Source organism: Carex rostrata, chromosome 17 (assembly GCF_964058835.1).
Source record: "Carex rostrata chromosome 17, lpCarRost1.2, whole genome shotgun sequence".
Classification (NCBI taxonomy): domain Eukaryota; kingdom Viridiplantae; phylum Streptophyta; class Magnoliopsida; order Poales; family Cyperaceae; genus Carex; species Carex rostrata.
In genome coordinates this window covers 5,135,773-5,266,174 of record NC_135934.1, presented here as the reverse complement: position 1 = coordinate 5,266,174, position 130,402 = coordinate 5,135,773, and the positions used below count along the sequence as shown (strand labels likewise).

The 130,402-nt window shown below is 33.9% G+C and overlaps 11 protein-coding genes, 1 non-coding gene and 1 pseudogene across 22 annotated transcripts; 7 read left to right on the top strand and 6 right to left on the bottom strand.

Moving 5' to 3' along the window:
* Positions 1-6,828: 6,828 nt before the first annotated feature.
* LOC144568709 (GATA transcription factor 1-like) lies at positions 6,829-8,572 on the top strand. The gene is made up of 2 exons (XM_078319078.1): positions 6,829-7,080; positions 8,200-8,572. The coding sequence occupies exons 1-2, from the start codon at positions 6,829-6,831 to the stop codon at positions 8,497-8,499; spliced, it is 552 nt and encodes a 183-aa protein (XP_078175204.1). The 3' UTR covers positions 8,500-8,572.
* A 7,102-nt stretch (positions 8,573-15,674) lies between these two features.
* Positions 15,675-48,406, bottom strand: LOC144568374 (midasin-like protein). 2 transcript variants are annotated; one of them, XM_078318705.1, is made up of 76 exons: positions 47,846-48,406; positions 47,463-47,547; positions 47,073-47,344; positions 46,590-46,793; positions 46,355-46,497; positions 46,135-46,244; positions 45,930-46,049; positions 45,778-45,844; positions 45,126-45,245; positions 44,958-45,042; positions 44,692-44,788; positions 44,471-44,599; positions 44,199-44,255; positions 43,949-44,125; positions 43,737-43,862; positions 40,757-42,466; positions 40,297-40,364; positions 39,883-40,078; positions 39,544-39,648; positions 39,153-39,458; positions 38,183-38,376; positions 37,751-37,805; positions 37,239-37,389; positions 36,631-36,704; positions 36,387-36,525; positions 36,060-36,158; positions 35,881-35,981; positions 35,526-35,615; positions 35,373-35,438; positions 35,121-35,285; positions 34,727-34,934; positions 33,721-34,610; positions 31,500-33,077; positions 30,611-30,797; positions 30,465-30,530; positions 30,095-30,177; positions 29,764-30,018; positions 29,065-29,200; positions 28,838-28,923; positions 28,681-28,745; positions 28,436-28,577; positions 28,242-28,331; positions 27,994-28,117; positions 27,640-27,794; positions 27,439-27,552; positions 27,207-27,362; positions 26,931-27,110; positions 26,425-26,595; positions 26,222-26,311; positions 25,888-26,124; positions 25,677-25,799; positions 25,405-25,486; positions 25,196-25,317; positions 24,953-25,117; positions 24,794-24,869; positions 24,578-24,690; positions 24,432-24,490; positions 24,167-24,280; positions 23,832-23,900; positions 23,594-23,750; positions 23,344-23,498; positions 23,179-23,261; positions 22,908-23,089; positions 22,518-22,766; positions 22,254-22,433; positions 22,011-22,169; positions 21,709-21,927; positions 20,924-21,187; positions 20,681-20,824; positions 20,404-20,607; positions 19,910-20,312; positions 18,080-19,374; positions 17,513-17,794; positions 16,733-17,011; positions 16,066-16,191; positions 15,675-15,977 (listed from the first exon to the last, which is right to left on the bottom strand). In XM_078318705.1, the coding sequence occupies exons 1-76, from the start codon at positions 48,265-48,267 to the stop codon at positions 15,942-15,944; spliced, it is 16,086 nt and encodes a 5,361-aa protein (XP_078174831.1). In that variant the 5' UTR covers positions 48,268-48,406; the 3' UTR covers positions 15,675-15,941. The 2 variants fall into 2 exon arrangements, with proteins under 2 accessions (XP_078174831.1, XP_078174832.1); XM_078318706.1 differs by having other exon boundaries at positions 18,080-19,366; positions 19,905-20,312; positions 47,846-48,405.
* A 4,782-nt stretch (positions 48,407-53,188) lies between these two features.
* Positions 53,189-53,304, top strand: LOC144569013 (U5 spliceosomal RNA). The gene has a single exon (XR_013515925.1). It is a non-coding gene; the product is annotated as a U5 spliceosomal RNA (small nuclear RNA).
* Positions 53,305-61,179: 7,875 nt separating this feature from the next.
* On the top strand, positions 61,180-64,275 carry LOC144568376 (large ribosomal subunit protein eL20z-like). Its single transcript, XM_078318709.1, has 4 exons — positions 61,180-61,534; positions 62,594-62,672; positions 63,292-63,406; positions 64,006-64,275. The coding sequence occupies exons 1-4, from the start codon at positions 61,327-61,329 to the stop codon at positions 64,063-64,065; spliced, it is 462 nt and encodes a 153-aa protein (XP_078174835.1). The 5' UTR covers positions 61,180-61,326; the 3' UTR covers positions 64,066-64,275.
* A 5,135-nt stretch (positions 64,276-69,410) lies between these two features.
* Positions 69,411-73,532, top strand: LOC144568377 (large ribosomal subunit protein eL20z-like). The gene is made up of 4 exons (XM_078318710.1): positions 69,411-69,677; positions 70,930-70,993; positions 72,881-72,992; positions 73,386-73,532. Exons 1-4 carry the CDS (start codon positions 69,509-69,511, stop codon positions 73,443-73,445), a joined length of 405 nt encoding a protein of 134 aa, XP_078174836.1. The 5' UTR covers positions 69,411-69,508; the 3' UTR covers positions 73,446-73,532.
* A 2,181-nt stretch (positions 73,533-75,713) lies between these two features.
* Positions 75,714-77,576, bottom strand: LOC144568379 (uncharacterized). 2 transcript variants are annotated; one of them, XM_078318711.1, is made up of 4 exons: positions 77,364-77,576; positions 77,003-77,197; positions 76,547-76,619; positions 75,714-76,050 (listed from the first exon to the last, which is right to left on the bottom strand). In XM_078318711.1, the coding sequence occupies exons 2-4, from the start codon at positions 77,085-77,087 to the stop codon at positions 75,984-75,986; spliced, it is 225 nt and encodes a 74-aa protein (XP_078174837.1). In that variant the 5' UTR covers positions 77,088-77,197; positions 77,364-77,576; the 3' UTR covers positions 75,714-75,983. The 2 variants fall into 2 exon arrangements, with proteins under 2 accessions (XP_078174837.1, XP_078174838.1); XM_078318712.1 differs by having other exon boundaries at positions 77,003-77,279; positions 77,364-77,563.
* Positions 77,577-79,851: 2,275 nt separating this feature from the next.
* On the top strand, positions 79,852-83,920 carry LOC144568375 (D-amino-acid transaminase, chloroplastic-like). Of its 2 annotated transcripts, none has more exons than XM_078318707.1 (6): positions 79,852-79,992; positions 80,530-80,588; positions 80,727-80,902; positions 81,149-81,312; positions 82,601-83,110; positions 83,594-83,920. In XM_078318707.1, exons 1-6 carry the CDS (start codon positions 79,914-79,916, stop codon positions 83,683-83,685), a joined length of 1,080 nt encoding a protein of 359 aa, XP_078174833.1. In that variant the 5' UTR covers positions 79,852-79,913; the 3' UTR covers positions 83,686-83,920. The 2 variants fall into 2 exon arrangements, with proteins under 2 accessions (XP_078174833.1, XP_078174834.1); XM_078318708.1 differs by lacking the exon at positions 79,852-79,992 and adding an exon at positions 80,269-80,432.
* Positions 83,921-91,778: 7,858 nt separating this feature from the next.
* Positions 91,779-96,199, top strand: LOC144568291 (C2 domain-containing protein At1g53590-like). The gene is made up of 12 exons (XM_078318589.1): positions 91,779-92,104; positions 92,469-92,543; positions 92,663-92,803; positions 92,976-93,071; positions 93,229-93,360; positions 93,442-93,594; positions 93,739-93,780; positions 94,169-94,223; positions 94,331-94,423; positions 94,643-94,826; positions 94,915-95,041; positions 95,428-96,199. Exons 1-12 carry the CDS (start codon positions 91,979-91,981, stop codon positions 96,040-96,042), a joined length of 1,839 nt encoding a protein of 612 aa, XP_078174715.1. The 5' UTR covers positions 91,779-91,978; the 3' UTR covers positions 96,043-96,199.
* A 6,953-nt stretch (positions 96,200-103,152) lies between these two features.
* Positions 103,153-105,772, top strand: LOC144568417 (D-Tyr-tRNA(Tyr) deacylase family protein). Of its 7 annotated transcripts, none has more exons than XR_013515656.1 (10): positions 103,153-103,309; positions 103,388-103,479; positions 103,780-103,846; positions 103,923-103,953; positions 104,032-104,172; positions 104,260-104,285; positions 104,371-104,444; positions 104,736-104,909; positions 104,988-105,058; positions 105,203-105,468. XR_013515656.1 is itself a non-coding variant. In XM_078318766.1 (10 exons), the coding sequence occupies exons 1-9, from the start codon at positions 103,157-103,159 to the stop codon at positions 105,008-105,010; spliced, it is 762 nt and encodes a 253-aa protein (XP_078174892.1). In that variant the 5' UTR covers positions 103,153-103,156; the 3' UTR covers positions 105,011-105,058; positions 105,655-105,772. The 7 variants fall into 7 exon arrangements, 5 of the variants coding, with proteins under 5 accessions (XP_078174892.1, XP_078174893.1, XP_078174891.1 ...); XR_013515655.1 differs by having other exon boundaries at positions 104,667-104,909; XM_078318766.1 differs by lacking the exon at positions 105,203-105,468 and adding an exon at positions 105,655-105,772 and having other exon boundaries at positions 104,755-104,909.
* Positions 105,284-106,540, bottom strand: LOC144568418 (LOB domain-containing protein 2-like). Its single transcript, XM_078318770.1, has one exon. The coding sequence runs from the start codon at positions 106,101-106,103 to the stop codon at positions 105,636-105,638; it is 468 nt and encodes a 155-aa protein (XP_078174896.1). The 5' UTR covers positions 106,104-106,540; the 3' UTR covers positions 105,284-105,635.
* Positions 106,541-109,640: 3,100 nt separating this feature from the next.
* Positions 109,641-112,351, bottom strand: LOC144568609 (zinc finger protein MAGPIE-like). Its single transcript, XM_078318983.1, has 3 exons — positions 112,079-112,351; positions 111,561-111,957; positions 109,641-110,755 (listed from the first exon to the last, which is right to left on the bottom strand). Exons 1-3 carry the CDS (start codon positions 112,194-112,196, stop codon positions 109,918-109,920), a joined length of 1,353 nt encoding a protein of 450 aa, XP_078175109.1. The 5' UTR covers positions 112,197-112,351; the 3' UTR covers positions 109,641-109,917.
* Positions 112,352-124,180: 11,829 nt separating this feature from the next.
* Positions 124,181-125,222, bottom strand: LOC144568373 (fasciclin-like arabinogalactan protein 9 pseudogene; annotated as a pseudogene). Its single transcript, XR_013515652.1, has one exon. The product of XR_013515652.1 is annotated as a fasciclin-like arabinogalactan protein 9 pseudogene (transcript).
* Positions 125,223-128,296: 3,074 nt separating this feature from the next.
* LOC144568590 (uncharacterized) lies at positions 128,297-129,673 on the bottom strand. Its single transcript, XM_078318962.1, has 2 exons — positions 129,080-129,673; positions 128,297-128,880 (listed from the first exon to the last, which is right to left on the bottom strand). Exons 1-2 carry the CDS (start codon positions 129,548-129,550, stop codon positions 128,461-128,463), a joined length of 891 nt encoding a protein of 296 aa, XP_078175088.1. The 5' UTR covers positions 129,551-129,673; the 3' UTR covers positions 128,297-128,460.
* Positions 129,674-130,402: the final 729 nt, after the last annotated feature.

The following is a 130,402-nucleotide window of genomic DNA, read 5'->3' as shown; positions in this document are numbered from 1 at the left end:
ATCATTTTCTAACAAAGAGATTACATTTTACATTTTTAAGTAATTTGTTTTCTTATAGAGGGTTGGGTTGGGAGCTTGAGGAAAAAAATACAAAAAAGAACATATTAGGGGTGCTTGGATAAATAACTTATATGCATTGCTGGAATCGATTGGAACTTGAAAGGGCTATTTTGAATAGTGAAAGACTTAACACTTATGTTATGTAGTTTTTCAACTATTTCAAATTAAAAGTTTTGTTACTAATTATCTTTTGCATTTTATTTTGAAACAAGAAAACTTTTGCACTTTTCTCTGTCAATTTTTCTATTTATAGAAACTATTACTTTGGACCTTTTCTTAAATATTTTTGCAATTTTGCTCAGAAAAAGAAAAGAAAATTACACTGCTGAAAAAGCCTAGTTAAACTGAAAGTCGAATGCTAACTAGTTTATTATAAAAATAGACATCGCTAGACAAATCATTTACTTTGATAATTTTGATGATTTTCTTTAAAAAAATGTTTCAAATTAAAAACCAACATTATGAGCTTGATCTACATGATATGCATATAATTTCTAAAAATTAATAAAACTTGAAGTATATATTTCATTTTATAACATTAAATCAATTGACTTGAAATTTTATTTGTTCTAAATTAACAGTGATATATGCATCACTGAGATATACTCAAATTGTAATAAATTTGATTGTTAGCTATCTATTTAATCGATAATATTTCTATAAATTTAAATTTTCAACTATTTTAATTGATTTGAAAAGTTATTATAAAAATGGTTAAGATAATCACTATCATGTCATACCTCCTCTTAAAATTAAGGGCATCATCAGGCACTGGTTTAATTTAATTCTAATTGAGTTAAAAAGTTATTTTTCATTAAGGAATGCAATCCGGTTAACAAACAAGCTAAAAAAAATATATTACAAATACTTTGAAATCAGGTACACTTTCAAACAGATTCCTAGGTTTTTGAGTAAATTAAATTTGTACGTTTGTGAGAAATTAGGTTTCTAGGTTTGTAGATTGGTACGCTTTCAAGCAGATTTGTAAGTTTTGTGAGAAAATTAGATTTGTAGGTTTCTCAGAAATTGGATTTCTTTGGGAGAAAATTGGCTCGTCGTATTGTGAAGTGTTATCAGGTTGAGAAAGTCAATGTTGCTACTGGTAAAAATAGTGAACATACGACATTGTTGGCTTGTCGTATTGTGAAGTGTTGTCAGTGCGCAATGCGCACTATGTTGTCGGGTTGAGAAAGTCAGTGCACACTATGTTGCAAAATAATATATTTTTTTAGTGAATATACGACGAGCCAAAATTAGATTACTGGTAAAACAATGTTAGTGCGACAGTGCGCACTATGTTGCTACTGGTAAACTATTGAGAAAGTCATGATCAATATCTTTTTTATTTTCTAAATATAAAATTAATAAAAATTTCCATTGAATAATGTTGGTACAGTGTGTGTACTTCTTTAATTAATTAATATTCTTCTATTTGTGTATTAAATTTATTTTAAAAAGATAGAATTAATAGTCTTCACATGTGATGGGTAAGATAGTCTTTTACTTCTTTCTTTAATATTATAATAGATATTTCTAATCGAGTGAGTCTATGGTATTATGCATAGCACAAATGGGTTCATAATACGAATTAATATATTTGTTTTGAAAATTTTAACGATTGATCTGAACCATTCAATATGAATATATACTTGCAGACTAAATTTTATATTTTTTAGAATTTTTTTACTATTTGATAGATAGAAAATCACTTAAAAAATAGTGATTTTCTACTAATTTTAAAAAATAGTAAAAAAAATCTAATGAATATAAAATTTAGTCTGCAAATACATATTCATATATAAATCATGTTGATTGGTTCGAATTGACTATTAAGATTTTTAAAACAAAAATATTGATCCGTAGTACGGATCCATCCGTGCTATACATAGTACCATAGACTCACTCTTTGTAATCCTCCATACTTGCCGAACGTTAGTTTCTTTGTAATGCTTAAATTATTAAGCGTCAATCTCTTAATCCACCATGCCAAACACCACAAAAAGATTTCTAACACTCATGCGGTAACTTTTTCTCTCTCCTGCGGCCTTCCTCGAGCAATTCGCCCCCGCCTCCTCTTCTTCGGCTTCTCCTCTCCGTCTCTTTGATTTTGTTGCCTTAGCGTTCCAACAATGGCAAAGAGGATCTTCTCTCCTCGCAAAAATGGCCTTTGTTCGTACGGACGATTTTCTGAAGCTTTCCTCTCCTCTTCCATATGCCACGACGCTGGCTGTACTATTATCTGATTTTTCTCCCTCTGTGTTGCTCTGCCAATCTGAGTTTAGGTATTTTGTTTCTTGTTGTTTCTCTTAACACACCTATTTGTATTTCTCTCTGTTTCTCTTTCTCGGTTAACTACTTTTCTCACCCAATTTAGGGTTTGGCTAAATTGGAGCTTTAAGCAACTTGGGATTTGATTTATGTAGAGTGGGAAAAATAGCACAGCAAATTAAATCGGCTCTGTTACGGAACAGTACGGTCATGACACGGCACGTGTGTCGATTACGTGTTGTGACTCGCGTGTCCCTTGCCGTGACTATATTTTGAAAACTTGACACGTCACAGCACGATATGCGAAATATCTAGTCATAGCACAGTACAGCACGTAGTCACGCGAGTCATGTGTAATTAGAAGCATTAGATCATGATAAATGATGAATATTAAATAAATTAACATAAAATTATGATCAAATGGTCAAGTGAGTCACGTTTGATCACTGCATATTTAAACATGACGTGACTCACGTAGCGTGTTTATTCGTGTGTAGTGACTATCCCTTAACATTTTGGTCACGGCACGACATGTGAAAAATTATTTCCGTACTGCGTCAATTAATTGATTACCGAGAATACGTTTCATGTATATGGAAAGATAAAATTAGCACACTGTATTAAGTGTTTAAAATTTTAAATATAGGAACCATCTAGCTTATCAGAAATAATGCAAATAAAAATCGTTGCACAACTTGATATATAGTATATACAATACATGAATAAATTAAAGTAAACAATATTAATTAGGCAATTGATGCCCGCAAACAAATGCCTAAACAATGTCAACACTTTAGGTTGGCAAATGTTACAATATTATATATTCTGCAAATGAATACTTTGCCATTGCTGGTGTGCATTTTTATATATGTTACTAATTGAAAAAGTACACCGGATGTATTGGGGTTTATAAGAATTTTGCAAAACTATATTTAATTGGAACTTCATCCACAAAAAAATAACTTGCGATATATTTTCTTAAATTGACGGCACTAACCAAAACTTTCCACTGCTGTTCAAAACATTTCGTGTTGTTAATTCTTTTTTTTTGAAAACCGGATAGTAGCTATCATGTGTTCGTGTTGTTAATTCATATGTAAAAGTAGAGTAGAACTAGGGTGGTCTTAAGTTCACCTAGTCCCTTGGTGAGTTCAAATTCAAAATCCGTTAAATCGATTTCAAATAACTAATTCAAACTATTAAAACTCACCTACTTTACGAGTGATGCGTTTACATGTAAAAAAATTTAATTTTGAAATTAATTTTGCATATAGTTAAATGGTCAAAAAAATATTTAAAAAGTGAATGCATTAAAATTAATTTATTAACATTTTAATTTTGACCGCTTGACTTTATACTAAATTAATTTGAATGTTTAAAATTCAGACACCATCACTCCTAAACAATATTTAAGCGTAAACTCCCGACACATTAACATCGATTTAAAAAAAATCATCTCAGTTTTCGATAATATCTCTCAAATTAAAACATACAAAACCATGCGACAAAATTTAATAAAACATTTTCAAAGTTTTAACGGCAAAAAAAAAGGGAAAAAAAAAACACAGACCCGATCCATTAGCATCACTATCTGATTCAGTTTACGATCACTGGACACTTTCGACATAGAAGCAGAATCAGCCAGAGAAAGGAATCTTTTCAAGCACTTGATCCATATACCATCTGGTGCACCATCCAGGCTCTTGTGGGTCCCGTTCAGCCAACCAGCGCCCCAATTACGAACAATTCTGTAACCATACGCACTACACCGGATCCATCCAGGAAACGCCTCGTGCAGGAGATACCGTGCGGTCCCCTCCCCCGCCGTCTATACATGGCACGTGTCATGTGTATTTTGCTCGAAAGCGACAATCTTCTGCTTGTCATAATCTTCTCCGTTACTACGTAAAAAAAGGAAAGAAAACGCCTCCAAATATACACATTTCCAAGGTTCAAAACGTCTCCAGTACAATTACACTGGAGATTATCAAAATTTAATCCGATGCGCGCCTGTTATAAGAAATTAGTGGATCAACACAATATACACTACCCTGTTTTCTTTACGCCTAGTTGAGCTCGCCAACTCACCGAAGAAAGCAAATTCGGATCTTTAACGGGATTTGGATCGGAATTGATTTGAAAGCTGAGACGCTCTTTATGAAGATTCGGAATCCGTTTTCATCGAATCGCAGCCACGTGTTTCCCAAAATGATCAAACTCCAATAACAGAAGTTGCAGTGCCGTACTTGTCCCTGTCGGCTTTATCAACATTGTAAATTTTAAGAAATGCTTCTAATTCGAATCCATAGATGATGTTTCTAATTCCCAATAAAAATCTATACTTCAGTTAAGTTTTATATTTTACATCTAAACTGCCTTACGTACATTTATATTCATCTTATTTTATTATCATCTTTTTATTTATTATGATGACACAGTTCATATTTCTCCTTATTTAAGAGATAATATAGTTTGTTATATTTATAAAAAAAAAAAAATCGACCGATCAATATTTGTTCGTAAAATCTTTTGAGTTCTAAAAATATTTATTTATATCAAAATTTTAATTTGCTCTGAAATTATTATGAATACAAGCATTCTAACTTTAAATATTGACAACATATTTTTATATTTAAATTTTAACCAACTGTTGGTTCTTGTTTACGAATAATTTGTAAAGAGTGCATGACTAATTTGAACTTAAAAAACTTATTGGTGCGTAACAGAAGCAGAGCCATACTTTCAAATTATGAGAGTCAAAAATATATAAAAATCAATTATATAAACTTTTTATACAAAAAACGGGAATCAATTTTACAATACTATGACATTTTACTCTAAACTATATAGAATATTATATCTAAATACAAAAGAAGAAATTAAAAAAAAAATGGCGCAAAGCCTACAAACAGTTTCTTCAAGAAAAAAAGTGAAAGCACCATATAAATAAACTCAATCGTCTCAAAAAAATATAAATAAACTCAAGTGCATATGCAAAACTTAGGGAAATTTTGAACTGAATTTATTTTAATTTAAGATTTATTGTTTGTAGTTATACTTTGAAATGACGGGTTATCATGAGAATGTAAATAATATATACAAACTGGGCCCCCTTATACAACTAATTAATTAAAATAATATATTTATTTCAGACGATCCTTAAGTTGTGCTTAAAATTATGATACTACGAAATAGCATGGAAAAATGATCAATTACGACTCCTAGCTATGATCATATTTTCAAAATAAAACAAAAGCAATCAACTTAATTACAACTCTTTCTTAGACACATCGTAACAATATTTTTTTTTTGTTAATTACTATTTCAAAATTCAAGTTAGAAAAATACTTATATATGTTATCTAACATCACATGAGATAAATTTGTTTTATTTTTTATTGTGATGTACAATAAGCTCAACTCATAATAATAATAACAATAACTAGTGGTATAGTTTACGGGATAATATAAGTAGTAGAAGTGTAATTTTGGAGGTTAGATAATTGAATAGCAAAGTTATACTATTATTAATAAAATTGTAAAAATATTTTGAGTAATAAATAAGGTATAGTATTAGAAGTATCACTCTATATACTTATCAAAAATAAAATCGAGTGTACTAAACAACTAATTTTATTACTAATGAAAATTTATTAATATTTTCCTTGTTTTTTCAAGTCATCCGCCCTCTAAACATTCCCACTACATGTGGCCAACTTTTTTAAAAATAAAAGAAATGAACGGTTAAATGTGCATGCTACAACATCGGATATATTACACATTATTTATTAGTCCAGTGGATATTTTAATAGCGGTTCAGACAATGTTTTCGATATTCAGACACTGTTAACAGTTGTTTTCGATAATTATCTCTTAAAACATAAAAACCAAGCTGCAAAATTGAATAAAACATTTTCAAAATTTTAACGGCACAAAAAAAAGCAGGAAAAAAAATAGAGACCCGAATACCCGATCCATTAACATCACTATCTGATTCAGTTTACGCTCACTGGACACTTCCGACATAGAAGCAGAATCAGCCAGAGAAAGGAATCTTTTCAAGCACTTGATCCATATACCATATGGTGCACCATCCAGGCTCTTGTGGGTCCCGTTCAGCCAACCAGTTACCAGCGCCCCAATTACGAACAATTCTGTAACCATACGCACTACACCGGATCCATCCAGGAAACGCCTCGTGCAGGAGATACCGTGCGGTCCCCTCCCCCGCCGTCTATACATGGCTCGAAAGCGACAATCTTCAGCTTACCGTAATCTTCTCCATTACTACGTAAAAACAGAAAAAAAAACGCATCCAAATACACACATTTGCAAGTTTAAAACCGTCTCCAGTACAAAAACACTGGAGATTATCAAAATATAATTCGATGCGTGCCTGACTGCCTGTTATAAGAAATTAGTGGATCAACACTAGTTACACTACTCTGTTTTCTTTATACCTCTGTTTTCAAATTTCAAAGCAAAACCTCCTCCTTGATCAATGGCTCCTACAACCAATTTCGCCATTGCTCATGAATACGCGAAGATAAGAAGTCCTCGTCGGATCACATCCAACGGCTGGGGTCGCTCCGAGATTCTGTTGAAGAAGACAGAGGATGAATCCAACGATGAGAGAGATGAGGTAGAATTATTGATGAAGAAATCGAGCACTGGGATGCAACGTCCAGGGGTTTGTGCTAATTGCCGCACTTCTAAGACTCCTCTCTGGCGCTCGGGACCCAGTGGACCAAAGGTTTATCCTATTCACTTATCCATTTTCTGTTTTATCCTCTGTTTTTACTCGAATTTTGTTTTCTCTGGAAAATTTTCACTGATTGCGTTAGATTAATTGTAGATTGAATTTTGATTGCTCTTCTTCTTTTATTACAAGTTTCAAAGGCTTGAATAGATTTATAAGATAACATTTTACATCCTGGTTGAGAGATTCAAAATCAGATCATATAGACCTGAAATTTATTATGAAATACTTTTAAATAAAATATTATTAAATATTTCATAATTTTGTATGATTAAATTTTTTCCTGTTGATGTATTAAGTTCTTCCATCTCTGTATGGAGTATATTTACCTTTTAACCGAAATTAGAAATTTTCCATTTTCGAAATGCCTTTTTTAGTATAGAAGTCTGCTTTACAATGGATTCTGTTTTATCAATGATATGCTCGATCGTCACTTGTTAAATTTAAATGTTAATTGCTGTTTGGTGATGGATTCAATTTGTTTAATAAAATGCTTTGTAGTACAAGCTTGTGAGATTTAAGCAAGAATTTGATCCATTTCCTCACTATAATTGAATTTCAGCCATCTCTCTAACCAGATCGATTCATAAATTGAATAATAAAATAGAAAAAAACAACAAATAATGAAGAAAATATCCTATTTAAGTATTGCACACTACTGTTTAATTAGCACATCACCTTTTAGCGATAATCTGATCCATTTTCGCACTATATTCGAATTTCAAATTTTCAGTTATCACTTTTTGATTGCTCTTTTTTTTTTTTTTGCTTATTAGAAGTTTCAAAGGCTTCAATAGAAATTTATCGTTTGTTTTACTTCAAAAGGTTTGATTTATAAAATAACATTTTTCTCCTGTTTAAGAGTTTCAAAATCAGATCATATATAGACCTGACAAAAGCTTATTTTAACACAGCAGTTTCCCCTTCATGCAGCCCACGAACCTTGTACATGCTTTGCTGATTTTATAGTCTTTGCACTGCATGATGCTTAAACAGCTCTGTTAAAATCTTTTACAAATGCGAAAAAGTTGTCATAGTTTTAAAAGTAAAAAAAATGTAGTGTTGCTTTTGATATTATATTTAATCCTTTCGTTTGCCGTTGTATTTTTACAGTCACTGTGTAATGCATGCGGGATTAGATTCAGAAAAAGACAACTGGAAGTAGATGCGGGTAAGAATCCTCTCCCGTTCTTCACTCTGACTGGAGAGGAAGCCTCATCCGAGTCATCTTCAACTAATGTCCTCACACTAGAAGAGATGAAGGAGTTGCAAAAGGCAAAGCAACGGAGGATTTTGAGATTCATCGCCAAACGTCGGGTCCAGGAGATGCGTAGGAGGTTACTGGAGAGGTCCAATCGGGACATGATGCACGCAGCGCAGTTGCTCGTGTCTCTATCAAAGAATGCCGCATAGCGCGTTCGTTATGCGAACAAATATTGTCATTTTCTAACCATATGGTTTTACGTTTCTTTCTATTTTGTTGTTTTCTGACAATGGGATTACAATTTACACTTTTATGTAATTTGCTTTCTTATAGAGGGTTGGGTTGAGAAACTTAGGGGTGGTAATACAAAAAGGAACATGTTAGGGGTGGTTTTGGTGAATAATTTTAATTATACGCATAGCTGGAAATTAGAATGGTGAAAGACTTGGCACTTATGTTTTGTAGTTTTTCAGCTATTTCATATTAAAAGTTTTGTTACTAATTATCTTTTGCATTTTATTTTGAAACAAGTAAAGCTTTTGCACTTTCTTCTATCAATTTTTTTTATTTATAGAAACGATTACTTTAAACTTTTTCTTAAAAATATTTACAATTGTGCTCAGGAAAAATACAATGCTCAAGAGGCCCAATCTAGCAACTGGAAGTCGAGTGCTAATTAATTTATATATTAAATTTGCCCCGAAATTTTTATTAATAGGAAATATATTAAATAAATATCGAGATTAGAGAACGCTTTTGCGTTTTATCGAAATATAGGGAAACCGTTATGGTTTATTACGGCCTCTGGCCGTTATGGCCTATCACGGTCAGCATTAACACTTAATTAATCATTACCCATTCTAACTGAACCACGCAAGAAAAAAACCATGGCCGTTACTATCTATCACGGCCAGAGGCAGAAAGAAAGAAAAAAAAAAGGCTGGCTGTGATAACCCATCACGGCCATAGGTTAAACAATTTTTTTTTTTTTCGGACCTGGCCGTTACTGTTCATCACGGACAGGGATTTTTTTTTTTTTCTCTGGCCGTTCTAATCTATCACGGACAGGGTTTTTTTTTTTCCGTTTTTTTATGGTTCAATTAGAATGGTTAAGCTTGTTAATTAGGTGCTAACTCTGGCCGTGATAAGCCATAACGGCCAGAGGTATATCTGAATAAAACGCAAAAGCGTTCTCTAATCTCGATATTTATTTAATATATTTCCTATTAATAAAAATTTCGGTAAATTTGCCTCGCTAGACAAATCATTTACTTTGAGAATTCTGATGTCTTTCTTTAAAAAAAATGTTTCATATTACAAATCAAACATTATGAGCTTGATAAAATTTGAAGTATATATTTCACAAGATAATATTAAATCAATTGGCTTGAAATTTTAATTGTTCTAAATTAACCGTGATTTATGCATCATTAAAATATACTCAAATTGTAATAAATTCCATTGTTAGCAATCTATTTCATCGATAATATTTCTATAAATTTAGTTTTCAATTTTCATCTATTTTAATTGATTTGAAAAGTTATTATAAAAAATGTTAAGATAATCACTATCATGTGATACCTCCTCTTCAAATTAAGGTCATCGTCAGGCATTGGTTTAATTTAATTATAATTGAGTTAAAAGTTATTTTTCATTAAGGCATGCAATCCGGTTAACAAACAAGCTAAAAGTAATATTACAAATACTTTGAAATCAAGCTAATGCAATTTATAATTGAGTTGAAAAGTTATCAGTCGTTCGAAATCCTAATCAAAGTCCCTAGATTGCGCTATCTCTGTGTTCTCTCCTGTAACGGGTGACTATCAAATGATAATAAATTGTTCAAATACATGACACACACATGCATACATGAAAATGATCATGGGAGATCCTGAATTGCTTACCCCAATGTGCAGGTGACGCGTGGAAGGAACGCTTGCAGAATTTTTTTTTGCTGAATAGCTCTGGACGAATTATTTAATTAAATCTGTGACTGTGTGCTTGCTTTACAATTTATTTAATTATCTTTTTTTTAAATGACAATTTATTTAATTATCAAAACGCAGTTTCAACGATAGTTAATCATATAAATTTTTTTGTTGCCAATAGAGATCATTTTACACTATCTATAATATTTTATTATAAATTAATATAGAAAATAAACTACAAATTACAAATTTTGAAAAAAAAAATAAAGATTGATTGACCTCCATTTTTAAAATGTGTCTCCGCCACTGAATATAGAAGTGTTCATTGGATCTAATTTATTTGATTTACAATCGAATGTAAAAAGGTTGGATTAAATGATTCGGTTTTTCAATTTGAAATAGATCAATTCGGTTGAATTTTGAATCAATTTCATTTTTTATATTTGATTCGAATTAAACCGAAAAAAGTGGGCCTTTTCATTTCCTTTCAAAGTATAATGTTTTATTAAATATATTGACAATATTTTTTTTTTACTTGATTGAAAATGTTTTATTAAAGTTGTCAAGTTAAGCCGCTCTCAATCTCATCCCTTTTAACGTATTTTTTTCTTCTTTCAATTTGTTTTCTCACATTATCTGTGACATATTAACATTTTTTTTTCCTTTGACTATATCTTAGAGTGAGATAAATAGAGAGATAAAAGGATAATTCTTATCCTGTGTGAAACCGATGATAAAAGTTATTCCCTTATCTCATCACTTTATCTCCTAATCAAACAAAACATTTAAAAAAAGAAAAGAAAAAAGAGATATGAGAGAGCAGTTTAAAATTTGTATTGGCTTAGTGAATTCTTTTTTATGGTTGTTAAAATTGTCAAACTAATTAATTATTTTTAAATCCCCACTCTTTCAAGTAAGCCTTTAAAATACGTGTACAAAGTTATAGATAAATTACAGCTGCTCATGACCTCACAGTAGGACTGCAAGAAAAAATAAAATTAATCACTAATTTTACGTACCAGACTGCTAAATTGTCCAAAAGAAAATTTATTTTATGACAAATAAACAATTTAGTAATTGAACTTATATCTATGTTGCATGGATACAGGTACGGGTATCGTATCGGATACGATACGGATACGGTGATACGGTAATTTTAAAAAATTTAGGATACAATATGTCTATTATATATATTATTTTTTATTATTTTACTTATAATATTTGAATTAATCATAACTTAAACTAAATTTGTACAAAAAAAAACCAAAAGGTTTAACCCAAGTATACATTAAATACAATAATTACTAACATGTAACACAAATGATTGTCTAGTGCATTGGTTAAGTGTTTTGTCTGATCTCAAACGAATATAATGGCTCAGATTTTCAAACAAAAATATAATTTCCTCCTTTGGTCTCTTTTACTGTTACAAAATTATGTGCATTATTATTTTATGATCTTGCGTTTACTAAACAAAAAAGTTTCTCGTGAAAATTAAAAGCCACCGTTGGATCAACGATTTTCAAAGTGACTTAATAAATAGTAAAAAAATTCAGAAAAATGTAAAATTTGGTCTCCAAGCATATTTTAATTTAGAGATTGACTTGAACGGTTCGGATCGACATTTTGAACTTTGAAAATTGAAAAACGAATTGATAACACTAAAGCTCAGAAACTACCACTTTAATCTTAGCCAACCTTATATATATATATTTTAGTCGCATTTCATATATATATATTTGACCGGCACATAAACTATATTTTTCTCTTTTTGCTTTCAATATGTGTCCAGAGTACAGGAAATGCTGCTGATTGTTTGATGCTGGAATTCATATCATCTAAGCTAACGTAATATTTCTGTTTAGATTCAGACCATCCGACTAAAATATGCACGAATATTAAAGAGAATTTGTGAATTCCACCTTGAGCGGGATTAACCTGGATTCTAATCAGACAGTCCAGATCTAAATAGAAATATTTTGTTAACTGGGAGGATATGGAATATTGACACTCGTGGTGTGATGTGAGAAAAATTAAGGCCACATATTTTTCAATGTATAAATATATTGCTTGCTGCCATTTTTCCTGTACAAATTTCACGGTCTTAAACAAGATACCACACAAAATTTTGGCAATACTTTATGATTTGTTTTCAATTTTATAGGCCATATTTTCTTGTTGAGTTCCATTGACAATTGTTGAAATTGCATGCATATCATGTGTACCAAATAAATTGATTACATTGTCAATCAAGGATTCAAGAGATGTGGCACAAAATTTCTTTTCCCCTTCCATAGTAGGAGCCTCACAATTATTTAAAGAGTACTCTATTTGTTTTTCTGCTTCAGAGTTTGGTGCCATTGAAAAATGGTGTAAGATTTTATGGAGATTTTTTGAAGAAAATGGTATGGCATCAGCTTCTTTACCGAAATTTTTATTAATATCCAAAAATATAATGAAATTACCGAATCTACTCAGTTTTTGAATGGATTTCAAAAAATGCCCCTTCCAGTTACTAAATAACCGGACTCAGAATACCATTCCACTGAGATAATCCTCGGATGCATGAAAAATACCCGGTTACTAGATAATCGGAAATTACCTCTATATCTGGTTATTTAGGTAACCAGACTCACTATTTTAATTGCAAAGTATATGCAATTTTTGAAAGTTGTGCCGGTTAATAATTTTAAAAAAATTGTACTGCAATAATAGAAATGTTGATTATATTTCTTTGAAAATAGATGAAATACAATATAATTTGATTTATTAAAAATACTGCAACAAATAATCCGGATCAATATTTTTCATGCCGGATTTTTCGCGGTTGTAAGAAAAATTAATATATTTCTTTGTATTATTGGTAAAAAATTAATATGCTTTGAATGTGAGTTATTGATCGCGGTTCAAAAGTCACTTCTAAGTAATACAAAAAATATTGTGATCCTTCTAGTATATTTAATTTCTAAAAAGTTGTATCTATTTTGAGAATTTTTTTTAATAACAATTATTAAATAATTTAAAGTTTTGTTTTTTTCCAAAAATAGATACAACTTTTCCAAAAATAGATACAATTATTAAATAATTTAAAGTTTTCTAAAAAGTTTTGTTTTTTTCCAAAAATAGATACAAAAAATATTGTGATCCTAATAGAAGGATGACAATATTTTATGTATTTACCTAGAAGTGACTTTTGAACCGGGATCAATAACTCAGAATCTAAGTATTTTTTTTTCCAATAACACATAAAGAAATATATTAATTTTTCTTACAACCGCGAAAAATTCGGCATGAAAAATGTTGATCAAGATTATTTTTTCCAGTCTTTCTAATAAATCAAATTAGATTATATTCCATTTATTTTCAAAGAAATATAATCAATATTTCTAATATTTCAATACAAAAAATAAAAAAAAATAAAAAAGTTTCTGTTTTGTAAAAAAGAAAAAAAAAATGTCAAAAATTGCAGCTTTTTAATAACCGGCACAGCTTTCAAAAATTGCATATGCTTTGCAATTAAAATAGTGAGTCCGGTTACTTAACTGGACATAGGGGTAATTTCCGGATATCTAGTAACCGGGTATTTTTCATGCACCCGGGGACTAGTTCAGCGGAAAGGTATTATGAGTCCGGTTATCTAGTAACCGGAAGGGGTATTTTTGGAAATTCATTCAAAAACTGAATAGATTCGGTAATTTCATTATATTTTTGGGTATTAATAAAAATTTCGGGCTTCTTTAAGAGGAACAAAGGCATTGCCTGTTATGGTTCCGTTGAAACTGAATCCTTCTTTTATCTTGGCTTCTGGATAGATATCTTTCTCTAGGAAGAAATTGCTTCGAATAAAATCGGGTGATGGCAACGGTTTGTACGTGACAAACACGTATAGAATCTCGCGTCGCACTTGCACTCGGTTACTCTTCACTGCCAATTGAATCAGGTTAGTTAATTAACAACAGAGGTAATTGCATTTGGAACTGTTCCTTTTTTCATCTCTTAGTAACTAGTGGTTTGTCCTGGTATGTATAAGATTTTACTTTTTGAAAAGGGATTACTTCACGAATGATTATTTTGACAACCTTTATAATAATTTAAAAATATATATATATATATATATATATATATTCAAATTCAATCAAAAAATTGAAAAGTAGATTTATATGTATGTTATGGACATATATATAATCTAACAATCAAATTAATTAGTCTCATACAATGTTAGTATTATTTGATTATGCATGAAAGATCGTTAATGTCAGTTATATTTTGTAAGTTACTTCACAGTGAAACATCCATCAAATCTCATCATTTTTATAAGCATGGTATTATCTAGAATATTAAATATCAAATTTAAACACTATTTTTAAAAATTATTAAGACTGTCAAAATAAAAAATTGTCTAAGTCAACTGTACACCATTTGATCCACCGTACTAAAAATATTGGCTCCGTAGTTCTCTGAATCCACATCCTCGTACCGTTTGAGTTAATTTCCAGATGATTAGAATTTTGGTCAATCCGGCCCTCGCCTATAACACACGGAGCCCTTTAATATTAGTGCAGATTTTAAATTGGACGGTCCAAATCTTAACTCAACATTTGAGTTTAACTCAAGAGGGTACGAATTCCTCTATGTTATTGCATTCTTCAAAGAAAAGCAAAGGTTTAAATAACGTTTATTGCATCATAGCAGAATAGCTAATAGAATAGCGCTATGTCCATGTAGCGCTGCTATAGTGCACTATAGCGTGCTACAACGTCAATAGCGTCATAGCTTTTATGGTCCAAAAACGCTATAACAGCGCTATAGCATTATAGCGTGCTATTTAAAACTCCGAAGAAAAGAGAGAGAGCAACCTGTAGGATAAATGAGGTTGCGAATGGCACCCGGCATGGAACTATTTGGTAGGACGGAGTTCCAATAAACCTCCATTGGTGAAATATCTTGATTTGCTTGTACTACCATAATCTAGAATATTATAAAATCAAATTTGAAGTATTTTTTAAATGAGGACTGCGTAGCTAATCCAATATATAGAAATTAAAAGTTACATGTACTCTCCAATAGAAATGCAAGGAGGAACCGTGTCATGATAATTGCAGAGACAACAACAGAAGTAATAACCGGAGAGATTGGATTGAGAATTTGAGATTGCTTCAACCTTGGATCCCTTATAAATGTGTAGAAAGGCATGATGTATTGTATTTCTTTTACCATTCTTTTGGGAGATAATCAGTTATAAACATAATCTACATTCCACATAGTAATATCATTTATATAAGAATTGATATTTAATGTTAGGAAAAAAATCACAAGATTCAAATTTAACCTCATTTATCTCCTGAAAATTTGGAATATTATTAGGCCTATTTTTCATCCCATCTACAACTATTTATCCTGCATCTGGGGCGAAAAAATTATGGAAATTTGCAAACAAGTGAAAATGGGCTCAAGTATAGAAAAAATAATATAACTTGCATCATTGTCAAAATTGGTTGCTACAAATTTCATACACTATATATCTGCCTATACCAATCTTTCGCCTTGTAGAAATACAAATGATATATACAAGGAGAAAAAATAAAAGAATACAATTTGAATCGAAGATTTCTTCAAAACAGAAACTCAGATAATAACAGTGCTGCTCTTGCAAAGATTTCTTCATTAGTCAGATATACTGCACACTGACAATTTGAATCGAAGAAGGAATCTATATTTGGAGATCAGTCATCATGCAAGCTTTGCATGAGCTCAAACCACTGCCATCAAAGAACAAAAATGAACAACCCATACACCAAAACATACGAGTATTAGAAATAACAGAAGGGGCAGTAGAGAGTTAGTTACCTGTCTCAACAAATCAGCAAGTGTGCGTGGCAACGCTTCAATGTCCTTCAACACAATGTAGTATGGAAAAGGGAATGAATTTAGATATTTTCGGAAGGAGAGCTTATCTCCTTCAAAAGTAGCTTCCTGCAAAAGTCCCAGATTCATGTTAGATTTCACATCCAGATCATTCCAACTACCAAAAAAAATGAAAATGAAAATATGAGTGAGGCTATGGTACTATGCATAGCGCAGATTGGTCCATACTACAGATCAATATTTTCATTTTCAAAGTTTAAATAGTCTCTGAACCGTTCAACGTGATCTCCATATGAAAATACACTTGCAGACTAAATTTCACATTCTTTAGAATTTAACTATTTTTTTAGATAGGTAGAAAAGCACTTGATCTAAAAATTCTAAACTTTTACTTAGAAAGTCACAACTTTTAAATGGTTTAGAATTTTTAGATCATGTGATTTTCTACCTATCTAAAAAAATAGAAAGAAAATCTAAAAAATGTAACATTTGATCTACAAGTGCATTTTTATATGGAGATCGTGTTGAAAGGTTCAGATCAATTTTTTAGACTTTAAAAATGGAGATATTGATCCATCGTACGGACCATTATGCACTATGCATAGTACCATGGCCTCACTCATGAAAAAATTATCCAAGAAGTGTATACCATCATATCCATGATGGATTCACTGGGGCTATCAAGAAGAATAAATGCAACCATCCTCTTTCGGCTCAACACATCCCTCACACATCTCCTTAGGGTTTCCTTTTCATGAAATCGTCCATCAGCTAAAATCAGCACTAACTGGTGAAGAGGGTTTTGCCCAGATGGCGTACGCGATCTTGCAACCGCCATGTCAAGCATGTTGTTCAGATACTTCAACAGATCAACCACCGGTTCATCAGCTATGGTATTATCTTGTTTAAATGAAAAGTTCGAGATCATCTGTAGGGAAAACAATTAGCAGTTAACCACAACAGAAATTCAATGATAAAGGATTTCTAGCAAGATTTTGATTCTACTGCACAGTAATTTACAACAGTTATGGAGAGCAATTTATTTGTTTGCTTCATGAAGGGCCAAATATTTCTGTTCTCAAAGTTCAAACAGTCAATCCGAACCGCTAGTTCCATATGAAAATGTACTTGGAGGCCAAAGTGTACATTTTTTAGAATTTTTTTAGGTTGAAAGTTTGTGGACAATTCAAAAACGGGAATTTTCAACCTGTCAAAATAATAGTAACAAAATTCTAAAAAATGTAAAATTTTGTCTCCAGGCAGATTTTCATATGGAGATCACATTGAACTGTTCGGATCGATCATTTGAACTTTGAGAACGGAAATACGGGCATGTAAAAAGAGGTTCCTTCATGTAGCACCATAACCCAACTCAGTCGTATCCTTTCCATAAAAAAAACTGAAAATAATAAAGGTCCAGTAAACTTGCCTTGATTCCAGCTTCAGTTGTAAATGTCTGGTCAAAATCATGTAGTAGTTTAATTTTTCCTTTTTCACCGAATCTTGCAACTGCAAACTGGCCCACCTCAAGCTGTGACATTGCTCTACAAACAGTCACTAATGCTTCTATAGCCACCTTCCCACATTGGCTCTCTGACATGCTGCGTGAATCATCTACTGCTACCACCACTTGGTAGTTCCTCTTGTTGGGTTTAGTTCGCCTCAGCCAGATTTTATCTTTGCGAAAATGGCTAGCAATGTATGGAATAACCTACACCCAATATATTTCAAAGAAATGATGTTCAGAATTACAACATTCAGGTGCCCCATCTCATAAAGCTAATATTACAAAAGGCAAACTAGAGGAGAGCACCGAAAAATATATGAGAAAAATGACAATAAAAATTGTACCCAAGTCCAAATCAATAGACCACAAGTAAATTAGGAAATCAACAAAAGAGAAAAGGAAGAAAAACCTGTACATGTACCATGTGTGGACTTGAACAGTAGGCACTAATAGATGGACAAATGTAACATGAGAGATTGTAGAAGTTACCTTCTTCATGTTGATTCGTTTTCCAGTCCGATAATCTCCTTGAAGTTTGCTCGCTAGTGTCGGTTCCATAACGAGCCGCAGCTGCTCAGTCAACTCTTGTGACAGCCTCGTAGTAGAGAGCTCGTGTCTTTTCCACTCAATAACAGCATTTTGCATGTCTTCATTGGTTGATATATCCATGCTCCCCTCATCAGACGGATGATCTCCGTTCATCAGGGACTCATCAAGTGGTGTATTTTTTTCATCCATATATGATCTGCTGAACAAAACCACATCTTGGTAAGATTGAAGGTTTGAATCACCTGTTGGTGCTTCCTCCATTGGGATATCCATGTCATCAACTGCTTTCTCAACATTTTCATCATCAGTTTCATCTCCATGGACTAGAGAATTACAAGACCTGAGAAAAGGCAATTTTTCAGGGTTTTCTACTGTATCTATTCTACTAGCTTCTTCTCTTTTCTTTATATTACTCTCATCTGTTGTTGGTCTGGTTCCTTCATCAACATTTTTTTCCATCTGATCAGATGTAGCGGCACCAAAAGCTTGAGAAGTGCTTTTTTGTCCCTCAGCCACATACATGTACTCATCGGCATCCATATCACTCACATCGTCAGGACCTGCCTCTGCTTGATCTTGATCAGAAGACACCTTTGCTCGTTCTTTCCACTCCTGTAGAGCATCACCGATGCTTCTGAAAGGGTTACTCTGCTGCATTTGCATGTCAATTGGAGCATCTTTCTCGGAGGCTTGAGGTTTAGAGTCAGAGGATTGTCTAGAGCCATAGCTCGAGTCTGGTATGGAAATTTCTAATTTGGCAGTGTCACTGCCAGGAGCAAGGGAACTGCTGACATCATTGGTATTGGCCCAGTTGGCTTCTGGTTGCATATTGGGATCAAATCCATTAAAGTTTGTCATTGGCATAGCCTGCGAAGGATCCGGCATTGACTCAATATTGTCAGAGTTGTCTATATCCTCCTTGGACTCCATGTTTGGTTCTTCAATTTTGCCATGTTCAGCACCACTAATGTCAACTTCTTCATTATCCTCAGTTATGTTATCTTGTTCCATGTCATTAGGAGAACCGGGCTTTTCTTCTCCTTCGCCATCTTCATCTTCCGCTTGTTCATCATCAACTCCATCTTGAACTGTATCATCCATTGGCTCGGCATTCTCCGCATCGTCCATTTCAGCATCTTCTAAAGGCTTATCTGGCTCCTGGAACTCTACCCCAGTAGGCTCTTCAAATGCCTCACTCTTGTCCATCCCCTCTTGATCCTTCTCATCCTCCACAGCTATTAGTTCAAAGATGGAAAGGAAATTTAATTTCAAAAATAGAACACCTCAAGGAAAGTTTGTTGGAATTTTATTTTTCTCTAAATATATACAAAGCGGGTTTCAAATGCCTCATATCTTTCATGCCTCAATTGTGCCTCACATTCTCATCTCCATTTTCAAAGTCCAAAAGTCGATCCGAACTGCTCAACATGATCTCCATATTAAAATCCGCTTGGGACCAAATTTTATATATTTTTGGAATTTTTTACTATTTATTTAGATAGGTACAAAATCACTGTTTTTGGATGGTCCAGAATCACCTGATAAACAGTTATTTTATACCTAATCTAAAAAATAGTACAAAATTTCCAAAAAAATATAATATTTAGTCTCCAAGCACATTTTAATATCAAGATCCTGTTGGGCGGATCGGATTGACTGTTTGGACTTGGAAAATGGAGATGGGGATGTCAGACACAATTGAGGCATTTGGACCCTACTCATATTTACATCAACCCTAAAAATCTGACTCTTATTCTCATTTTACTAAACCTGTTTGATTCTCCTCTTTGGTCTCTTGGGGAGCTTCATCTTCATCAAAATTCTCAGTCTCAGTCTCATCAACTCCAAGGGAATCATCATCCTTCGCTCTGAGTTCCTTGGTGCTTGGGTCCGTCTCTTTGACAGAGGAACCTGATTCATACTTCTCAGAAGAAGGGTCTGGATTCTCATCCCCATCTTTACCGTCCCACGATTTTTCAGTAACTGCCTCCTTGTTCTCACCAGCATCTCCCATCTGTGATTCAATGTTTGGCTCTTCGTCATCGTCTTCTTCATCATTGTCTTCTCCAGAATCCTCACTTACACTACACATATCACCATTGAAATCTTCTTCCATTTCAATTCCCTTGTCCTTGCCACTAGGCAGATTATCTGACTTGTCGATTACATCTTGCTGAGAAGATTTAATAAGTCAGATTAAAATATGGTTAGAAATTAATTATTCCAGTGCTACCCTAATATGATAAATTGAAAGGTATACATACCTTCTCTTCAGTACCAACGATTTGGGATTCATCTTCTATCTCATCACTCACATCTTTCGCACCTTGACCCTCACCCATGCCTGTTCCCTTTACATCTTGAGCACCAGCCGTTCCATCAGTTTCTGTTGGTTCTTCAGAAGAACCAAATCCCTCAGTAAATAGTAACATAAGAACTTGACCGAGAGAATGAGTGATTTTACATGTCTGCAACGAAATAAAAAAATGAGAAAAATCACAAAACAAATTGGCAAAAAGAAAATAAAGAAGGTAAAATTACCATTTTATGTGCATCAAGGAACTCAGATAAAAGGCCATCACTGAAGGCTAAGACAAGCCCCAAATGCTGATAAACACCATTCAGATGAACCTCTACAGAAGAGGATGCATCAGGTTTACTTGGGTCAAGTTCTAGCATGTTTCTCTGCATGAATCAACAATTCCTCCATTAAATGTGGAAACAAAAAATTATATAATTTACAATCACAGGCAAAGATTGAACTTGGAAAGATGAAGAGCATACCGTTTCATTGATGACCCTGTCAACAGAATCACAGATCTGGTCTATTTGAAAGTTTGTTGTCTGCGATTCCAATAGGTCTTTCCAAAGGGTAATATTACCAATTTTAAGCTCTTCATCTTGACTCTGCACTCCACCTGCCTTCTTCAATGTAAGCAAAGCATCTCTTATAAGCTTTATGGCCTCTTCAAAAGTTCGATTTGAGAAGTCTGTAGTTGGCTGATGTGCACTGCTTGCTTCTCTAAAGTCCTTCTCGATCTTCTTTCCCTACAAGTGTTTTATGATTAGGTTCCAACATAAAACACATGGGATGGGGGATCCATTGGCAACATAATTATTTGACAAACAATGCAAGAGCAATAGCTATGTAAGTGTTTTTTTTCTTAACAGCAGCAAATATTGTTATAATAAGCATGGGATGGGGGATCCATTGGCAACATACTTATTTGACAATCTTGAAAGATTTCTTATAATCAATTAAAAACATTTCAAATCCAATGCAGATTTATAAATAGCTCCCTATGAAATTTCTGCAACTCTAGCATTGTTTGATGAATGGTAAAGAATGCACTGAATGTTAATATCTTCTATAGGCAACATACATATATGAGATTGTCAAGACTATCAAGTTATAAATTTGTTAATGGATTCGAACCCATCAAGCATATGCATAAACTTCCTTGCTTGTAATTTAGTGATTACATCCATTTCCAAGAAAAATTCCATGTCTTTACCAACACTTGACCAAAAGTAAGTAAAAAAATGAAAGACAAAAATATTCAACCAACCTCGTTTATTAGTTCTCTGAACCGACTAATCAAAACGTGCATGACAGATCTCATCGGTCCGACCTTAAGGGCCAAGCCTTCAAGCTGTTCCTCAAACTTGCAGATTTTGTGCATGTTTGCTTCAAGTATTTTCTCCATATCCTTGGTAGCAAGTGGCATTCTCTTAATACAGGAAGGAAGTGCTGTTGTACCTCCAATAAGGTTATTGTCCAGCCACTCCTGAAAGAAAAAGAGTATAAAAATTCACACAAATGGCCCACTGGAACTATGAGACGTGATGCAATAATATAGAAATTGTTAACCTTGCATTGCGTGAACCCTGGTTGAAGCTCTTTAATAAGAGATGAAAACGTAGCAGACTCATCTCGGATTTCTTTGCAGTTGGAAAGATGGCAATCCTCAAAGAGTCCAAGCAATAAATTTGTATCCATTGACAAAGCAAGCAAGCTATCAAAGAGTCTCTGTAAAAAGAAAATTAATACATGGGTTAGCAAAAGCACAATAATGTCTGTACCTATGCATGTACCCTTCCAGAAAAATGTTACCTTCTGCTGCCACATGCATTTCAGTATAGCCTTTTGTTTGATAGATAGACAGCCTGAAATTTCCAATAAGAAATATTGATCCCTCAGGGCACTCAGCTGCTGAAAGAGGCCATACGCAGAATGCCTTTGCTTGCCGAGCACATCCATCAGATGGTCCATGAAGGACTTAGCTCGAATAACCTGCAAATTCGAATAAAATGGACACTTAGCTCATAACTTGCAAAATATAATTATCTACATCTCATGAAATGCCAAGATGTCAACCTGCTCAAGATCAAGGTCCTTGTGGAACTTCAAAGAACTCTGAAAGAACTGTTGAATCATAGTCAAGCATTCAAAGTATAATTTATTTGCAGATTTCCATTCATCTTCATGTGCAACTCTGCTCGGTTCAGTGGACACTTGACTGGCTTCTTTGTAAGTCTCGTTCCCTCGTTGAGGCAAAAGTAAATGCTCAATATCATAGGATGGTTGCACGAATAAGCTTGTCTGATGGTCTAAATCACCCCCAAGCTACAGATGTGAGAAAAAAAAATATCACTAGCATAGTTAAACCTATAAATTGTCTTACAACACTATATAAAACATAAACAGCAATTATGCAGGTAAGGAAAGGTTTTAAAGTATCAACAGACAAACAAATCTTTCAAGTACCATAGTGTTAACAGGCCTGTGCTTCGATAAACCGCATGCTTCCAGCATTTTCAATAGATCTGTGAAAGCCCTCCTCTTACGGTTCTTTTTTCCAGTCCTCAATGCATGACCTAGCTCGGCTGCATTTAAGCAGATACTTCCAAGAGAATCCCAACAGTTGACCCATTCTTTCTTAACACCAGCTACAACAGATTCAGAAGAAAAAAAAAGGCTGTAAATTCCAATCTGCAAATAAATAAAAATATAAAATATACATCAGACAGCATCAAACCTTCATCTTTCAACAAAAAGTATTCACCCAAACTCTGGAATACTGAGTCAGCTTTGCTTCTCCACCCGTCATACCATAAGAACCTACAAATGAAACGCAAAATCATTAGCAATCCAAACTTTTAACACGACAGATCAGAAATAAAATAATGGAAATAGAGCAAACCTTTCTGCATTTCTTAGCTCAACAAGATCCACAGGAAACTGTGGCAGTTCTCCATTGATCTTTTCAGTCTCCTTTTGATCAAGCCAGGCTGGAGTCCCTGCTTCCGTCACTTGCTTGTTAAGGAAGGTTATCATCACAGGTCGTTGCAAGAATTCCTAGAAGTATGGAAACAAATTCTCTTCAGGCTTATAAAAATGCATTCGATAAAACAAATAAGCATAACTGGAAAACATACTAGCTGACATATTACATTATATCTTTGAATAAGCTTAAAAGCTTTATGCCGGCTCTTCTTGAAGCGCTCTATTGAGTAAACATTTGGGTCCTGCTCCCAACGGTAGAGCTTGACATTTTCTTTTAATTCCTTCTCTATGGATCTTCTCTCAGATTCAATGTGCTCCGATACCCTAATAACACAGCCCCATTAGTACTAAGAAATGACAACTGTAAGAAAATTCTAAAAATCACCAATGAGGGAGATGACTCACAGGGGCACAAACTGAACATAATAACCAAATGCATTGTACAGAACATCTAGCTTTTGGCCCGTGTTAGAACTGCAAATTCAAAATTATTAGACCACAGAAACAACACAGTAACAAATAGGATTGTATAACTTCAATAAACTGACAATCTAGAGAACAAACCAACAAAGCAATATAGTTATTTAATCTTTTTTATGATGTTCATCGTCTTCTTAGCATATAAATTAATTATTTATTGGCAATGGATTTGCAACGTGGTATGGAAAAGATAACATTGACAACAAACACTCAAACATTGAAACAAAATGAAAATGGGTTCCTGCAAAACAATTAGTCACCTTGACAAAATATCGCATGTAATGCATCTTGAGAGCTCTCCATGCAGAGCCAGGAGAAGTTGCATGCGCCTCTTAAATTCCCCAATTGTAGACGATTGAATAAAATCCTCAATGCTGCATTTTTATAACAAACAATAATCAGTACTAGAGAACTACCACATGAAGATATGTACATAATCAATGTGCACTTCATTCTTTTTACATCTGTGTTTTCTCTCTGTTACTATTTTTTGTTATTTATGCACCCAGGAGGAGGCAACAGTACCTTTTAATTGTTAAGACCAACTGTTCCTTCTGAAGGACAGCTCTCAAAGGGAACCATAACTGCAAAAAATGAATAGATAAATTATACAGACTTAACCAAACGGAATCACAAGTCATGCATCCAAGAAAAAAAAAAGGCAGACTTACCCTTCCAGCACTAGCATCATGCGTTTCCTGGACACCACAAATCATTGCAGGCCATGACTCCAACTCCAGTTTTTGCCATGATGATACAAGCACATAAACCGGTGGCAGTTGTGCTGTTGGAATTAGAGAGAATGCATCATATTATAAGCAGAAAAGAGGTGGACTAAATAACTCTATATGTATCACTCTTTACACACATTGTATAATCACCATTACCTTTGAAAGAATATCTGCTGTCAGTCTCTTGCAAAGACTGGATGCGTCCAACCAAGAGTTGAAGACCTTGCAAAGCCTTCAAAATAGACTCACGTGTTAAACAGAAAATCGGAAAAATCAATATACAGAATCAACAAAAACACTGTTATGTCCTTGCACCTTTGAGAGAGGACTTTTGAGTGGCATTGATAAAAGTGTCTCATTAATTTTTAGTATCCTCTGAAGAACTGGGTGCTCTGGCCAGTCGATCATATAAAAATTAACTCGGTCTTGGATTGCGCTCAGTGGCGCCACCATTTTGGACAGAACAAAAGCATTTGGATCCTGTATAAAAAGTTAATCCTCGTGACCAAATATTGAAATCAATGGAATCACAAAATAAAGTAGAAGTCCAAAACAGACCTTGTATGCATTGTACAATTTATCTCTTTTCAATGAATAACTGTCGTACTCCAAGCACAGACGGAGAAGATGCTCCAGTGTAAGGTTTTCATCTAACTTGGAGGAAGTTAATGATTCAAGGTCTGCAAGCCAAAAAAAAAATACCAATAAGCCAAGTCGAATGCTATAGAGAAATAATTTAACTAACAATTAGAAATCAGTCTTGTCACCTTTTATTATTCTTGTCCCTACTTCATATGAGTCAATGAAGCAATGCAGCTTTTGTGCTGCCATAATTTGATGTCTCCCAACCTAGTAGATACAATTGCAGTAAATATTCTTAAATGTTTATCTGGTCAACAGTTTTGCTTGAGAAGTTTTTTAATTACTCAACTAAGCCTAAATAAACATTAGAGTTGAAAATCAACAATAGTAGGTTGCAACAAATTGCATATATCTAAGAATAATGTTGCAATCATTTTATTATATACTACTAAAATACCTGCTGGATAAGGTCTTCTGATCCAAATAGCTGATTATGGATGAGAACTAGATTATTCAGTGTAGACTCAGATATATTCTCCCAGACTTCCTCTGTAACTCCATCCTCTTTAATACCATTCTCCTGAAATATAGTATTTATCAAGCATGCAAAAAGTTAAAATTAGAAAACTAATTACTTGCAGAAAAAATATCAAGGAAAGCAGCCATACTGTAGAGTTAATAAAGTCTTGCTCCATTCTCTCTTCAATCTCGTTTTTGAACTTGGCATCTTGATCAGCATCCGACTCCAAAAGAAATGAAATATCACCATCCATGACATCTTCTAACTTAATTAAACGAGGTTTGAACTTAACTAATCTCTCTTCATCATGTTCCTCATTTTTGGATGTAGATTTTTTCATCTCAAACCAAAGATCATTGAATTGGTTAAACATATCATGCATCAACTGTAAAGAAAGTTTTAAAGGACAAATAATTAGCATCATTCAACAACTCTTTCCTCATTTTGTAGCAGTGGATGAATTATGTCAATTTAAATAGTACCATAAATGATGTTTTATCCAGGAACATAGAAGAAAAGACTCGATAAGCAATTCTCACTAATGCGGCATGGTTAATCTTAGCATAAGAGACCTGCATCCAATGCAAAGTAATTACTTCAATACATTTCTTTAGCAAAGCAGAGGCAGGACTAGAGAATAGCCTATAGAAGTTGGATGCGTGAGACACAGAATAATAAATACAACCTGCTTGTCAGAATCCATATTACTAGATATAGCAACGAACTTCTTCAGTAAATTAGCGGGACAGACTTGAGTGTATTTGGTTTCAATTGGATCAACCACTGAATATTCTGATTCCAGAAACTGTCCAAATGCTGTTCTAGCAGGGAACTCTACAAAAGAAGAGATTGCAACCTACAGCACATGTAACTTTGTCAGCATAAGTTAAAAAAAGACAAAAAAAAAAAAGCAGAGTAAACCTTAAATTAATATATGAATAAGCTCAGATGGCCACAAGTTTTGTTTTCTCATCCAAGAAATTGAGCCCCAAACCATTATTATCACTGTTAATTGAGGTGTCCTGAATTAATTAAGCTAAAGTGCACTTGTCAATCAAGTTTTCTCGACTTGATCATAATGCCCAAAAACCTATGTTCCCATCTTCAGTGAAATTGAAGACGTTCTAGGTGTGAGCTCAGAACTCAATACTCTGCAAAAAATAATGTGATTAAAGACAAGGCCACACTTACAAAAATCCCATCTGTGTTTTCCTCCTCAGCCATCTTCAGATACTGTCTCTCAAGGGCACCAGAGAGAGCAGCTGATAAACCCAGTTTCATTTCGTATATAGCAACTTGGATCGGCTGAATCAAGTCAATATACTCAGCAAATTCTTCCGAAAGCCGCTTGATGAAGTTGGCTGAAGTTATCTGAAAGAAAGAAAAAGGATCAAGAAGGTGGTTATACTAAAGTAGATAAACCTTCACTGCCTACAAAAGTAGATATAGAGACTTAAGAAATTTTACCTGCCAGCTGCACGCCTTATCTGCAGCCAGTTGCAAGTTCTCAATGTCCCTTAGGTTATCAACCACCACAGACAAACATATAGATATTAGCTCCTTGAATTCCACACATGCTTTCCTAAGTTCCTGAAATCTGGAAAGTTGGGAACGGAAGACAACCTGTAAAAGTAACAAGTGTCAAAGCTGCAAACCAAGCGAAGGTGGAATTACTAAACAAAAAATGGAACTACATGACCTTTTCCCGCAGCTTCTTCTCTTCAGCACCCAATTTCTGTAGTGAGACTTGCCTTTTATCCTGCTGATAATCTTCTATGCTGCATCCGGAAAGTTGCTCACACTCGTGACGCACCTACAATTTTGCAGTAAATATGGGTAACGTCAGGCAACAAATAATGTGAATAAAAAAAAAAGCAAAACAATATCAAAATAAAAATACCTTCATATCAAGCTCCACCAGAGATGTCTTCTCTAATGCATGGGAGTGCTTGAAAGCATACTTCATAGTAGGGTCAATCCCATATGAGCTCAATAGTAACTCGAATCTTAACTCACCAATGTGGAACCAAGCACACCCAAGGTTGTACAACATTTCTAAAATGAGGAAAAAATATGCTGCTTATACTGCCTAACAAGTTAACAAATTAAGGAGAAATTGAGTTGGAGTTCGCATCTCCTTGGTTGCAAATAACAGTACTTGTTCGTTGTTACTTGTAGGAAATAGGTAAAGCATTAGCCAGCTATTAAAGTATTCTGGTTGAAATATTTCATGACAGTGTACAAAATTACTAACCACTAGAAGGACACTTGGTGTACAAGTCCTTCACCAAGGGCTCAACAACTTGGTTCCAAAGAGAACTCAAACCGTCATGAGTTGATGAAGATATCAATGACCCTATAGAATTCAAGTTTTCTACCTGCAAAACCACAACAAAACAATTAAAAAAACAATCAAATATTTCTGTAAATGAGATCTTGTATAAGGTACTCTTCGCAGGAGAACTTTAGCCATCCATCAAAGAAAATACAAAATATACATACCGTCAAACCATTCTCCGATAGCTGGATAAGAATGGATTTCAATTGGCCAAATGCCTCATCCCGAAAATGCTTCTTGTGCACCCAAAATATCTATTGGTAGAGTAACAAAATTCAAGGTTGCAGAGAATAATAATTAAGATTATCAAAATATGGGAGAAAAATAGCTCTGCCTAAAGCGAGAACAAATAAAGCACCTGCTTCAAGAGATGGTCAGCAGCAGAATGCAAAGTTCCAACTAAACCCCCTGGCAATTGAGCATCCTCCCAAAGATTTCTCAAAACAACCCTAAGCTTAAAACAACTCATGTCACAATCACTTATAGAGGTTGTGTCTTGGCTGCAAGATAATCAATCAAGCAACATCATAAGTAACAGCAACCAGCAAAGAGTGAGTTAGTACAGGTACACAATATACTAGTCAAGCCATCTAAGTATCTTACAGAATTGTAGATAATGCAGCAGTTTTGGAAAGTCGTGTCAAATGATAAGGCTCATTGTAGATACCCTAAAATTGCAAGCAAGAAAAAATAAATAAAGTTACACAAGAAACTGGAACATAACATTGTAACAAAAACTATCATGAGCTTAGGATCAAACCTTCAGAGGTCCAGAAAAACAATTCCACAGAGCAGAATGATAGTTGTACCACATTTGCATGGTAGCTGCAGCAATCTTTGTACACGCTGTGCCAACACACACAAAATAAAATTAAAAAATTGCTCAAAGAAAAGGGGGAGCGATGGAGCGAGGGAGGGGAGGGGAGGGGAGGAGAGGGGAGGAGAGGGGAGGGAGAGGGACAGAGGGGGTAAGCGGGTAAACGTTACCAGAATCTACCAAAGCCTGCTTTTCCTGGATCCATGAGATAATCCTTAAAGGGGCCAACTCCACGGGCGATCTCGATGAAAACTCCAATGAATAATTCAGGGCATACTTTACCAACTCTAAAGTTTCTTCAATATGCTGTATGATCCCAAAAAGAAAAAGAGAAGGGAATTAATAAATATGGCACATATACTTACTAGTTAAGGATAGTGAATGCACTGCTAATTTTCAAACTAATAGCACCTTGTTTTAGAATGTACATGCCATGCTATTTACAAGAGACACATTGCTTCCACCAAGCAATTGTCTGGTTTATTGCCACGTGTCACTAATTACAATTATATGAAATGGCACTGAAAATGCATCTAAATTCTTGAAGAAGTCAAATCTCCTCATGGGTGTTCGGCAACACCTCCTTAGTACTCCTTAAGCCTCCTTAGCCCTTTAATCCCACCAAACAACATCTCCTTAGTCCGGATTAAGCCTCATTTAGGCCTTTCCCGGATTCTTAAGGCACCTTGTATAGGATTAAACCTCCTTAGCATCTTTTCTAGTCTCCTTGGCACCTTTCCTTAATCAGACTCTACCAAACAAGTGCTCCTTAGCCCAACATAAAATTTAATCCTACCACGTGCCAAACACCCCCCTCATGTCTCATAACAAATAAATAATTAATTCAAATCATAATTGAAAAGCATTACCTGGCAAGTTTTATTGGAGTCTAACCAACTGGCTTCTACTAGCTTGGGAAGCAACAATATATCCAAGTTAGCACACTTCAAATCAAGTAAAGGAAGGGCTGCTTGCCAGCTATGGAAGCTGTCTCTTCCGCATGGAGCCGCTGAAGACATCAAACAGCACAAGGAAGCTTCCGTTCTGGGAATTGCTCTCTCTTTACCCGAGTCAAAAATTAACTCAAGATTCTTTCTCTCACTTTTAACCCGTCTCAGTAATGGCTAAAAACAAAGAAAAAAGATTCAGAAAGAAAAAAGAATAATGTCACCACACAGTTAGACAAATAAAGACCAGTACCTGATAAATTTCTTCGAGTTGAGCCAAGATCTTGGAATCATCTTCATCAAATTTAGATACAATAATTTCTGACATACATGTACCTGAATATCAAACATAGACTCCAGTCAAGCACACATGCAACTAAATGATTCCAAGCATGAACATAGTGCCACAACACTCTAGATAAACTGGCAAAAGATTACAGCATTGCATACTCACTAAATTAATGCATCTTAAGCACGAGTCTAGAAAATAGTTGTTTTGTTCACAGACAATAACTAAAGGTCTGCTCTCTGAGTAAATTGTAAGATGATTGTCTAAAATAAATGTACTGATACCAAGAATGAAGCATAATAAAGAATGGTAAAAAGGGAAAAAAGAAAAGTACCATCCATAGCTAGCCATTTCAGCTTAACATCAGTTGACAGAACTGCATCCACAAGAGAGCAGTTGCCTGTAAATAAGTCATTAATAACATACAACAGATTGTAGTTTCATTGATGATATTGAAATTAAGTATTTTTTTTAATTTACCATTAAAATTTTGCTTCGAAAATTCTTTCCTGGGCCAATGATCATTAAGAAAGGTCAAAATTTCCTGGACTTTCTTGAAGACAGCACCAGAGGATGGCACAAAGGGATGGCCCCCCTTCAACCACAATGTCGGTTTTTGCATTCCGAAGTTGAAAACAGGGAGACTTTTTAGTTTTGCTCTTTCTACCTGTAACAACAAGATAATTTGGTTCAGTCAACTTTTTATTTACCATGGTGAAAACACTTACCATTAGAAATTCATGATATCTTTATTAGCTAATAAACCTTCATTTTAGGTGCTAACTGGACATGATTTTTTTTTAAAAGGCATAAAGCCTGTTTCATTAGGGAAACTTAGCAGTCTTACAACACCCTAATTATATCATCCCTATCCCCACATAGCATAGATGACCTGTATAAACCACAATTTGAGCCTAAGCTCTCAGGCCTATGCAAAGGCAGTTAACCACAGTACCACAGTATATATATCCTATTTACTATTCTATAATAACAAGGAGTTTATATCTATTACAAAAATTATCATCATCAACAACAACAACCAAGCCATTAGTCCCAAACAAGTTGGGGTAGGCAAGAAATGAAACCCAACCAGAGTCACAAAACCATACGGGTTTCATTTCCATAAAGAGGCTGTACTTTTTTACGTTGGCTCGCCACGCCTTATCACAACCCCCCTCCTTTTAATCAAACTCCCAAAATATGCACCCATTAGCTTCAATTCTATCAACTAACTGGACATGATAGAATGACAAATTTTTCCAAGGCCATGTGCAAATGAATCATGCAAATCATGCTGCTCGGGATAGGGAATAAGAAAATGTGATATTAAGTCACTGCATAATGTTTGAGAGGGGAAAAAGAAAATCACCAATAGTCTCTTGACTTGCACTGGGAATCTTGATGACAATTTTATGACTTCTTTCTCTAAGAAACTCCAAGAGAGCGAGAGATATTCAGACTGCGACGAGACTAAAGTCTTCCAAAACACTCTATGATACTCAATTATGTCTGCATATATATCACAGAGCTCCTGCTCTACAATTACACCCAGCACTTTTGTCTCCAGTACTCTGAGGGATTTCAGCAACGGTAATAAACTTTCAACCTTTTTCTTGTCAGAAAACCACTTCTCAGTGTTCCACTGCTGGCGGCTGAGTAGAAACAGTTTAACACAATCCAAAGCATTACCAAGTGAAGAATGGCAACTCTTAAGAGCGATGTCAGAAGAGGTCAAATCCATTAGCTTTGAGGAAAGAAAAGGGAGTGGGTATGCATCAGTGTCAATCTTAAAATGTGAGACCACTTCTCTGTAGTTCAGAAAAATGCGTTCCCATATTGGACGGCCATGTTTTTCTACAAAAATGGTGCCAAAACTGCTAAAAAAGTTGCAATATGTTTCAAACTGGGAACCATAGAGCTCAAACAATTTTACAAAAAGGTAAAGATCTCTATCAGTGACCTGCTCAATTACCCAATTTGCAGCAAAGAAAAGCATCTGGTTTGCTAAGCCAGCATCAAATCCAGAAAGAATATTCTCAGACTCAGTAGATTTTTTTCCCGGGAATAACAGCTGACATATGAGGTTAACAGGCATGACAGAGAGGTGAACATTCCTGTCTTTCCATAATGCATCTTCCGCACCGGAACAGCATCTGCTCAACTCATAAGCAGCACATTGTGCAGCCAGTGACTCGAGATACATGCATTTTTTCCTAACACATGCTTCTCTAGAGTGCCAAACAAAATCTTTCAGCTTCAAAGGTGATGGCCACCCACCCGGTAAACACAGAGAATAACTTGAAAGTAAATTTGAGTGGTCACTAGCATAACCAGTCAAGAATTGCAATTTACCCTCGGCGCTTGGTAAAGACAGAGAATATCCTGGAAACAAATCCAAGTAACCACTGGAAAGACAAGTCAAGAATTTTGATTTACCCTCTAAAATCGCATCGAGCCCTTCAACTTCACCAAGAGAAGGAAGATAAATGTGCTCATAGCTGAGCTGAAGGCTCCACATAAGCTGGTTTCCTTTCAGAAGCAATTCCTGAAGCAGCTGGACCCAACGTGTGAGCTCAAGTAGAGAAATACGTATGCCTAAACGTGACCCAGTCTCTTTTGCAAACATGTGGGCATCAGTCATAGCGGAAACCAACTCCCATCTAGCAATTCCAGAGGATACTAAGAATCTAGCCACATCGCTCTTGAGATTAACCTCGTGATTTTGAATTTGGTCATTAAATAATGAACCGTCTTTCTCTAACAAGAAGATTTCAACCCCACGGTTTCGCATGGCTCTTGAGACCTCACCGTATTGAGGATTTACAGTGAGAAACATCCTAAATCGGGCATGGGCATGGAGGATCATAGGCTTGCCTTCAACAAGGCCACATTCATTAATTACAATTGAGCCATCTGGTTCAGCCAAAGAATTGATTCGATCAAGTACCTGGACAGAAATATATAAACAAACATCAGCTATGTCATAAAGGAATTTCTTTTCTTTTTTTTGTCTATCCCATTTTTGTAAATGAGTAACAACATCTGTGTTTTCAAATCTTTGACAATTTTATGCTTATTTTTTAAACGTGTTCATAATAACATCTAAAGCATGAGCACGTCATATATCCCTAATTTTGTATGAGTCTGGACATGCATTCAGAAACTTCTGGTTTCGTATTTAGGCAGAAATGTGGATATTTGATGGATAAGAAGGCATAGTCGCCTGCATTCAAATGTCATTGGAAACACATGCATTTAGAAAATAGGCATAGAGTTGCCAATTTATTTATTTTTTGAAAAGAAGAACATTGTTGTTATTCCATTACAAAATCGGGACAGACAAAAGAACAATTCTGTCATATTATATTCATCTCCACATTCACAGTTCATATTCACTGCCAGGAGGCATCTAACTAAAATACAATAGTTCAGATTGCATCAAAAGGAAATCTCCCGTTGTTAAGCTGATTCCAGACTGTCAGATTTTGATAGGACAGCTGTCAACATCCCTGTTGCATCTAGTGTTTGACAACAAGGTCTAAGAAAAAAAATTAATCTTTGGATAATTTACAAGTTTATTCAATACTAACCGTTGGATTGCACAGATTTGCATTGTCCAGTACGACCCATTCACCGTTCTCTATGGCCTTGACCAAGTCACTGGCAAACCATTCGAACTTAACCTTCTGCTGCAAGGATTTGCTCCGCTGCAACTCCTCAACAGATTTCAGTAATCTATCCAGGTCATCTACTGACCATGAGACAGGATACTTCATCATATCAGGATCATTCTTCAATTGTTCAATAATATCAACAAGGAGAGCAAGTGAGTCAAAAGATTTAGCATCCCATGAGTCCATCAGAGCAGACACCGGCGTTGACAAGCTGTACCTCTTTGAAGCAGTAAATTCAAACCACTTTGCATACACACCCTTTCTTTCAGCAATGAACTCCTTCCAGTTCCCCTCTGACCTGAGGCTGAAATACTCATCTAAGTACCGTTCAATCTGGTATATGGCAGTTTTGTAATGCCAGAAGAGATTGTATTGCTCAAAACACCCAAGCAGTTCTGACACATCGGTTCCAGTAGAAAGGTTTAACTCACGCAGTGCATTCCCAGTTAATTGAGCCAGCAAACGAACAAGCGATGTCTTACCAGAGGAGTGTGTTCCCACAAGAATACACAGCCAGCCCTGGTTTAGGCAGTGCAATATAGCCTCCAGGCTATATAGAGTTCCTGGGAGAACTTCGAGCTGGTTGATCCATGTTTTAGAAGGCTGGAAGTGACTCCTCTGGATGCATGCACTCCCTATGATCAAATTTTTAGGGTTTATATGAAGCTTAGGGTGAGGATTCAATAAAGGTTTCGACTCAAAAACCTCTTCAAACAATCTGATAACTTCATTGCGGTCAGCCAAAGTGCGCATCCTTTGAAGATAAACTACGTTCAAGAAGTCAAATTTTGAACCTTGCATTGAACCTAAAAGATGAATCAAAGAAAACACCTAGTTAATTGAAATAAATATTGCATTTTATATGCATGTCTTTGGCATTCAAATACTAAATTTGAAAAATCAAAAGATTTAATTTCCATACTTGAGATCATCTGACATGATCGTATGACATCTCGAAGGTTAAATTCCCATGGAGAGCCCTGCTGGCCATACTTCCTAAGTACCATGGTATCAAAGTGAAGCCGCTTGTTGAAAGTAATTAGCTTAGAAAGCAGTGAAGATGGGATCGAAGGATAGAGCGCCTCACAGATATAGAGATAATCATCTGCAGACAACTCATCCACATAGACCTGCGAGCAACATATTTTTACATTAGACACCAACAATTTCTACTTAAACTGCAAGTTTCCAGGGCCCAACAAGAATAAAAACTTTCAATTCATGGTAAAGCCACAAGCCAACTTTGTTGCGGCTGAAATAAATTTCTGGTACCACTTCAATTTACAAAAAAAAAAAACAAGGAAATGAAAACCAACCTTGGCAAACCGATTTAGGAAGGACTTAGGTAGGCTCTTCCTACCGCCACCCTGAGATGAAGGATTTTGGCAGGCAAAGACACGGAAGGAAGGAGGGCATTTAAATGTTTGAGCAAGCTCCGGAATGAAAACCTCCGCACGATGATCCAAGATTGAGTTTAGACCCTGTTCCCATATTTATCACACAAAAATTGCAAATAAATCCGAAATCCTCAAGAAACACATTAAAATAACAGATAGCAGGAAGCCTACCTCTAAGACGGATTGAGGAGCTAAATTAAGCTCATCTAGCAAGACCCAACTACCTCTTTTAAGAGCCTACACAATCAAAAAGTTGAAACTGATTATAATCTTCAAAAGAGGGAATACAAGTCGTTGCAAAGAAAAATTCAAATGACTCATAACCTGAAGCAGGATACCATCAGACCACGAGAACTCTATTCCATTTTCACCTTGAACTGGCAAGTCAGAACCTAGAAGATCCATCATGTCCGTCTAGTAAAAAAAAAAAGGCAGTAACACAAGTTAAAGACCACCAAGAGCTCCCAAGGCAGCTTCTCAGCAACCCTTGATGTAGCCATACAGGGTGTCATGCACAAACACATAATGATCATTTCAGATTCTTCAAGTGTCTGGTCATAATTTAGCATTACTCACCATTGCTGATGGCTGGCTCAGATCTCCACTCCAATAAACATGCAATCATAAGGGAAGTAAAGGTAAATATAAAAATAAAAAAAGAGAGCTGGAAGATTTAAACCTGCTCAGACAAGTTGATTCGAACCACTTCATGTCCAGAAAACCCACCAAGTGCAACAATCAGACTAGTTTTCCCAACACCAGGGCTCCCTTCCAGTAAAACTGCAACAAAGAACTCGAGATAATTCATATATGCTCATGTTCTGAGAGTTAGAGAGAGAGAGTAAAGAGAGGACAAACCAGGTTTTGGAAGTTGCATTGCTCGCAAAACCCGTAATACATTCCTCTTAGTTGTCGGAGCCAGAAGTTCGTAACCCTCAGTCTTACAAGCAAAATTGCCTGTTAAAAAAAGGATTAATTCCAATACAAAAAAAAAAACTATAGCATAGCGTAGCCTCTAGTGTAGTCCAACTTTCATGTATAAATGAGGGACACAGAGAGCAGCAAAATGAAATGATACTAACAATTCACAAGGCAAACATCAAGAGGCAGCATGAAGCAATAAAATGTACAGAACTTGCCATAATTAACAATGAATGAAAAAGAAGTCTCCAATTAGAGACTAACCTTTGCCAATACAAAATGGCTTAATTCCAAAAATATCTTGTGTGTGAACGACTTCATTAGGAATATTTTCTTCAGTTGAACCCCATCCATAATTTTCCAGTTTTGCCAACAATGAGACAGATAAATTGTTATCAACCTTCTGCAAAAGATAAAAAATAAGATTTAGAGATGCTTTCCATAGACCATATACCTAGAATATCATAAGTATATCTACTCCAGTTAAAAAGGTGTTAAATTTATTGACCTGAAGTTCCTCAAAAAGAAAGAGCAAACAAGACTCTCTCAGTTTGTTAGCATCGTCCCCCTGAATACCAGTACCTGAAAGAAAGGCAAAATAATTTCGATAGAGAAACTGAATGCTATTACTAAAGTGAGACGTGAATAATGTTAAAGCACAAAGAGTGAGGCCATAATAATATGCATATTACAGATCGGCCTGTGTTATGGACTTGTATCTTCGTTTTTGAAGTCCAAATAGTCAATCTGAACCGTTCAACATGAAATTCATATGTAAATGTACTTGTAGACTAAATTTTACATTTTTTAGAATTTTTTATTATTTATTTTAGATAGATAGAAAATCACTTGATTTGAAAATTTTGGACAATCCAAAAAAATGATTTTCTAACAAAATAGTAAAAAAATTCTAAAAAAATGTAAAATTTGCTCTCTAGTTACATTTTTATATGGAGATCAAGTTTAACGGTTCGGACCGACTGTTTGAACTTTGAAAATAGAGATATGGATCCATAGCTCGAGTCGATCCGTAATATGCATATTACCATAACCTCACTCAAGCACAAAATATACTTAAATTAGGAAGAGGTGTATTGGCAAAACAACAATAAGTACCCAACGTAAGGCCATCCAGTAAAACAAGGAAGGCCCCATGAATTAAAGCAGGCTCAGGACCAAGCTTTGCTTCAGCGACATTAACAAATGTTATCCAGGACAACAGATCTCTGATGGTGAGTGTTCTGCCAACTTGCAGTTCATTGAACCACTGCCAAGAAAATGGAAATAAAATAAAATTATTGAACTTTCTTATAAATGCATCAAATAGGTAAAATCCCTGAGGTTGAAGAGAAGCTACTCCAAACAGTCAGTTCCAAAGTTTGATAATCACGTGTTTAATTTGTATCCAAAACTAAACTTCAATAAGAACTAATATTCCATTTCATACCAGGAAGTTCAACCAAATTACCCCATCACATGCTATTTCATCCCTATTAGGTTCCTCGGTTTTTGTTTTTTTTCTTTATAACACTAGTACACAACCAATGAGTATTTTTAAAATAATCAATACATCTACTGGCATGTAAATAGAATACTGACAAGTGAATAATTTACATCAATGCACCTACCTTCCAGAAGTTGACAACACATTGTGCAAGTGGGGAAAGTGCAGGTTTATTGAATCTACATGAAAAAGAATAAATTCAGAATAAAGAAACAAAGATAACAAATAAGCAAGCAATAAGATGTGTCAGTGCCATAGCAACCCACAGCAGTTGCAACTTTAAACAGATATTGGTGACAGTATTGACACAAGAGTTCCATGCTGCATAAGGTATGGACACAATGGCCAGCTAGTAGGACGGAACCACTATGTACTGAATCGGAGGAATTGTTATCTGATATAGTAGTCCTTAGGTAAATACAGGTACCAGTTTTGTTCTTTCAAGAGAATTGATCCCCTCATCTTCCTGAAGCAACCATAACAATGTTTCAACAACCACCGCACTAAAGGAGATAGTATAATCCAGTAAGCAAGCACCAATAGAAGAATAAAATACCTATCAACAGCAATTGACTGGAGTTCATCAATGTCAGTAACTGCTGGAACCCAAATCTCAGTGAACCTATTCCTTAGTGCTGGGGATAGCTCCTTCTTGCCATAATCACCACCAGGATTCATTGTTGCAAGGATGAAGAAATTTGGATGTGCCGTTATCTTCTCAAGAACTGAACCACCTTTCTCGGCCAAAGACTTTAAAACACAATAAACATGATATTAGTACCTTAGAACATAAATAGACACAGATTATTACAAAAAAATTAATATTCAATCCCAACGAATTACTAGTTGCAAAAAGAAATCCAAGGCAATACTTGCTACAAAAAGACAATTTCTACCATTATATTCCAATGATACCAGATTAGTAAAAATTAAAGCAACCCAAAATCTAACCCAGCAGGATAAACTTTCAAAACTCAAAACTCAACATGTGAATAATTTTGATAAAGCACCAACAAACATAACCTGACCCACCCAAATCAATTCACCCCAAACCATCCACACAAAACCCCACAAGATGAAACCTGAGCTGACCCAAATCCGTGATATCTGATTATCTGAAACCATCAGGCATGTTACCTAAACCAACCTGACACAACAACAGAAACCAACTGGACCTGAACATGAAACCAACCAACGAAAAAAGGACTCCACCACAACACCTAGTCTGCTTTCAGGACAATAACCTGAAACCGAGACCAATAAATTAAAAGCCAGATTAACCAAAATTGACCAACAGAAATGAACCAACCAAAACAACACAAAAACAAAGCAAGAAACCAACAATTACCATATACCTTAACCAAACAAGATACAAAATCAAGTCAACCCACAAAAATCTTATCTAAACCCAACCTGACACTGTTTTACATTACCCAATAATTCAAGACTGATGCCTATAGAGAGAATAAATGAACTATTATCAAGATAAATGGTAAAACAAGTGCCATGGTAAGAAAAAACCTTACCAATTTCCTCTCTGGCTCCAACACACTATTGAGTCGTTCAAGGACACTATCATCAGCCAGAGAAATCTCATCTACCAGAAACAGATCTCCGTCCCTCATTGCCTCCACAAGTGGCCCATCTTGCCAAAGAAAAATAGCTTGCCAATTCTGATGCAGCCTTATCAGATCTAATTTCACTTTCTCTACAGCATCAATGTCCTCTTCAGTAACATCCGCATACGTGTTTTGCTCCTTTCTGCAGCCGCTTATTATTTCGTTAACTATATTTATGGTGGAACGAGCTTGAGATATATTAGAAGATACAACCTGCAGGCAATGATAAGAGTATAAAAAATTGAGATGTACAATTTTATACTTGGATAAAAGAAAACAGGATAAGACAACTACTCACTGTCTCTTCCATGGTGTGCATGAAAAGTTTGGATTGCTTTAGAAAAGAGATATGATGTTCAAATTCCGTAGCCAATCTTGACCTATCTCGAATTGGGCAAAATCCCTACAACACAAAAAGGCTTATCACTTGATAGTTCACATTTTTAACCAAAACACATCAATTGAATTACAGCTTCAAAAAAGGATGCCAGAACAATAAATTTGATATATATGATATTTTTTTTAAATTTGATATATTAATTTATTTATATACACACGGTGGCATACATTTGACCATATTTTAATCATAACTCCTAGGTAAAAGGAAAATCAGTAAAAGAACAAGTATTTAACTAACCCCTATAAAATCTGATGTTTCGGTATATTGATGGCAATTCAATATGTGCAACTTTGACCCGAGGACCGCGCTCAGCAACTGGCAAACAGTGGTCTTGCCACCACCAGTCTCACCTACAAGAAGTACAGGCTCACGCAACTTGTAGCATCGTTCTACAAGAAAGTACAACCTCCACATGCTCCTTGTCCAAGTAAAACTGAAAAGAGGAGTTATTTTTCAGTTAAAGAGAAATTCTGTTATTTGACTCCTTACAAAATAAATTATACTTACAATTAAAGAAAATAAAGTACGCTGAATTTAAAAGGTAAGAACAAAAACAAAAAACAATATTGCAAAAAAAAAGACATTGTAAGATTTATATTTCTTTTAAAAAGACATTTTAAACAAATAATTAATAGTGAGAATGACACTAACTTCCCAAAGCTCTCCTGCACTCTCTGATCTCCAGCAAGATGAGAAAGAGAGGTTCCCTGATCTGATTCCTGTGTTGTCAAAAAAACAGATCAATAAATGATTACAAAAATGAACCATAATACCATTACAAGGCCCTAGTACTGTTAATTGATAAAGGATTTCAGTGATGATACTGTTCATGGCATGGATGAGAACGATGCCAGTTGTTACCTATCAGTGCTGCACATTCAGCCAGTAGTCATTTTTATAGTTCTTTTTTGTACTTTATCTAAGAATGTGGTGCTTTCTTTGTCTTGTCCTACGAAAATATGATGCTCCTTTTCTTTATATTTTCATTAAACATTAAAGCCAAATTCCCAGTCATCCATATACTAGTATTATTGCAATTCATGAAAGCAACCTTTCTATCAAATATTTGCATGCTTGCATGTTTTTATGTTTCTTCCACTCGTGTACTTACCCATTTGTACAAATCATCCATATTCAGGTCAACACGCAGATGGCGCTTCAGTGCCTCACGAACCACAATTTTCTCATTCTCATCACGCAATCTCTCAGCAAGCAGGAGATATCCATCCTTTGCGAGATCCTCAGGTGACTTGCTGAAAGCACTGTAACGGTTGGCCCATCTGAACAAATCCCTAGGCGTGATGAATCCTTGCTTACCAGCAAACACCCTGCTATTCTGCCTGTGCAGTTGCAGCTCCTTCATGACCTCTACCATCTTCTTAGCATAGCTGTCTGAAATACTGCACCTCTTCGCTACAATAGAGGTTAGTTCATCTTCTGGAATCTCATCAACTTGCAACTCAATAAATCGGTTCCGAAAAGCACGGGAGAGCATCTTACGGCCCCCGTAAAGTACCGGCGGATTCTGAGTGGCAAACAGCATGAATTCTGGATGGGCTTGTATTGTCTCCTGTAATTCAGGTATAAATAACTCCCTGTTATCATCCAGAAGCCGATTTAAAGCTTCTAAGACATCTGAAGGGGCCAGATTTAATTCGTCTAACACTATCCAATGACCTTCACGGACAGCTTTTACCAAAACACCCTCTAGAAACTGAAGCCTCCCTTGTGAATCTGTGACATAACTACCAAAATACTCTTGAAGATCAGTATGCTCATGGTTGTTTATTCTCATGAACTTATGACCGGTGACAGAAGCTAGGTGGTGAACAAGGCTAGTCTTTCCACTGGATGTGGGGCCCTGCATCAAGACTGGGTATCTCTTAATGTACACTGCACGCTCCAGGTTCTCCAGATGCTTCTTTACACTAGGTGTCTCGATATAGCTTTCCGAAAACTGTACAGTAGATTGAACACTTTGTGGCATTTTTCCATCCAATAGGTAAGACACTATCAAATTGGACATAATTTTCGCACTAGGTTTGTCAAGAAGAGTGACAAAGAAGATGCAAAAACCATCATAGAGAGCCTTTTTCAAGCCAAAATCCCTCTCTGCCTTCTTAGCATAATCCAGCGCACGTGCAAGGGATCTTAGGCTGAACTGTGGTTTCTGGCGTGCACCATCCTGCAGCCTGTCCTCAGACTCCTTTTTGGCCGCTTTATAAAACTGAATAATCTTTTCTGTGTACTCAGTGCCAGCTGAGGTCTCCTCCAAATACTTGTTGACAAATAGTCGTAGATCATCATCCTCCAAAACATCATCTACAAAGTATTCAGTAAACCTACTCCTGAAAGAGAGTGGCAATTCGCGTTTGCCTGCATCTGTTCCAGGGTTCATGCATGCGAAAAGACGAAAAGAGGGGTGTCGGTCCACGTAATCAATGTCACCCCTCTCAGCCAGACAGAGGGTACTTCTCTCACCATCAAGTACCGCACCGATTCTCTGTAGAGTTTCTTGAGGTGCCAGATTCACTTCATCTAGCAATATCCAGTGGCCACTTCTTAAAGCGGTTACAAAGGCACCCTCCACAAACTTGAATGACATGCCACCTGCTGTGCCTATTTGGTTTAGTGCAGCCTTCAGCCTAGTAGAGAGAGACTCCCAGTCTGAGAGGAGAAAGGGTCTCTTTCGCTTAGATTTCGGCCTATCGCTGGTAAGTTTGTAGACTTCATCGACTTTTTTCTGGAGAACACGAAGTAGCTTCTTCCACTTCTTCTCTATCATGATCAGTTCACAGTAACGAAACAGTTCATCATTCACCTGGTTACACAAAATTAAAAATTAACCAACGGAAAGACATTTTTTCTTCAGCCTGCTTATCAGAGTATAGTTTTGACAACTTTTTGTCACCGTAGATTTGAGTTGCATCCAACGTTGTCAAATATTAATTTGAATCGTGAATAATTATATTTTTGTACATATCATGAATCCGAATCAAATCGTTAAGATATGCTAAATTAGTCTTGAAATGAACCCCTAAAAACTTGCAACATATTATAAATTTGTAATGAAAAAATGTCATAATACTACATAATATCATGTCTATATACTTTAACAGTAACAACCCCACCAGTAAAGTACAATTATAAATTATATTCTATAATGGACCCTCAATATGTAAAGAAAACATACAAAATATTTATGAATTTATCACAAATTTTTAAATTCTTATGAACAAATGTCATTTGTTGTCAAATTCTCCATAATGCACACAAATACACCAGTACTATGTATTTAAAATTTTATACACTATAATATTGCATCTTAACTTCCTAATTTCTTCCACATTCCTAAAAATGTTATGCTAACTAATTTGCAATACACTAATATTTGAACACAATATATATTTTAATTAAAGTTTTTCCTAGCTCAAGGCCTTCCCATAATAATCTCCTATTATATATGTTCTAAAATCTGAACTATCAAATATTTAGATTTTAACAAAAAAAATAATAATGATGTGAAACAGAAAAAAAAAGGTTCAGTCCAGTCATCCCATAAAATGTGTTTATGTTCAAAATACAAAGAAAAAAGAAAATACCACATTAAATGAAGAAAAAATTAAGGCCACTGAGGACAAATGGCTCCCATTTTGAACTTTCTCAAATTAATTCCTATGCCCACCAGTCAGTTCCTTTTGTTCCATTCCCCTATCTAGGGCTCCATTTAATTATATGATGAATAAAAATTAGGGATAATAAGAGAGATATGTCACTGTTTACTCGCCCCGCCCTTCGTTCTAGGGTTTTTGTCCAATGGAAATCATTAAAATAAGAGACACATGTGAACTAAGGGACACAAAGGGAAACAGATGGAGTTGTTTAGGGATCATTGAGTAAAAATCAGATCTGGAGCAGTTCAAAAGAATCGGGAGTATACACCCTGTTCGTAACACAATGCCAGGACCAGCATTGCTAGGTGAGAGAATCATATCATGAATCATACAATACTAATCACAGTAACTTCAAACTACTTCATCCAAGATCATGAAGTCTAGAAAAGCATTAGTGAGGAGAGTTCCACTTCCTACCTTCTGAGAGCACAAATCACATAACAAACTCTTGAACTCGTGATAAAGAGGAACACATATGGACTGTGCATCTGTTGGCTTAAAGCCTCCCAAAAGATCTGTCACATCACTTTGTTGACTCAGGTTCTGCATACACAAAAGAAATTAGCATTTTGAATGTGTCACTGTAAAACAGAAACAAAAAAAGATAAAATCAATTTATCATGACATACCATAACAGTGAGAGGGCGTTGAAGCCACGCGGCCAAATTCTGCACTAGAGTAGTTTTACCCGTGCCCGTTTCACCAACTAGAAGAACTGATTCATTGTACTTCACTGAACAAGCAATTTTCTCCAGGGCTTGCAGAGAACTCCTTAAACCAACAAAAGGCCTTTTTTGCTCCATCACCTAATATTTAAAATGTTAAAGCCTGCTAATGTCATATAAGTTAAAAAAGCTCGAGCAATAGTAGAACACGTACTGGTTTCTCCATGCACTCCAACTTGGCCCTTCCAACTTGAAACTCTGTCATATGAGTCTGAATGTGTAGACAACAAAAACTTAAATTGATATAAGACAATTTGCACAATAAAAATGTGAAAGCCAATTAAATTGAAGTGCAGATTGTGTTTCCTTTTTTCAAGGACACACACAAATTGCCTAAACCAAAGGGTACTATTTCAGTATACAAAGCAGGTGCCAGACCCGACATCAAAGTATAGTTCACACTTCACAAAGTATCATAGTAGTAACCTGTATGATTGGCTTGTAACTCAGGTGAACAGAGTCTGGTGCAGGCAGGCCCAACATCCCAGAAACCTCTCTCATGACAGATAAGCGTTTCTCCAAGGAGGATAAATTAGCAGTAAATACATCAATAGCCTATACCGAAAAATAGAAATATCCTTTTACCAACAATTTCCAGGATAAAACAATAGGAGGGCAAAAAAATAAAGGCTTGACCAAGTTCATACCTCCTGATAAATAGTCTGTGTATCTGAAGATGACAGACAATGGTCGGAATAATGAACACCAGCACCCATCAATCTCTTACACCACTTTAGTAGGTCCCTTCGATATGTTAGCATGAATCTCATTAAGAATACCAACATTACATGCAACCTCAACTATGTTACAACAAAGAGGGCACCCAAACATTGAGATGAAAATGATAAAAAAAAAAAAAATTGAATGCCATGACCAGCTAGTGTAGGACCTACTATGATGAGATTAAACATACCTCAAGGAGAATCTAGTGAAAGATCCAGCTGAGACAGATCCAACAAGCTGGTGAGACATCATTTTGTTGATTACTTCAAAGATATCTGCAGAGTAAAACATAGAATGTCAAGTGCAATGCATACAGGGAGAAAATAAAAATAATATTAGTTATAAACTGAAAACAAACCTAGGAGCTTGGTTGAGATTGGTTTCAGACTTGGATACCATGTATTCACTATGTCTAACATATCCTCTCTCCTAGGAGGCCTAACCATCACCTGTCTCCAGAGTGCACTGCAACGTCGTCCTAAAAAAAGTGAAAATATGAATGATGCGTTTAATTAATTATTCAGTGAAGATCCAACAGCCATTACAAAAAAATGGTGCATAATAAAAGAAATATGACCAGCAAAATAAAGGTTAAACAAAGTTTAAGTTAACGTAGTACAAAACGAATATAAAATACTAAATAACCGCTCTACCTGCTTAAGCTTCCATAACAAGTCCATGAGAAAACCACCACAAAGGATAGGAAGTATTAAGAATACTAAAGATTAAATGCCAGGGTAGGGTATTTTCTGGCACTTACCCTTCTTAGCTCATTAAAGGTAACAAAAGTTTATTGTTTTAACTATAGCAATTTAGAAAAAGAAAATGCTTGTCAAAAGTAATTAAAAAAATTGCGGTCCACCCTAATAAATTTCACATCACCCTAAAGATACTTCTTGCGCCGCCCATGTCAACTGGTTGGTAAACAAAGACATGTCTAACCCAAATTTAATTCAGCATGCAATATTAATTATATTCAGCAATGAGGGTAGAAGAGAATCTCTGCTAACCTTCTATATCCGTTCCTGAGGTCGTCACAGTGGCAAATATCCTAAAACTATGAGCCACTTCAACCACCTGAGGAAGAACAGATATTTAGTTCAAAAATAACAGATAACCATAATAAAAGAAGTCGCTACACAAGTACTCAGAAAAGGGCAACCTCTCCATGGCCGGTTGAAAAAGAAGTTGCGCCTTCCAACAGCGGTAGTAAAACTGACTGAACATCACTAGGTGCTTTGTCTATGTCTTCAAAAACAATCCAAAACCCTTTTGCAATCGCCTAATGCAGTGATTGAAAAGGCAAAGTAAAATTCCGTGTTGTTTTTATCAAAATGTATAAATTTTGGGGCATGGCAAATAAAAACCTGAGTTAGCGACCCAGGATTCCACTTGAACTCTCCTGGTTGCTCTGTGCACACATAACTCCCTACCAGTGTCCTACTATCCATCTGGTCATCCATGTGAATAAATAAAACTGAAAAGATAGACCATAATAATTTTCCATCAAAAACAGGATGCAATTCATAATGATACATTAATTTTTTTTATTATAGCTGCAAACTGTAAATTGGCAAACAACAATACCTCGATTCTCACTAGCAAGTTTGTTGATCAAAGCAGTTTTCCCAGAACCTACAGGGCCATAAAGGAGTACAGGCCACTTTTGGGTAACAGCCATCAGAGACACTTCAAAAGTCCTTTTCATGCTAGTAGTAAGTATGAATGGGCTAAAACCAGGAAAAAGAATATATGGAATTAATAGACAAAAATAGACGGTGGAAGATGTTACCAGCAATAAATAATTTTAATTTATTCTTACCACGGATCACCAATCTGTTTTCTCTTTCCAGGCTGAGAAACCTTCAATTCTGATAAAGAGTCAACTAAACTCCAGCTGTCCAGAGATTCTATTTCAGGGTTACTTGAGGCAATGCCGTCAATAGAGTCAGAAGAGCCTCTTTCCCATCCTTCAAAATATAGACCAACCTTTTCTATTGAAGTATCACCACAAAATTTCTTCCACCTATATGGCAATAGCAATTGCACCATCACTATCTTACTATTCTCTTTACTACTGTTCTTCTTCTTAATATGTGTGCAAAAAAACCTTGGTTTGTATGCAGTTTGGTCCAATATTTTCATTAAATTGTCTGACTATCTTCATTTTGTAAAGAAAATATAAGTGCACCCTACCAAAAGGCCCAAAGCTAAAGGTAACCGAGTACAGAATCCTTCAATCGTGGATTTCCTAATCCTATAAAAGAAGATAAAGAAAAAAAAACTTGTGCAATAACAACATTACCTCTCATAGCACATGAAAGCTTCATCTGCTCGAATGCCGAGATTTTCTATAATCCTATCGCTGGATTTAAGAACAATAGATAAAATTTGTACTGTATACCATCTTAGTTCCAATACTTTATCTGTTTGTGTGGTTTCAGTTAAATTAAGATCACCCAAGGTTTGTAGTAGATCCAAGAAACATGACCAGTCCCATAGCTCAGAAAATACTTTTGGCTCCATGGCGAGAAAACGGTATGACAGTCGTGTGGCTTCAAGCAATAAGTCAATTCCCTGTTAACGGTATCAAGGATATTCTATTCAGTTTACATTCCCTGATCCCATCTGATGTATCAAAGCATTAATATAAAAAAAAAAAAAAATTGTAGCAATAATAGTGTGCAAATATAACCTTTTTTAAGGCAGGCATAGATACTCCCATACATTTGACCCTTCGAAATGGTGCTGGAGAAAACTTGAAATAATTTAAGATGCATCTGTACAAAAATAAAAACCAGCTATTATGCATGCAAGATTTTTAGAATAACTATTATTAATCATAAAATCTGCATTGACATCATATTACTGTACCAGGTATTGCAGTTAGAATTTTACGGGCAAAGGAATCATTCCTTACCTGATCCTAATATTTACTTTTGGTTTAATTTGTGTGCGTGACTAAGTGGTGAGGAATGTAAAAGGAAAAATAAAGAAATAAGTAGACAAAATAAATGATAAATCCCATTTTGCATAAATCAAAGTAAAAAAGAAAAGAAATCATGGAAGAAGAATCACCTCAACAAAAATGGTGCAAGGTCAAGTGCTCGGCACAGAGCCAGGCAAGCAACCTCATGAAGCCTCAAACCCCTCCCTCTAAGCAGATAAAAATCCAAAACCCTTATCTCCTCGCCAATTTCATCTTCAATACTCGTATCGTTCTCTGAATTTAGACTTAGTGCTGCCCTTAGCTTATCAACAGCTCTGGTGGCTATTCTTTCACAGACAGGTCTAAAGCAGCCAACAATAGGGATTGTGTACTCAGGGTGGAGAAAAGGATCCGCTAAAGCCTCCACCAAATCATCCAATATTAACTTAGAGCAGTCGTTGCAGCAGATTTGGTGAAGGGATGAGAGTTTCGGGTCGGAAAGAAGAACGGGGCAGCGGGTGAGGAGGCGGCGGAGAGAGGCGGGAGGAGAAAAGCTACCGTCGAACGACATCGGTGAAGAAAGACGAGTAGAGAGCTTGAGCGGGAGCGAAAGTCCCGTTTGGCAGTAAAAGGAACTAGGGTTTTAAGGCGGCAGGGAGGCGGAGGGTTTAAGAGAGCGATAAAGGGAGGAGGAAAGAGCAGAAGTACGGTCCATTATTTGTTCGGTTGTTCGCCGCCATCAAAATTATTTATGCATGTAGTCTGTCCAACCGTGTGATTTCTTTTGAACGGTTAGAATCGAATATCTTAAATCGCTGCATCGTAACGGGGTACAGATTTTAACAGATTCGTTTTTAATTGAGGGCTGAGGTGGAGAAATCTTCATTCTATTATTAAGCACGTTGGGTGTCCAATCCGCCAACGGCTACGATTGAAAGATGAAACTTCGGATTTGATCTCAGCCCTCCAATTACATAATTTATCTTCTTTTGATTAAATTCATCTAATTTATGTATAAAAGTCTAAATTTAGTTAAAAACATACTCACCACATGTGTTGCCACACAATACGTTACAATTAAAATTGAACAAATCTGAAATTTAGCGATATATTTCTCCTCTTCAATTAAGAAGACTCTACCTTCCATTTTTTTTATTTATTTGTTTCCTTACTTCTTATTCGTTTCTATATGGATCACAATGGAAACTATTTTTTTTTATTTTCTTCTTTCTCTTTCTTTGTTTCTATACATATTGTTGTGGGCAATTTAGAATATATTTCCAATATATAATATATCAATGTGTGTGTGTGTGTATTCTAAATTAGAAACAAAGAAAAAGAATGATACAAATTGGAACGTGTGTGTGAATATATATTTCTCTTATAATATGTGTGTGTGTATATCCTATAGATACACACGATAATACTTTTTATTTATGTTTTTTGATATCATTATATGTCGATATTGAATTGTTGTATGATGTTTGATATTAGATTCGAATCGAGCTATTATCTGATATCACTGGTACTTAAAAATAAAGAATCATCACATCATCAAATTGTTATCAGAGTTTACGATTTATTAAAAATACATAATCATATAAATTTTCTATTAACATGTGTCTTGATTGTAGATAATTATTATTTTCATTGATATTTTTTTTTCTTATAATATGCCCCCGTTGCAACGCACGGGTATGATACTAGTTATTGTATTAGACCGTACTGTCCTTATTCAGAAAAGGAAACTGACAAGGTTGAAAATTTATGATTAAAGAAAGATATTGTTCAATAGAAATAAAGGAAATAAATAATAAAATCAAAGTAGATATGTAAATTTGTGATTAAAGAGAGATATTGATCTATGAAGATAACTCCCATTCCAATCAGAATCTTACTTCCAACGGAACAATTGGAATTGAGTGCTTGTCTCCATTCTATTATTAAGCACTATGCACATAGTTGTCTTGATTCGTCAACGGCTGAGATTGAAAGATAAATTTTCGAATTAAATATCAGCTCTCCAATCACATAATTTGTCTAATTTTGATTCAATACATATATTTTATGTGTAGAAATCTAAATTTAGTTAAAAACATACTTGCCACATAGACTGCTACATAATTTGTTACAATTAAAATTGAATAAATCTCTAGCGATCCGTTTCCTTATTTCTCTTTACAGTTATCGCTAACTCCTGCAATTAAATTATTTCCTTATTTTTTTGTTTCCTGTGTTTCATTTCTCATCCTCATCTATAGTTCTAACAATAAAAATAGAAACAATCATATATTTCTGAATTTTGTTTAGGGTTATTGTATCTTTGTAAATAGATTAATAATAAATCTTGTACATTTTATTATTTGAATTTCTTTCACTTTTTAATATAACAGATCAAATATAATATGAAAAAAAAAATGATTTGGATTTCTTGCAAAATTAATGATATAAAAAGTGCAAGACATACATAAAAAATACAAGATATGTTATTGAACGATTTTTGAAGTGCAAGAAATTCAAATAATTAAAAGTCGAGATCTGTTATTTTTCATATTATATAATAGATATAGAAAATTAATGATAATTTTGTGTGTTACTCTCCTCTTTATTATTTGTATTTCTTTTTTTTATCTGTGTCTTTTATTTTCATTTAAATATATTTTTTTTAATTTTGTGTGAATGTTAAATAAAAAGTTCTCTTTATATTTTATTCAATCTTATAATATGTTCCGTTGCAAAGCACGGACACGATACTAGTATAATATAAATATAGGGAGTCTTTTTTTTATTCGTACCACAGTTTAAAAACATTATGAATTTAATAACTCTATGTCGTCAGGAACCGAGGATGATCCAAATTCAATAATAATGTATGAGATTTGTTGAATTGTCTGATCTCTCGTACGAGTTCGGGTTAAATTTTGTTGTTGTATACTGGAATATCAACAAAGTTATTTTATAATTTTATTACATTTGTATATAAATTTGTATTTAATGACACAATATAAATAAAAAATATATTATCATAATGAACAAGAATACAAATAAAGAAATGAACGAGTATAAAATAATATGTGATTTTTTTTTTACACGTACCGGTAGGAATAAAAAAAAAAAAGACTTCTGAACATTTTGAGTATCCCTGTTCAGAATTTGTTCTATTTTGTACGATGTCGGTAATGTTTGATAAAACTTCTAGATTAATTCAATTTTGATTGTTAAAAAGTTGTAAGTTGTATAAAATATAACAATACATGTATAATATGACCGAACTATTAATTATTTGATCGATAAAAACAATCCATTCGTTTTCTATAATTTTTTTAATTTATAAAATAAAAGGTTATGCTCCCTTCTTGTAGCATCTAAAAAGCTACTGATTAAACCACCTAAGACTTAAGCGGCGAAATTCAAGAGGAAATTCAGGCAAAAATCAAAAGAAAAATAAAAAGCTACTGTTTTGAGAGTGTTTTGAGGTTATGAGCGTTGGTTCTTCTCCTCTCTTTTCTCTGGCGATGGTAGAGCGAGGTACGAGTCATTGGTACGCACTGTAGATATTATTTTTTTATCTGTATAGCACTTCTGTTATTGTCGTCTTATATTTGTTGTTGTTGTTGTTCTTCCTTCTTCTAAATTCTCTTTTTCTGCCTCTTCTTTTCTCTTTTTGCCTCTCCTCCTCCTCCGTGTTCTCTTTTTCTCTACACTGGCAGCTCTCCATTGGGACCTCTGAGTGGTGACTGTTATGGTCCGGTTGATTCAATTTTCTGATCTAGTTTGATTAAGTGCCTTCATTGGGACTTCTGAGTGGTAATTGTCCTAGTCCGGTTAATTCAGTTCCCGGTCTGATTTGATTCAGTGCCTCTAAGATGTAGTATGTCAGCAAGAACAAGACAATCTACGCGTAGAGAGGAAATAATCACTGGGCTCCTATCATTACAATCAAGCAAAGATTATCAAATTTGTGTTCACAAGATGTACATACTTCGTATGCTTTTTAAGTTTGCTTATAGTTGTATACCATCGACATTCATCGTCTCATCTTATGTAACAACTAGTTTATAACTCTCTGTATCAATAAAATAGCTAGGGGTTTTCAACTAAAAAATAAAAAGCTACTGATCTGATTTAGTTGTCATCCTGCTTTTGTAGTTTGAATCGTCCTATTTAAACTGGACAGATTAGATTCACATCAGAAATTTCTGACGTTATTGCATCTTCTTATTTAAGTCTCATCTCAGATAAAAAGATATATTTCAATTGTGACTTGAAATTATAATATATTGCGTCGTGGCAATAAATAAAAGGATATGGAGTTGTGTGATTAAAATTTGAGATGACATGACAATCGATTGGGGTGCTGTGCCAGTTCAATGCGGTAATGTTGGAGTAGAGTTTTTGTTAAAATTTGATGACATGATTTTTCATGCGAATTGTAAAACAAAGTAAAGATAAAGGATAATTATAACTCAATAAGAATGTGAGGAGCTATTTGTTCAATTTCAAAATGGATTTGGATCATGATGCAAATATAGGTAATGTTTTTACTTCCTTTATTTTTAGCAAAATTAGATGATTAGATGTAGTGTTAGATACAATCAAGCTGAAAGCGAAAAAGGAAGCATTCATGGAAATCCTGTTTTGGGAGGATATCATTCGTATGTTCCAAAGCTTTGAAGTAGTAATGAAGTTCATTACTTGACAAATTCGACTGTGTTTTGATTCAATGAACATATGATTTATTATTTCGTCAACAAAATATATGATTTGTTATAAAACGAAGAGAGTAAAATTTACATGATCTTTTCATAATACCCGACAAAACGCCCAAATTTATCGAGACTGCGTTTAAAAATTATTCCGAGCTCATGGTTCTCCGCTCCAATTCAATAGCGTCATTTTTTTAGTCGTGCCTCTATGACGCGATAAACCTTTGATTTCAACATTATGTTGAAAAAAAATTTCAATGTTTTTTTTTTTTTCATTTTACAAGTTGGAGAACATGGTAAAAGCACAATACAGAAAGTTTTTTTTTTTTTTTTGTAGAACAATACATCCAACGTTGCTGTTGGTAGCAAGTCAATAAATAACAAGTTGTTTCAACTTTCAAGAAACTTAACCTTGGTCTCTTGTAAATTTTTATAGTTAATAAAAGTAAAAACATAACATATTGTTGTTCTTAAAATTGTGGGAGAGGCGAGGCAAAGAGGTATCAGAATAAGCAATTTAGGAAACTGATGTGGGCTGCTGCTTTAGCCCAGTTGAAATGAGTAGGCCCGTGGGCCTCTTAGAAACATCTTCAGAGTTGGCTGACTGACAAATGGGACCACAAAGAGAAAACAACATAGAAAAGAATTGATACGTCTCTGAGTCCGGTTTCTGAAACAGTTGCCTGTGTGGAAAAGCGCTGTATTAGTCCCACAATAGAGATATTCACTAAACGGGAAGGGGCTGCATCTATAAATTAAGCGGACCAAAGCCTTTCAAATTCACGCAGCTGCGTGGTGAGCACAAAGCGAACTATTCTTTCGCCTTTTACTAAAGAATACCGTGTGCCCGCCACTTTTAAGCAGCATACGCCAATTTTTGAAGGGCGCTTTCCTAATCGGAGAGCCCCAACAAGTCAAAAATACAAATTTTTTGTCATCGTTAGGTTTTGCTTTAATCAGTCTGAAATATCTTTGGCATCCCTATTGTTTTATTAAGCGTAAATAATCAAAAATTGTTATAAAATATATTTATATGGATGTTTATTCTATAACTTCCAATATTAATTATCATTTCATTGCCCACTATCTCCACTATCATGGACATTTATTTTCTCCTTTATTATTGTAACATCTATTTCTAGCATATAAATAGAGAATGTGAGACACATATATTATACACAATAGTGGAGAATACAATTCTATTATTGTTCTCTCTATATCTCTTGTTATTTACTTACTTTTATTGCAACTTTATTTTAATTTTATAACACGTTATCAGCACGAATTGCTCGGAATAAGTTGCAAAGTAATTTGTGTGATTAATTATTATATCTTTCATTAATTTAAATTTCATTTAAATTTTTTATTATATTTGTTTGAGTTTATAAGAATCATTCATTGAAGTGAATGATGAAATAATAACCTGAAGTTATTATCAAAACTAAATGTTTATCAAGAACCTGCAGTTCATATTACCTGAATATAATAATAAGAGTAATAACCTGAAGTTATTATCACAACTAAAATTTTATCAAGAACCCGAAGTTCGTATTACTTGAATAAAATAATAACCTGAAGTTATTATTATAATTATTTACAACCTAAAGTTATATTATAAATTTTAGTATAAAATTAATATAATAACCAGCAGTTATTATAGGCCACTGGATGAATAATAACCTGAAGTTATTCTCAATTAAAAATCTGCAGTTTTATTAGAAATTTTCATATAAAATCAATATAATAACCAGAAGTTATTATAGGTCATTGGATGAAAATATAACCCGAAGTTATTTCAAATTAAATTATACAATTGTGCAGCCAAGCAATTTAATAACTAGAAGTTATTACATAAAATATTTTATTATAACCTGAAGTTATTAATACATTTAAATTTATTTATTTATTCATGCAATTTACGTATTCTTTTATTTATATTTATTTATCTCCCTTTTCATAACCTGAAGTTATGACATTGATAACCTGAAGTTATGACATTTATAATTCAAAATTATGGCATTCATAACCCGAAGTTATGACATTCATAACCCGAAGTTATGGCATTCATAACACGAAGTTATGGCATTAATAACCTGAGGTTAATGCGTATCTATTTTGTAGTACATATGACAAATCTCACAAAGTTTGAATTTATCTCTTTTTTCATTTATCATAACTTGAAGTTATGGTAGTAATAACCTGATGTTGAAAATACATATTAATGAGAAAGAAAAACGTCCTGAAGATGTTTGTTTCAGATATGGGATGATAAATCACTGGTCGCGTACCTGTCGTACGCCAAAACATTTTGTGGAGCTATATCAAGCCACAATCAATAAATAAGGGGAAAATATGAAAAATAACTTTACTGAATATGACCCCAAAATAAATGCCATATGGATACACATCTTGATGTATCAGATTCCTTCCATAATATCAATGAAGAAATATATATTATTACTTAGGGAGAAAATATAGTATAAAAAAATTTATATTTATGTTTAATAAAAGTTTAGTTTACTTTTTAATTTTTTTTATGAAAATAAGTTTAATGAATAAAAGTAATTTATTTTTGCATTTTAAAGGAAAATGACTGACGCAGTGATAAGTAATGAAGATCCATGTCTGGTAGACAGTGGAACAACTAATACCATATTGAAAAGTAAGAAATACTTTTCACAATTGTATCTTCGTGTGACTAATATTCACACTATATCTGGCACAAGTAATTTAATAGAAGGCTCCGGAAGAGCTTGTATTTTGTTACCTGAAGGAACAAAATTAATAATAGATGATGCATTATATTCAAGTAGAAACAGAAGAAATCTCCTAAGCTTTAAAGATATTCGAAAGATTGGTTATCATATTGAAACTATGAATGAGAAAAATTGCGAGTATCTTCATATCACATCTATTAAGAATGGCCAGAAGATCATAATTGAAAAGATGCAATCAATGTCATATGGATTATATAGTACTTATATAAGTAAAATAAAATCAAATATGGTTGCTAACCCGAAGTTAGCCGTTACTAACCAGAAGTTAGTTGATCCAAAATTATTTACATTATGGCATGACAGATTGGGTCATCCAGGAAATATACAGATAAGGAGAATAATTGAAAGTGCAAATGGGCATCCCCTAAAGGACCTGAAGATCCTATTATCAAAAGATATGACATGTGAAGCATGCTCTCTTGGAAAACTAATTATTAGGCCATCTCCAAATAAAGTTGGACCTGAAGCTCCTTCATTTTTAGAAAGAATTCAAGGAGATATATGTGGACCTATTACACCTCCATGTGGACCGTTTAGATATTTTATGGTGTTAATTGATGCATCAACACGCTGGTCACATGTGAGTTTGTTAGCAACAAGAAATGTTGCATTTGCTAGACTATTAGCACACATTATTCAATTGAGAGCTAATTTTTCCGGATTATCAAATCAGAAGAATCCGGCTTGATAATGCAGGTGAGTTCACTTCTCAAACTTTTAATGATTATTGCATGTCTATTGGAATTACGGTAGAACATCCAGTGGCCCATGTTCATACACAAAACGGTCTGGCAGAATCGTTGATTAAAATATTACAATTAATTGCTACACTATTACTCGTGAGGTCTAGTTTACCGTCTTCCGCATGGGGACATGCCATATTACATGCCGCTGCACTAATTAGATTAAGACCAACTGCTTATCATAAATATTTTCCATTACAATTGGTCTCCGGAAGAGAACCAAATTTGTCCCATCTAAAGGTATTTGGTTGTGCAGTATATGTTCCAATTTCTCCTTCACAACGCACAAAAATGGGACCTCAAAGAAGGTTGAGAATTTATATTGGTTTTAACTCTTCTTCTATTATTAGATATTTAGAACCATTAACAGGAGATGTTTTTACAGCAAGATTTGCTGATTGTCATTTTAATGAATCAATATTCCCAAATTTAGGGGAAGAAAAATAAAAACTGGATAAACAAGTAACTTGGAATTCATCGTTATCTTATCTTGACCCCCGAAGTGGTCAATGTGAACTCGAAGTTCAAAAGATCATAAATATGCAAAGAATTGCAAATGAATTGCCTGATGCATTCACAGATACGAATAGAGTTACTAAATCACATATTCCAGCAATAAACATACCTGCTCGAATTGACATTATAAAAATATCTAATGAATCTAATGTGCGTAGAAAACGTGGAAGACCACTTGGTTCTAAGGATGTAAATTCACGTAAAAGGAAAGAGCATAATAAAGCAGTTGGTCCAACCCCAGAAGAGGTTGATGGTAAAACTCCTCCAAAAGTCAATAAAACCCTAGAAGAGGTTGATAGTAAAACTCCTGAAGAAGTATATAAAATCCCAGAAGAGATTAATGGTAGAACTCATGAAGAAGTTGATAAAAACCCAGAAGAGGTTGATGAAGTTCCAGAAGAAACTCAAGTACCAAATGATTATGAGATTTCTATAAATTATGTAATAAATGGTACTATATTAAATAGAAATAAAACACATGTTGATGAAATATTTGCATTCTCTATAGCAAGCGATGTTATAAACGAAGAAGATAATGTGCCAAAAACTTTAGAAGAGTGTAGACATAGAAATGATTGGCTTAAATGGAAATATGCCATACAAGCAGAATTAAGTTCATTAGAAAAGCGGCAAGTATTTGGACCTGTAGTCCAAACGCCCAAAGATGTTAACCTTGTAGGTTACAAATGGGTATTTGTCATAAAAAGAAATGAGAAAAATGAGATTGTGAGATATAAAGCAAGGCTAGTGGCACAAGGCTTTACATAAATACTTGGAGTTGATTATGAAGAAACGTATTCACCTGTAGTGGATGCGATAACTCTCAGATTTCTAATAAGTCTCACAGTTGCAGAAAATCTAAAAATACGACTTTATGGATGTTGTAACAGCCTATTTATATGGTTCACTTGACAGTAATATATACATGAAATTCCCAGAAGGATTGAAAATGCCTGAAGCATATAAGTCAAAACCTAAAGAAATGTACTCTATAAAATTAAGAAGATCTTTATACGGACTAAAACAATCTGGTCGAATGTGGTATAATCGACTGAGTGAGTACCTTCTAAAAGAATGATATAAAAATAATATAATTAGTCCGTGTGTTTTTTATTAAAAGATCAAATCTAGGTTTCACAATCATTGCAGTGTATGTTGATGATTTGAATATTATTGGATCTCCTGAAGAGATTGAGAATACTGCAAAATTAATGAAGAATGAATTTGAGATGAAAGACCTTGGTGTAACAAAATTTTGTCTCGGCCTGCAGATCGAACATCTAAAGAATGGAATATTTATCCATCAATTAAATTATGTTGAAAAAATATTAAAGAGATTCAATATGGATAAAGCTCATCCTTTGAGCACACCAATGGTCGTACGATCGCTAAATGCAGAAAATGATCCTTTTCGCCCACAAGAAAATAATGAAAAAGTGCTTGGTCCTGAAGTACCATACTTAAGTGCAATTGGGGCATTATTATATCTTGCAAATAATACGAGACCCGATATCTCATTTGCAGTAAATGTGTTAGCAAGATATAGTTCCAAACCAACCAGAAGACATTGGAATGGAATTAAACAAGTATTTCGGTATCTCTGCGGAACTAGAGATATGGGGTTATACTATCAAAAAGATACAAAATCCAATTTAGTTGGATATGCAGATGCAGGATATTTATCAGATCCACATAAAGCACGATCTCAATCGGGATATGTATTCACCTATTGTGGAGCTGCAATTTCATGGCGATCGACAAAACAAACTTTTACAGCTACATCTTCAAATCACGCCGAACTGATTGCCTTATACGAGGCGGGTCGAGAATGTGTTTGGTTACGGTCAATGATTCAAAATATTCAAGAAGAATGCAGACTTGAAAACATCAAGGTAAATCCTACTCCGCTATATGAAGATAATGCAGCATGCATTGCACAAATCAAAGAAGGATATATCAAAGGAGACCGAACTAAACATATTGCACAAAAGTTCTTTTCGACACATGACCTACAAAATGAAGGTGTAATAGATGTTTGCCAAGTCCGATCAATCGACAATCTTGCAGACCTATTCACAAAATCTTTACCAACAAAGGTTTTTGTACTACTCACAAAGAAGATAGGTCTACATCGATTGAAGGATATTCAATGATATCAAATTGAGGGGAAGCATTATACGCACTGTACTCTTTTTCCCTTAACCAAGTTTTTATCCCAATGGGTTTTTCTTGGTAAGGTTTTTAATGAGGCAGTACATGGTCCTGAAGTATCATGTTAATATCGATCCTGAAGTATCATATTAACAGCGTATAATGAAAGATGAACATCCAAGGGAAAGTGTTATAAAATATATTTATGTGGATGTTCATTCTATAACTTCCAATATTAATTATCATTTCATTGCCCACTACTTCCACTACCTCCACTATCTCCACTACCATGGACATTTATTTTCTCCTTTATTATTGTAACATCTATTTCTAGCCTATAAATAGAGGCTTTGTAAATAGAGAATGTGAGACACATATATTATACACAATAGTGGAGAATACAATTCTATTATTGTTCTCTCTATATCTCTTGTTATTTACTTACTTTTATTGCAACTTTATTTTAATTTTATAACAAAAATCAAATTTTTAGTGAATACTACAGCTGTTGTTGTTTTTATTGTGGATCTGCATATGTACACGCCGATTTTTTTTATTAATATCTACCATAAAATAAAAGCTTACAAAGATATTTTTAGTGAATGTTTTTTGGACCGCTAAGAATGCGCTTACTCCTCGTGGGCGATTTTTTTTGGACATCTAAGAATGTATATTTTGTTTTTTAATTTAGAAGTAAAATTGTTTATTAATTATTTTTTAATGGATAATATAAAATTTTAACAAGACATAAACATTGTATTAATTTAATTAAAATAAATGAGGAGCATTTTTTTCAAACGGATGTATATAAATACTCCAACAATTGTACACGGTTTAGTGTATGATCCATGTGCGATAAAATAAATATAAATTTTTCCACGTCATGGATCTTGTACCTTCTTGTTATTAGGGGAGTCCATCGGTTTGGTTCAGTTTCAGAAATAGAATAGAACCAAACTGATTTAGCATTGCAACCGAACCAAAGTTTAATTTCGGTTTATTCGGTTTGTTCAGTTCAAATCGAAATATATTAATTTTTTATTTAAAGCAATTGATTTATAATAAATCAAAGTATATTAAGAAATAAATCGGGATTTTAAACCGGAGTAGTTCAGACCAAATTCATAATACATATAAGTTTGGTCGGTTCAGTTATTTCGGTTTTGAAAATTTCCAAATTGAACCGAACCAAAGTTATTATTTGATTTTAAAAAGCAAACCGAATCGAACCATTAAACCAAAAAAACTGAACCATTTGGTCCAAACTAATTTGGTTCGGTTCAAAACTGACTAAATAGTACCCAATAAACACCCCTATTTGTTATAATGCATCTCTATTTTTTGTAAGTAATTTCTCTCAGTTCTAAAGCACATGTAGGTTGTACAGGTATTTTTCTGAGATATCTCTCGTAAACAGACAAGGCTAGGGTAAGGAATACAAAAGAGAAATGATATCTTTACTGAAAAGGCAAAAAATTACGAAAAACTTCAAACAGGCGTATCTTGGAGCTCGAGTGTTTGATTTCAGCAAATGACCACTTTTCGGAAAGCTTACGACAATAAAATATCGATTTTGACAAATTAGCAGTTATCAAAATTTCAGAATTGCAAAAAAAAAAGCCTCAAAATTTGAGTTGAAGTTTTTGATTAAGTTTTTTCGGTATAATTTTCAATTTCTTGTCCTTTACCCTACTCATTCCTACATACTGTTCATGCAAACATATGAAATCTAAGATCTAGAATTTTTTTTTATATTTTCATTTTTGTTCAAATGTTTTCATTATGAAATTTAGTTTAATGTTTTTCATATTTAAATCTAATAAAAACAAATTATTTTGATAATCTAATTTAGTGTTTTATTAAAGATTAGTTGAGTATTTTCATTTTGAAATTTAGTTTAGTGTTTTTATTTTGAAGCTTAGTTTAGTGTTTTTGATATTCATATTTAGAGTATGCTATAAACACATCTTGCTATCAAAATTTTTGATAACTGCTATTCATTTCCAAAAAATTCTTGCATCTCTATTATAATCCAACTCTTTTTTCCTCATTTCGAGTTCCAAATAATATGTAAAAGGTAAATAGAAAAGTAGAGACCGATTTTACTATTAAATATATTATTCTTTTCTTTTCTTTTTATTCAAAGAAATTGCAGTCAGTATATTTTCGGCCAGTTTTGTAACATTAAGGGTGGGAGAGGGAGGGAGGGGACAATCTAGACCCACGGCCGGTTACAACCGTTGGCCCATACCCAATCTCTTGAAAAAAATACTCTCCAGTTTTCGTTAAACAGGAGACGACATATTAATTTTTATTATTTTTTTGCAATTCAAATGGGAGTATGGGACCCACCCAACCGCTCACATTTACAGAAATAAATATGCTACGATCCTAAGGGATTGTTGCACCCTAAAATTTCAAATCCAACCTTTCATTTTTTTAGTTGTACGAATCTCTATAAAAATTTTTTGCACGAATCTCAAAACCAATGAAATGTTAGATTTGAAATTTTAGGACCCTACAATCCCCTTGGGGTTGGTTGTAGCAGATTTATTTCCCACATTTACTGCTGACAGTCAGACTGTTCGTTGGATTGGGGACCAAATTGACATGCAAGGTACAACTTAGCATCACCATAGAGACAGAAGAGTAGACCAACACGAAACTACGGATATACAATTATAGATCATCAATTCATCATCGTAGCACCGACAGCGAAGAAAACAAGACAGGAGAGATGAGCGCCGAAGGAGAAAAGGGTAAGGGGGAAGGACACGTGGCGGATCCACCGCAGCACCAGCATCCGTACGGTAATTTTGAAGGCCCTCCCAGCTACCCACCGCCGCCGGTGATGGGGTTCCCTCAACCGGCGCCACCGTCAGGGCTCACCGCCTCAGCTCAGCCTGCTCCTGGTTACTACTCCCATGGCTACCAAACCGCTCCAGGTTTGTCCGAGTTTTTACTGTTGATTCACTTCGTTTCTTTAGATTGGATTTATTAATCGTTTTTTTTTTGTTGCTTTATGTGTTCTGTTGGAAACTCAAATCCTTTTGACAGCATGAAATTTTGAAAAAAAAGCAGATGCTGTATATTCTTTCGCGGTTTCGCCCAAAACACGGCAAAATGCTCTGTAATTTTGATAAGGATGGATTAAGTTGGTTATTTTTAATTTTAGATCCACTAAAAAATAATTAAATTTTATCATGTCTAAATGTGATAAGATTTGTTTCTAACAACCAGTTAGTATGCTTACTAGTTAAGTTTTACATAGTTTGGTTGACTTAATATACGCTTAAAGTCCACATATTATGTTTGACTCTGCTTCTAATTTAGAGTCCTGTGAAACTGTTAGGATTGATTTATTTAATTGCAAGAGGATCATGAGAAATTTTAGGTCTGATAATGTCAAGTAGCTCATGTCTTCAACAACAATTTTTATTTTGACCATTAATATATGTAGAAATTCCTAAAATCTCCATTTTTCTGAGATGGAATTTGCAGGTACATTTTTTTGAAAAGAAAAGGTCAATTGGCTGAAGTTGTTTAGCTGAAAATATTTTCCAATTACATGCCTACAAAAATGAACATTATATTTTAGGTAATCCAGGGAACCAAGAAAATTTGAAAAGTGAAAGGTTTACTCAATCCACGAAGGTACTAGGATAGAAGCATTGTTAGAAACTGTTTCTATATATGATTAATATAAATTTATGTGCGATTGTTCTCATCTTTATTTTTTTCATTGTAATTAGTTAATTACATATTTTTTAAAACGTTTTGTTTCTTTTCAAGGTATTTCATCTTAATCTTATTGTTTAATTTGTTTGCTTTCTTCTGTAAAACAATAAATCTTCTCAATGCAATAAAAGAAAAAATAGGAAGAAACTTGTGAAAGCTGCGGTGCAATTTACTCCTAATATTTCTTATTTATTTATGAAAACTGCTCAAACATGAAGTTTGCTCTTTAGGTTTGTTTAATCTTCTCTATCATGAAAAATTGCTAGGTTACAATGTTACTGTTGAAGACAGAGAAAGGAGACAGAGACGCCTGCCGTGCTGTGGGATCGGTATTGGCTGGCTTTTGTAAGTAATTGTACAAGTGTAAGGAGTAATTTTTTTTATTGCTCATAAATTACCTTAAATTATACCATAGTAAAAAAGAAATCAATATCTGAACTATCTGGTTTGCAAGTTTGTGTTTCTTTTAATTAATTCTATAAACTATTTCCCAAAGGAGGTCCATTTTTAATAAAGAAGAAAAAAACATTAAAACTTTTTCCTTAGTAAGGACCTTCTTTGCATAAGAAGCAAAATTTACGTGCCTTTCGATGCAAAATAAAGTTCCGTCTTCATAGAGAGAAATTTGAAGTTATTGAATTAATCCTTTTGGTTCATAGCATACATTCTCAGCTTACTCTTGTGGTGCATTATGTTTTCGTTCTCCTTGAACTTTTGTTGCTCTTGCAAGTAATCCAGTAAGCTTCTAGGTTTAAGCAATTTCCTTCTTACCTCTCTGGTGATGGAAGCCTAAAATTTAAATGCACAACATATTATGAGGATCAATTTGTTGGTATAACATAGGATTAATATGCAAATATTTGCAGGTCCCAGCAGGATTTAATTTGTTTGCCATCTTGCAAATTAAAACAAACAAACTTATATAAACTTTGTTTTATCTTTTGCCATTTTGGATTGAGAATAGGTTCATACTGGGTTTCTTTTTGGCTGCCATTCCATGGTATGTTGGAGCTATACTGCTATGTTTCTCAAGAATGGATTACAGAGAGAAACCAGGATACATCGGCTGCACGATAGCGGTATGTAAAGGATTTATGAATTCTTCCTATGCAAATCAATTTTTTAAGATCTTTGATCAGAAAATAAATCTGCTGTAATTCCCCAGGAATTACAGGACCCTATAATCCCAATCCGAACCGTTGGTCTTTCTTGAGATTTGTGCATGAAAACTTACTTTTTTTCGAGATCTGTGCAGAAAATATTTGAACGGTTGATATTGGAATTTCAGGGCCCTGTAATTCCTTCCGACAGCAGATTCGGACTCCTTTGATCCTGATGGTACCCACTGTTAAACAGGGGCGGATTGGATTTAGCTAGGGCAGTGCTATCCCCATAAACACAAATTAGCATTTTTGTCCTTTTATTTTATAATTTTTAAAAATGCTTATTTGGTTCAGTCCACCACATAAAATGCAAAATGTGTGGTTGTCTAGTGGTTAGAAATGCATGTTGTGGCTGCGGAGACTTGGGTTTGAATTCCTCCTGTCACATATTATACATTTTATGTTACAAATAACCCTTCAATTTTAATTTTCTGGTTTATTGCTCCTCCTACTAAATGTTTAATTTATTCGATATTATTTTTCATGCTTGATCATTTCCTATATTGATGTAACAGGCTGTTATTGCCACAATTGCTGTTATCATTGGAGCAACAAAAGGAGCTGATGATTGGTGATTTCATGTTATTGTAAATTCAGTGTTTATAGAAATAAAAGAATTGGTTTGTATTTTTTTCAGTTGAAACATATACTTTTTTTTTTTTTTTTTTTTTGGGGGGGGGGTTGGTTTGAGATGTGTCGATTACTTGTGTATGTATGGAGGTCAAACTATACTTTAAAGTTCAAAGATTTGTATTGGGTTTTAAATGTCAGCGAATTTCGGATCATCAGGTCTTCCCTGTAAAATATTTAGCGGTGCAGTGCTTCATTATTCCAGTCTAACACCACGGAGTTCAAATCTGCTGGAATCCATGGGAATTTCAGGACCCTGAAATTCTCAATCCAACCATCTATATATTTCGTGATTTGTGCATTAAATTCTTTCTGCTTTGAGATTTGTGTATGGAAAAACTTAAATGGTTGGATTTGGAATTTCAGGGATCCTGAAATCCTTGAGGATTTCAGCAGATTTCATTTCAACACGAAGTATTGAATTACATGATTTCTTATCCAAACGCTCGGACTGGGTTGACAAATGAAGAAATTGATATTTGAATAATGGTAGAATAGTGTTATTTGATATGTATATAATATTACTATGTTGCCTTGTTGGAAACTGGAAAGAGTCAAAATATTGATAAAATAGTAGAACTAGTGAAAATGTGAATTGTACAATGACGACACCAACAAAAATCATAACAACAACAACGTTGATGATTAACCCTAATATTAACGATAATAATCATGCGGATGATCGAAATAATATAATAATAATATTGGCGTATGCACCAAAAATAATTGCCCTTGCTATCTCTCTATTACCAGCAGCTTGTCGAGAGTTACCAAAGTTTATCAACATAAAGGTATCAAGCGAAAAGGATATTTTCGTCTACTAATTTTTAAATTCTACAAGTTAAATATTTTATAGATACACAGTAAATATATTAAGTTATTATAGGCAGTTAGAATTTGGATGTTTTTTTTTTTTTTCAAAATAGTAAAGTTTTTGATGAAAGTTCTTCTATTGACGATTTTATCGAACTTGTAATTAAGTGATTGGATGGATCTTGAAAATTAAATAACAATTAGTAATTTAAATTTTCTACCTGTGCGGAATGCGAGCTAAACCAAACCATTCACAGTCGTTGAAATAATAGCGGCTAATACCTCAAATAATAGCCGATTTTTTTTTTCTTACCACCATAATAAATTAGAATTAAATGAATATCATCCGTTTATTCCGAATTCAAATTTCACCACGAACTCAGACTTAATCTGCGGACGGGATCCCCAATTCAAACTCAGACCCAGTACGCGGATGAATTCGTCCACATACTGAGTCTAAGTTCGGATTGGTGCGCATACTTAGTCTTTATTTGTATTTAGTCACGTCTTTAATTTGTAAAGATAATATAAGAGTGAAAGATTTTATTATATATATGAAAATATACCAACATGGTATATATCGATTTATCCGAGCTCCACAAATTATATTGACAATTTACTTTACAAATTTTTTTGGCAATTAACATTATATCTTTATTTTCTCAAAAAAATCACTAAAGAAATTGAGATGATTACTTGTATAAACTAAACGTGAATTGATCATTAAAAAAAAAAAGTCTAGCTAGCTAGTATAACATCAGTGTCATTTCAGCCTATATAACATCAACTCTAAAACCTATCGAATCGACTTCAAACGACGAATCCAAACCATTCCAACCAATCTACTTCATTAATCGTGTCTTTACATGCAAAATTTATAATTTTTCGAATTTATTTAATATCAAATCAAGCGATGAATGTGAGAGTTTTTAAGTTAATTTTAATACATTCGTTCTTCGACAATTTTTACCTCTTGACTTTGTACTAAAATAATTCAAAAATATATAAATTTTACATTTAAACGCATCACTCTACGAGTACATCGATTTGAACAAACATATGACATAGATGTCATACTAACCAGATTCTAAAAACACATATTAAATGAAAATTATCATAAATAATTTTGGTAGTCAACTTGTGATTACAAAAAAATATAAATAATAGTACAACATATGAGTTGGTCCAATGCAAAATCAGAAGAAAATATATATATATATCTAGCATTTCTGAAAATCAAATAATTAGTACATGATCACTATCTTAATTATATTATATAAAAATATGACAGCCGGAACCTGGATGATATTTAAGGAGTGTTAAAATTGTCGTGTTAAAGAATAATGTTAATATGTTTTTCAATTTTTTTTTTATATGCGTTCCCTAATCCGAACTCTGATCCAGTCCGCGGACGGATCTGAACTCAAACCCAATATGCGGACGAATCCGTCCGTATACTGGGTCTGAGTTCGGATTGGGGATAACTGTATTTCAATATAGTTAACTGTATTTTTCAGTGTTCTAAATAGCGCGCTATAGCGTTTTTGGACCCTAAACGCTAAGCTATACAATTAAAACACGCTATTTGAGCTACAGACGCTATAGCGGTAATAGCGGTCCGCTATAGCGCATAGCGTGTAGCGCAAATAGCGCCCGTTATGCAACATGCTGTTTTTTTTTTTTTTCAATTTATATGGGCTTTAAATAAAGACTCAGATTGGATTTTAACCGTGATTTTTTTTATAATTGACGTACTAAGCTTTATATTAAATTATTAATTATTATTTTGATAAAAAAATTATTAATTATTAAATGAGATCAAATAAGGAAGCTACAGCGCGCTATGCAACATGAGCTGTTTTTTTTTTAATTTATATGAGCTATAAATAAAGGCTCAGATTAAATATATTAAGATATTTCTTGAACTAACAAAATGATACTTACTATATGGTAGTTTGAATATTTTGAATAGATTAAGATAATTAATTATCCCATGATGTCTAGGTTATTTTGAAATTTAAATAGAAAAAAGATAGATTATGTCATGATGCTGAATATATTTTGAATAGAAAAAGATCAATAGTTTATGATATTAGTAATACTATGGATATTTTGAGTCGCAATTTGGACTTTGTATTGGTTCAATATGAATACTATAATTTTTTAATCAATTTGATGTTATTTATTATTCTATGAGACTTAGATAATGTTGATATTTAGTACAAATATATGATATAATTTTTATAAAAATAAAAAAACGCTATGTGACATAGCCTTCGCTATAGCGACGCTATTCGCTATAACTTTTTTTTCGGCTTCCCGTTATGACGTGATAAACGCTATTTAGAACCTTGATATTTTTCTTAAAAAATATCAGCAATTCATATTTTGCACGGAAGTCAAACTTAAAATGAAGAAAGAGACCCGGTTTGGACCAAAACAAAATTTTAATAGACAAAGGGACAACCAAATTTAACAAGGTGGTATGGTAAGCGACTTCCGGCCGGTGAAATTAACCTAGCTAACAAACAATTGCTGATATTTTTTGACATAACATTTGAATTAGATAACACCATTACTTGTTCGGTTGTTCGCCGCCATCATAATTATTTATGCATGTAGTCTTTCCAACCGTGTGATTTCTTTTGAACGGTTAGAATCGAATATCTTAAATCGCTGCATCGTAACGGGTACATATTTTAACAGATTCGTTTATAATTGGCACAGGGTTGAGGTGAGAGGAATTATTTTATTGGACCATACTGTATTTGTTCAGAAAAGTAAACTAACAAGGCTGAAAATTTATGATTAAAGAAAGATCGATATTGTTCAATAGAAATAAAATAAATAAATAATGAAACCAAAGTAGATATGTAAATTTGTGATTAAAGAAAGATATTCATCCATGGAGAATTGGAGATAATCTCCCATTCCGATCAGATTCTGAATGGAACGATAGCTTTCGGCCCATTTCATTTATATAATGTAATGTAAAAGATAACATATTAACTTCAGGCTATTTGATACTAATAGAAAATAAAGATAATATTAACTTTCATACACACTATTCATATGGCTTCAGGCTATTTCATTAACATAATGTCATGTAAAAAGTAACAAATAAATATTATTTTTTGTGTATCATATAAATTATATTGAAATTTCCTTCAAGAAAATTTCTTAAAATTTTCATCAGAAAGATTATTATTGAAAAATAAAATTAGCATAAACATCATATAAATTTTTGATATCATATAAAATTTCTTAATATCATTTGAAATCTTGTTCAGAAAGATTTCTTAAAATCTTCTCAGATTAATTTTCTATATCATACATATCTTCTTCAGGAAGATTTCTTTAAATCTTCTTGCAAAAGATTAAAAAAAATTGCACTTCATATAAAATTATATGAACCATACTAAACATCTTAAAATAAATGTACATAAATTTATAACTTATTCCATTTAACAATTACTTATTATAACGATTATTTATTTAAATGAAATTGAAATAAAGTATATCAAAGTTACCTTGAATCTTCAACTAGTAGAGCTCTCGTGCTGATAACATATTATGAAATAAAGATAAACAAGCATAAACAAACATAAACAAGATAGAGATGACAATCTTTTTATTCATATATTTTTCATGTATGTACAATATAAAATTGCAACACGGAGGCAAAGGCTGTCCTACAAGGATGTCAATTAGTGCACCAATACCAACAGGAGGGGAGACAAATCCTTTCTGACTGCAATGAAGTGGTCTGTGCTCATATTAATTATATAATTACATAGAGGAGGGTTCAAATGCCTCCATGTTTGTGTGCCTCCATCTCTCTCTATCATTTTCAAAGTTCAAACAGTCGATCCGAACCGCTCAACCTAACCTCCATACTAAAATATGTTTGGAGACCAAATTTTATATTTTTAGGAATTTTTTTACTATTTTTTTAGATAGGTACAAAATCAGTAAATATGAACCATCTAAAAACAGTATTTTTGTACCTATCTAAAAAAATAGTAAAAAAATTCCTAAAAATATAAAATTTGGTCTCCAAACATATTTTAGTATGGAGGTTAGGTTGAGCGGTTCGGATCGACTGTTTGAACTTTGAAAATGATGGAGAGAGATGGAGACATTTGAACCCTCCTCAATTACATATTAACAATAATTATGAAGTGGTCTATCATACCGTAATAGGAACAATGAAGGATTGATATAGCACATGATTTAGCAAACTTGGGTAGAATTAGGGGATGAGAAAGAATGGGATCAGATAGGGTCCCAACTGTAACGGATGGAAGTTGACCTAGTCTTGTAAGAAACAACAAAAAATAGAGACCTAGTCTTGTAACGAATTGGAAGTTGACCTAGTTGACCTAGTCTTGTATCTGGTCCCAAATGTAACCGATGGAAATTTACCTAGTGTTGTAATTAAGAAACACAAAAAAAAAAAAAAAAAAAAAATAGAGACAGAAGATTGACCAACACGAAACTACGGATATATATAGATCATCAATTCATCATACATCATTATAGCATCGACAGAGCTAAGAAAACAAGACAGGAGAGATGAGCGATCCACCGCAGCACCAGCATCCGTACGGTATTTCTCAAGGTCCTCCAAGCTACCCACCGCCGCCGGTGATGGTGTTCCCTCAACAGGCGCCGCCTCCAGGGAACATCGCCTCAGCACAGCCTGCTCCTGGTTACTACTCCCATGGCTACCAAACCGCTCCAGGTTTGTCCGAGTTTTTACTCTTGATTCACTTCGATCGTTTCTTTAGATTGGATTTATTAATCGTTTTTTTTTTTTGCTTTATGTGTTCTGTTGGAAACTCAAATCCTTTTGACAGCATGAAATTTTGAAAAAAAAAAAAAAAAAAACAGATGCTGTATTCTTTCGCGGTTTCGCCCAAAACACGGCAAAATGCTCTGTAATTTTGATAAGGATGGATTAAGTTGGTTATTTTTAATTTTAGATCCACTTAAAAAAGAATTAAATTTTATCATGTCTAAATGTGATCAGATTTGATTCTAACAACCAGTTGGATATTACTCTGCTGCTTTTCCGATTCTAACCCTTCAAAATTTTCAATTCACGTATCTCTCTAAAAAAACTTTTTTATGCACAAATCTCAACAAATTTGAATGGTTGAGATCCGAAAAGCAGCAGAGTTCATTCCCAACCATAGAAAAGCAGAGTTCATTCCCAACCAGTTAGTATGCTTACTAGTTAAGTTTTACATAGTTTGGTTGACTTAATATACGCTTAAAGTCCATATATTATGTTTGACTTTGCTTCTAATTTAGAGTCCTGTGAAACTGTTAGGATTGATTTATTTAATTGCAAGAGGATTATGAGAAATTTTTGGTCTGATCATGTAATCAAGTAGCTTATATCTTCAACAACAATTTTTATTTCGACCATAACTGTATTTAGAAATTCCTAAAATCTCCATTTTTCTGAGATGGAATAATTAGCAGTTACATTTTTTTGAAAAGAAAAGGTCAATTGGCTGAAGTTTTTTAGCTGAAAATATTTTCCAATTACATGCCTACAAAAATGAACATTATATTTTAGGTAATTCAGGGAACCAAGAAAATTTGAAAAGTGTAAGGTTTACTCAATCCACGATGGTACTAGGATAGAAGCATATATTGTTAGAAACTGTTTCTATATATGATTAATAGAAATTTTGTTGTAATTGTTCTCATCTTTATTTTTTTCATTGTAATTAGTTAATTACATATTTTAAAATGTTTTGTTTCTTTTCAAGGTGTTTCATCCTAATCTTATTGTTTAATTTGTTTGCCTTCTTCTGTAAAAAAATGAATCTCCTAATTAATGCAATAAAAGAAAAAATAGGAAGAAACTTGTGAAAGCTGCGGTGCAATTTACTCATAATATGTCTTATTTATTTATGGAAACTCTAGAACATGAAATTTGCTCTTTAGGTTTGTTTAATCTTTTCTATCATGTAAATTGCTAGGTTATAATGCTACTGTTGAAGTCAGAGAACCCCTTCCGTGTGGGATCGGTATTGGCTGGATTTTGTAAGTAATTGTACTTGCAAGTGTAAGGCGTAATTTTTTTTATTGCTCATAAATTACCTTAAATTATATCACTTCTTCCTGTAAAAGTAAAAAGAAATCAATATCTGAACTATCTGGTTTGCAAGTTTGTGTTTCTATTTCTTTTAATTAATTCTACAAACGATTTCCCAAAGGAGGTCCATTTTTAATAAAGAAAACTTTTTTCCTTAATAAGGACTTCTTTGCATAAGAAGCAAAATTTAGGCCTTTTGATGCAAAATAAAGTTCCATCTTCACAGAGAGAAATTTGAAGATATTTAATTAATCCTTTTGTTTCATAGCATACATGCTTGGGTTATTCTTGTGGTGCATTTTGTTTTCGTTCTCCTTGAACTTTTGTTGTTCTCACAAGTAATCCAGTAAGCTTCTACCGATTTTTTTATTAATAGAAAATAAATTAATAAAATATCGAAATAGGGGATAGGTTTTGGTTTTTATCGAGATATAGGTAAAACGGGTCCTGTTATCCCGTCCAGCGGGACGGGACTGATTATCCCGTCCGGCTTATGACTAATTAACCCTTAACCAACTCACCGGAAAAAAAAAAAAATCGGAACGGGAAAGGAAGACCCGTCCGGGCTCCGGGGTAAAAAAAAAAAAAAAAAAAAAAAAAAAAGAAGAAGAAAACTCGGGACGGGAAAGTAAGACTCGTCCGGACAGCTGCTTGAGTCGATGCTTATAATTCATTGACCATAATTACGGGTATAAATATGTAGCAAAGAGAATAAGATATCAACCTATACCAGTATAGGAACTCTACTTTTCTGTATATGAATTTACTAGGCATCAAGAGGTAATAGGCTTTAACTAATTGGATAGTTTTTAATTAATTGGATAGCTGTAATAATTGATTCAATATTGACTAACTGAGCAAAAGAAGCATCCGGCTAAGTAGTAATAATACTCAATATGTCACAGAAGTAATATATATAGTAGGAGGAGAGTTGTCCATAAGAATAAATATCTCACAGTACCTTAGCTTGATTAGTAGCCTTCAACAAAGATGATATTTACAATTGAGAACTATATACATATGACTTAATGGTTAAGGACCAAAGGAGAAAAATGAAGCAACATGGAGAAGAGGAGAGGCGATATGTATTAAACAAACAGAGTATGTTTTCATGCCCTTTTTCATAGTAAGGTTAGTGTTTATATATAGAGAGGTGTTGGTTCAATATCTCATGTATAGAAGAGACGTGCTTGGCTCAGAGTTCCTCTAATTTAGTGTATACCACTTGGATGATCAAGGTACTTCCACCCTAGCTTGAGTCCTTGAGAAAGTGACACCTGTTCTTAAGAAGTTAGAAAGGGTGGCTAAGTTTGACCCGTCCAAACGAAATTAATTTTACCCCAAGTCCTGACGGGTCTTACTTTCCCGTCCCGATTTTTTTTTTTTTTTTTTTTTATCCCGGAGCTCGGACGGTCTTACTTTCCCATCCCGATTTTTTTTTTTTTTCCGCTGAGTTGGTTAAGGGTTAATTAGCCATAAACCGGACGGGATAATTAGTCCCGTCCCGCTGGACGGGATAACAGGACCCGTTCTACCTATATCTCGACAAAAACTAAAACCTATCCCCTATTTCGATATTTTATTAATTTATTTTCTATTAATAAAAAAATCAGCAAGCTTCTAGGTTTAAGCAATTTCCTTCTTACCTATCCGGTGATGGAAGCCTAAAATTTAAATGCAAAACATATTTTGAGGATCAATTTGTTGGTATAACATAGGATAATATGCGAATATTGCAGGTCCCAGCAGAATTTAATTTGTTTGCCATCTTGAAAATAAAACAAACAAACTTATATAAACTTTGTTTTACTTTTTCCATTTTGGATTGAGAATAGGTTCATACTGGGTTTCTTTTTGGCCATTCCATGGTACGTTGGAGCTATACTACTATGTGCCTCAAGAAAGGATACCAGAGAGAAACCAGGATACGTCGGCTGCACGGTAGCGGTATGTAAAGGATTTATGAATTCTTCCTATGCAAATCATTTTTTTAAGATCTTTGATCATGATGGTACCCACTGTTAGACAGGGAAGGATCGGAATTAGGGCAGTTTTACCCCCATAAACACAAATTAGCATTTTTGTCCTTATATTTTATAATTTTTAAAAATGCTTATTTGGTTCAGTCCACCACATAAAATGCAAAATGTGTGGTTGTCTAGTGGTTGGAAATGCATGTTTTGGCTGTGGAGACTTGGCTTTGAATTCCACCTGTCACATATTATACATTTTACGTTACGACCCTCAAATTTTAATTTTCTGGTTTTTTTGCTCTTGCTGTTGGATGCTTAATTTATTCGAGTATTTTTCACGCTTGATCATTTCCTATTGATGTAACAGGCTGTTATTTTCACAATTCTTGTTATCATTGGTGAAACAACGGGAGCTCATGATTGGTGATTTCATGTTATTGTAAATTCAGTGTTTGTACAAATAAAGGAGTTGGTTTGTATTTTTTTTTTAGTTGAAACATATACTTTTTTTTTTTTTTTTTTTTTTGGGGGGGGGGGGGGGGGGGGGGGGGGGGGGCGGGGGTGTTGAGATGTGTTGATTCCTTGTGTATGTATGGAGGTCAAAACTATACTTATAAAAGTTCAAAATTAGTATTGGGTTTTAAATGTCAGCGAATTTCATTCCAGTCTAACACCAAGTATTGAATTACATGATTTCTTATCTAAACGCTCGGACTGGTTTGACAAATGAAGAAATTGATATTTGAATAATGGTAGAATAGTGTTATTTGATATGTATATATAGAATGTTGCTATGTTGCCTTGTTGGAAAGAATGAAAATATTGATAAAATACAGTTGAAATAGTGAAAATGTGAATTGTAGAAGGACGACACCAACAAAAATCATAATAATAATAATTGTCCTTGCCAGCTCTCTATTACCAACAGGTTTGTCGAGAGTTACCAAATTTTATCAACACAAAGGAATCAAGCAAAAAGGATAATTTCGTCTACTAATTCAAAATTCAACTTTGATAGTAAGACTGTGTTTCACAAAAATGAGGAGAACTGTCATTAATGGAAAGGAAAGGGAAGGGAAGAGAACGATGTCATTTCACCTCGTCTCCACTCCGATTTGGGGTTAAAGAATTTCGTCAAAATTCCACATGGTGTTTCCATCCACACTGTAGCGTTCTCCTCCGCTCCCTCTCCATTTCATCTCTTCTGGAGCAGGGTGAACTCACGTGCCCGGCGAAATCTCCCCTCCGCTCATGTTTCTCCCTTCCCCTCCCCTCGGTTCCACTCGCCTAGAGCACACCCTAAGCTATAGAAGTTAAATATTTTGAATAATTATTTGAATACCCTCACTTCATTACTTCAAAATCCCTACATCTAATTTAGAGAAATTATATACTATGGTCTCCACTAATTATTAAAAAGTATTTGCAAATATATGTATAAATACTTGTACAACGATATATAAATATTTGTGTAACGACGAACCCAGAAGTACGTCATCATGGATCTTATTTGAAAGAAAAAATTGCGTAGAAGACGCTAGTGGTTTTATATTCACAAAATTCCTCATAGATCGTCAGAAATATAGACGAGATTAAACGGAGAATAAAAATCCACATCTAAAAACGTGTATGGTCCCCATGTAGTTTAAGTGGCCATCCACAGGTATTTATAATGCATGTACGTTTGGAAGATTTGATTAGAGAGACAATTATTTATGTAAAAATTATTCATCATATGTATAAATATTTTCGTACATAAGTATAAATACTATATTGCATAGGTATTACTACTTTAGAAAAATAATTCAATGTTGGAATTTTTGCGGTCTCCCTAAATAGTTATGATAGTTATGGTGCAGATACCCAGTATATATAATAAGTTTTATAGGCAGTTAGAATTTGGATTTTTTTTTTTTTCAAAATAGTAAAGTTTTTTATGAATATATTTAACTTGCAATTACACCCTATTTGGATGGAGAGTAGAGGAAGGAATGGAAGGTAAAAGAATATAAGGGAATGGAATGGAATAGAAATGAAGATTAACAGATTTAACCTCTTCGTGTTTTGATGATTAATGAGAGAAAATAAATTTAACTTTCCTTTCCATCTTATTTCTTGTTTGGTTGATTAAAATTTAGGAGGTTAATGAGAAATTTAGTGATTGTTGTAGGTTTGAGAAAAAAAATATTATATGAGAATTATATATGTAAAATATAGGGTTGGACATTTGTGTCATTTTTCTAAAAATATTTGTAACAAAATTTTTTTCCATCCGTTACACTCCAATTTAGGAGGGAAACAAATTCTATTAATTATAATAATTCAAGGTTAAACCTTTTATCTCCTGTACCCTTCACTTCCAACATAATTTTATCAATCAAACACGATTAAACGGAAAATTTTTGTTTCTTTCCATTCCCTCCCTCCCTCTACTCTCCATCCAAACAAGGTGTAAGTGAATTGGATGGATCTTGAAAACTAAAAAACTAGTAATTTATATTTTTGTACCTGGTCCGGAATGCGAGCTAAACCAAAAAATTCAGTCGTTGAAATAATAGCAGCTAAGGGCTAAGCCTCTAATACCTCAAATAATAACAGCAATCAAACACAACCCCACATTTGAAAGAAAGTTTGGATAAAACCTATCAACTCATGATTCCAAAGAAAACTACAGACCCCATTAACATGATTATGCTTATAATTAATAATTTCCATATTGGCTTCATCCGATTGCATTGGAAGTACAGGGTTTAAAGTTTCAATAATATTACAAAAATAAAAATACACTATTGCAGCCTGTCCAACTATATGTACCAATTTAACCTATCAACGCAGTACAGAGAGAAAAATTAATACAAATTTGACAAAACCAAAATCTAGATTTCTCATTTCTCTCAATTTATAAATAAAAATATTATTTCAAACAAATAATCACAAAACAAGATGCGATGCTAAAACATGACCATTAACTGGTGTGCAATTTTCCACCAAAACCAATGTTTCCACCAAACATAACTTTGCTCTTCAAATGGCTGAAACAGTGTAAAGGAAGTAGGGAACAAAAATGGAAAAAAAGTTAGTAGCAGCTTTGAAAACATATGAAGCAAAATATGGATGGTGTATACCTCTAAGAAGAAAGGGATTTCACTAGAAGTCATTGAAATACAGGTATACCAATGAAATTAACTAAAAGCTTCCGATATCAATTTATACTGTAATTTTAAGAAAAAAAATGTTGGAATAGTGTGCTAACTGATTGTTCTCCAAGGGAATTCATATTTTGCATGGAAGTCAAACATAAAATGAAGAAAGCGATCTGGTTTGGACCAAAACAAAATTTTAATAGACAAAGGGACAACCAAGAGTTGTGCAACCAAATTTAACAAGGTGGTATGGTAAGCGATTTCTGGTGAAATTAACCTAACAAACAATTGCTGATATTTTTTGACATATCATTTGAATTAGATAACACCATCCAAAAAATAATGAAAACATAATGGGCACAAGTATAAGCATTTGAATTTATACTTTTCATACAAGTCGGAGGCAGATCGGGTGGTGTTGTAGCAGATGAACCAAAGCAGGACCAAAACCAATATGTCTGATAAGAGTTAAAGAATAACAGATTTTCTTTTTCTTTTTCTAACACTATTTTTGTTGCATGATTGTAGTTCACATGAAAACCAAAAAGAATTACGTGTAAGGTGTATCATATATTCATGTTCGAAGTAAAGCAAGCAAGCAATACAGTTCTATGTTATAACTTGCAAGTACAAATATTTTTATTCATTTTAGCTGGAAGAAGTAGGTCTAACCTATTTACCAGTAAATTTTGTTTGAGCTTCATCTTCCCAAAATAAGAAAAAAATTATAGTCAGTTTTCAAAATTACAGATTCTATTCCATTGAAAGGAGCATGAAAAAGAGACCACAGTGAAATCATAAAATAAAAGAGAAATTAAAAAAGGGAATAGAATAAGGATACTGAAGAGGTAGCGCTCCCACCAATCGAGCATGTAGAGACCCATGGTGACATTGTAAAGGTGGATCTTGCGACTAACCCAATTCATTTCTCTATCTCCTTCTTTTCTTCTCTTAATTTGATAACGCTCTCTCTGTTTCCCTCGTTCTTCTAAAACCGGATCTGATTCGATTGTAGAGAGAAAGCAAGGAACTTCGCCTGATATAGAAAACGGGGGTCAATTCCTCTTTAGCGTATGGTCACGGGTATTTTGACCAAAGGTGGAGCGCGCCTCTGTTGACTATCAAGTTTTAAATTTTGACAAGAAGTTTTCAACGTACAACACTCTCCTAACTAAAAGAAAGTAAAAAAAAAATCGACTAACCTCCTTTTGTCGTGCGCCTCTAATGGCAAAACGCATCACCAGGAATGCGGATTTTGGAGGGTTGGACCCGTATGGCGAAGGGATCCGAGAGGCAGTGTTGTTAAGTTTGGTTAGGCAATCAGATCGAAAGGCGGAGTTTGTAAGTTTGAGTAAAGTAGGGATAGGATAGGAGTCTCTCTCCAGACGATATAGTTTGGGTAGCTAGGGAACGGATTCCCTTATCAGGTATTGGAGAGGATGTGAATTCCGAGAAAAGAGGAAGAAAGAGGCACACAGAGAACAGAAAGAGCTGTCACTGAAAGTGGGACCCGGTTGTCACTCGGTGCTGTAGCGGAGAACTGTAGTACAGTACCAAGATGTCCTGAGCAGCTACATCCGTTAAACTTTGGAATTTCTAAATAATGGTTAACTAATTTTTATAAATTTTATTTCTGAAAGTTTTTAAACTCTCACATCTCTGAAATTAAAATTAGAGTTTCTTAATTATCACATCAGCAAATAAATTAAAGGAGAAATTTTTTTTAACGAATTATTTGGCCATGTCAGAGTTTATAAACGGTTTCTTACTAAGAAACTTTGGAGTAAAGTTATTAAATAAGAAACTCATCTACATCCCTGAAACTGATTTAAAAAGTGCTACATCAGATTAGAAATTTCAAGAGTTTCAGAGATGTAAATGCTCTTAGATATACAAAGAAGATTCGAATCATGCGCGTTATCTCAATATATTCTTAACTTTTCTCTTTCAGAATGAGAAAGTTGAATTTCAACATTTCATTGAATAAGTAAAAATAAAACATTCAATTTTTATTTATTTATAATAACATAACATTATAATTATTTAATTATCAAGTATAAATATTTATTTGAAAAATATAAATATATATATTTTTTAATGAAAGCCCGTAGGCATACACGCTCACTCTCTTATCATACTTCATATTTTTTATTTCGTATTTAAAGTCTAAATAGTTAATCTAAGCTGTTCAACATAATCTCTAAATTAAAATAACTATTTAAATTTTAAAAATAAAAATAAAAGATACAAAACATAATAAGACATAAAAGCAAGAGCCACTTAAGCTCTCTTCATTTTTAAACTCTTACGAACTTTCTTTTATTTTTTCTTTTTCGATTAACACTTATATTTAACATTCACAAGGTGCGCGCCAGATGATTGTCCGGAAGTGCAATAGTATCCACTCAGATGACTTTCGTATTAACAACTAACGTCATGTTTGATTGTGAACTAAATAATGGAATAATGGCTTTAGATCTCACTTATTTCATCAAACATGGTTTAATTAAGCCAGACTAAGACGGAATAAGCCGATCTTTAGACCAGACTAAATTGGCCTAAACTAAACTAGCTCTCTAGATGATTTAATTTTAATTGAGTATGAGGCCTAACTTTTCATTATTTTTATTATTTTTAATCACTTTTTAAGAAATATAAAATAGGTAATTTTTTTTTCATTTACGTATAACGAAACTTATAACTTTATCAATTATAAAATCAATATTTTTTAAATGACATAACTTTCTAAATCAACAAAATATGCAATCTAAAAAATAGTTAAATAAAATATTTTTTAAATTGTACTACAAAATAATAAATTTTTTGTTCATCAATCTAACACATTTATAACAAATAAATTAGTACACATGTAACTTTAATTAAATAAGATTCATTAAATACAATGTGCTTTTCTAAGATATAGAATTAATTTATACATAACTCGTTTTCTTGTACAATTTCTTTCAATCAAAATTAAAAGAAAAAAATACAAAGAATAATTTTATTATTGTTATTACAAATTTTGTAGGACAAAATAATTTGTAATATCAAATCATACTTTAAGCCATCAAATTCTTGTCAAACAAGGAATAATTTTAGTCAAGGTATAACTTTAGATATCAACCAAACATGAATAATTTAGATCGGCCTAAGTTAGAATAATAAAGTTAGGCCTCATTAATTTTAGTCCACAACCAAACATGACCTAAGTGCATTACAAGAGACTAAAAAATAAAAATAATTAGTTAAGTATTAACCAAGTTAATATTTTTGCTGAAATAATTTGTTTAATATTTTATAAAAATACAAAACCACACATCATATTTTTCATAATATATATCTAAACAACTACAATTATGTTGAAACTAATTATCTAGTTTAAGTATTTATATTTACGAACCTCTCTAAATCTCATTACTTTTTTCTCTCTGTTGATAGAGACTTGTAGTCAGCATCAAGTCATCAACCAAGACCAGAATTCTTATCACCTAAGTAACTCAAATTTTGAGTTTAGATCTGAACCGTCGATATGTTTTGGCACAACTATCAAAGAAGCCCGTGCATTCTACCTTGCACCAGGCTGACTTGGATTCTGATCAGATGGTCCGGGTATAAATTTAAAATTTGAGTTACTTTAGAAGAACTGGACTAACCTAAACCAGCACGAAAAGACGAATCGAAAGCAGAAACCGTAGTCATCTCTTCACTGTTTTCTCCCTCCCCCGACAGAGAAGAGAAAAAATAAACGAGAGATGAGCGCTCAAGGAGTACCGGGTATGGAAGAAGGACACGTGGCGTATCCACGGGGACCTACTTCCCTATCTGTTCCAGGTTTTTTCTTCTTCCTCTTGATTAAACTTTTTTTGAAAGTATAGAGGATCACATATAATAATTAGGTTAGGTAGGTATTGTGCTTGTTTCTTTTACCTCACATAGTGTGCCACAAGTGATCAAGGTGCACCACTTTAAATGATCAGATAATGGGGGCAGGTTGCTTTAATGTTGTTTATTCAATTTGGCAAAAAAGACTCTTGTTTTGTTCGGACTTTAAGTTCTAAAGTACTTCTTGGTGCTAGCAGACAACAAAATGACACTAGTGTGTGACTCATGCTTCATTACCCCTAATGCTTTAATCCTTTATTAGCTTATAAACACTCTACTAGGCATTTCATCCCAATTCAGAACCCAATTCTCTATCAATCTTCTTCCTCTTGCAAGTGCAATTTAATTTCTGTAGGCCATGGATATTTCCTCTTTGGATGGGGAATCAGGTTTGCTCTTTTCTGGGGCTTTTTGTCGAACAGGTTGTACGCAATTGATCATTTGGTGCTGAGTTTGTTAACCGTTGCATTTGGTTTCTTGGATCAGGGGATGGAAACAGCCGACAAACTGAGGTCACAGTCCCTGTCTTTGAATCTGCCTCTGAGGTATTGCTTGAGTCTTTATTTCCTTTGATTTTGTACCGATCAGGCTCATACCTAGAGTTACCAATCAGTTCTGACTAGTTCTGAATCAAAATTGGGATCGATTGGTGAAACTTTTTTCAACCAATGTGAATATTTTAGGTCCTGGAGAAGTTGAAAGAGAAATGGAATAAAGTAAACCACAAACCATACCCGGCAATGTATTCTAGCGTCTTTGGAGGCATTACACTCGATCCAGCTATGATGGTCATCCCGATCGACGATCACATGGTTCACAGGGGTCATGGTGTTTTTGACACAGCAATGCTCTTGGACGGGTATGAATTAGGAATTGTAATTAATTCTAGGTCATATTATCAAAAGATAATCAGTAATTCATGGTATTTGTAAATATATTAAATATTTCAGATGTTTGCTATTACATGTAATTGTTGATCATTAGTTTGTTGGGCTTAACCTTGGTTTTTAATAAATGTGTCATTTGCAAACTAACCCAAAAGTACCTGCTCAAAAGACCTTTAATCATATTCTATTTTATTTTTGACTGATAAATAATTTTGCAGTTTTTTGTATGAACTGGATACTCACTTGGATCGATTTCTGAGATCAGCGTGTAATGCAAAAATTAATCCTCCTTTTTCCCGTGAGACCTTGAGAAGTATTCTGATCCAAATGACAGCTTCTTCAAAGTGTAAAAGAGGCTCCATTCGCTACTGGCTAAGTGCAGGTTAGTCCCTTTTATGGAGTAAAAAAGCTTCTTAATTTCATGCAAAAGAGAACTGGACGGAAAAGTACATTATGCCATAATTGTTTATTTATGATACATTGATACTGCAAAACAACCTTCAGGATGGGCTCAGATCAGCAGTTTTGTTAATAATTATTAGAGTGAGGCTATGGTGCTATGCATAGCGCATATTGGTCCGTACTATGGATCAATATCTCCATTTTCAACATGATCTCCATATGAAAATCTATTTTAGAATTTTTTACTATTTTTTTAGATAGATAGAAAATCACTTGATCCAAAAATTTTAGACCATTCAAATGTAGTGATTTCCTACCTATCTAAAAAATACTAAAAAAAATATATCACATTTAGTCTGCAAGTACATTTTCAAATGGACATCATGTTAAACGGTTCACATCAACTGTTTGGAGTTTGAAAATATTGATCCATAGTACGGACCAATGTGCGCTATGCATAGTACCAAGGCCTCACTCTAATTATTATGTTAGATTACCTCAATAACATGATACAGTATAAACTTTCTTGGCTTCGTATGAGCCAAATTTATCCTGAGTTGCAAATAAGCTGCCTAATAACAACAACAACAAAGCCTCTAGTCCCAAACAAGTTAGGGTAGGCTAGAAATGAAACCCAATCGGAGGTGAGGGTTTCATTTCCATAAAGAGGCTGTATTTTACATGGCTCACCATGCCTATCACAACCCTCCTCCTTTTTCTTGGCTTGGCTTGGGACAGGCTGTGTAGAAACTGCACACGCCTATCATGTAAACTGCCCATACACCCAATTTTTGCTTGTTGGGGACTCAGTTTAGCTTCAATTTTGCAATTGATCCCCAGAAAGTTGGCCAAAAGAGAAAAATTAAAAGACAATAAATAAAAAATAAGGGTTGAAAAACTGGTGAAATAAGTTTGCATGCTATACCTCCCAGCACAAGATAGTTGCGTCAGTATTATACCTCACATGATTATGGCATCTTAATCTTTGTATGAATTGCACTGGTAATCAGAAGAGAGATACAGGTATGTAGAAACTGAGAAACAAGCTTATTTTATTTTCATTATCTGTGCCTTGATATAAAACACTGTATTTATAAGGGAACTTTACAACATAACAACCTACGGAACAACTAACTAATTTTTTGCTTTAGAATCTTAATTACATGTGTTTGACCTGGTCAACTAATTGACCCTTTGACTCGTCTAATATTTTGGTTATTACCTTAAATGTATAATATACCACAAATGAACCCTGCATGTGGACCCAGGTCCCGGAGATTTCCTTCTCTCCTCCAGAGGCTGCCCCCAATCCGCATTTTATGCTGTGGTAATTTCTGACAACTACTCCCAGTGCAAACATGGAGTCAAGGCTGTAACTTCAACTGTCCCCATGAAACCCCCTCTATTCGCCACCGTAAAAAATGTTAATTATCTCCCGAACGTTCTGTCGATCATGGAGGCTGAGGAGAGAGGCGCATTCGCCTCAATTTGGGTAGATGAACAGGAGTTCATTGCCGAGGGCCCTAATGTAAATGTGGCATTTATTACCAAAGATAGAGACTTGGTGCTCCCTTCATTCGATAAGATTCTCAGCGGATGCACTGCTAAGAAACTTCTTGTATTAGCGAGTAAATTGGTCGAGACGGGTTTATTGAGGAGCGTGAAAAATGAGAGAATTACAGTTGCCGAGGCAAAGGAGTCAGTTGAGATGATGTATGTGGGGAGTGGGCTCCCTATTTTGTCTATTGTCGAATGGGATGGGGTTCCTGTTGGAGACGGTAAAGTTTTTTTTTTTTTATTAAAAGGATAAATTATTTTTGTTGTTTGCATCTTGGTTGCTCTGCAAATTATTTTAATTAAAAGCATAAATTAAATGCATAAGTTATTTTTTCATTAAAAGCATAAATTATTAATGGTTTGCATCTTGGCTGATCTGAAAAATTGGTAATATTTACATAAAACCCTAATGCAGTTGTCATGAACTATGCTCATTTCAAAATAAATTATCACCCCCCATCCCCTTTATCTAACTAAACCCAATTAAGTTGATAACTGAACAATTGGTTATGTCAAACAAATTTATATGCTGACACCAGCATTTATCTGTTTGTGTTCTAGCTGCTATTGATATCTGGCAAAAGTAATGTCTCATTTTTGCAGTTACGTAGTTTCTTGGAAGTGCACAAAATTATTAGTCTTAAAAAAAGTACAAACCAAATTGCTTTTGTGAACTAATTATCATTATTATTTGTTCTTTGTAGGACAAGTGGGAAAATTAACTCTAGCTCTGTCTGATCTGCTCTGGGATGACATGTGCTCTGGCCCTGAGAGAACACCTGTGCCATATGATTAAGCAACTCAGACAATAATTATCAGTTAAGTATTGAAATTATCATCGGATTAGTTCTATGATTTCTTTAAGAGCGTGCTGATCGTCCTTTTATATATGTTAATTGTTAACATTGTGTTTGTCTGTGTATTGCATGTATGTGCCGATGTTGTGTTTGTGTCAATATATATATATTTCTTTTTTTGAGATAAAAGTGGGTCTACCTACCAATAACCAATTTCCATTAGAAACCAGAAAAGAGTTTAGTGGAAACATGGTGTTTGTGTCATTAAATAATATAATATCATTTTATTGCCCAAAAAAGGGGAATTTAGGAGTGATTATGATCAAGATCTCATCTATGTTACCAAGAAACATCCATTCAGCAATAACAATTGTGAATTTGCCCAAACCACATAAACTTGTTTTCTAAGATTGTCTTATTGAATTCGCCGAATTATCATGAAGCTTTTTCAGAAATATTAGAGCGAGTCTATGGTACTATGCATATTACGATTTGGTCCGTGCTACGGCTCAATATTCGACTTTTCAAAATCTTAACGGTCGATCCGAACCGTTCATCTTGTTCTCCATATTAATATGTGTTTGGAGACCAAATTTTACATTTTTTGAAATTTTTTTACTATTTTTTTTAGATTTATTGAAAATCACTGTTTTTGGATGGTCCAGAATTTTCAGATCAAGTGATTTTCTAAATAGCTAAAAAAATAGTAAAAAAATTTCAAAAAATGTAAAATTTGGTCTCCAAATACATATTAATATGGAGAATAAGATCAACGGTTCGGATCGACCATTAGAATTTTAAAAACTCGAATATTGAACCGTAGCACGGACCAACCCGTGATATGCATAGTACCATAGACTGACTCGAAATATTAACTGGGAAAGGTATATTGGTCTAGAGCATCTATATTCATGAAGTTAGACTGAAATTAGAATAGAAATAACTAAAATAAATGTAAAATTTATTTCAAAGGTACTGCACTAATACAAGTAATTTGATTGTTTTACCGTTCAGAAACTGAATAAAATTCTTAGAAATTAATTCATGAGAGCGAATAAAAATTAATATTTTTTCTTTTAACAAGGTGACGTGTACGTGCACTGGTATTGGGAATGTTGGTTTAGAAACAAAATATGTCTATCTAATTCTAAAAGAGTGGGTTTATAATGGTAGTAAAAAAATTCGCTAGCTTATATTATATAAGAGCTATTTTGTATCTATTATTTAATAATAGTGTAATTGGTAAATGTAAAATTAAAAATAATATGTTGAAATATTTCATTTAATCAAATGATGTTCATAATGACGGTGGAATTGATTTATCCAACATTTCATATCATTTCGTTTAATTCCTAATTTATATCTTTTAAAAAAATCAGACTAATAAATTACATAATTTTTATATGTTTTATAATATCACGTGCATATTGTGTTTAGAGTACTTTATTTAGTAGCTTGTTGTTTATTTGAGCTGCAATTATATAAATTATTATTTTATTTGATAAATACTCTATAAGTTCACTTTTCATTTAAATTAACAGATATGACTAACTTTAACGAATACAAGTATGAATGTGTGCCCTATATATTGAGGTAACTACCTAACAACCCTTCCTCTTTGAGAAAATTACTGCATTGTACGCTTTCTTCATTCTGAGATATTTATTTCAAGTAGAATGGATAATATTTGAACTGTTTGCTTAATTTCAAAGGCGAAAGATCCGGATTTAGCTTAAAAAGATCTGCTTAACCCTCTACGAAGTGAATTCGTATCCTTTGCATTAACTCAGAAGAGAATTTTTTGAGTTAATGAATCTTGATCTTCTGATCTGTTTTAAGATTCGTGCAGACTAAATTTGCACTAATATTAAAGGACCTCGTATATCATAAGCAGAGGCCTGATTGACTCCATTTAAAATCAGACTGTTCAGATTTATTAACTCAAAAGATTCCATTTGAGTTAATGCAGAGGATACACATTCCTAGGAAGTAGGAACCACGTGATTTATTAATTTGCACAATTGTAGACACTAGACAATAGCCGGAATTAGGGTTGCAAACAAAACAAATCAAACCAAATCAAATTTATCCTGGTTTGAGTTTGAATAAGATTCGAACTGAACTGGTTTGATTTATTTCAAAACAAACTTCAATCGAACGAGTTAATTGCGAATTACGAATTTTTTCGAACCGAAGTCAATTGAATTACGAAATATGAATTTTTTTGGCAGTCCTAATTATACCGGTAGTTTATATAGCCCTAGTCATTAGAGTTGCCAAAAAAAACTATATTTATAAAGTTTGGAAACGGCCACAACCCTTCTTTTTTTATTTCTTTAATTTTTGTTTCTTTTATTCTCCATTTTTTTATTTTCTGATTTATATCATTATATGTATGAAGATATTCATTTTTTTTTATATGTATAGAGATTTGAACGGTACATGTTAATTTGAGATTCGAATCTAAATAGTTCGCGAATCAATTTCAAACGAACTATATTCAATTTGAGTTTGAATTTGAATAAGATTCGAAATGAACTAGTTTGATTTATTTCATAACGAACTAATTTCAAATTGAATTAATTACAATTTTTTTCCGAATGAAATTCAAATCGAATCACGAACTATGAACCTTTTGTGCAGCCCTAGCCGGAATGTTGTGCATTTATTGAAAATTGAATACTTCATTAATTTGAATAATGGTCAGAATGCTGTGCATTTATATTTAATCCAATATGATCATATGAAAAAAATATATATATATTTGTGCTACAAATTGACTGGCGCGGAGCTTACTTTGACCAAATCATTATATAATCCATCATTATTTAGCAGCTCATAGGCTGATATTTTATTCATAACATTAAAACAAATTAAATTAAACTGGTAACATCAATTTTATAAATTTCCAAGCGAGTCATAATGATTCATTGCAGTTTAATAAGGGGTTAGTCGCAATAAATTTTTGTTATTTTTGAAATTTTTGTAAAATTAATGCTATCAATTATTATTTTTTAATTGCTATGAAAAAAGTGACATAGCGTATTGGCGCATTGACGTGACATGACGACGTGTTATTAATCAAACCTTTCAATTGTTAATAGAGAAATTTAGATATATACCCATCATAACTTCTTCAACTAGATATTTCCCCATCAAAATATGAAAATTAGTTATTTCTCCATCAAAACTCCCTCATTTTATTAATATCCCCATTTTACGTTTTAATCACTTAAAATAAACATTAATATGAACAACAAATTAATAAGACAATTTTGCCCTTCTTCCCGACCTCTTCTTCCCTTCCTTTTCTTTTACCAGTATATATGAATTATGTTGAATGGAATGTCCGATTCCTCCGCCCATAACCACTTCATGCGTACTTGATTCAGAAGGTAGCTCTTTTCGTCAACTAGGCTTTTTCACTCTGACAGTTCATTCCATATATACAGCCTTTAATACTTCTTTTATTCAACGTAAACTCAACTCCTGCAACTCCTATGCCCTAGCAACTAGAAATGAGATTTTCCACACAAAATAAAAAAAATAGAATTGGCTTCCCTAAATTAACTCAAATTTTGAGCTTGAATTAGAACCGTTCGATCTGCTCTGACACGAATATTAAAAGAGCACGTGCATTCCACTTCATACCGGATTGTCTCGAATTAGATAGGACAGTTTGGATCTAAACTCAAATTTTGAGTTACTTTAGAGGATCCAGACCCCTAGCAACCATAGTAACCAGATATGCGTTTTATTCGCGTTTAATTCGCGAATAAAACGTTTTTATGAGGTTACCGCACCGAATAGCGAACTATTCGGTTGACCGAACCTTTGACCGAATAAAACGCGAATTTTACGAATAAAACGCGGATTTTACGAATAAAACGCGGATTTCACAAATCATTCGGGATTTACATAATACTTTAAAAAAATTATTTTTTGGGCCACTGCCAGGCTGCCAGCAGGCCACGAGTCTCATTGAAAAGATGACTCTTTGACCAAGTCCAAGTGGTATCTATTTCTCATGCACTCAACCTTGTTTTATAGGAACCTTAGCGCCTCTTTACTTTATTTCTTGCATGTGGGATTTAGGTGGCGGCAGGAAGTAGAAACCGGACAAGGTTTTTGCTCCCAGTTTTTATGGGCTTGTTTATTTGATGGACCTAATTCTATATAAACGGAAGTTCAAAAGTCCAAAATTTTAATATCATATATTAATAGGTCTAATTTCTGATATAAACTCAATTTATAATTCCGAATTATTCCCGAATTATACCCGAATTATACCCGAATTATACTGATTTGGTGTTTACAAAAACGAATTATTTCCGAATTATACCCGAATCACGAATTTTTGACTCTGCCGAACCTTTCCCGAACTATTAAATTGTCACTATGCTAGCAACTAAGGGCCCAATTAGACTTTTTTTACAATACACCTAATTAGCTCATCATTGAAAGCGCTGATGAACTGAAACCTTGTTTATCTTGAGCATTCGGCAAATTAAGCCTGATGTTGCTTCTTCCATCAATTCATTGGTCAGCTAACAGATTGAGAAAGAAATATTCATACACAGAGAAGAAGGAAATAAAAACTCTTGATAAACTAACAAAGAGTTTTAAGTATGGTTCGGGATATGATAGGCCCTTTCCCTGTTGGAAGTTGGAACATCCTATTGTTGTCATCCTGAGTAGGACAAAGTGAGTTTCATTTCACGGAAGAGATTAAGTATGCACTGAAACTAGTAAAAAAATGCATCCAAAGCAATAGGTTTCTGGAGAACACTGTACAAGTAGAAACGCACAAAGCGACGATACAGAGTACAAATTAGCAAAGTGAGGTAGTTAATACACAAAGTAGGGGGGTAAATTTAGAACATCTTTAGAGGGCTTTGATTTAATTGAGTGGACTGAAATTCTTTCTATCATTAGTGTTACCTCCTTTATTTCTCCTCATGATCAGCTCCTTTGAAGATGGGACCACACGGGGAAGTTTACTACTCACTCTATGTATAAATTCTTAAACTTTAGAGGTGTGATCCCATTATCTCAAGATATAATCTGGTGGAGTCTCCCAGTATCACAAAAAAATAGAGTTTTTTTTATGGTTAACTGCACACAATTCCATCTTAACTAAAGATAACCTTTCAGTCAGAGGATAGCCTGGAGATCAAACCTGTCAGTTCTGCCCCCTCCCTGAAACTATCTCACATCTTTTTTTTACATGCACAGTAGCACAACAAGTTTAGTTTTGGTTGGGTAAAAGTCAAAATGTCATGCATGATTGGCACACTTTTGCAGATATCCTTATTTTTGCTTGTAACTTGCCTACTTCAGACATAATTTGTTTCCTAATTGTTTTATGTGCCGTCTGTTGGACTCTATGAAAATATCAGAACGATAGTTGTTTCAATAATTGTGCTGCTAAAACAGCTAGAACTTTACTTCTCCAAATTAAATCATTACTTTCTTATTGGGCAGGAAATGTTAAAGCCAGGATCTAGCAGAGAATTGAAGAATAGCTGCCTGTCCTTGAAGAGGCCATCCCCTTAGCTCATTACATGCCCTTGGAGCTCGTTCCGTACCAGCCACTAGAGTCTACCTCTGCCCCATGACAACACAACATCCACTACCTTTTTTGTATCTAGATCACTACCTTAGCCCCATGATGAGTGGCTTAATTGCAGCCTCTTTAGTTTACTTTTGGAGTTTAAGAACCTCTCTGATATGACTTGTTGTTATGTTGTTATGGATTCTTGTTATTAGATGCTATATTCCTCCATCACTAGTAGTATGAGGTGATTGAACATTGCTATTGGCTAGTATGCTGGTAGTTAACCTTTTGTAATTATGTTTTCCTCGTAATGGAAAATGGACTTTTGCCTCTTTAAAAAAAAATTAGCAAAGTGATATACATATCAAAAAGAAGAGCGAGAGAGAAGATCGATGAGAGAGGCGAAGGCCTATTGTTGAGAGAGAACAAAACAAAATATGCTGGCGCAAGTGATTTCTTTTTAAATTTTGAACAAGGGTATATTAGTCATTTTTCTTTAAATAATTATTTGTTTTAGTATTTTCGATAATATTTATCTTATTAAAATGTAGAATGAGGATATTAATAAAATGAGTGAGTTTTGATGAGACAATAACTAATTTTTATATTTTGATGGAGAAATATTTAATTGAAGAAGTTATGAATATGATGGACATATATCTAAATTTCTCTTGTTAATATAATATCTCTTGTAACAGCACCTCTCATTATCCACTCTTTTAATCCAAAGAAAGCGATGGGCGCGATGTTTTATCAACTTTCTACGTAGATCCGGTGTTTCTAGGATCTTCTCCAATTGACAAATCATCATAAAGAGTCACAGATGATTCCATTCCAGGGAACCTTTGGGTTTAGATCTAAATATCTAATGGTTATAAACTGATATGAGAATTTTAGTGTGAAAGTTTCAAATTTAATCTGGACCATGCGATCTGAAATGAGCTGTCTGGATTTTACACGACTCACGTAAAATTGGAGAGGATCCCAATCCAATCCCAGTGCCTAAGGAGTGCGTATCCTCTGGGATATCTCAACTTTTGCGTGACCGACGTGTCCGGTAACTAGCTCGGCCCATTGCCATCCCTTTCTGAATGGGGGGTGATGTAGGGAGTCAGTGTCATGTGGGCTTTGAAATTCGTGTAGAACGTCTTTAAACGGTTAGGATTTTCCATAAAGTCACGCAAAAGTTTGAGATATCTCAGAGGATACGAATTCGTGCCCCTAAGGCATAACACTAAACCTGGACGCACGTTAACCGTCCGATCGGCTTCCAACCATCCAGATGCGTCTCCTTTAATGTCAATTTCTTGCCGACTGGTATGTGGTATCCACTAATTCTAAAAAGAAGAAGAATATATACGCTACTTGCTTAACCTAAACATTAAAATAATAACGTGCTAGAATATAATATAGTACCAGCTTGACAATAATTAAATATACTAACTAAAACAAAATCTCTTCCGTGAAGATTTGCTACAGCTACAAAATAAACATTTATTTCCTCAAGGAGTATTAAATAATCAAGGGAATTGGACAAACATATAATTAATTGGAAAGGGGTAATCAATGAGCCTCTAATTTGGGAAACAAAATCTCTGTATAATTCTACTTGAACTTGTTCATGTGAACTCAATATTTTATTCCATAAAAAACACAACATTTTTGGAAAGGGGTAATCAATGCGTATACCGACAGTTCCTATTCATCATATATTAAAACTATAAGGGTAAAGCTAGTGTGTGACATGCTCACCAAGAAAGTTTGGTGAGCATAACTCCAAAAGTATATCGGATCGACGTCAAATGTCAAATCCAAACCGTTGAAATTCATGTACTTCATGAGTGATGCATATACATGCAAAATTTTAAAAGTTTCGAGTTTATTTGCTACACGGTCAAGTGGTCAAAGAAATAATAAAAATTGAATATATAAAATAACTTATAATAAAATGTTCATTTCTTTGACCACTTGACCGTGTAACAAATAAACTCGAAACTTTCAAAATTTTGGATATATATGCATCACTCATGAAGTATATGAATTTCAACGGTTTGGATTTGACATTTGACGTCGATCCGATATACTTTTGGAGTTATGCTCACCAAACTTTCTTGGTGAGCATGTCACACGCTAGCTTTACTCAAACTATAATATCACCATGATAAGCTAATACGATTACAATAAAATAATATTCACTTTATGATATGATTCTTACTTTCTTACAAAAAAATGTTATATTTTTTATCTAACTTTATGAATTTTAATGTCCAATTTGTTTTTGCAATAAAACTTACAGACTTATTATTACACCTTAAATTAAATAATAATAATCTCAACCCAAGATGTGAAGTGTTAAGGTGTGAAGCTTTAATTTGGGTAAAACTTCATGCATGATGCAGCACACAGACCATATGATGATTTCTATAGTCCGTGCGCTGCTTGAAGCTAAAACTACTCTGTTAAAATCTTTACCCAAAATTGATAAGATTATATTTAACTGTTACAAACTCTTCCAGTTATATATAGAGATAATAGACAAAATATACAATTATTATTGATTACTTGCCTTTTTGTATATTTCCTTAGACAAAAGGTGGCTCCATTCCCACATCTCCACTCGAACTTTTCGTCCCAATTTTTACAAAGTCGTTGCAGAATCAAAGAAAAGCTCCTGCTTTATTCGCCTGTGAGGTATCAGTGAGCGCTTGCTTTGAGTGGAAAGGTTGAATCAAACCATGGAGTTTGCTGATATTTCAATTATCTACCACATTGGATTGGTACTTGGAGTAATATGGATCTTTGTTTCTCTCGGCTGGAATCACAACCAACTTTTCTTCCTCAGCTTCTTTTACCTCTACAAGGTTCGATTTTTTAATTTGTTCTTTGAACTTTTACTTAATTTCAGCCATTTTTTTATTTGGGAATTCACTTTTACAGAAGTTGAACCTTTTCAAATTTATGAGGAAATAAAAAGGTGAAGCTAGGTTCGATTTTTTAATTTGTTCTTTGAACTTTTACTTAATTTCAGCCATTTTTTTATTTGGGAATTCACTTTTACAGAAGTTGAACCTTTTCAAATTTATGAGGAAATAAAAAGGTGAAGCTAGGTTTTAAGTAATACATGTAATAAGAAGTGGGGACTGATTTGAATATACACTAAATTTAGCTGTAATAAAGTGTATTATCTTTAGTAAGATTTCAAAATTGCAATTTATATGTTTGTAGGTGACTGAAAGATATACAATGAGACTGAAAAAGCGTGTCGAACATCTGGAGAGAAGAAATTCCAATCAAAGAAGGGTACATATTGTTTTTCCTTTTTTTCCTTCAATTTTTCAGTTCTTTTCTTAATTAGGTTTGTTTTCCTATTTCTAACACTGTTAAAAATTCTAACATGATCTGATTTTTGTGTTTATCAGGTTCTTTCTGATTCTGAATCAGTGCGCTGGTTAAATTATGCGGCTGAAAAGATGTGGCCTGTTTGCATGCAGGATATTGTGTCACAGCTACTATTACCTATCATACCATATTTCTTGGACAAATACAAACCATGGACAGTGGTATGGTTTTCTAGGTCCCAATTTTTCATTTTTGGCTTTTTTTTTTCTTTCTAATTTTGCAGTCAGTCAAATCTATGAAATAGCAAAAACACCTATCTTTAGTATTTTCATATTCTGTGTTGGATTATTTGTTACCACTTTTGGTACCTCAAAGTTTATGTCATGAATGCAGAGCAAAGCAACTATCAAGAAACTTTACATGGGAAGAAGCCCACCTATGCTCACTGACATGCGGGTCCTTCAGGAATCATCAGATGGTGACCACCTGGTAAACATTTCCACATTGGACATACCAGTATTTTCTTTTTTCAAAATACTTTCGTGGCTAAATAAATAATCAATAAAAGAAATGCCGGAAGTAACCCTGCAGTGCAATATATACTAACACCAAAAGTAATTGTTTTGATGCTTTATTTGTCTGTCAGGTTATGGAGTTAGGAATGAATTTCTTGGCAGCAGACGACATGAGTGCTGTGCTTCAAGCAACACTGAGGAAAAGCATAGGCTTCGGTATAACTGCAAACATGCATATTACTGGTATGCATGTCGAAGGAAAGGTATATCAATCAGTAAACTGTTTGTATTGAACTATACTAACTGCAGTTCTGTGAATTGACCTGATATGATTTATTTTAAAGGTCCTTGTAGGAGTGAAATTTATTCGACGGTGGCCTTTTCTGGGACGCATAAGAATATGCTTTGTCGAGCCTCCTTATTTCCAGATGATAGCAAAACCTCTGGTTAGTCACGGCATGGATGTAACTGAACTTCCCGGAATTTCACAATGGCTTGTAAGGCTTTATCTTTATCTTTTTCCTCTTTTTTTTTCCCCCCAAAACTAGGATGGCTTTGAAAACAACTTCATCCTCTTGTTGTATATCTCCATCTAGATCTTGTTTAGAATATAGGGTAACAATTTTGATCGGGTTTTACAGGACGGTTTGTTAGATGTAGCATTTGGACAAACCCTAGTTGAGGTTAGCCTTTCAACTGCGAACTTCTTTTATTCATCTTCAATTGTTTTATTTTTTTGGAAATTAAAACTTCAAATATTAAGGAAAGTGATTGATTATTTTTTTCTTTGGAAAATGGATGGAACCGCAACAATGGTGCTGTTTCACCAAGGACAGGCTGCTGGAACCTTACCAATGGTGCAGTTCCAGCAGTTTTCGGGCAAATCTGTTGTCCATATGGATTTTAATGTCTGAAAAATACTGGAACCGCAAAATAATCAATCCTTTTCCTGAAGATTTGAATTTTTAGTTTCTAAAAAACTTAAAAAACCCTTCATCTTCACTTGGAAGGTAATTTTAACGTCAGCTGTTGAAGTATTGCCTTCTAAATTGTTGTTGAGTTGTCTTTCAGCCGAATATGCTTGTCATTGATGTGGAAAAATTTGTTTCGGCACCAGCTGATAGTGGTAAGCAAAGTCTATTATTAATTATTGTTGTTGTAAATATTTGCATAAATTATCATCATCATGGTTGTATTACTATTGTGAAAGTATATAATACTTCAATTTTTCAGAGGACTGGTTTTCCATTGATGAGAAGCCTCCTATAGCACATGCACTTCTTGAGATTTTGGAAGGAGCTGATTTGAAGCCGTCTGACATGAATGGTGAGGTTTCATGTACGCGCACACATATTTACTTAAAAATCTGTACTAGTTAAGCCCTTTAGAATTTTACCTGTTTTTGTCAGTACTGGTATATTCATTGGTCATTAATTTTGAACTTTTTAAACATGCATCTTTAGAGAAAGACTAAAATGCCCTTACAGCAACTTAAACATAATTTTTCTGTGTCATTACAAATGCCTTTTCTTCTTGGTATTGCAGGACTAGCTGATCCTTACATTAAAGGCAAAGTTGGTATCTTCAAATTCAAGACAAAAGTTCAAAAGAAGACTTTATGCCCCAAATGGATGGAGGAGTTCAAATTTCCGATCACTTCTTGGGAAACACCTAACGAGCTTCTCCTTGAAATTCATGACAAGGACCCTATGTTTGATGACTTCTTAGGGTATGTATAAGAAATCAAATATAATTTAAATATATCAAGAAAAAACGAACTCTACTCGAATCAAATGAATATAAGTTTATGTTCGCAGAACTTGTGCTATCAACCTCAATGAGTTGAGGGGCGGAGATAGACATGAAAAATGGGTACAGCTAAAAGGTATCAAAATGGGAAGGCTTCGACTTGCAATTACTATAGTTGAAAATGAAGTTGGAAAGGTATATGACATTGTTTTGCTTCATTTATTTCACATCCTTGCATAATCCCATGTTTGGCTTGAAATATTAGCTGATTACTATTTATTTCCATACCTTAAAAATATCCTGACTTCGCAATTATTTCTGAACATGAATGCAATTTTGCAATTATTTCAAGTGATTTTCTACCTATCTAAATATAGTAATTGTTTTGTAAAATTTGTAAAATTTGATCTACAAGTACATTTTCATATGGAGATCATATTGAATGGTTCAAATCGACCATTTGGACTTTGTAAGGGGAGATATTGATCCAAAGTAAGGACCAATGTGCGCTATGCATAGTACCATAGCCTCACTCGTATTGATTTTACTTGAGAATTAATCATATAGTTTTCCTTCTCCAGGGAATAAGGGATCTTCCTGACAATGAAGAAACTACTGAAGAACCTGAAAATGCATCGACAGTTCCAGATCCAGCTGGTACAAATTCATCTCCAATTGAAAAAGCAAAAGCGAGAGATGAATTTGAACCCATTGAGATTGAGGGACAAGACAAGACAAAAATATGGGTGCACCGTCCTGGTCCTAGCGTGTCTCCAACTTTTGAGACCCGAAAAGGCCGGGTCCGCCGAGCTGACACAATAGTTCGCAGCAGAGACGAAAATGCCCCAAGTGTACAACAAACTGATTCTCAGCGTAGCGACACCAGTACTGTTGATGGTGCAATTGATGGTACATCTGAGCCCCCAACCGAGATTGACTATGAGGAAAATTCTAATGTTGTAATCAATTCCGCCGGTGTTGACAAGGATAATTTAGAGGCTCCTAGAAAGGGTAAGAAGGGATTAATGAGCATGTTTAGCAGGAAAGGATCGAAACTGAAGGAAGAGCTAATCCCGGAAAATGATGATACTGATGAATTGATTGGTGATCCTCGTTTAGTTGAAAGTTCACCGATCCAGGTTAGTTCAACCACAGATGACAAATTGTCGGGTCCTACAAACGACGCTAGTTCATGATAACACACTGTATTTTGCATTTTATTGGTGGATTGTTGTGATATTTGTTGTTATGTATATGACTATATGAGAGTGGTACTACTCAGATTGACTTGTACAATTTGTTGCTTTTCTTGTTGTACCTACATAAATAATAAAGTCCATTTGCACATATTTAGGGGGATTGGTTTGTCATTTCACATTTGTACATGTTAACATTGAGCTGTTTTCTGAGAAAACTTTCTTTTTCATGATGGATTATGCGTTTAATGAATTATTCATAAATTGATAAAAGATGTTTTGTATGTTAAAAAAACATTTTAAACAAGGCTACAGTGTAATAATGTCCATAAAATTGGTTTTGAAATTCTCTTAAATTGAATTGAAAAATATTGCTAAGATTGTCAATCCAATTTAACAACCCAAAAAAAGTTGTATTGTCTTTTCAATTTGGCTGTTTAATTAAATGAATTTTAAAAATTTATGAAAGTGAACATGTGAAGATTGTAAATATTGATGATATTAATTTGAAATGTATAAATTGAATTGTTTGAAAAACAAGCACAATTGATTATGATATATAAATTTCTTACAACAAAAATCTAACTATGAAACTCGAAAATCGGATCTTATAGTGCAATGCTGGGCCAAAATGAATCCTTTTATATCAGTAAATTATTTCCGGCCCAATAAACAAACTATTGATCCATCTCTCTCGCTCGCTCGCAGAGGGTGGTAAAAGTTTTAACAAATTAGGTTTAGCTTCACGCAGCGCACAAACTATTGAATCAAAACAGCGTTGTGCCGTTGTATATGGTTCGTGCGCAGCATTAAGACAAAGCTACACTGTTAGTATCTTTACCCCGCAGAGGAGCTAAGGCGACGTCCTGCGGAACCGAATCCTCTGCCCCCCCCCCCCCCCCCCCATTTATTTTGACCAATCTCCAATTGACACGTGGCATATCTTTCTAATTAAATTATTTTTCTAATAAAAGCTGTAGCTTGTATATTTTTTTCCCCGATGTCTTCAACTTCCAAATTCAGAAAAATTAAGGATCTATTTGTAAATTTCCTCCTTCAATTTAGTCAATTTCTAATTGAGACATGACATACCTTTTCAATTAATTTTTTTTTTATAGAAAGTTGTAGCTTGCACATTTTTTTTACCATGTCTCTTTCACCTTTCAAATTCACCGTTATTTCTCCTCTTCTCTATATCAGTAGTGAGAAATTTTTTTCAAAGCTTAAGCAATCTATTACAAAACTGAAAATCAGTCTACGTTACAATATTACAAAAAACTAAATGCTTGGAATCTAAAATAAAAGCAAAACCTTCTACTCTTTTTCAAGGCCCATTTAAAAGACTCATGCCCTGTTCCTTTCCTGTTTTGTTCAAAATCAAATAAAATAGGGGCTAAACGGCATATTTCCTCCATTCTTGACAACCCTATTCCACCTTACCAGTATCATCAAAACAGTTGAATTTTACTGGTACGAGAATACCCTTCTACTTTCCGCGCTGCTAAGCTCCTAATTCTATTTGCTGCTTACAATCCTTCTAACTTCTTAAAGCTTCCTAAAGCTACAACTACTATCTTCTAATTTAAAACTACATCTATGCCAGTCAAGGAGAATTAAAGCTTCTAATTTAAATTCCACAACTTAATTGAACATCTTCACCTCAAAGACCTGAAGAATTGCATGTCTATAAATTGGGAGCAGATCACCTGCCCCCCGGGGTGCAGGATTTTCCTGCCCCCTCAGTCACTGTGGGGTGGAGTCGGGTTTGGGGTGGGTGGGGCCCACTAACAGTGACTCTGGGGGCAGAAAATTCCTGCTCCCAAGGAGGCAGGAGATTCGATCCCCTATAAATTACCTCTACGCAGATGTGGTGGAATCTCTTTATCTAAATTAGGCAGCACGGTTCCCTAGTAAAAAATTTATATGAATCATTTATATGAGTATGTTTTATGATGGTTAAATACAATCTTAGCGTATAGATAATGATTTTTAGTACCTGTAGTAACTGAGTCTAAGAAATCATAGGTAGGTTCATGCTAGCATCTATTTGAAAAAGATTATGGACATGATTAGGAGCAAGGTGCATCATTTCTGCTGGAGATTGGATGATTTCTGGTGCCTACAAAAGTACAACTTGCAACAGAAAATCTAGGATATTTTGCAACACAAAATACAACCAAATGTCAAAATCTAAAATTTACAAAAAAATAAATAAATAATAATGACTTACAAGTAAAATATTTTGCAACTTGATTCAACTCAAAAATTCTGTCATAAATTGCTTAAACTTTGAAGAAAAAGTTTCTCATTACTGATATAGAAGAGAAATAATTCCAATTTGGAAGGTGAAAAAACAGAGAAAGAAAAATGTGCAAGCTACAACTTTCTATTAAAAAAAATTAATTGAAAGGGTTAATTTTCTATATATCCTTCAAGACTTCTTTAATTTTCTATTTACCCCTATACTCTTTGTTATATTTAATATAACCCTTAACTCTTTTTATTCTTTTCTATTTACCCATAGAGTTAATTACTCACATTTAAATGTTATTGTGATATATTATTTTCCATTATACCCTTGCTCTTTACTTGTAAAATTTTGTATGTTTTTATCAGCAGCCCGAATTAATTTGTTGTGCACGAATATATATATATTTTTAATGAAAGATCAAGCTCTCAAATAAACATGAACTATAACCTAAAAAAGAAGCTAGCTGACGAAGTTTAAATGAAATAGTAAAAGTAAAACAAGGAATATTTACATCCGAACCTCCAAGATCAGAGGCGATGTTGGCTGGTACCGAACTATCAGTACCAGAAATGCTGGTTCGTACCGGTAACCATCGAATGAAACTGGTTCGTACCAGAAACGCTGGTTCGTACCAGTAACCAGGCTGATATTAACTGTCCATACCGGAAACTGTTGCGTACCAGAGAACTCTGATTCATATCAGTAACAATAGAAAATTCATCAGTGATCCAGTTGGCTTACCAATTGGCTGGTACCGAACTGTCCAAACCAGAAATATTGTTCCGTACCAGAAATTGCACATTCTCAGGTTGTGCTCTCTGTTGCATGTATTTACAAGTGTATACCTCCTGACTTCACAAGCTTAATTTGAATTTGACAGCTGACTTGTCCCAATTCTCTCTCAATGACTCTCTTGGCCGTGAAAGGAAAGGCAATAGTGTTGTTCTAGGTAGAAAATGGTAGCGACCATGAAACCTGTAGAAAAAACAACTATGTGACGACCTTCAAAAACCATGCACATGAGGTGCTTGATCAAATGCCCCTGACACCATTGCTAACCTCATATACCTTGATAGTGGGAACCCCATATCAAGTACCCCCGAGTACATTGCCTCAATTACATTATTCTCTTTTTCGCCTTTTTTTTGCCCTGATAATGCACGTGATATGGTGGTCCAGTGTTGCATTGTTCTCGACACTAGCCGTGGCCACGGTGAGATAATTGCAAGTATTTTAAATTACACACTTCCCTATGGATATGATTCTTTGTTAAAACTTAAAACTGTTTTTAGGATTCTTGTTCGATGCTATTTCGGATTAAAAATTGTTCACCATAGTACCAGCTTGTACCTCTTGTTATTGTATTGTATTAGGCCTGCTAAACGAGCCGGGCCGGCCCATGGACTTTGAGCTGGACTCTTGAATGAGTCAAATTGAACTGAGCTCAATTCGAGCTAAGCCCGAACTCGGCTCGAACTCGAAATAAATTTCACATACTCGCTCTGATCCGAGCCGAGCCGAGCTGCCCACTGAGTCGAACCATTCCTCTCCTCTCGCTCTCGCTCAATTCTTCTCCCTGTCGAACAGCTGAGCTCTCGTTCTCTCGCTCCGTCGCTCTCCATCTGCTCTCTCGATCCGTCGCCTCCAGTTTCTCTCTTCTCTCTTCTCTCAGGTGCTCTCTCGCTCTCGCTCTCCTCTCCTCTCCTCTCTCTCTTTTTTGAAATGAATCCCTCTCCTCTCCTCTCTCTCTCTCTCTCTCTCTCTCTCTGAGCTACTTAAATTGGATAGAAAACCATGATACTGGTACTGATTTGATTTTGTGGGTTTTGTTAAATTACGATTTTTGAAACATTTTGAACTATCAAAGTATCAAGTACCAGTCCGATTCTATCTCTCTGTGATACTGGTACTGATATCCATGATACTGGTAAGCACAAACTTGTCCCCTGAAATGATTTAAGTGAGATCTATCAGGTAATTGATGTATGGTATAATCTGAGAGTGGCTGACCCTTAGATTATACTGTTTAATCTACACATTGAGATGTTTTTCAAATTACAAAAATATATTTAGCCCTTCTCGCATGAGCCTTTTATGTTGAAGGTGGTATAGTTTGGTTTAAAGCTGTCATGACACCTTCATGCACCCTAGAAATATTTGATATTAGTGTAAATACATAGTTTCGAATGTACAAATAAAATTTCAATGTGTATATAAGTCGGTCACCTTCCATTTGAGTTTTATTCTAAACAATCCTGCTCCAATGCTTCTACTCTGCTAAATTATTTCCTTTAAGGGTAAAGAAGTAAAATCCGAGTGCTCAATTTTATAATTAGCTCCATATAAATTTACTTATCTTTTCTGATATGGTGAGGACTTCTGACTTAGGTAGCAAAGTGAAATTTATGGTGAGTGCTCAATTAATTTATCTTTTCTGATATAAATGTAGCTGAGTGCTTGAACAAGATGCTAAAATACCAGTATTGGAGGGTACAATGAAAAATTGACGGCCAGATTAATTTCACTCGGATCAAACTCAATCCAATGCCTATGAAAACTATAGAGTGTTAATTTTGAGATTTGTGCCAGGTTAAAAGAACGACCCGGATCTAGTCATTGTAACTCAGGTATTGCACTGGATGTGAATTCCTAAAATACTTATCAATTGTGTTATAGATCCCACGTATAAATTTTTCCTTTGGTTTATTCATTTAATTCAACACCAGGTTTAACTTTTCACATTTAATTCAATGGTGTCTTTTGTATACTTAAATTACATAAATTATTGTCCTTACTACCACCATCCCAATTACTGTAAAAACTGAGAAATCAACGCTCTCTAAACCTAAGCACCTTCTTATTCAGCATCCAATGCTTTTGTACACCTGTTGTTCTTCTATCCACCTCTGTTGCAGTTGAAATGAAGGTTGTTGGGTTAAAGGGGCGGTCAATGTTTGAGCTGGAGATGTAGATTTATTCTCAGTTTCAGCATAAATCGGTACTGGTACCTACTTTCATGTCCATGTAATTGATAGTATATTGAAAAAAAAGTGAATTTTAATAGACACTCACAATCACACATCTAATTCGATGTAGGTCTTGGCTCTACTAGGTGTGATACCAATTTTGTTTCTTGAAGAGGATTTGGCAAGTCATCATGAACTGGTAGCTTCCCGTTCATATTCCAAAGCTGGAATTGAGTTTTTTTCGATGTTTTTCTCTTCAGTTTGGGGCTATGTTTGATACTATCAAAATCCTTCTGAAAAGTTTGCAATATGCTTGAGTTGAATTAGATGTCAGAAATGGTCCAAGGAACTTTTGCTCTTCACTGTTTTCAAGTTTTTTTTTATGTTTTTTGTTTATTTTCTTTTCTGTTACATTTATGTGATTTAAATTGTTTGCTTCTTGGGATTTGAATTTAGGGGCGCATATTAGGAAATTTGAGCATGTTGATTCTCATAGATTTTAATTAACATTTAATTTGTAATGTTAAGATCGCTGAATTTTGAAGAAGTTATTAGTTAATTTTTATTGTAATGTGAAAAGTTAAAGTCACGTAGTCTTCAATCAGTAGCTATTTTTATTGTTTATCGCTACATATAAGCCAGGAGCCGAGTTTTTATTGTTTATCGCTACATATAAATTAAATGAAAATCAGCGACTTATTCACAACTCACGGGCCACGGGCCGAGTTTTGGATCGAGCCGAGTTCGGGCCGAGCCGAGTTGAGCAAATGGACCGAGTCGAGCCGGGCTTTTCCCTTCATATTTGATCCGAGTCCGAGTCGGGCCTTTACTGAAGGTTGATAGGGCCGGGCCGAGTTTTGAGCGAGTTACCGCTCATTAGCAGGCCTATATTGTATCCGATATGAATGCTGAAGTTAAAAATTTGTGGGCACAGTTTCTAAAAGTCAGCGTTTTAGTTTAGTTTTTAATATGCTTAAGACTTGTGTGTATCCCTATGTTAAAGTCTGATCTCAGTTCAGTTCTAGTACAGTTCAGTTTTAGTATCTATTACTTCTGAGGCAGAAAAAAAAGCACGTTGTTTCATGTGTTTTGCTTTTAAGATTAACCATCAAAGGGGGCACTATGAGAATAGCTAATATGAAGTTGCTGCTTTTGGCACAATTTTGGATGTTCACTGGTACAATTGGTACAAGATTCTCTTATTTTTATGTTATCTCTGTACAAGTGCTAAAAAGCTTATACAGCACACCATGGTAAATATTAAATCTCATTTTGCATCACTAGATTTATCCGTATATTTTATAATTCATTTCAAATCAATTAGAAAGGTACCATCAGCAATAAAGTTGTACTGTAGTTGAGAGCAATAACAAAGAGGAATAAAAAAATAAGATTGCAAGGGTGCATCGTAGTAGAAAGCAGGAAATCATAGACACCACAGGAGAGGGCAAGAACAGGATGAGCGGATGAAAATGGCGATGAGAAAAGAAGCAGAGCAAAAAAAATGGAGAGCGCAGGTGAAAGAAAACAAGGGTACATTGGTCTTTTATAATTTTAATAATAGAATTAACTATGGTTAATTTCATAGTTTATGTGTAATGGGTAAAAAGGAAAGAGATTTAAGAGTTAAGGGATAAATTAGATAAATTGAAGTGTTTAGGGATAAATAAGAAATTAGAGAACTATGTAAGGGTATACAGAAAATTAACCCTAATTGCCATGTGTCAACTAGAAATTGGCTAGATAGAAGAAGGAAATTTACAAGTAGATCCTCCATTTTTCTGAATTTGAAACTTAAAGAGACGGGGGAAAGAAAATATGCGAGCTACAGATTTTATTAACAAAATAAATTAATTAGAAGATATGCCACGTGTCAATTGGAGATTGGTCAAAATGAATGGGGGGCAGGAAAATCCTGCCGGGGGCAGAGGATTCGGTTCCACGTCCTGCGCTGTGCTCCAACAAAACCGCATCTGTTTCAGGCTTTCAAAGAGCAAGGAGGAGCGACATGAGAGCGGTGGTGCAGCGCGTTCTCTCCGCCAGTGTAGAGGTACTTTACCCTTCATAGCCTTCTTCCCCTTTGCTTTTGTGATGCTATGCTAATGAGTGATGTTAATGCGGGATACAGGTGGAGGGGCGCATTGTTTCGGAGATCGGACCTGGTCTTCTCGTTCTCGTCGGAATTCATGAGTCTGACACCGATTCCGATGCTGATTACATGTTCGTATCCTTCTCTTTATCTTTTTTTCTTTCTGTGTTCTTCTTTCATTTTCTTAGCAGCTTTTATTTTATGATTGTGTCCATTTGAGGGTTCAATTTACTTAACATGAATGTAACTAGAATGGTTATTGATGTCAATGGAGTTTATATTCCTTCTAATAATCAAATGGAGGGATTGTTTTGGGACAAAGAATGAAGAGAACCTTCTTTTTCTTATAAATTAAGCGAGTTCTCCTTGTTGCAATGCATTGTTTTACTAGGTGAGGGTACTTCTGATAAATTTCGTATGTGCAATTGCAGATGCAGGAAGGTCTTGAACATGAGGCTTTTCCCAAATGACAATACCGGAAAAGCATGGGATCAAAGTGTGAGTCATATACATTTATTCATAGCCAAAATTGATAAAATAATTCTGTAAGTAAAAATCTGGGTTTTCTTTGTAGGTTGTGCAACGTAACTATGGAGTTCTACTGGGTAAGTTGCAGCAGTCTGATATTCTTTTCTTCTTACCACACATTGTCTGGTTTCTGATATTGATTTTTTTTCTTACAGTTAGTCAGTTTACTTTATATGGAGTGTTGAAGGGTAATAAGCCTGATTTTCATGTGGCGATGCCACCTCAAAAAGCCAAACCCTTCTATGCTTCATTGGTTGAAAAATTCCAAAAGGCGTACTCAAATGAGGTTGTTAAAGGTAATAGATCTTGTTTGAACTTGACACTTGCAACAGTCACTCCATATAATTTCTTTTTGGTCTTATATGGAAAAAATTGTTGTGCAGATGGCATTTTTGGAGCAATGATGAAGGTCAACTGAGGCATTATTTGTAATTTAGTGTGTCTTCTTACAGATTTCACAAGACCTGAGATTTACAAATATACGCTCTGTGCAGGTTAATTTGGTAAATGATGGCCCGGTAACAATGCAGCTTGATTCATCCACGGTTCAAGAGTCTTCTCGACCGAGGTGAGTTCAAGCTTTTCACAGATGGGAATATTTTGTGTCTCTACTATGGGCAGATTTAATAATCAATTTTGGATTATTGCCTCTAATGGTTGATAGTTGATATTGATATACATACTGGAACTGTGATAGTGATAGACACTTGAATTATATTGGGAATGGGATGATTGTATTTTTTGGGGGCTTCCAAATTGGATTGTCTAGCTTTTTTCCATATTTTTTTAGGTTTATTTTCATGCAATTCCCAAAAAAATTTGTCAAAAACTTGAGTTTTCAATTTTCCTGGCTCCAAAGGAAACATTTTTTAAAACAGAAAATTGGAAACTAGTGCAATTTTTCAAACAAGAAAGAAGAAGGTGCAGATGCTGCGGTTCCAGCCACAGACCAATCGAAATGCACTGTATTTGCAGTTACATCCAACAAAATGGCCCATATGCAGGAAATGGGCATTTCTTAAGTTTAACTTGGGTAAGACGTAATATTGCTATCTTCTAAATTGAGTATGAAAAATATTTATAAGCATAATTGGATATGTTTTGCATTCAGGAGGGATGCCAATGATTTGGTGAAAGAAGATCTTTGATTGATCAAAGATGAGCTTATCTTTCATTTAACTGGTACATAACCGCTCACCCCCCTTCCTTCCCACTCTGTGTGTAGTATCTGATAAATTGGTTTCATTTGGTATATTTATGCCTATAAATGTCTTAAACTAAGCATTTTTTAGCTGACTATATTGGTTGAATGGTGATTATTTTCAGGGTGACAAGTTTGTTTAGGAAAAGAAAGAAGACAAATCAGAAACAAAGCAAACTAGAGAGTTGTTTTTTCTTATAACAAACCTGAGTATATACTATTATTCTATTGGCCCTGATGCTTAATTAATTCGGGATGGCTATTTCCTTCTCATCTCACACATTTTAATTGTCCCAATATTGCATTGTCAAATTGTGACCCCTAGTGTACCTGATAATTTTGTATTTAATTCTCATAAGTCGAATGTCAACATCTGCTGGATTTATTTGTCGAACTGAGTAGAATCTAAGAAATAAAGAGTCTTTCCATTAAATTTTTCATTAGATCATTACAAAGAGTGCAAGTTGCAATAATCATATTTACCTAGCTATAAAGGCAAATCTGAAGAAATTTCCATTATTTCCTATCTTCTATGCCCTTAATTTAATTTTCAAAGACCTACATCATCTGGTTCCAGGCGCTCATCCCATTTACAAGCACCTGTTGTTCATTGTTCTTCAAAATAACCACACCACCTCCTAAGCCCCAATACCCGTTACTGTAATCAACCACACGATAGCCGTCTGATCTCCCACACGTGCACCTTGCGAGTATCTCTCTGAGCCGTTGGATCTCACACTGAAGCATCTGAACCTCCTTATAGCAACCCTCCACCGGATCCTTCTCGCGCCACTCGGCCTCCCATGTTAGAGTGACTGCGGCCCGGTGCCTTGCCTGCTCCGTAGAGTTTGCCTTGATCAGCTTGGCCAGATTGCTCACGCCAAAAACCTTGTGCACTGCCTTAAACTCTTTCATTTTTTCACTGGGGAAGTAGTTGGCTAGCTCACACCCCTTCTCGCATTTTCGTCTCTGGTGCTTGCATGCAGCACATGCGCCTCCGCCTCCACTGACCTGCTGTGCCCCCATGGCTGTTCAGTGGGGATAGAAATGTGGGTTGTGATTATGTTTCTGGAATTCATGTAGGTTTAGAGATAGCCTCATTGGTCTAGTGTTCACACAAAGGTGGCTGTTTGGAATAAAGAACCTGGACAATTATGGTGAGAAATTAAGATACACTATGCAAAGAAGGGATGGTGAGAAATGGGAGCATTTAGGTATTACAGGTGGCTCACATGAGCAAGCAGCATAAACACACTTAAATAGTGTGATGGAGAGTTCTTTGAATTCATACTTTCATAGGAACTCAAGTTATTGTAAGCTAGCTTACTTATGGTATACTCTAGTTAGATTTTAAATTCTCATTTAAATGTACCATGGCTTACAAAACCAGCATTGGGTGTTCATGTTAGATAGTGAGACTATGTTTATTCATTACCATACCGCATCCAAGAGCTGAGCCAAGATAATTAGTACAGGGGCAAAATTTTGGATGAGGGCGTACTTTTATAATTAGTTTTAATATTATAGTTATAACTTTTTTTTTCTGTAAAAATCGTAGGAATAGAAAATTTAAAGGTATGCAAACTTATATAATTTTTTGAGGCGTAAGTATATTTTTATGAAAAAAGTATAAAAATAGAAGTATATTTTTGAGTCAGGTTGGCTCCTCCTCTACCAGCATCCTTGCACAAGTTTAAGATAAATAAAAAGCTGTATATCAGCCGATCTCATCATATTTCTCTACTGCAAATTTCACAAAAAATATATTGATTGCGGGTAAAGGTAACAATTTTTTTCCGTTATTTTATCCGTTTTCATATAAGATGAATTTTAAAAATAAAATTATATATATAGATATATATTTGTATGAAGATGATACATGATGATACAATAAAATTTTGTATTTTATTAAATTTTCATAATACAAATTAGTTGTATTATTATTTTTTTCTTCTTTTTTCTTGTTTTGAAAAATATTTTATCGAAGGTACAAATTGAAATGTCAATGGCATTTTTTTATCCATTTATCCAACTCGTACCGTATTCGAAAAGACGGATAAGGGTAAATATTTTTTTCGTTATTATAACGGATACGGATATGAAAACGGATATGAAAATGTCTCCACCCGACCCATATGGTACCCGTTGACACCCCTAATCAAACCACTCCTTGTTTTTGTTATAATATACTAGCACTTCCCGGAGTGGGAGGCAGTTCGATAGGCATGATTCGATGTTCGGCCAGAATTGTTTGATCCATATCATATCAAGATTTGTATGTACTTGAACTACAGAATCATAAGGCTGTTAGTGAAAATCTTGATGTGTATCAAACTAACTTTTAGTCCCTCCTTTTGCTATATGAAACAACAAGTCCAACAAAGCTTAATTATTGTCGCTACTTGTACTATATGCAAGAACACTGAAATTGTCACTTTCATGGAAAAAATTACAAGGATCTTTGTCGACCCTTCACATTAGTTGTTGATAAGTAAACATCTTCACGAGCTTAATTATTATCTTACTTTAAATTTAAAGGCGCTATGCAGTCAAGAGTGTATATATGTAAATTCATTTATTGGAATATTTGGTGATGTACAACAAAACCATGAGAAAAATTGTTTATATATAATCTTACCTAACAACAAAATAAATATAATTGGATGATAAGGAGAAATAAACCTGAAACAATATTTAATAATTTACATAAACTTGTTGAGTCCTCTTGGTATGGAAAACTTAGAAATTATATCTGTACTTAATTAACACCTCAATCATTCAGCATTGGTACTGAAAATTGCTCTTAAATTTCTGAACAAGTAAATATTGCCACTTCATCAGACCTATATGAACAAGTAAATTTCTGAACAAGTAGATGGCCAAGCAGGCACAGTTAGTTTTCCCATGATTTCAGATATATATGATATGGCACGCCAAGCTTGAACGATCGATGCATGCATCTGATGGTACAATTAATTTACATATGACAATGTTCTGATTTCTGATATGATGTTTTGCCCAGAGCATTTGGTCCTGATTACTTGGTCAACTGCCGACAAATTTCAATATCATGTTTACTGCTACCTCTGTTCTTTGTTATTACTGCTATGTAGGGTACTGTTGACAATTAAATTGGACCTAGGTATAGAGCTCTTTTTGGCATATTTTCAAGCCATCATTAGCTCAACAGTTTCTGAAATTGACATACTATCCACCTAAATCAACAAACCAGGTCACCTCATTGACAAATGACAATGCCACATTACCTGATGGCTGATGTATATATTTTGTGGTTATTGATACAGTACATGGTTGTTACACTTGGGCTGGGCTTAAGATGTATTTTAATTGGAACCTTCCCTGAGGTGAACATGTATATATAATTATATATATTATATATTGAGCCAGAACAAATTGATTAATGTTTACATGCTTTTAGTCCCCAAAATTTCCAAATAAAACTAGCTACTTAAAGAAAAAAGACTTCTAAGGAAAAAAAAATTAATTAAATTAAAATAGGAAAAGTTGGCAACATTCTTCATTTATAAAAAATAAATACTAGGACATAAGGCGGAGCTAGACTTTCGAAATATAGGGGGTCAAACACATATTGGAAGTCAGATATATAAAATTTTATGCTGAAATTGAAGTCAATTTATAGTATTCATGACATTTTACTCGAAATTATATAGAAAATTATACACGATGAGGGTTCTAATGCCTCTGGCATGCCTCCATTTTTAAAAACATTAATAAATCAAAATTTAAATCATAAATGTCAAAATAAAACCGTTAGATGTGATCTATGTTATTTTGTTTATGTGTTCATAAAAAATATCACATTTTGTTTTGTTTTTATGTGAATCAATCATTTGAAAAATCAACGTCTCGAAATTATCTATGTTAGTATGTTTTTTACAAACTCTTGATGACAACCAAAACAAAATTGAAATGTCACAATTTTTTATAGGTGCATAGATAAAATGATGTAGATCATATCCAATGGTTTTAATTTGACTTTTAATTTTTAAATTTTGATTTATTAACGTTTTTGAAAATGGAGACATGATGGAGGCACAAAAAATAAAAATATTTGAACCCTCCTCATTATACATATATAAATAAAAAATAAAAAAAATCAGAGTCAATTAATGATGAATAAAATCCCCCTAGCACATAATGTACAATAAGTGTCACCATATTAGTGTCGAGTATTATGAATAATCGACACTAATAATCACCAGTGGCAAACCGGTAAATGATATTGGCACCAAAAGTGTCGATTAGTTAATAAAAAAACTGACAGCGATAGTGTCTCTGACTATCAGTGTCAAAGATAAGAACAGAAAAGAAAGATTTTAATTTTCTTTTTCTTTGTAAAGAAGTTCAATTCATATGATTAATTGATAATTATTAACCATAGTCAAAATAAATACACATTCAAATAATCATGTAGCTGTTATTGGGCGTGCCATTTAGGGATGCTAAACCTTTATTTAGCTTGCTGGATCCCACACAGCCACACTCATGAGATTTGGTTAATTAATCACACATCAGAGATACTTAATGCATAATTTATTGAAAATAGATCATGTTTTATACCACTAATCGTACTAAAATCCACTTTTTAAAACAGAACAATCCCGAAAGGGATGTACTAGTGCAATAATAGACATGAAAAGAGAAGTGCTTCTTGCCTCCCACCTCAAGAAAAACAAAGCATAATCCAAAGAGATCTTCCTTTTAAGCTTTGTTGAGAGCTAGTGTGCATGGTAGGATCATACCACCTCTCTTCCAACTTGTAACATAATATATAAAATAGAGACTCAATTCTCTATGCTCAAATCCATCCATTGATGGATGGTGTGCATAGGGTTTGAACCCCAACTCCTAAGAAATCTCTGGTCTCCTCTCCTGATACACCTAGACTACTCTTCAATGAAACAGTGTTTCTACCAGAAAACATGTCATATGGGTTTGTCACAGCAAACTCATTAAGTGCACTCTCTAGGTTTCTTTGTTGTTGGTTTGAACTGAATAACCCATTGAACTTGTTGCACTCTTCGATTGGTGTATTGTTACTTGACTTCGATTCGAAACTACCCATGAGCGGTGTAGTTGAACTAACACCGATTTGCGCCGCCTTTTGTAACAAGGCCGTTGCTGACATGTCAGTAGGAGGAGTTGATTGTTGTTGCTGATTACTGTACAATGAGGGAATGCTTGTCAGAACCGATTGTGAACTCTCCATTTCCTTAACAGTGCTCGTCAAGGATTCCCCGGGATTAGAACAAGCGAACTTGTTATTATTACCATACAACCAACCAAATTGGTTTTCGAGTTGGCTTTGCGCATTTGAGCAAGGGGTGAAGAGATCTCCGTATAGTGTAGGAGTTCCAAAGGGACCAACTTGAGGCATGGGGGAGAGAGCAGAGTTATTCGTTAACACCTCATTGCCGGGCCAAAGAGATAGGCAGTCACCATTGTTTAGAAGGTTTGATTTGACATTGTTTGAAGGGAATTGTTGTATCATGCTTGGCCTTACCAATCCACTAGAGAAGAAATAGTTTGCATTGCCAATTGTTGAGTTATTGTTGTTGTTGGATGCAGCAGCTAGCCTTGCGGTTTCCTCGGCTAAAGCATCGCAGAAGGCTCGATGCGTGATGAAGCTATCTCGCCTGTTGCCATCAAATAAAAAAGAAGATCAGTACAATGAATGCACAAGTAAAAAAAAAAAAAAAACAAACGTATATATAAAAAATGTCATTTCATGAAGTTAGAAATAGTTACTAACTACATATTTGTTGAGGATGAGGGTCAAAATGTATAGAATAATATTAAAAGTGTATTTTGAATTCATATTGCAGTTTGATTGGTCTCTCTCTATTAGACTTGTTCTCTCTCCCTCTCTCTCTTTGTGTGAGTGTGTGTTGGGGTTGGGGAGATGGTGGATCCATGCTTTTGAGGAAATATCCAAACATCCTATTCCGGTTCGGAAAAGATTAATTACTGTATCTAATTTAAGGTGTTCCTGAGTCAACTCAACTACTCAAGACATGATTCAATGCGTGCAATTGATTTAGACAACATAGCTAGACTATTGGAAAAGAAAGATAACACCAATTGGATTTATCAATGTGTTTGTCGACAAAGGTATTAATAAACACAATATACAGTTGTATTAACTAATAACTACTATTGATCTTGATTCTTGAAAAGAATTTACTGACCTAAGCATATAACAACAGTTGTATCAACATGAATGCTCAAAACAGATCATGTGTCTAATATGAATTCTATCATGGATGGATCAACTAATTCATCAAAAGGAAAATATAAAAACCTTGAAACCCTAATTTATTTCAACACTTTCTTTAGTAATAATTGTGAAAAAAAAAAACTTCTCAAGGAAAACCTAATTGCTTCTTGATTTCATAACATCATACTAACATAAACATTTAAAAAAAACAAAGAAAAACTAACCGTGAAAATAAAGTACCGCAATCGCAGCGGTACTCCCTCGTGCCGCATGTCTTCGAGTGTGCCTTCCAATCAGACTGCACCGCATACCTCTTAGAGCACTTGTCGCACTTCCATTTCTTCTCCCCATGCTTCCTACAGAAGTGTTTCTTGATCCCTGTCAGATCGCCTAGCGCTCTAGCCGGGTTGTGGTGCACGCAACTCTTCTCAGGGCAGACATACACCCGCTTCCTCGGCTCCTTGCTGCTCCTCTGCCGCAACTTCCATGGCAGATTGTGCCCCCTCCTGTGCAGCTGCAGGTTCTGATCTCGCTGAAACCCCTTGCCGCATATCTCGCACAAGAACCGGTTTGTTGCCATGAGCGTCTTCGGCGAAAGCGCGATAACTTCTGCATCTGGGTCTGTTGATTGATCATCATGCATTAATTAATTTCTCATTTAGTTATATTGTGGAAGAGAGAAAAAGATAGAGAGATAGAGGATGTTATTTAGGTATATATATTTATATATATATGTACTTGCCTGGAGTGCCAGGGAGATTTCTTTTCTTCTTAGCAGGAGGAGGATTGATGGTATCTTGAGAGGGAATGTTTATGTTGGTGCTTAAAGGGAAGGCTTTGGAGATGGCCTCACCTGCCATTATTTCTTGTGAGATTTCTTCTCTCTCTGGCTGTCTCTTTGTGTTAACGACAAAAGAAGAACTTTTTTAGGTATGGGCTTATAATGGGTAATTGGGAGAGATGGCAACTAGTGTTTTTGAGGAGATAATTATAGTGTGATCATACAACACTATCAGTCTCTCTACTGTTCAGAGAGGAATAAAAATAAATGAAAAGAGGCACACAGTACGAGGTGTACTGAGCAGTAATATATTTAAGCTGTAGAAAAAATTAAGGTTTTTTTTTTTTTGCAACTAAAATTAAGGTTGAAACGTGGAGGGAAAGAGGGAAAGGAGAGAGAGCGCATGGTGACACGTAGGATGAGGCAAAAGGGTAAAAGCTGAGGCGGAGGCTTGGTAACTTTCCATTTGGAATGATTAACCCATAATGTGATGCTTTTTTTTTTAACAATATATAATTGTACTTTGATGAACCAATAAGTAGTTAATGAAATTGTTTTTTCCTTTTTTCACTTTTTTCATATTATATAATTTTTTACATATTCCTAGTTAGAACATACCACGCATAATTGCATATAGATAAAATAACAAATCAAATAAGAGGAGGGATCAAGTTATAATAATTTTTGAATTACAACAAGCTACTACAATTATTTTTTACCTTTTTAAAGTTCAAATCATCGATCCAAACAGTTAGATGTGATCTCTACAATAAAATGTGCTTGGAGACCAAATTTTACATTTTTTGAAATTTTTTTTACTATTTATTAAGATGAGTACAAAAATTAGTCAAATTCAGACCATTGAATTTTGTACCCATCTTAATAAATAGTAAAAAAATTTCAAAAAATATATAATTTGATCTGGATGCACATTTTATTGTGGAGATCATGTTGAATGGTTTGGTTCGACGATTTGGACTTTGAAAATGTAGAAAATGGTTGTGACAACTTATTGTAACTCAAAAATTGTTGTAACTTGATCCCTCCTCCTCAAATAAATGCAGTTTATATTGTTTCCGATACATTCAGATTGATTAAAAAAAATACAGATACATGAATATATATTAAAAATGAGAGATACGTTTGGGGAAAAAAAAACGAGTTATAGCAATTTAAAAATTGTTTGTTTAATAAGTTAATGGCAAATTTGTTTGCAAAAAATTATGATTGATATTTATTTAATTATTTAGAATGAGAGGTAAGTTTTAGTTTCGGCCGGAGCTTTTTAATTAATTTCGACCTTGCATCAATATTATTTAATTAATATTTTCTCACAAGGTTGTTGAGGTATATATATAGTCGATCTGTGATTGAGAGTTGTTGAAACGAATCCCCGTTAATCACATTTTATTATTACTGACTAATTAAACAGCAATTTTGTAATGCTATGGGATTAGAAAAATAAAAGCAAATTAAGTGATCCTGGCATATTAGGTAAGTACGTAGTATAACTAATTAAACTAATTAATGGTTTGATTAAATGATGTAAAGATTAATGTATTGTAGAAATGATACAATAATTAAAAAAAATTATGGAATTAATTAAAGTTGTGGTTTCTGTGCCACACAATTAAGCTGCGGCGAATACATTCGAAAATTATGTATATTAATGTTGACATGGATGATGACAAAATATACTTTTTTGAAAGAAGGAAGAAGCTAGCTAGACTAAATTATTGCAACGGCCATGTAACCATGAATATCTCTTGTTTTTTACTTTTATTTGCTAGGCATTGTATATAATGTTCTTTAATTAACTTGATTTTGTTGTGATTTTTTTTAACTATAATTAGTAATATATCTCTCTTATATTATCTTGTTGAGATATACCTCATATTTTTCATGCCTCATCGTATCTCATATTCTATATTTTTGTTTTCAAAAACCAAACTGTTGATCCGAACTGTTCAACATAATCTCCATATTAAAATATGTTTGAAGATCAAGTTTTATATTTTTTGAAAAAAAAAATTACTATATTTTATAATAGATACAAATTCACTGTTTTTGGACCGTAAAAAAAGCTAGTGATTTTGTACATAAATTTTTAAATATACCATAACCCAAAAAAAAGATAAACCAGCAAACTACCACAGTTTTTGAAAATTTTGAATATTGACACGGCCACTTTTCTACGGGCCGCATCTAGGGGATGCGGCCCATTTTTTTTTTTTTGTCTCCTTCTCGTGTAGCAGTTCAATCTGAACGAAAAAAAGGGGTGGCCTCATCTAGGAGATGTGACCCGCAAAAAGGTGGCTTCACCTTGGGGATGCGGCCGTGTCAAAATTCAAAATTTTCAAAAACCAAGATGGTTTGGTTTATCTTTTTTAGGAATATGGTATATTTAAAAATTTCAGAATTTTGTACCTATCTAAAAATATAGTAACAAATTTTCAAAAAATATTTGGTTTCCAAGCATATTTTAATATAGATAGAATGTTGAGTAGTTCGAATCGCACAATTTAAACTTTAAAAATAGAGATATAAAATATGAGGTATGATGAAGTATGAAAGACATGAAATATTTGAACTCTCCTCATATAGTTTAATATATGTTTTATAAAGTCCTCAAAAAATTCTGATTTTTTTAATAATCAAAATTCTTTTAATTATAAATAGAAAAAAATAGAAAAAACAGGAATTAGGACCTTAATTTAAATTTCGTTACAAATATATTTTCTCTATTCCTAATTAATCTACTAAAGGATGAAATTCGTTGTAAAAAAAATATGAAATTTTATTTACTCAAAATTTATATATGACGGCCTCGAATCAACGAAATTTTTTTATCCATCAATATCCACAACTGACAATACGAATTAATGATGAACTGGCTTGAATTGTTTACAACCCTAGCTAACATCGCTTAAAAAAAAAAATCACTGTGTCAAAATTGAGAATCGATATCATTACAACATAACAATAATTTTGTATAGACAAAAATATATGTTGATTTTTCAAGAATATAATCTATTGAAACGATTCAAATATAACACATAACACATGTAATTAATTCTTTCAGATAAAATTAACACAGATATTTTAATTTCTTTCTTACTTTTTTCTAGAATATGTAGATGTAAATCATGTAATGCATGGTTTGAGATGGATTATATCTCCGTGCGGATCTCACATTCTCACTAATCCCCTACAAATCCACACGTTGAGAAACCCGAGGCATAAATTAAGGTCGAACAATTAATTACTCGGTGCTAATTAATTAGCTAATATTCAACATCTCGATCGGATAGCCCATAGCTATCTAATTAATTAATTGTAATATCTATCTATATCTGATCAGATGGGCCGATTTTACATGCATACCCTTGTAAATCTCAAATTTGCATACATGCATGAAAAATTGAAAATCCATCTCCTCAAATTTAGTAAATTGGCATTTACATTGATATATTATTATCTTGTAGCAACTTGAAATGTACACTATAGCTAGGTGTAAAATTAAAACTAAAATTATATATATATCATTGCTACAGAGAATGCATGATTGAACAAAAAAAAATGATGGGGAAATTAAGTAAATTGAATATAAAAGCAGACTGAATTAAATGGAATAAGTAGTCTATCATTTCTCAAATAGCTATATTTTTTTTTGGTAATAAGTAGTTTTAGATTTGTAGGTATTTCTTACTATTTTTCTAAATGGATGACATCTGAAAAATAATTAAGTTAATTACACTCGCTAATTATTATTTTTTATTTGGATAATTTACCTAGATGTCTCAAGGGCTTCTATACAAACCCAAAATTTTGAAAGAGCAAAGAAGCAAATTTATCTCTCCAAAACCTAATTAACTTATTCACGCTTAATTAAGAGAGCCTAATCTAATCTTGGCCAACTTGATTCCCAGCACGTGCTAGCGGCGTGGAGGTGTAACACATCCAAAAACAAAACGACGGTGCAAACGACAGAAATTGGAATATTTGTCCATGCAATGCCTCTCTCTCTCTCTCTCTTCTTTCTTAGTTGCTTCTCTCCAGATCTATTATCTTGTATGGTTGTATATATAGTTGCATATTAAATTGGTACACATTTATATATTAGAGATTGCATTTCATGTATGCATGTATGTACATACATACACGTGTTGTAAGATTATCGAGTTGAGACGAAATGAGGCGCCAATGATTTACAAATTATTTCAAACGTGAAGGTGCGTTTTTGTTTTATCAGGTTGTAACTGATTTTTTTGTCATGAATTGTTGTCATGATGCGGGAAAAGAAACATGAGGAACCTTTTTAGAGATCCAATTTGACAGTTTGTTATAGAAAATGTATTTAATTTGAGAGCACTGTCATGCCAGTAAATTAACTTTCATTTGTATCCTCATTGAAAATATACAATTTCTAAAATATGTGAAGAAATATAATATGAAACAGTTTTCATGTACTAATTAAAGATCAAATTTTGTCAAAATATATTTGATAGGACATCATATAATAGGCTCATATTAAAAAAAATTGCACTCCTAATATGATAAAAAATATTTTGTTATTTAAATTTCTATTCTTCTACCAAACATAGCTCCTGTATTTTTTAATAAATTTCTGCTCTTATGTATATGTTTTCTCTTAATATATTCATCTGATCATATAGCGCTAAACTATGTAACATATGTAACTTACACAAGCAAAATGTTTTGTACGATCAGACATCATATATAGAAGGGTCTAGTCGAACAATTTCAACATGGTATTCTTATAAAATGAAAAAAAAAAAATGTTCAAGCTCTTACGTACAATCACATGCACTCTGTAATTAAATTTGATTCCCTGATGCTACAGTAGCAGTTGAACAGATGAGTATCACTCTATAGATTAATATTTTTGGTGCCATTAAATAATTAACTAACACTCATAGTCTTACACTAGCATATTAAAAAATGAAAGGAGAAGGAAACAGCTTGTGTTCTACTGTTCTGTACACACTATAGAAAACAAATATTTAAAAAATAAAGAGAAAGAGAGCAGAATTTTTTATTTGTAGAAATTAATAAATATTTTGTAGGAAAGGAGATAAATGCTAATGATTCAGTTATTTTAGACAATTTTAACGAATCAAATCTTTAATTTGATTTTTTGAATGGATTGATGCAGGTTTTCAAATTTCATCAGTAAAAATCTGAAACTTAAAAAACCAAGCATTACTTTGGTTTCTTTATGTATGGATGCATGTATTAAAGGAACCAAAGCAATTTTGTATTTTTAATAATTAAATTTGAAAACTTACAATTCCTTAAGATATGTCTAAACAAACCTAGTTATTTTCAGAGAAATGAAAAAAATTCCCATCTATCATCTTTCTGACAAAAAAGTTAATATATTATTTAAAATAAAAAAATTCTGAAGAGAGATACAGATACTGGTTCAGTGGTAGTGAAGAGAAACAGTGAATTTTTGGAAGTGTGAGAGAGCGTCGGCTTGTGGGCTGACTTTAGTCTTGCTCTAAGCCATAAAGAAAATTACAAAATGGCCCCCTTGGCATCCTAAACTTTTTCTTTATAAATTGTTTAACAATAAACCCCTTGGAATTTAGTGTGTGTTCTCTTGTATAGCCTAGGATATTCTCTCCACTTCCTAGGCTCCACATCTTTTCCTATGCCAGATTCCTTTCTCAAATCCCCCAAAATTAATGCTCTCTTTTGTGTTTAATTAATTTTTAATCCTAGTATGGGAGTAAGTGCAAAGGAAAGAGATTAGCAAGGCTTTGGGAAAAAGAGAATCCTTGTCACCAAGGGTATGTTTGTTTCTCCAGCTTGACCTTGGGAAATGTATCTACTATCTAGGGATTCTTGTTGAATTTTGGGTCTTGTTCAAATTTTAATGTTTCAAATTTGCACAATTTTTTTTACCGTAAAGACTACCTAGTTACTACTTACTAGTTAGCATCACTTGGATAAAAATAAGAGGATAAGTTACAATAATTTTTGAGTTACAACAACTTATAATAAATATTTTTTACATTTTTTAAAGTCCAAATTGTTGATCCAAACCATTAAATGTGATCTCCACAATAAAATGTGCTTAGAGATCAAATTTTCTATTTTTTGAAAATTTTTTACTATTTATTAAGATGGGTACAAAATTTAATGGTTTGAATTTGACTAGTTTTTGTACCCATCTTAATAAATAATAAAAAAAATTCAAAAAATGTAAAATTTGGTCTTCAAGCACATTTTATTGTAGAGATCACATCTAACGGGTTGGATCGACAATTTGGACTTTGAAAATGTAAAAAATAGTTGTTGTAACTCAAAAATTGTTGTAGCTTGATCCCTCCTCTAAAAATAATGTGAAAAATATGATTTTATTTAATTTTTTGTGCTGCTTTTTCTAAAGGTAAATATAAATATAACTGGAATTTAAAAGGGGCTAACAATGGTACTTGGGATTCTTGTTTTGGGTCTTGTTCAAATTTTCACAATTTTTTGTGAACGCTAGCTAACTAGTTAGCACCACTTTGGCAAAAAAAAAAAAGGTGAAAAATATTTTTCTGAAAAAATAGTAAATAAATGTATGTTTGTATCAAATCTATCTTTTTAATATTATAAATATCCTATCTCAAAATTCAATTAAAATTGTAGGCTTCAGCACGCACGCAACCGCTTTTTATAAAACAAAGTGAAAAATATGATTGCATTTTTTTGTGCTGCTTTTTCTAAAAGGTTAAAATATATATAACTGGAACTTAAAGGAGAGGAGAAAAAACAGTGGTCCTGAGATGCACTTTGTTTGCTTTAAAGAACTGAGTTTGGGTTAACTATTTTATTAGCAAAAAATTACAATTAGTTGGTATAAAGATGTTAGGTTTAGTATCTATTGGGTATAGCAGATCAAGAGATAGATTCGGTTGAACTGGACACATTGTCATAGACAAAAAATTGAACTAATATTATATAATTAAAAAAGGATGCTAGATTAATTAGTGAAATTAATGTGCGTCTTATGAGAATGGTTTTGAGTAAGAGCATTTGCATCTCTGATATTATGAGAGTTTCTAATATAATGTGGCAGTTTTTAATCTAGTTTTTTTTCTTATTTAGAAACTATGCACAAAAGTTTCTTATTAAAAAAATGTTTATAAATTCTATGCTGACTAAATGATTGGTTCAAATTATTTCTCTTTTTTAATTTATTACTGACGTGACTTAATGAAAACTCTAAAATTAATTTCAGAAATGTGATAATTATAAATTTTAGAGACCTTAATTTATAAAAATTGATTAATAGTTATTTAAAAATTCATTTAAGTTGCTAAGATTTAGATGCTCTAACTAATCAATTTGGTTAGATATATTTGGGCCGTACATTCCATTCTATTTAGAATGGCCCATATTTAATCTTGTGAATCCTGTTTTATATGAGGTGATAAATGTTTAAAAATACCCCTTATTAATTTTTGAAGACATATAATTTTCATTAGGATTGTATTTCAAAGATGGTCTTATTTTGATCTTCTTTCATTGTGGTCGAATTCTTATAATTCACATATGATGCTTTGAGTTCAATATTGCACTACAAATAATTATTGATTTCTTATTAGTATACTTTAGCATCAGAATATACTAATCAACACAGAATTTCACAAACATGAAAATCTATGAACATCGAACCCCCAAAAATTGTATAAAATCAATTTGCCAAAACTCATAAATATTAGAACATACAAAAAAGTATAGAAAAATATTGTTTGGTTGTAAAACAGAACGGTCACTGAAATAATTCGAGAAAGAAACAAAAGATAGAAAGAAAAATCTTTGTATATCGAAGGAAAATCCATTACGATCGACCAAAATTATTTTTTCCAATTCACATAGAAAAAGGGCTTGGTTAAGGTCTTATTCGGCAGCAGCTCCAATTTTTACTATTTATATAGGAAAATAAAAATTCAGTTAAACTGAATTTTTTTTCTCACATAAACAGTAAAATTCAGTTTAAAATTTTCACAACTCATTTCTATTCTCATTCCTTTGAGCCTGCCGAGCAGAACCTAAGATAATTTTTTGTGCAAAGAAAATATTAACAAAGAAGAGAGAAAAACTTTGTACAAGCATTTACAGGTCCGTGCATGGGATGGGACCTTGATCAGTCCCTTGTACACAATGCCTTAAAAATCAAAAAAGGAAGAGCACTTGAAAGCAAAACTTTCTTCAAATAATTAAGTAAAATTAAGGGCATTAAATAGTTAGAGAAAATAATTAAGTAAAATTAGTGACAAAGATACATGATCTCTATATGAGAGATCATGAGTTTGAAATTCGAATGAAAAAAAATCCTTTGTTATAATAATAAGAATATTAAATAGTTGAATGGTTTGACTTCCAATCTTTACTTAAAAAAAATTAAATAAAATTTTAAATATTAAAATTATTCTTAGAACATAAATTATATACAATTTTCTCATCAAGTATAACACATCTTAGGATTTTAGATAGGGGGGCAATTGTCACTCCTGAAGAAAAGGTTCACCTTGCTACTAATCAATCAAAGCTTAGAGGTAGTGTTCGGCAAGAGTCACAGGCTTAAAATTTAAGCTGCACTAAGGAGTACCCGTTCGGCAATAAAGTTGAAGAATCACTTTTTTTAAGAAGGCTTTAAGCTTGACAAATTGCTTAAGCCATATAGAACTATGGCTTAAAATTTTGGGCAAGCTTAAGAAAAGTGGGCAAAAGGAGCACTAAAAAAGTAGTTTTAAGCTTAATAAAGGAGCACCCGTTCGGTGAGCTTAAGACTCCTTAGAGCACTAAGGAGCTCTAAGTCATGGTTGCCGAACACTACCAAAATGCTTGGGACTGACTGCCACTGATAGGGCTGCACAAAAAGCTCGTAGCTCGTGATTTGATTGAGTTTGATTCGGAAAAAAAAAATTAGTTCGAAATGAATCAAACCAGTTTGGTTCTAAAATGAATCAAATCTTGTTCGATTAAAAAGTGATTCGAATCAAATTCAAACTGAGTCTGGTTCGGTTCGAAAAAAAATTCTAAGTTCTAAACCTGCTACAATTTCGAACCAGTTCAGTTCAAAACTGGTTCGAGTAGTACCGAATCAAACTCAACCTCTTCTGTTCAGTTCGAAACTGTGCTTCAATATCAGCAATTCAAATAACTTTTTCTCGAAACAACTATGTCACTATTTTAATTTTTATAAGAGGAAAGTGAATTAATACTCTTTAAATTAGTATTATTTCAAAGAAAACAATACGAGTAGCAGGGACAACTTTCAAAAAGTTTCCTAAATCCTAACGCAGTGTACAAAAGTTGGAGAAGACAATAGTAGCTGCACAGCACTTTGGGGCTTCAGCTTTCAAAATTACATTTTGTTTCAATTTGGAACATTTTGGAGCCTGGTCCAGGCCCATTTGTCTTAATGTTTTTTTAAAAGGAATTATAGGCTCTTCTGTTTTTTAGACAGGCTAGCTTGTAATTGTTTCTTGCTAGTATGCAAGTATGCTCTTTCAACTGGGTTAGCAAATTGGTATGTCTATAGATATTTTTCTTAAATTACACCTGGACTATTTTCAACTGCATTTCTATGGACCTTATTAAATCCGTCCCTGAGAGTGTGCTTCCATCGAAGGTACGGGAGGAGAAAAACACTGTGCGAGGGAAAGAGATTGTCAGACCGTATCTGATCGACGGTTCTCCTCTGCTCCAGAAGGAGAGAATTGAAGAGGTAACGGAGGGTACGCAGTACTGTACGGAGGGGAAGAGAGGAGACTGCAATGCTTTGTTTTGGTCAAATCTGTACTTCGATTTGGAGTGTAAAAAATACTATGCGGATAACTGGCTATCTCCGTCACCCGTTCCTTCCCTTCCGTTTAATGAGGGGTTTCCCTCTACGTTCTTCACAGCCTGAGTGTATTGGACTAGTGGTAGTTGGTTACGAGTTACGACAATAGTGGGGCTTACATTGGATAGTGAAGAACTCGTGAGGACATCACGAGACGAGTCTGGATTAATGAGGTTGAAAAAGGACATTACTAGCACAACAGGCACAACAGGCATGTACGGTATTGCCATTGAGCCTTCTTTTTTTTAATAAACTATAGAATCGATTTATACACACACACATCATACGCTAATTAACAACAACAATTACATGTTCCACCACAAGAGCAGCAGGCAGACGCTTTTTCTAAACCCTAAACCATAAACGCCGCCTTTTCTCAATATTTATGAATGCTAACATCACCTTTTGAAGATTATTGAAGATGGATTTTAGTCAACAGAACACTGTACCAGTTAGTAATTAATCGGTTTTCATTTTTTTTTTATTCTTTTGCTGGGCTCTTCTTTGATATTTTAATTGAGTTTCATGGTCAAAATTTTGTCAGAACTCAAGTATAAAAACAAGGCACTATTATTTGGTGAGGCATAAAATCATCATTCCCAAATTTTTATGGTGAGATCTTGAGATTTTTCCATGTCAATCTCACATTAAATGCACCTTCTCTTCTCACCTTCTGTCTCTCTTCTGTGGACGCAAGGCAGTGTATTATGCTCACTCGCTCTATTGGGCAAGATCCGTGTTGTCATTATTGATTTTTGTTTTTTGCATATCCCTATGAAGTTTATTAATTGCAATTATTTGCTTACAAAGTATGATAGTATTTTAACAATGTGGTATGATTAATATTAAATTGCATGTAGCATTATTTTTGAATCGACATGCAATTTTTCTTTAATAAATAGAAAAATTGATAGAAAATTCCTTTTTTTTTTGCGAAATGCTGGAATATTACAATCGATTAATGGCACAAATTGTAGTGCTTAAAAAATTACAACTTTCTCTAAAATTTTATATAGTAACGAACGATATATATAAAATTCTTGTAATCTAAAAACGAATCAAAATTGCTCTCCTTATCATCCGATCAATCAAATGACTCAACAGATGTTGGCAATTCTTGACTATGTTTCTTAATCAGCATAAATGTGAATTTATACAATTTTAATGCATTGAAAATAATAAACCATATACATGCAAATTTGAATTTGTACAATATTTATCCTTATCGGTGCATCAAAATACGTGCAAGCGTCCGAACAAACATTATGAGATCCGGTGTTACTCTTTCCATGCTCTTCTCTCTATCTCTCCTCTTACTCTCTCTCCCACGTGATGTTATTTCTCTCTCTTCTCTTCTTTGAAGAGAGAGATAGAGAGGAAATGAATAGCAGCAGATTGGGATCCCCTTAGGAAATGATTCTCCAAACAATATTTCTCATTAATTTCTCTATTTATAAATCCTAACACAGATACAATACACTACTGAAATTGAACCAAAATTTTTGTTAATATCATTTAAAAAAAAAAAAAAACTGAAATTGGAGAATTCGAAAAATACCAAAACCTCCAATTCAATCTGCGGCTCCATTCTTGGAGGGCCGCAAACTAAATTGGAGGCCCCCAAAAACCTAAATATGATATTTATTACGGTGCATTTTTGAGTTTTTTGGAACATCTAATTTAATCTGCGGCCCTCCGCAGATTGAATTGAAGATCATGATATTTTTCGAATTCCCTATAATTTGTGGTTTATTTTTTTTTTGACGGTGATATTAATAAAAATTTCGGAAAATTAAATGATGTAGCCAAAATTAGTTAAACTAACTAGTACATGCTACAAGTTCCTTTTACAAGGATTGTTGACCCATAAATGGGGTAACATATATAACTCAACTGAATTAGTAGGTGAAATTAAATGATGTACCCAGAATTTGTTGCCAAACTAATTAATTCACATCACCTGTTGCCAGTGCGGTTATACAAAATCAGACGGTTTGAATCAAAGCCATACTGGATCTGACGTCACGGATTAATTGACCGTTACATAAGCATGGCCGTTGTCAAAAGTCCATTTGAAAAAGAAGTACTAAATTAATACATGCATTCAAAACCTATTGTGTAATTAAAAATTTAGGATACGAATGAAGGGGAAAAAAAGTTCATCATAAATTAAAACCAAGAAATGAACAACTACATGGTAAAATAATTAAAAAAGTAAATAATCCAAAGAGGTGCATAAATAAATTACAAGCCAAATGTGAAAAATTAAATCATGAACATCTCCATGCAATAATTAAACTATTGACATGCATTCAAGCAATTCCTCTTAAAAAAGGCTCAAGAAACCAACTAATGCAGATCCAAGAGCAAAGCCCCATTCGACATGCTTCCTGAAACCGGCGTCTGAAGCGGTCGCATCATCAGCAGTTGCAGATGAAGCCGGCACAGACGCAGCAGTCGTAGGTGTCTTGTTACCCTTTGTCTTGGGCTCAGCACCAGCTGGAGCCAGAGCCGGTGCTGCTGCTGGTGCCTTAACACCAAACAACTCATTTGGAAGCAACACCTTGTCGAGCGAGTAAACGGCAAGAGGGAAGTCGGAATACAATGAATTGGATACCGGGACATTGTTGACACCAGTGGACACATTAACTTGGTTACTAGTACTGGTCACATTCACAGTATAAACTCCATCGTTTCCTGACGCTTGGGTACGAACCGGGTTGCTCGTAGTTTGAAAGGTGCTGAAACTATAGTACCTGGGAAGGACGTGGAACAGAACCAGCTCGGATTGTTGCTGGGAAGTGAGCCCGTTGAGCGTACCGGCTTTCAGGTTGTTGAAGGCATTGTCGGTCGGTGCGAACACGGTAATTCCGTCATAGGTGTTTTTCAGCTGGCTCGTGAGTTGCGTCATGACTTGAGTTGCCTTGAGAAGTTTAATAAACGTGCCGTATTGGCTTCCTTTTACGAGAATGCTCTCCACGTCAACTGGAGCGGGTGTCGGGCTGTCAGCGGCGACCGCTGCATTGGTTGGTAGGAGAACTGATGAGCCTAGTATTGCAATGCACAGGAGGATCTGATGAGAAGCCATTATGAAATTAATTAGAAAGCAATATTATCTGTTCTCTCTCAGAGCTATATATATATTGAAGTGTTAATATAAACTCTTTAAGTAGTGGATATAATGAAATTTTCTCATTTCTCTTTGTTCGTTTTAATAGTTTGAGGCAGGAATTTGTGGTCCTTAATTCAAGTATAGTGACAGCTTTCCTACTTAATTGTTTGCTCTGGATAGATAGATCAAGAAAATTAATCAAGTGTAACAACATACACATGCAACTTATATTTTTGTTTGCTTGTGAATTTACTGGTTGAAAAAATGTTACCAAATACAATTTTTTTCAAATGGAATGAATGAAATTAATTACTTCTCTGCTTTCAAAATATACTTGCTTTTGTTCCTAAAATTATATACCTGCTTCTTTCCCTGCACAAACTTTTACTACAACTTTTCTAATCCACAAATATCGCTGAAGGGAAAATTAATTTGTTTGAATGTTGAAATTAATAGAAAGGGATAAATATCTAGTAATTACTTGTGCTAAGGATTTAATTAATTAATGCACTCGATTAGGTTGATTAGTCGATATTCATGTTAATTATTTTAGAAATAGTATATCAATTTTCCAGTTAATTTTATTTTGCGTGCTATTTTATTTTTATAAGGAATTCAATTTATTTTTTATATCAACAATAAGTTTCTTACCTGTACTTGAAATTACAACAATATAATTATTGGTCCGCCATATTGATTAAATATAGTAATTATCTGACCCTTATTTTGTCAAGTACCCCTTAATTACTACTTTACAGATTTACTAACAAAAGAAGTGTACCAATATGTAGATATTGCACCAAATCTAACCTCATTTTCAGACTCACATGCACCAACTATACAGCTCAACATTTGTATTTTTCTAACCTCCAAGCTTGGCAACTTGTATAAATGATCATACAAAGAGAACACCAGAACATGAAATGTCACACACACACACACATTAATTCCTTGTACCAGCTGGCAGCATTTAATTGATCCCTGGCTGGAATGAAATGTTAGTTGGAATACATGCGTCTCTATTGGTAGTGTGTCATTTAGCCTTGTACCTGGTCCTGGTATTTACACATTATTGACCATTCATGTATGATATATCTGACATGTTGTTAAATTTCTCTCAGTCTCAGACAATATAATTTTAACCACTCTGAATGTGCCTTCTTAACAAATTTAGCATCAACCTGATGAATTAACGGGTTTATTTTAATCTGAAAAAAAAAATGATAAAATTCATCATAATTGTTCACCGGATTTTGACGCACTAACTCAAAAGTAAAATCTAAAGCAGATGGCATAGTAAATTTTCACCACTATTTCTTATTTATTTTTTTAAGTAATTGGCATATTTCTTTATATATTTAACATCATAATTAAATGGTAAACGGGTCAAGTTGAAAAGTTTTTGTAAAAGCTGGCTAAGGGGTCCGATGAGCATCAGACCAGATTTGATATGATTCCCAGATCCACATCGAAATTCAATTTTCCAATTTAACCGTCTATAATTTTAACTGTACATATAAAGTCTGATACTAATCGAACGATTTAAATGAAACATCAGGCCCAATTTGATCCATATCCATCGGAAACAGCTCGCTCCCTTTCAAAACCGATCTTAACAATATTATGTTATATGATTGTGTCATCTTAACCAGACTGAGTAAAAAAAAATCTGGCCCAACTCAAATTATAACCCATTAACGGCCCAAAATCGTTTTGAGAAAGAATTAACGACCCAAAGTGGCTCTAAAAGCCGTAGAAACAGAATATTGCGAATTACGCCTCTTTGAAGATAAGCTTAAACTCACATGTGGCCTAAAATTCTGTACAAATCATCTTTAATGAAATAAGCGGAAGTTGACACTTATTTAATTTTATTTAATGAGATAATGATTGATTTTTTTTTTTGAAAACTTGCTACCAAGGTTGAGATAATGATTGATTACTATTGACTATGACATAAAAGTACAATTTGTGGTTTCTTCACTGAAATTCGTATCCGTTATTATTCCTTGTTCTAGAAAAGGGAGGGGTTTTCGACGGGCATCATGACCATTCTATATATTCGCGCCGAGATTCGTATGTACGATTAAAACTTTAAACTGCTTAGTAAATTTAAACCAGGCTCGCACAAACTTCGACACAAATGAAATGGTTCAGACCGAATTTAATCTAATGTCCAGCGCTCTTCTAGAAAAGTAGGATCCTAGTTTTTCTGATTGTGCCTCTGATCTGAGAACCGAAACACATGGACAGAAAAGTGCTAATACCATTAACAAGAGAATTTTATGCGAATTCGATTCGTTTATTTTAGATCAGACGGTTAAAAAAAAAAGTGGAGTTATAATTTTTTTGTTGGGTCAGAATGACCGCGCAAATGTAGTGCCCTTGAGTTAGGGCTGCAAACGAATCAAACCGAATCGAACTTACCTCAGTTTGAATTTGAGTTCGAATAAGATTCGAATCGAACTGGTTTGATTTGTTTCAGAACGAACTAATTTCGTATCGAATTAATTGTGAACTACAAATTTTTCTAATTGAAGTCAATCGAATTACAAACTATATTTTTTTTTTGGGAGCCCTAGTGTTTTTTTTTGGTAGCCCTAGTGTTTTTTTTTTGGCAGCCCTAGTTATACCGGTAGTTTATGCATTAGTTTTCTTCTCGCAGAACAAAATTCACACGATTTCCTTTTACCTTTCACGAATTCACATTGATGGATTATGAGCCAACTCAAAATTCCGTTACATTTTACACTGCTGGATTGATTAAAATCACTGCATGAACCTAGTTAAATGAAATTACTTATGCCATTATTAATATGTTATGCCGCTAAAATATTTTCTTATTATAAATTACCATTATATTAATAATTTTGAGTTATGATATAAGTTTGGTTCCTGCATTATTAAAGATTGATGGTTGAATCCATTAGTTGCATTATTTGAGATTCGAACTTAAATAGTTCGTGAATCAATTTCGAATGAATTATATCCAGTTTTGAGTTTGATTTGAATAAGAGTTGAACCAAATTAGTTTGATTTGTTTCATAACGAATTAATTTCGAATCGAATTAATTGTGAACTTTTTTCGAATCAAACTCAAATCGAATCATGAAATATGAACTTTTTGTGCAGCCCTACTCTTGAGCAATGACCCTTTTTTTTTTTTTGTAGATATTCTATTTCTCATAAAATAAAATGGTAGCATAAAAGTATGAAATACTCAATTAATTACGCTTTGATCTCATTGACGTGTAACAAAATTTACATGGGAATAATTATTGTAAATAATTATCTTATCATCCTGTAATTCCATGACAATCCATGTGGAGGTTGCTTAGAAAATATGATCTCTCTCTTGTCAGGTCAACCCTCCTGCCTGACATTACAAGCAACAGCTCTGGCCCAAAACCGGAGCTGATCTTTCATCTCATCCTTTGATTTCTTCATCCAGTCAAAACTCGGCGTCGTCGATCTCTGTACATACCACGCCTCCGACAAGTACGGCCGCTTGATTTTCTCTTCATTTTCTTCCTCATTCTGCTTCTTTTCGCGGAGTCCCGGGATAACATTTGCAAGACTCTCTTTCAATTCTTTCTTGTCGAAACTGAATCCGAGATCCTTAAACCCTTGCACCTCAATCGACTCAAGGTCACTCGAGCTTTTCCATCTTTTATCTTGGAACATTTGATAATTTGTATCGCTTAAGCGGTATTTGTGGTAAAGGCAGTATTTCCTGCTGGACATGGAGGAATGCTGCCTTGTCAGACTCGGTCTAGCTACTTTCTGTAAAATAAAACAATTATTATTTGAAATGAAACTAATAATTCATCTATAGGGAAAATAAAATGTAAAAACAAAATTAACTAGAACTGTAATAAATCTTCAATGATTGTACTATATATTTCTAAATGCTTCTAACACCATATAGAGATAAATATTTTGAAACTTTGTATTGAACAACTGGAAATATAATTTGCATTACCTCAAAAGAAGAATGCCAAGAGTGATGGCATCCCAAGTTACTCGAAGAATGCTGCAACTTCGAAGCCTTCGGTTTCATGTTACAATTATGCGGCATTTCTTTATGATCGGCATCATCGAATCCATTACTATAAGGCGAGGGCATCGACGGAGCCCGCATCAGAGGTATCGGCAAAACTTCATCATCTTCATTTCCTACTTCATCATTAGACCTCTCCTCCGATGGGTGTGCATGAGGCGGTGTAAGCAAAGGCGGTCTAAGGAGCGCTTGACCGGCAACCGGTTCTTCATCAATTATATTTGATTGAGGTGCTTTTGGAGGCCTTAGATGATAATCTTTCCTTGCATTTAAGGTGTTGTTGAAGAACCAATATTCATCCAAAAGATCCATGGGTAATAGGTTGGCATCTTTTGGGAGACCTATAGTAGCCCCATATGATGTGGCCTTCTCCAATTGGACACCTGAACTCATGTTTTGGTGGCTTTAGTTTAGACGGCTTGAGTAAGAACAAAAAGAGAGAGGTGTGACGAAGGATGTAATAAAGCGAGAGAGAGAATGAAAAAGAGTTAAAAAGGAATCTTTCTGGCTAGGACCTCCACGGCTCCACTGGCACTGCTTCACGTCTCTCTGTTCTTCCTCTTATTCCCTTTCTGCCCCTAAGACTGGAAATTGCGGATTGCGCCAGTATTTTAACGAAAATTATTAATTACAACAAAGGGCACATTTTTCTAGGGATATAATAAGTTTGTGTCGCGACTGGTCTATAGTGACATGAATTCTATACCGTGCTTTGTTGCGACTAAAATCAAATTATGGGAGAGATCACAGATTTAAAATTAATTATTTGTAAATATTAAATAGTTTGATGACTTAACTTTTAATCTTTAAAAAAAATAACTCAGCAATTTATAATTGTATATGAAAGTGCAAGAAAAGCATTAGACACATATAGTGTACTTTTTTTTACATTTATTGGTTAAGAAAATATAATTAGCTTTTCTCAAGAAGGATAGAATTATTTCACTGATTCATTTCACTGTATATAATTATAAAATATGATTACTTTATAAGTGAATATTATTCTCTATGCCAACTTTTTTTGAAATTGTTAGCATGTGAACAATCATTCACTAATTTGACTTTTAGTTCCAGTCTCTCAAAAGTGTGCACATGTTGTTTGTCAAAAGAAGAGCCAATTAGAAAATAACACAGGGATTTTGATATAAAAAAAAATATCATGCTATCCGGATATATAATGGATGCTCCACCTATTGAGTTCAGATCCCCTGTTCAATCTTTCTCCCAAGCAAACCTGTCATAAGT

Excerpts from the sequence above, each read along its gene's own strand:
- LOC144568709 (XM_078319078.1), top strand. The coding sequence starts at position 6,829 with ATGGCTCCTACAACCAATTTCGCCATTGCTCATGAATACGCGAAGATA. Across the intron at positions 7,081-8,199 it reads CGGGACCCAGTGGACCAAAG|TCACTGTGTAATGCATGCGG; the intron begins GTTTATCCTATT and ends GTATTTTTACAG.
- LOC144568374 (XM_078318705.1), bottom strand. The coding sequence starts at position 48,267 with ATGTCGTTCGACGGTAGCTTTTCTCCTCCCGCCTCTCTCCGCCGCCTC. Across the intron at positions 44,126-44,198 it reads TGGAGTGCATGGAGAAACCA|GTGATGGAGCAAAAAAGGCC; the intron begins GTACGTGTTCTA and ends TTTAAATATTAG. Across the intron at positions 28,924-29,064 it reads GCAGGCTTTGGTAGATTCTG|CGTGTACAAAGATTGCTGCA; the intron begins GTAACGTTTACC and ends GTGTTGGCACAG.
- LOC144568376 (XM_078318709.1), top strand. The coding sequence starts at position 61,327 with ATGAGCGCCGAAGGAGAAAAGGGTAAGGGGGAAGGACACGTGGCGGAT. Across the intron at positions 61,535-62,593 it reads TGGCTACCAAACCGCTCCAG|GTTACAATGTTACTGTTGAA; the intron begins GTTTGTCCGAGT and ends AAAAATTGCTAG. Across the intron at positions 63,407-64,005 it reads ACATCGGCTGCACGATAGCG|GCTGTTATTGCCACAATTGC; the intron begins GTATGTAAAGGA and ends TTGATGTAACAG.
- LOC144568377 (XM_078318710.1), top strand. The coding sequence starts at position 69,509 with ATGAGCGATCCACCGCAGCACCAGCATCCGTACGGTATTTCTCAAGGT. Across the intron at positions 69,678-70,929 it reads TGGCTACCAAACCGCTCCAG|GTTATAATGCTACTGTTGAA; the intron begins GTTTGTCCGAGT and ends GTAAATTGCTAG. Across the intron at positions 70,994-72,880 it reads ATCGGTATTGGCTGGATTTT|GTTCATACTGGGTTTCTTTT; the intron begins GTAAGTAATTGT and ends GATTGAGAATAG.
- LOC144568379 (XM_078318711.1), bottom strand. The coding sequence starts at position 77,087 with ATGAATTGGGTTAGTCGCAAGATCCACCTTTACAATGTCACCATGGGT. Across the intron at positions 76,620-77,002 it reads GTGGGAGCGCTACCTCTTCA|ACATATTGGTTTTGGTCCTG; the intron begins GTATCCTTATTC and ends AACTCTTATCAG. Across the intron at positions 76,051-76,546 it reads GCCTCCGACTTGTATGAAAA|CCATTTGAAGAGCAAAGTTA; the intron begins GTATAAATTCAA and ends ACACTGTTTCAG.
- LOC144568375 (XM_078318707.1), top strand. The coding sequence starts at position 79,914 with ATGAGCGCTCAAGGAGTACCGGGTATGGAAGAAGGACACGTGGCGTAT. Across the intron at positions 80,903-81,148 it reads ACAGCAATGCTCTTGGACGG|TTTTTTGTATGAACTGGATA; the intron begins GTATGAATTAGG and ends ATAATTTTGCAG. Across the intron at positions 83,111-83,593 it reads TGGGGTTCCTGTTGGAGACG|GACAAGTGGGAAAATTAACT; the intron begins GTAAAGTTTTTT and ends TGTTCTTTGTAG.
- LOC144568291 (XM_078318589.1), top strand. The coding sequence starts at position 91,979 with ATGGAGTTTGCTGATATTTCAATTATCTACCACATTGGATTGGTACTT. Across the intron at positions 93,072-93,228 it reads CATCAGATGGTGACCACCTG|GTTATGGAGTTAGGAATGAA; the intron begins GTAAACATTTCC and ends TTTGTCTGTCAG. Across the intron at positions 94,424-94,642 it reads GAAGCCGTCTGACATGAATG|GACTAGCTGATCCTTACATT; the intron begins GTGAGGTTTCAT and ends TTGGTATTGCAG.
- LOC144568417 (XM_078318766.1), top strand. The coding sequence starts at position 103,157 with ATGGGGGGCAGGAAAATCCTGCCGGGGGCAGAGGATTCGGTTCCACGT. Across the intron at positions 103,847-103,922 it reads GAAAAGCATGGGATCAAAGT|GTTGTGCAACGTAACTATGG; the intron begins GTGAGTCATATA and ends TTTTCTTTGTAG. Across the intron at positions 103,954-104,031 it reads TAACTATGGAGTTCTACTGG|TTAGTCAGTTTACTTTATAT; the intron begins GTAAGTTGCAGC and ends TTTTTCTTACAG.
- LOC144568418 (XM_078318770.1), bottom strand. The coding sequence starts at position 106,103 with ATGGGGGCACAGCAGGTCAGTGGAGGCGGAGGCGCATGTGCTGCATGC.
- LOC144568609 (XM_078318983.1), bottom strand. The coding sequence starts at position 112,196 with ATGGCAGGTGAGGCCATCTCCAAAGCCTTCCCTTTAAGCACCAACATA. Across the intron at positions 111,958-112,078 it reads AAATCTCCCTGGCACTCCAG|ACCCAGATGCAGAAGTTATC; the intron begins GCAAGTACATAT and ends ATCAATCAACAG. Across the intron at positions 110,756-111,560 it reads TGCGGTACTTTATTTTCACG|GCGAGATAGCTTCATCACGC; the intron begins GTTAGTTTTTCT and ends TGATGGCAACAG.
- LOC144568590 (XM_078318962.1), bottom strand. The coding sequence starts at position 129,550 with ATGAGTTCAGGTGTCCAATTGGAGAAGGCCACATCATATGGGGCTACT. Across the intron at positions 128,881-129,079 it reads CTTGGCATTCTTCTTTTGAG|AAAGTAGCTAGACCGAGTCT; the intron begins GTAATGCAAATT and ends TTTATTTTACAG.